Raw genomic sequence first — 144,179 nt, 5'->3', positions numbered from 1 at the left:
TTTCTACTAAAGTAATTTTTCTTGTTAATTTTTATAATCTTTCCATGAGCAAATCCATTTCGGGCAAATCCGTGTTAAAATTATCTACAAATTTTTTTTTTCTTTTATAATTTATATAATTTTTCCATGTGCAAATCCATTTCGGGCAAGTCCGTGGCGAAAATTATTTGCAAAACAGGCAATTTATGTTTCTCTTTTCTATTTTATATTTTTTCTTAAATAACCATCTATTTTCTAAAACTATTTATCGTCAAATTATCCAGTATAATATTACCTTGCACACATCCATTTCGGGCGCATCCTTGGTAACTAACAAATCAATGCACAGCATTACAAATCACTTTAGCAATGCAGTAAGATCGGCTTTTTAAATTACTCTAGTTACACTCAATTTGCGCTTTTGTTTTCATATTTTGTAATCTGGAAATCTTGTTTAGAAAATATTTTTAAATCATTCTTGAAAAATTTCATCCTTTTTTTTTTAAAATCAGTTGCTTGATATTTTCTTCATTATTATTCCCCCCCCCCTCTTTTTGCATTTGTCTAAATTTTTCCTTTGTTTTATCTTCATTTTGAACTATATATATATATATATATATATATATATATATATATATATATACATAACCCAACTAAAGTAATAAAATTCTATATAAAATCATTGAATTAATCGTATATTTTTAGGGATATATTTACTGAAAATTTTCTTTGTTAATTTAAATAATTTTCCCATGTGCAAATTTATTTCGGGTAAATCCATTGCCAAAATTAATTACTAAATGATTTCTTTGTTAATTTGTATAATTTTTCCATGTGCAAATCCGCGGTCAAAATTATTTACTGAAAAATTCCTTTTTTAAAAAAAATTCCCTTGTTCATTTATATAATTTTTCCATGTGCAAATCCATTTCGGGCCAATCCGAGGCTAAAAATATTTACTAAAAATTTCGTTATTAATTTATGAAATTTTTCCTTGTGCAAATCCATTTCGGGCAATTCCGTGGCTAAAATTATGTGCAAAACAGGCAATTCATGTTTCTCTTTTCTATTTATATTTTTTTCTTAAATAAATATTTATTTTCTAAAATTATTTATGGTCAACTTCTTTAAATTATCCAGTATAGTATTACCTTGCGCACATCCATATCGGGCCCATCCTTAGTAACTATCAAATCAAACGCACTTCAGCAATGCAGTAAGAACGGCACTTTAGAGCAAAACTCCTCTAGTTACGCTCAATTTGCGCTTTTGTTTTCATATTTTACAATCTGGCAATCTTGTTGAGAAAATATTTTTTAAATCATTCGTGAAAAATTTCCCGTTCATGTAAGTACATTTGCATTCGCTACTCGCTTTATAGATGAAACTTAGTTTTCATCTATGTTTTATTCTGTTTTTTTTTCTTTTATTTTATCTAATTTTTTGTTTTTACGTGTTATTTTTACTTATTGTGTTCTATTTTATTTGTTGTAATTTTTGTAAAAAATTTTTTTTAATACTCCTCACACTATTGTATTAATATATTTTGCTTTGGCTATATTGATACAATATCAGAAAGCACTCTTTTTATGTGGATATAATCATGTGGGCTGATGAAAAGATCAAATCTTTTATTTTTCGGATTTTTTTTTAAAAAATTTTATCCTTTTTTTCCCCCAGTTTTTTGTTATTTTTTATTTATTTTTTCTCCCCCCCCCCTTTTTTTTTCCATATGTCTGCAATTTTATTTTGTTTTATCTTCATTTTGAATCTAGAAATATATATATATATATATATATATATATATATTATATATATATATATACAGTGGTGGCCAAAAGTGTGGACAATTTTTGAAAGTTTCATGTTTTTCAACTTTGCGTGCTTGTAGAATATATTAATTTTCACTTAAATACAAACGTTTACATATCAAATTGAAGATAATTTAATGTAGAATTTAATAATAAATGGAATATTACAATATCTGTATTACAAAAACAAATATGCAATTAATAGTAAGATCTATCATAGATTTGCATTTTTTAAAGTGATACTTACACAATCAATACTTATAGTAGGATAACCCTTAATTTTTAAGACAGCTTCACAGCGTCTTTTCATCGAGTGAACGAGTGTTTGGAGTTTATCTTTCGTAATCACATGGTGCCAAGAATCAATTATAGCTTCACTTAGTTGTTTTTTTATTGGATGGACGTTTTTTTCGTACGAGAATTTTCAAACATCACCACAAATTTTCAAATGGATTGAGATCAGGGCTGTTTCCTGGCCATGGTAATATATGTATGCCTTTATTTTGAAAGCATGCTTTGCATACTTTTGCTGTGTGGCATGGAGCTGAATCCTGCTGAAAAATAAATGGTTCGTTGTTGGGGAAGAGATCCCTGATGGAAGGTATCAATTTTGGTTTCAGGACAGTTTCGATGTATTTTTTGGCATTCAGGATGCCAAATCAGGCCGAAAAAAATGCACAAGTGCTACTACCGATAGAAAAATTAAATGGCTATGCCTTCAAGATAGAAAAATGTCATCAGATGCCATTAGATGTGAAATGAAAGCAGCTGGTATTGCAGTAAGTTCAAGAGCAATAAGAACAAGCTTATCAGGATTTGGACTACAAGCTAGAATTTCAAGGAAAAAACCATATTTAAATCAAAAGCAACGGGGAAAACGAGTTAAGTCGGCAAAAGAACACATTAAATGGTCAGAAAATCAATGGAAGCAAGTAATCTGGAGTGATGAGAGTAAAATATCGCTCTTTGGAAGTGATGGTATAAAATACGTGAGACGTAGAGTAGGAGAAGCGCTTCATCCTGATTGCATTGAAGCAACTACTAAAAATCCAACAAATGTCATGATTTGGGCATGTATGTCTGCAGATGGTGTGGGCCGAATTCAAGTGATTGATGGCATCCTGAATGGCAAAAAATACATCGAAACTGCCTTGAAACCAAAATTGATAGCTTCCATCAGGGATCTCTTCTCCAACAACGCACCATTTATTTTTCAGCAAGATTCAGCTCCATGCCACACAGCAAAAGTATGCAAAGCATGGTTTCAAAATAAAGGCATAAATATATTACCATGGCCAGGAAACAGCCCTGATCTCAATCCAATTGAAAATTTGTGGCGACGTTTGAAAATTCTTGTACGAAAGAAACGTCCCTCCAATAAAAGACAACTAAGTGAAGCTATAATTGATTCTTGGCACCATGTGATTACGAAAGATAAACTCCAAACACTCGTTCACTCGATGAAAAGACGCTGTCTTAAAAATTAAGGGTTATCCTACTAAGTATTGATTGTGTAAGTATCACTTTAAAAAAATGCAAAATAAGATAGATCTTACTATTAATTGCATATTTTTTTTGTAATACAGATATTGTAATATTGCATTTATTATTAAATTCTACATTAAATTACCTTCAATTTGATATGTAAACGTTTGTATTTAAGTGAAAATTAATATATTCTACAAGCACACAAAGTTGAAAAACATGAAACTTTCAAAAAGTGTCCACACTTTTGGCCACCACTGTATATATATATATATGTATAAGTTCAAAATGAAGAATAAAACAAAGAAAAATTATAGACATATGAGAAAAAAAAGGGGGGGGAATAAGAAGTCAAAAATAACAAACAACAGAATATATGAATATATATGAAATGAATGAAATGAGTATATATATATATATATTCATTTCACTTAAGTAGTACCAAAGATATTGGTACTACTTAAGAGAACCTGAATTGGCAGCACTATTTGGCAGCACTATAGTCGTATATAATCATTCATTTTGTTAGGTTGCCCTAAGTGATAATTTAAGTAGCGTTAAAAAGTTAGTTATACATTAAGTATTTAGTTTAATTCATCTACTTCCGTAGTCTTAATTGATAGCTTAAATAGTGTTAAATAGCTAGTTATACATAAAATAGTTTTTTTAGAATAATATGTATTTCAATCAAAACAAAAACTTAGTTATGATCTAATTAATTTGATTTATTTTTTATCCTTTCTAAAATTTCTGTAAAAATCTGTATATGAATGGTGCTATGGTGCTTGTACACTAATTATTGAGTGAGGAGCTTACCTTTTTTCTGCAATATCATTTATATAATATGATATTCAAGTCATGGCAGGATAGGTGCTTGAGCAGCACAAAACGGAACATTGAGATGAGTTATCCATGTAATCTCACGGCAGAGGTGGAAATGATTTTAGAATTTCTGCCGCTTAATATGCTCTCGAAGTCATTCTTTTGGTGGTTTGTGTGACTTGGCTTCCCTGCAGATTTTAGACAGAATTACTGAAATTTAATACATAGAGAACTTAGAAAATATCTCGGATATCTCATGAAAAGAGTTAAAACATAAATCAAAGTAATTCCGCTCGGGCAAAGTCGTGGGCAACAGCTAGTTAAAATCGATTTTTTCCTATCTTAAATAATGACTGATTAAAACAAAAGGAAAAGAGTAATTAGAACAGTTCATAAAAACCCAAAATTGTTTACCAACTATTACATAATGAACGGACAAACTAATAAATGAATAGTTTAAATGCCGTATACTTTGATCCTCCTTAACCCAGAATTACGCCGGTTTTACCAGTCATTACTATAAATGAATGTAATTTTACGATTTTTTTTGCAGTGCAGAAACTATTTTTTTATCTTATCAAATTTTTTTAATGTTTTAAATACGTAATTTAATAATTGAAACCCTATTGTTTAGTTAAAAAAATAATTCCTTTCTGCAAGTATAATTGCATATAATCTAAAGTGTTTCAAGAATAAAAGATTAGATCATTCCTATACTTTCTTCAACTGTATAAAGAAGCGTATATTTTAAGGAAACAATTTTTTTATAAAAAATGAGATGACTACATAAGCACAGCAAAATTTTAGTGCTCTCTAAAAGTTTTATTCCACACTTTTTCAAAACCAAGTTACAGAGTGCAATGCTAGTTTTTATTACTGCTGTGTAAACATCCAGAGGTGAAAAAAATAAAACTTGAATTTTCAAGCTTTCCAAAAACTTTTTTTTTTCTCTTTTTCCCGAAGAAAACCGGAAAACATTTTCCGAGAAAATAACAAGTGAAGGAAAGTATTAACTGCAGTAGAGGAAAAGTTTTGTTTATGTATGTTTCTCAATACTTACTTATTTTCTCTTCTAACTGACTTGAATACTACTACTATCTTAGTAAACAATGGAATTTCAAAAGTTAGCGAGAGTATTATTATTTTACTCATTCCTTAGAGTCTGGATTTTCATGATACATTTTCCCTTATTATGCTTTCCCATGGATTATACAGTAAATAAATGCATGTTAACAATATTTATTTTGCCGAAAACCTGAGCAGAATATATTTTTTGCTTAAGATTTATGCATGTTTATTATCATAAATATTTACATATGGTTAATTTTTAACATAATGACATGAATACTATAATCTTAGTAAACAATGAAATTTCAAAAGTTAGAGAGCGATTACTATTTCATTCATTCTTTAGATTCTGGATTTTCATGACGCATTTTTCTACATTGTGCTTTCCCATTAATTAAACATTTGACAAATGATTGTAGGGAATATTTATTTTACCGAAAGCCTGAGCAAAAAATTTGTTTTGCATAAGATTCATGCATGTTTATTATCATAAGTATTTATATATGTTTAATTTTTAACATAAGTATTTGTTTATGTATGTTTTTCTCTACTCACTTATTTCGTCTTCTAGCCGACTTATATACTAATATATTGATAAACAATAAATTAATATACGTAAAGAATATTTATTTTATAAAAAGCCGCACCAGAATTTTTTTTGAACATAAAATATGTGTTACTTCTCGTAGGATAACTGGATTAACAAGAACGCAAACTGGCTTTTATAAATTTGATAAATTCAAGGTTTCCGTGATTATATTTAATCATCGGTTAATTTGATTCTTATTCAAAATATACTGCTATATTTATTGACATACAAACAATATACTACGTCCAATAAGGGGTAGGATATACTTTTTGCTATATAGACTAAAGCAAAATCCATGCGAATGAAGTTCAAATGAAATTACATGAATAGACATACTATAGTTTCATTTCTATGAACAAGAACCTTTATCAGTTTCTAAACATCAAATGAAAAACGTTTCAGTGTCTGAATGAATTCATTTGATGAATGCATATAATCAATGAATTCATTTGATGTTTAGAAACAGAGGAAGGTCATGCTGTTGTTGTTGCTTATCCCCTTGGTCCAGAGCCCTATACCAAGTCCAGAAGATCATGTCGCATCAGCAAGTCATAGACAGTCTCTCCATCACTCATCAGTTGCCTCACAGAGGCACCAATGGAATCCAAAAGATGAGATGGAGAAGCGAAGGCTGAGCAATGACAAAAGGCATAAGTCTTTTCCTTCGCTCTGAAGGTCAAACACTTTATATGGCCGATCCTAAGTCTTGACAAAGCTGTTTCAGCAAATCTAGGACAAGTACACTGCATGGATAATCCGGGGCATTTGGCAGTTTTATCAATCATGATCTGGTGGGTGAGGAAGGTCCTTGTTTATAGAACTGAAATTATAGTACATCATTTTTATGTACTTTCACTTTTACTTAATTTATTATTTTCTTCTTTTTAAGATACATGTTTGTTATAGGCGTTCTAAATCCATTTCGAATAAAATAGCATATTGTAGTATGAAATTATTATTATTTCGCACTTAAGGGGATATGGTATTTACTTCTGTTTTGCAAATAGAATGCAAAGTGAAAAATTCTTAACATGCGAAATATAATCTTCGATTCACTTATGTAACATTAAATTTCAGAAATTTAAGATTTTTCATAATTTTAACTTATTATTAGTTGTCGGGCTATATATATTTTTCATTTAGTATTTCTAGACTTTCCCAATCGTAGTTGTAGAGTAACGTTAATATGAATACGAAATTTCATGCTGCGAAACTGATGAGGAACATAAGGACATTTATTTACACTTCCTAAGACGCCATGTAACAGAAATGAAGCAACTTTGCGTTTAGGGAAAATGACGAAGTGAGAAAAATGAACGGTCAACCAATGCAGGAAAGAAGATGGATACAGAGCAAAATAAAAGAAAAAAGATACTAATTTATGAGAAGAAGCAGAATTAAAAATAAAAGAAACTGAAATTTTTTTTTGTCAAGTAGATAAAATCACAAAATACTTTTTTTAAATTTACTATCGTTGTTTGCAAATAGTGCCAAATCTTATGAAAATAAAATGGAATTGGCAGTTGCAAGTAACATTAAAAACAATCTTTGCATCCGGAAGTTTAAAAGCATGGCATCATTTCCAACAATTGTTTTTTGCCAATGGGTAATTTGAATATCTTTTGATTTGATATCTAGCGTGTTCTTTAACTTTGTCATGGGCTCTCTCGTCCAATGTTCGGAGGTATGTAGTTGTTGCAGTATACAGCATTTACAAAAAAAAGTTAAATATTTTTCGCTGGTAAAAAGAAAACTTGGAATTAAGAATTAAGATGCCGTTAAATTCGAGAAAGGCAATAAATACTAATAACAAATGTTAGAATCATTATAGTATTTTTTATTGAGAGGGCATATGCATTTCAGTTTAAATAATGATTATTGGTTGTATATCATTGATTTATGCTAGCTCATGGAATATTTTCTATTTGTTTATAAATAAAGTACTAAGAAAAGGTATTAATCTAGTTGACAATAAATACAACTGTAACATTTTAAATGTATAATTTCGTGATTGACTTTTTTTCCCTTTGTCTCAATAAGAATCATCCTTCAATACATTTTCATCAGTTTTCTATACAAGTATTTAAATGATTTGAAATTTTTATTTTAGTGAAAATAAAAGAATGAAAAGAATACATTTAATATTTTAAATGAAACATTTATTTTAATTCCGCTAGAAAATTGTGAAATATCCGATAACTTTGAGACGCAATCATTTATTTATTTGATGAAATTCAGTTTTAAGATAATTTAGAAGATTGAAGGAGTCACTTCAAGTTCCAAACTGAAAGGATAAATCGATAATATTTAGTAAATTGGATTGTAATGATTTTAATTAAAATGTGAGACAACGGATAAGAAGTTCGCTGAAAAGTAACGAGAAATAGTTTTGGAGAAAAATAACTGAATGAAATGATTGTGTTTCAGTCCAGTTGATTTTACGGGGAGAAAGAGTGCTTGAAATCAAAATGCATGTAATTACATCTCAAAATTAAAATCGATTTTTCTTGCCGTTTAAGGAAAAAGTAAAATTTCAATTTACTTTTAATACTAGGGGTTTTAACAGTTTTGATTGAAAATTGCAATCATTTTATGCAGTTTCATCGTTTTTTTAAAACTAAATTTTGAATAAAAGAATCAATTTAAGAATATCTATTATGCATATCAAAAGGAGTTTTTAAAAATTATTTTGAAAGCTTTCACTCTTTACACTGTCGATTTTTTTTTTAAACGGCAGTGTCATTCTTAAGAAAGGAAGGTGCCAAAAGTGTTGCTCAATTTGCGTAGCCTGGTGAGCATCATGTGACCAGATTTATGGAAGTGAGTAAGATTACCCTTGCCAAACTGCCGCAGATACCCTTTTATAGAGTGGGCCACATACTCTGTCAAAAGTAGTTACCCAAATTGCACGAAATTTTCTCCATTTTTAATTAAACCTTGTCCTAGTATATGTTCCGAGCGAATATTTCGTTTAAAGTAACAAAATAACTATCAAGATTTTTTCGAGTAAACGAATTTCGTCAATAGTAAGGAGATATTTCGCCATTCCATATTTTTCCCAAAGAAGAAGTGCTTAAAGTACCTGAAGATTGCTTCATCCTTAGCACCATATAGCTGGATCAATGTCACCTTAATAACACAAGAGAGACAGAGATATAATTTACACCCATATTCCGAAGCGGGATTCGAACCCGAGATTTTCCAGAGACGAGGCAGACTTCCTGACCACTATAAAGGCTAGAATCGGCTTAGTTCGGCACTTTACTCTATCGTTTATACTGTCGCTTTGTTATCTTTCTAGTGTGTAATTCTAGTTAACAAGCTCCCACGATGCTGTACTATAAGGGATTGAATTGAGAAAACATTTTCGTCTTATATTCGGGAGATCTCGTTTAGTCACAAATCACATGAATTCGTAAGGAAATAATTCTCTAAATTAATGAAAAATAACTCATGGATTGTTGAATCGTCAATGCGAGTTTTATTTCTGTGATTGTACTGTAGACTTTGGTATGGAAAAAAAATGTTCACAAGGAAAGATAAAATGTTATAATTCGAAATTGATTTCAAAAACAATGTGTAATAAATGAAAATAAATGTTTAAAGATTTACTGATAATTTTACCAACTAAAAAGAAATGATAATTAAATTAAAGTAGCTACAAACATGCAGAAATGCTTGACTTCATGCAATAACAAATATCTTGAATAACAAATGACACACGGAGAAAAATATTCTAGTACAAATACGTACCGCATGGGAATTATATTTCTGGTAAAAGAAAACATATTTATGGTATTAAAAACTAAAATATCCGGTATTTAAATCATTAATTTCGTTATATTTTTCGTTCATATGGTAACGGTTAAGGGAAAATTCTGGTTTTCGAAATTATATGTCTCATTACCACACAGTTAATAAAAATACAAATCCAAAAGTAAATTTTGGCTTTAAAACCATGCTCTAAGATAGCATGAAAAATACAAAATTTTATTGCATATTATAAAACCATATTTAATTATTAATTTTACTGAAATAATTACCAAAGTGCTTCGATGAAACCGAACTTCCACTGAGCTCTCTGTTGTTCTCATACAGCTGGAAATATAAATTTACCATATTCTGGTACTGCATTTTTCCCTATTAATTTTTCCATAATCAGGTTCATTTAGTCCATACTTTTTACTCATTGCATATACGTAATAACCACTCTAAATTTATAATTTCAAAATATTTATAAGAAAAAAATTCAACAAAAAAGCTATCAAATTTATAAAAGTTATAAAAAGCTATAAAAATAAAGCATATTAATATTAAAATTAGACGTGAATCAACAAGGAACAAAGGTTTTTTCCAGTTAATGCAGATAAAATTTTAGATTAATCATTTGAAATTTTTTTCTCTTCAAATGAAGCTTAAAGGAGCTTTCTGAAAAGAGAAGCACATTTTTGAAACCTACTAGATAAATAAATTATGATTCGATGATTTTAATCCCTTCCTTGCTGTTCTCAATCTCAAAAATTATTTACCCTAAATTGTTTGGAAGAAATTTGTCCTATCACTAAATTTCTTATCACTAAAGTGTATAATTTTTGATTACATTATATTTTTTCTAGGATTTTTCAATCGCGAAAGAAAAAATTCCTTTTAAAACATTTAAATTGAAATCTTCCAAACATGTGTAATTATTTTTAATGATATTAACTTTTATTTTAAGACCGAAAAAAATAAGCTTATAAATCCAAATATTAAAGCATTTAGATACAATACTGTCTTTACATCCTTTTACATTCCAAACAACAAAACCTCTTAAAACAAACAAGGGTTATCTATTTAGTGGAACTCAACCTAATTTGATTATTTGCTTAGTATTCGTTCGGAGAGAAAGCCAATAGTAACTACGTTTTATATACCTGAATTAATACTGCAGAACTAATGTTTCATTCACATGCACCTAAGGTTAAGGCAATAGGTTTGTATAATTCTGTTAAAGCAGTGTTGAACACAATGAGAGCATTTAATGCTTTTTCTCCTGCCGATTGATTGTTTTCTCTTTAGTTGATCTACAGCAAGGTGATCACATCACTATATCAGCAGGGATGAATTTTTTATTATGTTTAATGTTAATAAAGATATTTTTAATTATACACAATGTTTAGTGTGAATAAAGCATTAATTATACAGAGTAATATTCAGAACAACGGCAACAGTCTTGGAGAGAATTACACAACAACCCATGTCATAGCAAACCGCTAAAGGTGTCTCCATTTTATAATCTGACTGATTATGTGTATTTGAAGCAGTACTTTTATTCAGCTAAATTATTTTAATTTTTACATGAGTCATACGTTTTTTTAGAAATTGATAATAAAAATAGAATTTCAGTTTGCTCCAGAAATTACTGTTTCATTGTAATTCAATGATTTGGGGACAAATTGGGCACCCAAATTATTAAATGACGTTAAAATAGCTACTTTTTTAAAATGTTTTTGATAATAATTGTTAGAAAACATTAAATCAAGATAATTCAGATAAATGCAAGCACTTGTTCAAATTTGCGCGAACAGTCAGTTTATAACAGGAAAGCCCCTTTTAGCAGACTGTGACAGATCCTGTCATGAGTTGCTATGCAGATCTCAATTCTTATAATATGCTCTATCTTCCCTCTAGATCTGTTACTGTTGAACTGTATCACCCTGTATATTATCACAAATTGCATATCATCGTATATATTGCTAAACTAAAGTTACTGATAAATACACTATGAAGAAACTAATTAATAGGGAAAAAGTAAGAATTTTCTTACAATTCTAGAGTAACAAAGAGTCTGTTTTTTAATGTTAATTTGAGTTATTTTAAAGTAATAGTCTCGAAATCGTATTGAGATATTACATATCTATATATAATATCTGCAATGCCATCAAAATTGACCCTTATTTCAAATTTTTTAATTATAATATTAACTAAATAGAAGCAAAATGTCATATTAAAAAAAATAAACTAAAGGATAATTTATGCTAATAGTTCATTGATATAAACCCTTTTTAATAACATAGATTTTTTTTAGATAATTTGACGTTTATGATCAGGAAATTATTTCCAATAAATATAAATAACTTTGCATTTAAATGCTAAAATTAATACTTTCACCTGTAACCTAAATAAAATGATATGCAAATTACATAACCATATGCCTCAAGGCAAGTGACAGAGATTCGAAATAAAAATTAAGCTCTCTAAAATAAAATTTAAATGTCATTCACATTTTGAAAAATATCTAGATTTTTGACAAATACATTCCGGATGGAAAGTGTAGAATTACTTCCGATATAAATTTACATTTCTTTAAAACTCACAGTTAAAGGAATTATGGGCATTCGAGTGATATATTTTTGTCACATACATTTCAACTTTATTTGAAGTGACATTTCCCTTATAAAGTTCTAAAACTTTATTATTGTTTTAGCACTATTACTGAATATAGTTATAATTATATTGAGACAGATTAATTTAAATAAATTTTTCATGATTGTTTTAAAAACTATTTAAATACTGTAAACGCATTGAGTGATATTGACTTTTATATTTAAATATAGATCAGTGACAAATGTACCTTACTAATAATTTTCAATTAATCAATATTTATTTGCCTCCTCGTAAAATTATTTTGCTCCCCTTGGGCCCCGGTCCAGAAAGTCTTGTTTTATAACTTGTTGGGTCAGTTGTTTTGCTCTTTAGTGTATCATCTGAGATATATATTTTTCAAAATGCTCTCCTTATCCTTAAATTATTAGAATTGATGGTTTCTGTTAATTTTTGACAAATATTTAAGTTGATGTAAGTAAATGGATTAACGGATTATCAAGTTTTTGCTTATATGAAAAATATTTCATGTTAACTTTATTGTTTCAATATTTAATATCACATTTTTTGAAACAGATTAAATTTTTGTTCTATTGTCTATACGAGGGTCACAGTGAAATTTTGAGGTGTGAGCAGTCAAGAAATTTAAAGACACAATGCAAAACAAGCATAGAGCGAATATATATATAGATTGAGAAGAAATTCTTAAAGATTATGTTTTAACTGTTTGCAGCAGTTTGGATTAATACATGAAATTGTAAAAAAAAATAATAATTTAAAAGGTAGAACTACACAAACCCACTTGATTTAATGATTTTCAGTATTTTGTTGTTTCTTTTGATACAAAAGATGTAACGATAAAATTCTAATTACTAAAATATACTTCAAATGCGAAACTGAATGAGAAAATATTAACCACCCCATATATGTATTAAACAAAATTATTAGAAATTAATTAGATCACGAAAATAATTTGTATCTTAGGAGTTTAAAATACCATTTTAAAAATTGTGAAATGAATATATAATATATTAATTTAAGGAAAAAATGTCTTAAAATTTTATCCTAAAAGAAACGTACGCTTCCTGTGAAAAATTCTCATGTGACACAAATGAGATAAAACTTAAATTTCGTCTCTTAAGCTTTATAATCTTTCTATTCATCATTAAGCTCTGTCCCAACCATTACTTAAGAAACATATTTATTAAAGCATCTCAGACAAAGAGCAGATTTACAGCAGCATATTTCCCATTTTATTAGATTAGTTGAAAATTTCCTTAGCTGTGGAATTACCAAAGCTTAACGAAATACATGAATACCGTAGCTAAGACTTAGATTATGCAACTTGAATGTAATGTTAAAAGCTTTTCAATCTTTTATTTGATTATACCGGTTTTCACAGATATCCTTAATACCTTATGTCGAAAATAAATTTGTTTTAAAATATATTTAATACATTTTTACAACACTCTATTAACATTTAGTAAGTTTAACATTTATTATAAGCTCATCTTTTGATTATTTTCTTTCTTAAATTCTTATTTTATTTATAAAAAGTTAATCCCCCGTTCTAAGTTTAAATTGAACTAAATAATACTTTAATAAATCGGAACTAACTAAAAATTAAATCACACACAAAACAAAAAATTAAATCACACACAAAACTGAAAGGCATAAAACCTCCTCAATTAAAAAAAAAGGTAAAATGGTAACATTCTAATTGTATTTATATATTATATTTTACCCGTTTACTTGGCTTTATGTAATTAGATTAAGCAAAACAAATTTGTAAAAGTTAAACCTGTCAAAATAAACTTTAACTGTATTCACTAACATTTGGCATGATCTGCTGCTTAAGGTCTACTCATAATTGTCAAAGTTAACCACTTTACCACTTACCACTTTCTAGATATATCCTAAAAAATCTCATTTCACATTATATTTTGAAACACTGCACTATTGATAAAGCTTAATAGATACCAAATGCACTAATTATAAACCTGTATTATGCACATTAGAACTACACAAATTGCCAGTAGATTCTATTACCGAATTTCATTAAGCGTCATATGAGTCAATTTTTATGTACTGCGATTTTTTACGTTTCCTAAATGGGCTATTGTCATTTCACCATTAATTTTGCTTTTTTGTATATAACTTGTTTTTTTTTTCTTAATTCGCTTAGTACTTAGACCAAAAATTAACCAAGCATTATTGGTTTCACTCCTAATATTGCGATTATTTATGCTTCTCTTTAGCGAATTAGCATCATTTCTCGATTTATTGTTATTTTCAGTACATATCTTGTTTTTTATTTCAAGTAAATTTTAACTTTAAATTATTTAATTGTATAACACATAACAAAATAACTACAGACAAAATAAACATGTGGTTTCTAATAACTTTGAAAATACAAAAAAATTATAATTTTAAAGTTTATAAACGTTTTGACCTTGATTACTTTTATTATAACTTTTAAATTATAACATTTTTTGTAATAATTTCCTCAAATATTTTGAGAAATAGGGAAAGTAGATCTCAAAAAAAATTGTCAAATAGAAAATTCATTTCGGTATTAGTAAGCTATTTTTCGAAGAAATTTCATCAATGTTCTTGGTTCCACGAAAAAATTCGCAAAATAGAGAAATTCGTTCGAAATAGAAATGGAAGTTCGCTAAATAGAAGTTCCACTGTATTTATTCCATGACGAAATTCGCGCATGCTACCACGCTTACATTAACCATTTTGTGTATCTTATATTACGAATAATATATAATTAATTATTAAAGAACAGGTAATAAACTCCTTTTTTAAATCATGAGATCATAAGCTAGAAAACATTAATGATGTTGCCTTCAAAACATTTAAAAAATGAAATTGCACCATCTCTAGTTTTATTTAAAACAATGGCTGAAGCTAAACTAATCAGGAATTTCTATTTTTCACTCATCTCTTTATAACGATCTAATATAGAATGTTAAATGAACTTTAGGATCGAGGGCTTAAATTTTCTCTTGCCACCGTAGTCCAAATTTCAAGACGATTGAAGAAACGTTTCTGGAATTTTAAAACACACATACACAGACAATATCCACATTTTATTATTATATATATTAATTTTATTTCTTTACTTTATGAAAAAGTAATTTAATAAACATACTTGATATGTAAATTGCAGTAAAAAAGTATCTTATATGAATTTCATAAAACATCACTTAAAATCTAAGCTCACGGTTCAGAGTGCAGAAGTGTGATAAAACAAATGAAAACCGATTTATGTGTTTTTTTTATGCATATATCTGTCTATTATATGTATAATTTTTAACGTAGGGTTAATTTTATTTTAAGATATAGCTTATTACAAGTGACGTTTTTGAGGTATAGTTAACTTCACATAAAAAATTAGTTGCGTAATTTTTTAGATGATCTCCTTTGCATTTCCTTCTCAGTACTTTGGTTCATCGAACTATCCAGTTAATATTTCCTTAAGTTAGCTTAACTTCTGAAACAAAAATTTGAGCTCTTGTTGTCTCTTGTGAGAAACTTAAAGCACTGTTGCTGCTGCCATGGTTAAAATTAATGCGTTTTAAGAAGGCTATAATGGTTCTATCTAGGATTGTTTAATGTGTGTTCAGTACATGAGGATGTTATCTTTGCTTTTATTTCACTTTAAAATAAATATTCACTTTTTTCTCCACTAAGATGTTTTCAATAAAATGACGCGAACCAAAATCACCATCGTAATCAACTACACTGCTAAACTTCCGGTAAAAAATATTGGCACTTTCAGTGCTTCCTCCGTAAAATCCATTTTACCACAAAATCCATTTTTTACGAGAAATATTATAACTTAATTTTTGCAGAAATATTTATTTAATTAGAGTGATTCAGTGATATGACGTTAAATGTTATAGAAAAATATTGGTATATTAGATTTTTTGGTCCATAACATGTTCCTGTAGAAACGGATTTTATGGTATAAAGTACCAGCAACCTGAGTGAATCGGACTTTTAAGAGTAATTCGATCCGGAATATCTTACACTTATCACTCTACAATGGATGAACACACCGTTCAAAATGAAGAAGGCCAGTGATTTATGTTATTTTTATGACGGGATTCTCATACCGCTAGAAATTTTTGAATGAAGATATAACCATCTTTTATCTCCCCATTACGCTACCCTAGCATTGATAAATTTCCTTACGCAGCAACGGTGTTGGACGGCACCCAATCCCCCAACTTACTTCGAAACACGTTTTCCCCCGCCACGAGACGTCACCTAGAATTGAATAAATGCATTCATAACTAGAATCGGTCAGTGAATTATTTTTTTTATTGCTAATTAAAAAAATATTTCAGAATTTATTTGTGTTTTCAATCTTAATTTGATTAACAGACTGTTGTCGGTTATTTTACCATAACTTTAGCATGAAATTCCTAACAGTATGCTAAAATTATTCATCTGCTAAATAATTTGTATACGTTTTTTGCATGTAGTCAAAAATATATAGATTAAGCTTTAGCACAATTATTTATTGCAGAGCTTGCTAAAACTTTCAAAAGCAAAAAAACTTTCAACTATAAAAGCAAAACATTCCAGTCACAGTATTTACATATTTTGATACATCATTTCCAAAAATTGATTTAAAAAACTTTTTGTTAGTATAGTAATGCCGTTATGAAATGAAAATAAGATAAACGTATATTATCTTTTTGTGGTTATACAATAAAAATGAGCAATTATTTCGACAGAAAAAAATTTGAATTTAATGATCATAAATTAATAATACGACATTTAATATTTTTCTGTCACTATGTGAATAAATTAGAGGTTACTTAGGAATTCGCAATAGTAAATTATTTTTGATGTTTGATAAAATAATAAAAAAATAGAAATTTGACATATCAAAATGAAAAACAATTAAGAATTCAAATGCATTCTGAGAACAAAAAAAAAACTTCATTTTTTCATTAACTTTTTTATTATAATGACAATTTGTGGTAGATAATAGATTTCTTTTATCACTGAATCTAAGTTCACTGACTTTTTTACTGTGGCTTTACTTTCTTATTCTCAAGTTGTCAAACTTTTTCAGGCAATTATATAAGTTGGATAACAGTAAATCGGGAAATTAGTCTTTTTTCTATTATTATTCATACTTATATGACTTCATATTTTTTTATTATTTATGAAAATAAAGGAGAAATAAAGAATATGCTAGTTAAAAATTAGGTTTAATTTTCGTTGAAGAAAAGTGGATGAAGTAGAAAAAGAAGATAACAAAATAAATATACTATGGATAATGGAAAAGTATAATAATAATGATCATAAACGGAAATTGAATAGAAATGCTGATATTTTTGAATTAAACAAACCAGGATAACTCCACTAAAAAAGAATGAAATAAGAGGAAGTTCATTAAAAAAGAATTTAAATGAATATCCTCAAACTTTATCATTTGCGAAAAAATCGGGACAAAACCTAATGACGATTGTTTACAACGCAATTTTGTCCATTTAATTTTTAAGCAAAGAAGTTAATTTTATCGCTTGTGACGCTTCAATAATAGGATTACTCAGTTTATAAACTCCCTGACGTACGACTTCTAAACAATTCAAGATTTCCAAGAAATAAAATTAACTTTTTAGTAGTTAATTGATGTAAGAGCAGTAATTCATGATGATGTATGAGATTTTTCTAATAATCCATACTTTGTTCTTTTTTATTTTAATAAAATTTGTTTCTTTTTGCAGTTAGAAATGATATAATGCCACATAAAAGTTGAGTTACGTAAACCTATTGCAGGTTCCTGTTTTTATATTCAGCCTTTATTATTTATACGTATCCAAACCTTTACAAATCCAACTTAACTTTGTTATGAGACACCTTTTAATAAATTACAATTGTTTACGGAATTTTTAGAGAAAAAAATTTTCTTTTAACTGAGTAGTTGCTTTTACAAAAATATTAAAACTTTCAAAGGGCTGCAAACTGTATTCATTAAACCTTTGCTAAATTCAATAATCCTATTCCATTTTAAATCTATGTTCTATATTTATCTCCGAGATATTTTTTCGCAATTTTAAAAAGGAAATTTTTTTTTTTTACTTAATATGAAAAAATTTTCAAAGGGCTGTAAGCTACGTTCATTAAACTAAATTTCTAAATATTTATCTAAAATACTATTTATTTTACTAAATTAAATAGTATTTTTCACATTTTAAATAAACATTCTACATTTATCTCCAATAAACTCTTACCCAATAAAAAATTGATCGGGCGTTAAATTAGTATAAATAATATCGGGATTAAAACCCATATGGTGACTATTGCCGAAACAAACGAAATAACACGGGATGTGATCAATATTAGAAGAAAAGAAAGTCCGAAAGAACGTTTGTTCTTATTGGATTACAACGTAGGGAACTTTATCTTCCTCTTGTCCTAATTCTTTCATGATTTGAGTGTGGGATTCTTAGAAGTCCCTCTGAAAATATATAAAAAAGAAGATCCCGAGAAAATCTTCGCCAACTAAGGCCTTATTAGTAAGTACAAGGGAGCCGGGCTAAGATAGATTGCTGTTACGGGTGTCTGACTTCTTTTTTTTTTTTTGTTGGAATTATTGCTGTATAGAAGGACTTAAAGAAACTGTGTGAAAGCTAATGGAAAAAGAAACTTTTGCCATTTGAAGAATTATTTGAAATATTTTATCGAAAACTGAAATCGATCGGAAGAGTTAAGTACTCTAAGTTTTTATGACATTATAAACGGAAAAAGCAAAAAACTACTACTTCTTATAAATAAATAAATAATTTGGGACAAAATGCAATTAAAAAATCAAATTTTTAATTCAAGAGTCCTTCTTTAAACTTCCTCAATCAATTTTTTTTTTTTACTTCTTGAGTTTCTGCTTGTTTGGAAATATAAAAATTATAAAATATTCAAAAATGAGTAGTTTTTTTAAGAGAATCATTGTGCTTTTATCAACTGATTCATATTATTAGAAAAATAAATTTATTAATTTAACTTAGTTAAGCAAGTTGAAACAAATAACCTTAACACGAAAAAAAAAATTTGTGAATAAGCGAATTTTTCTAAAATAAATCGTAGTATACATTTAAAATAGACTCATTAAAGATTTTTTATTTTCAGTGTTAAACTGAATGACCCCTTTTTTAAATCTATCTTTTCAAATAAGTAGGCTCCCATCATTGATTATATTCAACTTGTTTAGGGTAAATTATTTAGAGATTTACCTGAGAACCACTTGATTTAAAATTAAGTTTATCAGAATCAATTATCCACTAATGTGATTCAATTATCAACAAGAATCATTAATAAAATGATTATACGAAAAACTATTTGGTATTATTTCAGTAAATTCAAAAAATGTAGTTAAGTACTAATATATTTGTTCAATTGCTTTGTTTACACTTATAAAACGGGGGGTTTAAATCATTAAATAAAATAAAGTATACTGCATTTAATGCTATAATAAGGGAAAATATAAATATGCAAACTGATGAGAAAAAAAACAATTATATTTTTACAGCATCAGATGAGCTTATTATTTTCAGCTGATATTTATAAAAGTGAGAATAAAAAATAGTGTAGAAAACATATGTATCCAGTGAAAATTTTACAATTGGCATAATAAAAATATTAAAATTAAATATTAATAAAGGCGTAATATCAACAGAGTGTCCAGAATCTAATATTGTAACTTTTAATTTCTATTTTTTTCAAAATGTTAAAATGAATGACATCTGAAACTTTCCAGGGATAAGCGGTCTGTTTATTGTAATCTGGTCTGTTATGATGTATGCCAGATGGTACAGAAAACGATATACTGAATAACAATTAAAATTTTCGTGAGAAAAAGATGTGTTTATAGCTACGCGGAGTGCTTTTAATGTCTTCCAAAAAGTACAGTAAGCGAATCAGTTTAAATACCGGATGTCCAAAAAAGATCGATGATTATTTCTGCTGCATCTTAAGCTGAAATATTTCCACAGGAGTATGAAAATAGTGCCTTTAGACCACTACATTTTCCCAATTTCAAAATCACTGTAATATTATCATTCAGTAACGCCATCATTGATAAGTTTTGTTACTAATGATGCCTCTAGGGATAGAGCGTACCCATTGTAATGAGATGAACCGAGTTCGAATCTCAGGGATGGCTGGTCGATACGAATTCTGTATCTGGCTTGCACCGACCACAGTGCTGACGCAAAATCTATAATCAGTGGTAGACGTTTCATGGGTTAGAGTCTCATAGCCTCCAGGCTAATCATGGGAGGTTTTCGTGGTTTTCCTCTCGATGTAACGCAAATGCGAGTCAGTTCCATCTAAAAGTCCTCCAAAAAGGCGAATTTCTACCAATACGTGATCCTGGATTTTTTTGTCGTCTGGATTGGGTTCAAAATTACAAGTTGCGGAGTTGAACATTAGCAGTCGCAAACCCAAAAGATTGGGTTGGCTGTTTAACGACGATTATAAAATAAAATAAAGAGCTTTGTTACTAGTTTCAAAACCTGAACCTTCTACTTTTCTCAGTAGAAAGCATTGAATCAAAACTTTCTTTCTTCTACTATTTATTTTAATTGACATTTCGTAATGTGTCGATTATTTTTAGTACACGCAATACTCGTATTGCACGTATACTCGTATTAGCGTACTCCTTCAGCATGCCTTAATAGAGGAAATAGAATTTGAAAATTAGAATTTACTTTATTGCTTAAATTCAAGTGGACAGTGCAAGGGAATAAAATGCTCAGCCTATATTCTCCATTTATTATTCCTGATTTTAACAATTATTTTTTTAAAAAAAGTAAAAACTAGAACTATTTGACAATGCTTTATAGATTCAGAACTGTTCACCTCAGGAGCATGAGATTTAAAAATGGAATAAAAACTCTGCCACCATGTTCTAGCAGCAACATCCCGACATCTCTGGAGTACTTCCTAGACTGCCCCAACATTACCATAAAGGATACATTACTGAACACATTAATAGTTGCCTCAAAGTTCATTGAACATTTGCAAAAAGCCCCATATACCACAACTAGAACTATTTTATCATGAAAAATAACGCAGCGATTCATAATTCGTAGCAAGAAATATTTTACTACAATTTTTTAGGAATCTGAATGAAGATGCTTCTCAATTTACAAATGCATTTCATTTTGCTGACAGCTTTAAAATGCATCATGACATGTTTTTAACTATACGAAATATATCTTACTTTTTCCCCGAAAAACCACGAAAATATATGCTTACACAACGGTTTTTTTTTCCCCAACAGGATGTTTTCAAAGTTTTATTCTCGTCTCATTTATCATTATTTTTCAATTTTTGTTATGTTTCCCATATCAAACTATTTTATTTTTACCGAATTTTCCTATTTCACAATACCAAACGCTTTCCAAAAGTTTTCGCTAAAAGCTTTTCCCAATCCATATTAATAGCAAACAACGGGGAAAATAGTAAGTACAACTGGCGTTTTTTGCCTTTCTTTTCATTACAGACCCACTTTGTTCCACTCGGCTTAAGTAGAGTCCTGGAATTTTTGAAATAAGAAAGAAAAGTGTGCTGCATTTTTAAGAAGAATGTGCGAAGAAAACAAATAGTTTAAAGGAGAAAAATATAAGTCTGTAGGAGCTCAAATTCTTTCGGAAAAACTATTCTTGTAAAATTTCTACTTCACATTTCTTAAATAGTGCATTATTTTAAAGTTTATTTAGGCTTTAGAAAAATACGTAAGTACATTCATTTAAATCTGTTTGATTTCAATTGATGTATCTTCGAAATCTAATTGACTTTGAATATTCACCGATGCATTAATGTTACTTAAAAACAAATTGATTAAAGTAAATTTAAAAAAATACCCTTGAAAGGTAAGACTTAACATTTCATGGACGCGAATGGAGATTTCGAGACTAAAGCATTTTAAATACTATATTAATCAGAAAGATTTATATTTCTGCTTGATGCGTTTTAGAACAATGACTAAGCAACTAACACCATATTAAAAATTATGTGAATTCATTACTAAAATGTGTTATATTAATTTGGAAAGAAAATAAAATATAAAAATTAATGCAGATGTACAAAAATTATAAACCAGTTGTTGTTTCTAATCCCCAAGAGGTCCATCCTAATTAGACCAATTCCATAAGTCCAAAAATGTCCATAAAGTCTAATAACAGTTGAGGTTTTGAAAAAACCTCGTCGATCTTAAAATCGATACAGCTTAGAATATGCTCGGGCGAAGCCTGAGCAGTCCTACATTTAGTGCAAAGTCCAAAAGTCTTTTGCCCCTGAGCAAACGAGAGACACCTCAAGTGACCACTTGCAAAGCGAGACAAACAAGATTATAAACCTTTTTAATGCTTTACTAAGCTTGACAAATTCCAACCTAACTTCAAGCGAAAGATTGGGTCATACAAATTGCTATTATCTATTCTGCAAAAAGTTTTCAAATTTTGTCAATATTTTCTATTTATTTGATTCAGTTTTATGTGTAATTTGTGTGTTCTTTTAATTTTGACTTGACTCAAATTTTTGAGGAAAAATCCGGTAACATTAAAGAATATTGTCTCAAAAAATACTAGTACCATTGGATTTCAGATACCATCAGCAAGCTGCTACTAATTTTTTTGCAAAATGACCTCTTAAATCAAACAACCGTTTCTGGAACACCCTATGTCTATCGTTTTTATATCCATTTTTTGTAGAAAATAATTTGATTTAAGAAATATTAAAATTATCATTTTAATTGTTAAATTTCCTCTAAAAGGGGAACGAAAAATTTTGAAACAACTACATTTTTATCAACTCTAAGTTAAGTTTCTTCGTAAATTGTAAACCTTATCATTAAAAATGATGGCTTTTTTCCGTATTTTTTTTCCTCAAAATTTTCTTAAATTTTCTTTCTTTCTGAACATTCAAAATCTTAGTCCTTTATTTCCCCAAACATTGGTAAGTATTGAAAATTATTTAGCCACAATTTTAGCTAAACGCTGATTGGGGGAATAGGTCAAGAAATTGACCTCATCCAAGCATTGAACATTTTACACTTTTACACTCTTTTTTTTTAGGGACCTTTCCAAGTGGGTAAGATAATTTTAACAGCTAAAGTTCTTTTTACAAAACTAAATAGGTAAAATTTTATCAAACTTAAAAACATTGAAGCAATGAAGATAGTTTGAAAGATTCTCTTCCTTAAATTTTGTTTGAAAAATTTATTAAATTAACTGTTTTGTTCTAAATAATTTTATTGTATTTTGAATTGATAGTTTTTCTTTCATAAAAATTTTAGCTATTTTCTACTTTCAAACGCCTTTTTCTCAGATCGCCCAAAATAATAACAATAATGATAATACCAAAATTTTGACTGAAATTGAGCGAGTGTTTTTCAACTTATCATTATAAAGCTTGGGAGAGCTTAAGTACCATAGCCTAACTTTTACTTTTATGCATAATATGATTAATATAAACAGAGGCTTTGGGGAGGAAAATGAGACTGTAAGTGGGAATATTCAAAAAATATATAAAAAAGATAGGATAAGAATAAATATTGACCGTTTTGATATATTTGTCGTGGAAAGAAAGCACCTATGTCCCTCCTTGCTGCAAATGTTCATCCATTTGAACATTTCCTCTTTCAAACCCCTCGGAAAAAATCACGGTTAGTATAAATAATTGACCAAATCCCGAAGCTTTCGCAAAAAAGTCGGGATATTTCCTTGTAAGATACTTTCTGATATCTCCAGCCACCCTGTCGGTGTGCTGAACTGACTGCATTTTTTTTCCACCTGGTATTTTAGTCGAGTTCAGAATCCCTGACGGCTTCTGAGCCGGAAAAAATCTCGGGAGATTGCGCTATTCTCTGCAGGGCTACAGAGAATGTCTCCACCATCTGCCCTCTGGTCTAAATTGTAGTAGCGTAGTTTGAGCAAACGCGTGCTAGTAGTTTGACCAATCATTCGTGCAAGTATGTTCGTATGAAACACAGACCATAAATTGCATTCGTAACCAAACCAAACCTAATCCTGACTCCCACAATTTCTTTTTGCAGACTTACGGCCAAATATTTCATTTCATTTATGAGGTTTTTCCGGGAAGATGGCAGATAGATACCATTTCTTTATGTAATTTTCATACTGCAGATTGTGTTGGAACACAATTCTAAATAGAATTAAAAAAAAGATCATATTTTCCAAAAATGTTTAGATGGAAATATGTTTGAAACATCGTAAAAAATATTAATATTAAATATTAATATCAATCTTAGCAAATATGCTTTGAATTATGAGAGACTTATTTGAAACCTGACTTTGAGCCTGTGTAATACTAAATTATTAATTTATTAAATCAATATATTTAGCATTTTTCATTCTCTTTATTTTCCGATGATTTCCTGACAAATATTATTATTTTAAATCCATTATTTTTTATTATTTTATTTATTTGTTTTTACTTCGAATATAATAACTTTGAGCATTAATTTTACTCTCGATTTCGATACATTTCTTTTGAAAAATAATCTTGCTGGTTGTTAGTCATTTGAGTCAATGTTCACTGAAGTTGTTGCGCCAATCTCACTTCTTTTTTGGCAGAGTCTTCTTGGTTAAGTTAAAGAGTTGTCTCCTATCTATGAATTTATCGAATGTCATTGGTTTGTTATTTTCACATCTCTAACGTGAATTCCATTTGTTTTACTACATTTCATTGGAGGAACTACGCAAATTCTTCAGTTTCTTATTATGTATTCTTCTAAATTTTAATTGGGACATTGCTTCTTCCTGGAGGTTGTTTTAAGTTCTGATAGTGACTCTTTGCGACCTTCGATCCAAGATCATGGGTAATAAAAATAGCGGGCCGTCTTCTTTTTCTCAAGATGCAGACTTTGCTCATACCGAAGGATTTATTATTTTTTTCTATTAAGTTAAACATCATTTGTAAAGGACATTTGACTATACATCATTAGCGTTTAATTCCATTAAAAATGTATTTTTTTATAAATAATTTTCAATTTTTTTATAAAAGTTACAAGTCTATTTATACTTTTCATATAATTTCCTTCCTATAAATTTAAATTTTTATTAGTCATCTTTCCCCTGATTATTAAATTTGGTCATATTATGTCTATTTTTATAGATGTCTTCAATAATGTTAGATAGAACTATTTTTTAAAATCTTCTATAATTGTATCACACTGGATTTACACAATTGCATTAAAATTCACGAAATATTCTCCTGTCCCCTAGTTCTCAAAGAAAAAAAATAATCTGCTCTAGGTTATATTTTGGTATAGTGTTTATTGTTTCGTCATTTATTGTGTGAAGGTACCTTATGCCACAATTTTAGTTTTGTGACAAGATCATTTTTTAACCACAGCATCCTAAGTTTCTAAAATATAATAATTATGTGTACCAGCATAATGTTTTTGCAATTTTAATAGTTTTTCGCTCTTGATTAATCAAGTTTATTTGGAACTTTTTAAAGGCAATTACATAATTTTGCAGTATTTTTTAAGTAACAACGTTTGATCAAAGGTTATTCTTAATAAAATGTAATTAGTTACATAGAAAATACACCAGTCAATTAAAAATAGTATAATTTTATTAGCTCATTTAAACATCTATATTCTATTAAATGTATGCATTGAGTAAAACGTAAAATTAAAACTAAAATCGTTTCATGTATCTTCTTATAATTTGTATTAAATAATGTCACGTGCCATCATTAACAGACAATAAATATCAACACTGTTTAGAAGCCCATTTTAATATAATCACAGAAATATGAGAATAGTCTTTAAGCCCTTTGTTTCTTCAACTCTTATTAGAAAAATAGAAATCACCTAAAAAGATACAATGGATATAAGTTAAATTGCATGAATATCTCATTCTCGTTAGTAGCAAGTTCTTTTATTATAATTTGTCAGATTATGGAGATAATGTTATTGGTCAAATTGATATTTGACAATTGATTACACTATACTCGTATAAACTTTTTTAAAAGAAATCCTTTCAACTTTTTATCTGTATTACACTTATAGTTGTATTTCAATTTTGAATATCATTAGACACGTTTCATATTTAAAACTACTCGTTTAAAAATAAAACACAAGTTATTTACTCTTTATACTGCATCAGTCTTTTGAATACGATGATTTATAAATGATTTAAACTAGCTATGGTTATGATAACACTTATTGTATGGTGGTCAAGAAATTGTGTAACCTTAATGCTCGTGACCCCCTTGCTCCACAACGGAAAGCATCAAGAATGCTTCATTAAAATTTCATTTTATAATAAAATTATAATGGTCATGAAATTTTGGAGCTTTAAAGTTCGTGATCTCTTTGATCCAAAACTGGATACATTAAGAATACTTCACTTTATATTTATGTCATTTTATTAGAAAATTATAATAAAATGAAATAAAGTGAAGTATTCTTGGTGCAGCCCGTTGTGGGGGGGGGGGCAAGAGGCAATAGCATCTTAAATAAAATTTTATTCGCAAGGAGCATTAACTATCAGGTTTTTCAGTGGCAAACAATAATATTTCGAGCAGATTTTTCACGCTTTAACTAATTTTATATCTTTAAACTTATAAAAATAATTTTTAGCCTAATAAACTTAGTAACACATTTCAAATTTCATTAGCGAACCAATTTTAAGCAAATAGAAAAATTTAAACCTCTATAATATGTACTTTTTTACATTATCCTGATACATATTAGTAGTATCTTAAAGGAAAACAACGCAGAAAAATCTTTGAACGAAAAATCAAAACGAAAGAAAAAACGAAAGAAAAATCATTTTTCGGTAGTTTATCCATTTTAAGATTGTTAATGAAACGATTTTCGTAGCAATGTAATAGTTACAACATAATATGTCTAACGTGACACGGAATACATTGTGACATGTTTGATCACATGTTGGGTTTTGCTCACTCCTATCAAAATATTTTCGTAAAATATTCTTATTTTATCGATTTTAATTAAATAATTTGTTTAATTAAATAATGTTGTAAAAAAATAATTAATTTTGCTTCCAATATAAATAGTTGATATTGCAAATTATTTAGCTTCAACAATTTTTAATGAAGGTTGGAAAGAATTGCTGACAGTTTTGGAACAGTTGGAAATAAAATCAGGCCCGGCTGCCAAAGAATTTTCTTAAAAAGGAGACAACACCTAAAAAATGCTATGTTTAATGATATGCCCTGCCTTTAGTAGGTATTGTATTAAAGGAAGGACATTTAATATTTTATAATTTGGTTTCAAATAGGCAACTAGTCTGAAAAATAAACAAGAAATAAGTTCCAAACTTTTTCAATTGGTATCTCAATCCAACTATCACGAGAACTCTTCCCGATTGAAAGTCTGATGTCTACCGTCATCGAAGCAAGAGTAGAGCAATTTCAATATGCTATTTCTAATCCTTGTGAAGTGTTCTACCTCCACTTCAAGGCTGCTGCTTTACATTATAATAATACCGTTTACTATAACTTAATTAAAACAAATTTGATTTTATACTTACGGTAATTTAAACCAAACGGATTCCCACATAGTTTTAGAAACATCAATATTAGGCACTTCATTGAAGAGACATTAAAAATGTATCAAATCCGAGTAATACATCTAAAATATAACAACACTGTTAAAGAGTTTATCAGAAACGGTGATTTTTTATATTTTGACATTATATAAAAAGGGTCGCAGATAAAGCTATAGCAATTGATCGGTGGATTTAGTTACGGTGTTTGGTACAATTTATTAAAAATTGATGTGAATTTTATGGGACAAAGATTTAAAAAAAAGGAAAAAACGAAGCAATTATCGAAAATTAGTTAGTATTGAAATTTAGAACTTACGTTTATTAAATGACACTAATTCTTTTAAACAAAGTTTTTTTTTAAATTTTTTTTTTGTTGCATATTTTTACCCACTAACACGTAAAAAGCAGTACAGATAAAAAGTCGCCTTAACACGTTAAAATCCGTATTTTAACCTGCTGTCTTTTCTGCACAGCAAAACCGGTTTTTCCATGTTATTAGATAGGGAAATAGTGAATAGATGTGAAACATTCTCCCAGTTTGTCCCATTTACACCTTCCATTTTAATTGTTTTCGCTAGGAACACCGCACATGAATAGGAATTTAAATCAATTTTTCTCTGCATTTATAACAAATGTTAAACCCATATTTTATTAGATAGGTCAGCAGCTTAATTTTGCCTATTTAATGTACGCGAAATCTTAAAACTTTCGAAATAACTGACATGTTTGCCAATAGCTTTCTTAATTAACTGATTATTTTCAGTAGTTAATAATAATAAAAAGGAGAATGGTTCATGAGTTCATACTAATATTTTCATTGAAATGGAAAATCGACAATAATTTTTAGATATAATTCTCTCTTTTTTTTATCCAATTTAACTAAATTCAATTTATTTCGTTCATTAATTAGAAGATTATTACATTATAATTCATTTCATTAAGAAATCAATAATTGTGAGCACCACACTTCTTTCGAAAGAAATAATTAAGAAAACATTCAGCAGTTTACTTGTCTTTCATTCAAATATTTCGAAAGTTTTCATACAATGCTTAGAATTATTATTATATTTTTTTAATAAAATATCGCATACTAAACCCATCTTACGAAAAGAGAAAAAACAAAACTCTAACTATCCTTCACTTATAGGATCATTTTTAATTATTATAGAAACTATATAAAAAAAATAAGTAAACTTAAGAGGAGTTTCGCATAGTTTTAATTTTGTTTTTTCTATTAATCTTCTAATCAAAACCTTCATTTTCCTAAGTATGTATTTTGATTTTTCTTAAATTTTTCAGTATAATAGAAATTCTTCAAGATGAAAATTAATTTAAAAATACCGAACATTTTTTAAACTGCTTTTTTCTGAAAGAGCGTAGAACTCAAAATAAATTAACGTGTAAAATAAATATTGTACTTTTGTTGTTTTTCTCATTAAGCATAAATAATAAAAAGGTTTTTTATGAAAATAAGTTTATTTTCGGTTATTAAAATACTATTTACTTAATAACATCAGTTTAGATTTGTATTTAATTAACACTAACTAGAAATGGGATGTTTTGTAGACAATATTTCGTCATAAAAATTACTTGAAAAATTTTGAAAATAATGTACCAGTTTTAAAAAAACTTTTTTTTATTTAGTTTTTACATCCCTTTAGTTAATGTTTTAAAATCGATCAGTTAACCTCCAAAATATTTTAAAGTTTAATTAAAATCCTCAAGCAGCATTTTTCTTACTCTACACTCATGTTCAAAAAGTTCTGGTATATTAAAAAAATCAAACAATCATAGAAAAATTTTAAAAAATTAGGACTTAAACGTGCTTTTTTAACGAGAAAAAAAACAGCTTTGCTTACCAATAAACATTATGACATAATTTTTTTCCTGAAACATCACGTTTCTGAAAGTTTATGTAAATCTTCCTCTATTCTTATCACCATAATTGGGTGAAGTTTTGCCAAAGCTGCACTATCCACATCTATAAAATATTACAATACAATGTAACCAATTAATACGATAAAAATGTTTGCATGGAAAGCAGAACATGGCTGACGTTTCCATTTTCTTGAATTTCACCTTTAGTTCCAGAAAAGTTATCGGATAATTGTCTTCACGGAACCAACCCTATCTCATGAAATTGAAAAATTTTATCTTGTTTTTACAAAAAGGTTATTATTTTTATAAGTATTAATAATTAATTATTAATTGCTTAAAGTGCTTAACAAATTTGGATTACCGTTTTTAAAGAAAATGTTAACATTTTGAAAATTTAAGCAGAGAAATGTGTGTATATTTGTACAAAATGGATTGTTTAAAATGTTTGTCGTTTTACTGTTGGTCACTTAAATCAAAAATTTTGGGAAAAATCCAAGCACCTTCAAAGTTTAAAACTAGTATCTTGCATCAAATCTAGGTCTGCTCTTTTGCTTCTACACGAAAATTTCAGAGGATTATATCATTTTTAATGTTTGTATTAAATTCATTTTATGTGCGAGATATAAATTTTTGTTTTAAGAAAAACAATTTGGTGTAATTGTGTCAAAATTAAATGATAATTTATTTTCTTACCTGCTTTTTGGTTTGAAAATCGCTCACAGTAAAGCCAATTTAAATACAGATGTAAATTTTAAATACTCTTTGATTTACATATTAACCTCGGTTTAATGTAAATATAAATCATTTAATAATATCATAGCTTATTTCTCAGGTGTAGTTTTGTCAGTTGAACAGAAGCTTATTCTAATTATTAAAAATAATAATTGAATGGTTGTGCAAATTGTTTCATCCCATATAACAAATATCATTGAATGAAAATATAAGAAAAATGCTTTCATTCGAAAGAAAGTGTCAGATTTAGTTTATATTTTCTTGATTAAGAATTTATTTATTTTAAGAATTTATTATATTTATAAATTACATCTAACCAACTGAACGAAACTGAATTTAATGCTTAACAATCTGTAAAGAATTATAGATATTATTACTACAATTCTTTAGATTGCTAAATAGTAAAAGTGTGGAAAATAATGAAAATAATGAAAATGTTGTACAATGAAAAGTCTTCAGAATGTAACATTTTTGAGAATTGTAAGAACTGTAGAATATTTTAGAATAGCAAGTCCTATTTCTTGAAGTTTTGTGCTTTTGAGAAATAGTTATTCCATATGAACAGGAAAATAAATGTCTTTAAATGTACTAAGCACTAAAGAAACATTCCACCTTGGATAACTTTCGATTTTATAATCGGATCTTCACTCTCTAAATTTGAATCTTAAATTTCCGAGGGGGTGACTTCAAATATGCTAAATTATCAGTGCATACGATATGTTAAGTTAAAAAAGAGGACAAAAAAATTTGCTTACTCTGAATAAACATAACTTTTTCAGACGGATTCAGATTTCTGACCCCTGAGGATAGCCCTATAGTTCCAATATGATCCCTATAGCTCAGTCACAAAATTTTGGAGTCTTTAATGTAGATTTTACTTTTTGCTTATTTCACCATATCCCGAGAGCTTATTCAGCGAATAGAATAAATTTTTGCACACGATTATAATTTATTTTTTTTACCCAAAGGTAATTTTAGGCAAAAATTACTTTTTACAATTCCTCAGTTCCTTTTATTCTAACAGATTATTTGATTGTATTATTTAATTATTAAAATTACAGATGTTTGATAATTAATCAAATATATTTTATTGTATTGAATTATAAGCAAACTTACCAGCACATATGGCAATATTTTATTGGTTAAAAGGTTACTTTTATTCTATTGATTAACCTTTTTTTGATACTATATTATTGCACATTATTCAATTTAAAAATTCACATACCTCCAGCTAAGGACCGTATAGACGTTTTTTCATGGTAAACACTAAGACAAGACCCCGTTGAACCAGAAGGTGTAGAATTGAATCTTGGACTCTCTGGACTATCGGACTGAGGAGACATACAATCCTCTCCGTTTTCCTTTTACAAGTAAAATTACAAAAATAATTTACCACATATATACCAATTATATATCAATAATTTACCATATATATATATATATAGATAGATAGATAACTAGATATATATATAGATAGATAACTATATATATAGATAGATAACTATATATATATATATAGATAGATAACTAGATATATATATAGATAGATAACTAGATATATATATATATATATATATATAGATAACTAGATAATTTTTTTGTAAAAAATTCACTTATAATCAAATAATACTCTTCGCCGGTATGTTAGATAATCTTAAAAGCTTGTTTAATTGGCCGACAAAGCTTGTTTAAATTTTGCAAAACATAAATTGAAGTGCCAGTTATAATTTTACATTCATAAATTGTTTTCGTCAAATTGTAGACTTTTGAAGTCCAACGTGTGAATAATTTTTTATATCTTTTATTTGAGATAGAAATGAATGAAGAAATGTTCAGCAATGTTCAGCCATTTGCGATATAGTGATAGAATAATAATATTTTTAGAATCAATTATTAATGATTTCAATGAACGAAAAAGAAGTTGAGGATAAACTATTTCGGGTTTTTTTTCTTTTAACTTTTTAAGAACGACCTTGTAGGACGTTCCTATTTCAGACATCTCAAATGACCAAAATTTAAGATATATTTTTTTGATCGTTAATTTTATGTATTATAATATTTAATATTAATTATATAATAATATACAATTAATAATATCGCTGGGAAAAAAATTGTTTTAGGTAGCATGAGATATAACTGGCTTTGAATATTTTTATATATCTTATTTCAAAGCTGCAATCTGATTTCTCTCCAAGCAATAGTTATTTTTGAAGAAATTTTTATTCTATTTTTTTCTGAAACGTACAAGTTTGCAAACGTCATTCATAACAGGGTGTCGCAAAAATATTGATAAAAAAAACTTTTTAATGGATTTAGGGTATATGATCATCATAGGAAGCCAAGCCTTGAAATGTACGCCATGTCTATACGCCGATAGAGATGTTTCCTTATTACGATTTTTTTCCACTTCTGATCAGGTTATACTTGAAAAGCATTTTTAGTCTCATTTGAAGACATTTCCTAGCAATTTTATCTCTGATGATGATGGCTCATCTGGGAGTTTGTCGCAACATTTACGGGATCCCCTGTTATGACGGGGAATGGATATCATGTCTAAACTTACACATTCTGACAGGAAATTTACTGAAAATATAAGATTCAACAGGTTTTCATATATTAAAGGGTAATCGCAAATATTTCTTTCATGTAAATGTAAGGTATAAATATGTGTAGTAACTTTTTCTAACTCGTCACTAATTTTACAATCAATGACCAATGTTAAAGCCCCATGTGCAACTACATGAAAAGCTGATTATGTAAAGTATTTTTTATATTGAATGTGTATACATCTTATTACTAGTAGAAACTGGACAAAAATAAAATTTAAATAATTGGTCAATAAGGAAAAAATAATTTCTAGGATAGAATTTAAACAGTTATTCATTAATATTTAACAACGTAGCTCATATTGATATCCCTGCAATATAATAAAATTTCGATTCTTACACTATAAAAAAGTATTTTTGACTTACTTTCATCGAGACCAGACACAGACACTTTTCGTTCTTTAGTATATCTGGGCAATCACGCTGTGACGTCACTGAAGAAGGAGGTATATCTTCCACTAATGTATCTCTGACTGGATTACCTACAAAGAAAAATGTATTTTTCAAATGACGCTTGCATTTTTCAAATGTATTTAAAGTATAAATAAATGTATGAATGTATTTTAATGTTTTCAAAAGTATTAAGTTTTTTTAAAAAAAAATTTGGTTAATTATGGTTAATTTGGTTAATTTGTTAATTATTGGTTAATTTGCTAATTATGGGTTAATTTGGTTAATTATATGGTTAAAGCTTCCTGAATATGGTAAAATTTACCGCTCTATGGGAGCACTAAAATGCTCCGTAATCTGTAATTTTTGCCGAAGCACTTTTGTAATGTTTCTGGTGAAATTAGTAGCATAATATGGTTTTATAATTTGAGACAAAATTAGGTAAATGTCATAAAATTTAGCTATTTAATCATGATACCAGATAACATGGCATAAAAACCATTAATTTGGTGAAATTTACTTTTAAGTTTTGTATTTTTTATTTAATGTTTGATAATGAGAAATACAACCTTAAGAACCAAATTTTTAGTTAAGCCATTAACATTTGAAACGAAAAATAGCAGAATGAATGGTTTAAATATCATATATTTTGATTTAATTAACCCCAATTGTGGATTTTTCTAACCAGAATTGTCATTACAGTACAGCTTTCTCCGTGTGATAAATGTTTAAGTTAAGGACATGCAAATTAGAATATTAAGCATAGCATTTTAATATCTTATATTAAAGAAAAAAAAATAAGATTAAAAATATCATGCAGTTGCTATTACATTTATATAGAAATTGAGATTATGAAAAGCGATTTTCATAGAAACCTTATTAGTAAATTTATGATTTCTTAATTTATCTTATGATAGTTAAGGAGCAGTCGATCTATTTGGTAAATGCTCAATTTTTATTGTATCTTATTAACCTAAATAGTTAGTTCGATCTGCTCCATATTTTTCAAATAAAAAAGAGTTAGAGTGGAAAGCATTATTGAAGAAAATAATCCATGTTTGCATGCTATAGACAAAAAAACAACTGAAATATAAGGGAGCTAATTAAAGGTTTAAGTAAAGCATGATTCCATACTAAGTGATTGAGAAACGCAGCCTGTTTAACAGTAAAGTTCAGAAATATTATTTTTTAAAAAATAAAAAATATCATGAGATATTTAAAAAAAATTTAAAAATTGATACAATATAATTCGCAGTGCTATACTGTTTTTACGGGGAGACGCGTACACGAATGGATAAGGAGTGAAATAATTTTTTTTTTTTTTCGTGTCTTACCTAATGATTTAGAATCATGATCATGTCTAGTATGCACTTTGTCTAATGAATAAGGATCCTCTATAGTGAAAACTGACTGCCCCTGCAAAAGTAAAAAATCAAAATGTATGCATTTAAAAGTATTCACAGTTTTTAATTATTACGTTGCTACATGTGGAGAATCAAAACGTATTTTATATGTACAGATAGATATAATTTCTCAAATTGACTTTCCCTGAATTCTCAATCTTTATTTATATACACCGAAGAGTCATTACATTATGACCACCCTCCATCCATAACAATGGACTCGCCCTGGTTTCATGGTTTCTCGCCCAGGAACAATGTTTTCATGGGACACATTAGGACCCATAATCCTCATAGAACAATCCCTGACGTCTGCAAGCTAGTTGAACATAGTTGCAGACCAGGTTCACCCATTCATGGCAACAGTTTTTCCTGCGGGGGAGGGTGTTCACCAACAGGATAATGCACCATGTCATAAGAGTTGAATCGTCATGGATTAGTTCGAGGAACTTTCCAATGACTTTCAAGTCATGTCTTGGCCCCCAAATTCTCCTGACCTTAATCCAATAGAGCATTTGTGGTCCTACTTGGAAAACCAAATTCGTGCTGCCACAATACCCCCTCGCAATGTGAGGGAATTCCAGGACCAGTTAGTGAGCGCTTGGTATCAGATACCTCAGACTACTTATCAGCACCTTGTGGAATCAATGCCTCGGCGGGTGCTAGCAGTTTTGAGGGCTAAAGGTGTCCTAAATGTTATTAGCAGGGTGGTCATAATGTAATGGCTCTTCAGTGTATATGCTCTGATATTAGCGTGTTTTAGACTTAGCAAGTCATTTCTTTTTAGTTTTTTTATAACTCTTTGTTGGCATAAATTAGTGTTTTTAGGCAAATTTATACTCTTTTTATAATATAAAAGCAATTTCAACTAAATATCATTAGTGATATGCGTACTCTGATGTTTGCATGTTCCGGATTAAAGGAATCCTACCTTTAATTTTTCTGTTGATATGTTAAGATATATATTGCTGATTTCAAGCAAATTGACACTCCTTTTTAAAATATTTAAAAAAAAATAATAAATTCAATTATTTATGATTTGTGATCAATATCATTTGTATTATGTTTATCTATTGATCAAAAAAAATTGTATTTATAGTATTAATTTTCTATTGGTATTAAGTTTCGATTCAAATATTTTATTCTAATTTATGTTTGAATGAATAATTTTTTTCCTTTTTAAATCCTTTAATTTGATTAGCAATAAACTAATACTTAATAAATAAACACAGGAAACATGAAGCGTTACTTGATTGAAAAACTTAATTGTCCTCAAAAATATGCAGATAGAAATAAAGGCTCTCGGGGTCCATGAATAAGAAAAACAGAAGTGATTTAAAATATAAAATAGCTTGAAATAGTGTTGTGAAAAATGTATTGAAATTGATTTGGGAAATATTAGGTCATCTTGATGCCGAGGAATCTTGTTTCATTCATATAAATGATTCTTTTGTTAACGACTTTTGTTACACACTCCCTCTCCATAGCACGTAGAGGTGCATTTGACTCTAGCTCACCCCTCTCGGCCATTTCTTTCTTATTTCTTTCTTCTTTTTTTTTTTTAATATTTTCATTGTTACAATCTCGGCTACTGTGGTTTTTCTGGTTTTTCTTTTCTTCTTTACTCTCCATTTTTCAATGGCATTTTTACGTTTTATTTTACAAATTACCTTTCATTTTAATTACGTCTGGCAAATCTTGAGAATAGGCGCCTATTTTTAAACGCTTGAAGCATGTCAACTTTTATTAACATCTGCGCATTTTTGAGACCGATAAAGTTTTCTAATCAAATAATAACCTAATATATCAATCTAACTCTAACTTGATACTTCAATCTAACGCTGAAAACCCACAAAGAACCAATGCAATGCAAAACTTATCTTGATATTTTAATAATTTATCACGATGAAAAACATTTTCGGATAAGTTTTACAAAGAAAGTAGACAGTAAATAAAATGTACTGTAATTCATCTAAGCCTATATAATCTTCTCTCCACCTAAATTACTCCGTTTCGAAACGGGAAATGTAATTGAAAATGATATTGGTTGAAGTTTCGATTTCAAGATCCTTTTACATGAAAAATGATTTCATCTTTCAAAGTTATTTTTAGGGAAGGCTGAGAGGTTCTTTGAAATTTCGATTATCGTTTTGGAAGTTGCAAATATCATATCCTGTTTTGGTAACTTATCGATAAATATAGTGAAAGTGTGCTTTATATTTTATAGAATATACAAAGTTCTACGCTGCTTAATGCATAGATTTGGAGTTCATCCTCTTAAGGAGTTGCAAATTAATATTTAATACATCTTTATATATCTACAAACTAAATGAGAATAAATAAAGTAAAAATAAAAGTTCTGAAAACTGCTGTAACTGAGAATTACTTTCTCTCTTTGAAAAAAATTAAAATTGCTATATACTAAAATCAACGAATTAGCCAGTGTGACCCCTCATTGATTTTACAGTGTAGATCTAAAAATATGTATCTATAACTTAAAATAAATGAGAAAATATTGTTTGTTAAATATAAAATGGAGGCTCGATTATCAAAATATCATGTTCTTGTTTTTTCTAAGGACGAAATGATGATATACTGAAAGACGAATGCAACGACGGTTTTTTAACGAAAATATCTGATTAAATATAACATTATGATTTTTTTGTTATACTAAAACTTTATAGTTCAGTAATTTGAGTTTCTACTCCTTATACAAAAAAAAATAATAATTATAGATTTTAAAAACAAACTAAAGTACTATTTTCATTTGATAAAACAGAAAATTTATAACACTGTCCTGATTTATCTTCTTTTTATTTTTGTACCGTTTTTATAACAACCAATACACTTTACTCTCGGCTGGTACCTGAGCAACAGCTGAAAAAATCTGAAATAAACTTAAATAATTGGAAATAAGAAATAAAATATTTGACCCAGTTAAAAGTACCCTGATATTAAAAACCTGTTTTTAATGTTTATTTCCCTTCATTCTCTTAAAATATAAGATTCAACATAAATAGCAAACACACATTTTTATTTCAAATCGAAATGTGGCAATAGGGCTAATTTAATGTACTTTAACTACACCTTTAATTCTATTTTTACTATGATCAGAATTGGTAATTAATTCATCAAATTCTTTCCCTTTCTGCAAATTAATTGACTTACAGGTTTTAATCACTTCATTTTTGACAAGATTTTGCGTAGATTTCAAAATGATATTCGTATAATGCCGTAGAGTCCATTCTATTTTATTGATTTTTTGATTCTCATGATTCAATTATATATTTCACAATAACTCGTAATTCATATATAAAAGTTTATTACAATTACCTTGTAGTCATGTAGAGGGAGGTGTTTCTCTGAAGTACACAATAATATCGATTTAACATCCCCGGATAGCATCAACTTGTTGCAAACTTCTTCCGACGTGAGGTTGTTGATATCCAGATGACGTGTTTCTCGCGATCCTGCCGAAAATTAAAAATGTCTGTAAAATTAACCTTGCAAATTATATAAATTTAAAATTCGTTAAGATCATATGAATTGGAAATTGTATATCATGTTGTTAGGAAATACGTTGTTAGAAATTTGTGGAAAAAATATTAAACAATTCATTTAATTGCTATTTTACTATATTAAACAATAATACTCAAATAAGGATAAAAAAAAAGAAGGTATTCAAATTGTTTACTGTGAGACAAATCCTTCAGTGACAGATTTGATCTAATACGGTTAAACGACCTGAATTTTTTCCGTTCCTACTAGGCCCACCTTAGAAAGCCTCTTAGTTCCGTGCGGCTCGGTACATGCTGTAACCGAAAGGGCCAACTTGTCCGGATAGCCTGGTCGGTAAGGCACTGGGCCCATTTCTGTGAGGTCGTGACTTTGAACCCCGCTGGCCGAAGAGTCCCCGTGTAGTCAAGTAACTTATGCACGGTAAATCTGTCGAGTCGCAAAAGTCCTCCATATTCCCATAACAAATCAATACCCCTGGGGGTACTGGAATGGAGATCGATCGTTCTCTGATTCAGGTCAAAATTACTATCTGTGGATCAATGAATGGATGTGTGAATGGGTCCGCCCTATAAAACGGGATGTGACGTGTGTGTGTGTGGCTGAAATTGAATTCTTGGCCACAGGATGGCGCCACTGAAAAACAAGAAGAGCACACTCTGCCTTAAATTTGCTCGGTTTCACCGAGCAGGCTTGCCTGTGTAGCAAGTGACATTAGAAACAACAACAACAAATGTATTTATTCCGCAGCAGGTTACAGTAAAAATGGATTTTACGGAAAAAAGTACCAGTGTCGGCACTTTTTAATGTAATTTGATACAGAATTTTTTACATTGTTGGTGATGTGAAAAATTCCTTTATCATCTCAGAAAAAGACCTCAGACTTTTAAATTTGTTTTATTTTTCATATTTTTGTGATATTTTCATTTAAAGCCATAGAGAGCAGTTCTGAGAGTCGTTTGAGAATTAAAAAAAGGTGTTTGAAAATAACAATTATTATTACTATTTGGGAACAAAAAGTTTCTGCGTTAGAATTCAAAAATTCTTAACGTCTTTAAATGCCTTTTGGACGATTTAAAATTAGCATATTTATGTTTAAAATTACTTGAAAAGGTTTAATAGTAGTATTTATTTAAATTTAAATATTCATAGCCTACATATTTGCACGCATTTTTAATGCATCATTTAAACAACCTAACTAGTTTTATTTAGGAATTATAATTTTCTAAAGATCTAAGATCCTTTTTCTAAGTATGAGAAATATCGCAAAATGATCAAAAAAAAATATATATTATACCGTGCCAATCGGCGAAGCCATTCAAAAGATTAAATTTGTAACAATTGTTTTCAACAACGAAAATTCACTACGAGAATTTATAATTCTTTACGAGATATAGCAGTACTTTTTGGTTAGCTGAGCGCAAGGAAATTAATTGAGCATTTTTAATTTTTTTTGGGAAAGCCCATTTTGTTTAGTGCCTAAAATTGAAAATTAAAGCAAAAAAATATATTAAAAATTGCAGAATATAGTGGAGGTCTACATTTTTCGCGACTTTTTGCTTGCATACGGCAAACGGAATTTTCCATTTCTATAAGTTAATGGTGAGGTAAAGGTATTCTGTAAGTTAAATGTACAGTAATTGAATAAAATGTCTTAAAATGTCATGGTGAGATATTATGTTTATGTGAAACAATATCTACATTGATGGTTTCACGTACAATCAATTTGCATTTAATTTGAATTCCCTTTTGATATTGTTAAAAAAATATAATAAAAATAAAGAGATTTACTTAAGGAGTACATTATTGTAGAAGTGACTATATTTTTTTAATGATAAGTTGCTTTTATAACCTGAACGAACAACCTTGATTTTAAATTCGAAGGATATTTTTTCAAAATATATAATCGTTAAAACTTCTGAAGATATTGATTGCATAATCCTTGATAATAATATCTAAACCCCTTTTTATAAAAAATTGTGATTTTTTTTCTTTTCACAAAAGACTTAAAAAACTGCAAATGAAATTTAATTTTTAAACATAAAAATCTATTATCATAAATTCCAACAGTAAATGAAAATGATATTATTTTATAGTCCATAAAATTCATTTTTACAACCCACTAAAATCAAAAATTCATTCAGAAGCTGAGTACTTACTCTGAGGGGTTGTCCTGTTGGATCTTTTTCTTAGACTGCAAATAAAGAAAATGAAACAAGGTAAAACTATCACAAGGGCACCAGCTGTTGCCGTGATCCACCAAGACTTAATGGTCTGAAATCGACTGGGAGCGTCTTTTGGGACCAATGCAGGAGTTGTAACATCAGGAATAACACCTAAAAAGAGCAATAAAACAGGAAAGTTAGATCAGTAAAGTTTTATTCGATGCTGATGTCCATACATAGCAATTGTTTTGTCCTTTCAGTCTTGTTATACTTTGTACGCATAGAGGTATTTTTAATGTTTATTTTGATACCGCAACTCCTGATGCCTCTTAAATCCAGTTTTGCAGTCTCATAACAGATAAGTATATGGTTAATGTTGAAATGAGATAAAGTAAAAACTGTTCTCTTTTAATATATATTTATATAAATATAATACAGATGTGGTAGTGGTACAACGAAAGATACTTATTTTTACTATCTTCTTGCTTTAGCTTTAAATGCTTTTTTTATTGTTATTATTGACAAGGGATCATAAATTAACTTTGCAATAAAACCTATCAACAAAAAGAAAATGAATTTTTCAAGTAAATATTACGCTTTCTTTCATTCGCCATTTTAAAATGATCCATATCGAGATTTATGGAATCCGAATTAAATTTAATGTCTCTTATGATTTACCACTGCAACCTAATAAATTTGAAAACCATGGAACTACGCAGCTTCACTTTCGTAGATATTTTCCTAGGTAAATCTAATCCACCTTCGTTTTAACTAACCACTAACTTAATTAACCACCTTGTCTAAATTACAAATAACTATAACTCATTATATCGATGAAAGGGTAATTTTTTTGGTCAGGGCAATTTTGGTCTTTAAAATCATGCACAATCTTTGAAGCAACCAGACATCAACGGGGTTTTGAACATTAGACACCTCAAATATCTTTGATTTAAAATCAAAGCATTTTGGAAATGACTTTTAAATACACTCTATAACAAAAAAATTGAAGCACCAAGAAGGAGTTGTCCGATTAAAACGAAAATTGGTGGATAGAAGTAAAATGTACAGAATAATAAGTGATTAAAATTTCAGAACAATTTAATGATTTATTGCAGAGTTACAGTAACAAGTTCATTAAGGTGTTGACCCGCCTCTAGCCTGGATACAAGCTGCCACACAGCGTGGCATAGACCAATAAAGCTCCCGGATCGTCTCTTGCTGTATTTTCTGCCAAATTCGATCCAATTGTCGAACGAGGTCATCAACATTCCGTGCCAGATGCAATCGCCTTCCTATCATATCCCAGACTTGCTCTATAGGAGAAAGATCTGGTGATCTGGCAGGCCAATGAAGAGTTTGACAAGCTTGCAGACAGCTCATAGCAACTCGTGCCGTATGTGGTCTGGCATTGTTCTGCTGAAAAACCATCCCAGGGCGCTGCAAAAGGAACGGTAGCAAAACAGGTCTTAGGATGTCGTCGACGGTCCGCTGTGCAGTAAGTGTACCTCTAATGACGACCAAAGGGGTCCGGTTGTCAAAGGAAATGGCACCCCAGACCATAATGCCTTGTTGAGCGCCGTTGTGGCGTGCAATGGTGAAGGCAGGATCCCCCCCTCTGCCTTGTGCGTCTCCAAACACGTCTTCGATGATCGTCAGGACACAGTTGGAAGCGGGATTCCTCGCTAAAGATTATACGTCCCCAGTCGGCATCATTCCAGCCTGATCGAGCGTCGATTTTGCGCGTCTTGGTGCGACGATTTTTTTGTTACAGAGTGTACTTTAATAGACTTAAATAGAGTCACGATTACTCAGTGGATAGAGTACTAGCCTTCCAGTGAGGTGACCCTGGTTCAAATCTGAGCGATGGCATGTCCATGTCTTCTGTATAGTGTTCAAAATTACAAGGCTACGTAGTTGAATATTAGTAGTCGTAAGCCCAAACATTGGGCCGGCTGTTAAACGACTGTCATAGAATAAAATAACCTTAAACAAGTAGTATGTAAACTACAAACTCCAGAATGTTTCACGAATAGCAAGTATAGTATATCGTACCACTGTATGCAGTGTTGCTAGAAGAGAGAAAGCCTTCCCATTGATCAATTTATCAGCCCAACGGAACGTATATAAATTGCTCCGTGGTAAAAAAAATAAGAAAGCTGTAACAACGTTCTGACTATTACACTTAACGCAGGGTTGGGAAATATTTGAACCACTACACTACGCAGTGGATGTTAAATACGGAAGATGTCACAACGTTCGGACTACTTAAGTATCAAATTTCTCGTTTATGATGACCCGTGTAAGGCTTCTTCTCTTCTAGGAGTAGTTGTTCTATGCCTTTCGCCATTTACAAGCTATATATATAGCAAAATTGGCACATTATGCTTTGCCTGGAAGAATATTTCAATGTTTGCCTTCATAGAAATTATACTGGGAAAAGCTAAAGTACTATTTCGATGAAAATACGTGATCACTGAGTTATGTGCAGATTTGCATTGAAATATCGTTGTAATTAATCAATTTGTCACTGTGAAGGCATTTCTCCAGGTATTTATAATAATTTGATGCTAATATTAGTAATTGTGATACAGTATTGATAAGTCTTTGCATTTTAAACTGATTCCCTTCATTATATAACGATAAATCAAGATAACAATATGCCATGCAATTCGCAACATAAAATGAGGTTTAGGTTTAGAATATTAATTGTGTTAGAAGATTTAAGTGTATTTAAAAAAAAAAAAAAAAAAAACGGACTCAATGTCTTCCTAATTTTGACGGTGTATACGAATTTTAACGATATGGCGGGAGATAAACTTTAATCGATTTTAAAACTTTCAGAATTGGTTTTGTATGTTCTAGGAAATGAATATATTTAATTTAGGACACATCAATTAGTTTAATAATTCTTATATTCCAGTAAGCATGTACTCCGATTTACATTAATTTTCGAGCTTTCTTTCACTCTTTAGTATAAAGTCACTATATGTGTAAATTTCTTATTCCTCTATTAAACTTATTCATCTATATGACTAACTTGAGTTTTAATGTCAACTGATACTATTACTTAAACTTTAAAGCTTGAGATATTATATTTAAAACAGAATTATATTTAATTATCTACAGAATTTTAAAGGAAAAATCTTACCTCTTTCATTCAAAATTATATCAGCAGAATCAAATCCAAGATTATTTCTAGCAATGCAAGAATAAATTCCATAATCGTCATAATTGATATTTCTAATAGTAAGAACAGATAACCAATGAACATCTGCCGTGTTAGTGAGACTCATACTGTATTTTAGTGTATCTTCTTTTAATACTGTATTGTTTAGAGCCCACGTGACAGTCACGTTGGGAGTGGCGTCAAATATGCATTTAATATCACCAACTCCATCATTCAGTTCGCCACCACTTTGTAAGACCAAAGGTTTATCTGCAAAAAAAATATGTAAACAATAAAATAACGTGTATTTCCACATAATGCAAAATTATTTATTTAGTTAATTTAAATAATTAATGACATAATTTAAGGTTATATCAACTCTATGACAGTTTATATTAACTCTAACACTTAAAATCTGTGAGAAGACACATAATATTTTAATTGACTTAAAAGTAATTTATTATGTCTTGAAAAAATATTATGTTTTTAAAGCATTAGTTAAGTTAATTTTTGGTTTATTATAATTTAATTATTAATTATTAAGGATTATTTATAATTTATAATTATTAAATAATTATAATTATTTATTAATTATTCATTTTCATCAATTATTTATTTTCATAAATTATTTATTTTTATTAACTAATTATTATTTCATTATTGATTTTCAATCATTGTATTTCAAATTACTTCAAAAATTCTATTTCATATTTTCAAATAAAAAAATTACTTTGAAAAAATTTAAAATATATTTTTAAAGAAAAGTAGGAAAATAAATTTTGAAAAAAAGGAAAGCAGTCTCTTATTAGTAACTACTAAGACTTTCTTCTTTATTTCAGAGAATAGTTGTTCAAAGTATGAATTGAAACTTACAAAGAATATTCAGCATGATTGACTGAAATGCTGGGGAACCAACACCATTGTCAGCCCAGCACTCTACTAGACCTCTGTATTCTCTGGAAATATTACTGATGTGCAAAACTGATATTGAATTATCTTGATTCTGGCGACCATTTTGAATTATGCCTTTGTTTCTCCATTTTATCATATCTGATTTTGTTGGGTCAGCTGTAGTTCTGCATTCTATTGTGACTTCTCCTCCTTCAAAAACGGCTCCAGACGGTGAAATAATTTTCAAAGATTCAATTGAAGCACCATCTAAAAATAATTGTAAATCATAAGTTATCATTTTTACATATCTCAAGTAATGCATAACATTAGCAGCCGTCACGTGATAAAATGCGTTATAATATAATTGAACTCAGAAAACTACGAAAATATACCTAGTTTTAGTTTTAAAATGATTTTTAAAAATATAAATATAAATAAAAATTGAGAGTTTCAACAAAAATTTAAGTACTGAAATGCATTTCAAAAGGAAAATGATTAATAAATTTTGCGCTACTGCGAGCGGTGAATTAGTGGTCCAGGGACAATCTAATCCAAAAATAAGATCTATTTTGGGCACATTTTTATTTCTTATTCCTGTTAATCAAGTTTAAAAATTTAATCGAAGTTTTTGTTTAGTTTTCTTATTTCAATATAAATATCCTAAATAGCTTTTTTAGCAATTCTAATTTTGATCTCCCAAAAAATTTAATTAAAATTTCCAAGTTAGTGTCTATGCGTAGTTATTGTTCATCCAGAATATCATGAACAGCAAGCTTCATCGGTATTTGTAAATTCTTTAGAAAAAATGTTAATGTTTCAAAATTAAATTAATTTCTAATATGAACCGAAGTCACTCAAAACCAGTTGAATATTGAAACATACTTTGAACTATACTTTTGAACCATAATACCAAATAAATTTCTACAACCTTAGTAAATCCTAAAATTGAACTACTTTTTCCGTTCAAGTTTTTCCATTATAACATTTACTAAAGTTTCAGAAGGAATATTTAATATGCTTGGCGTTATAAAGCAAGATAATGATATTTTGTTAAGGGCCAGTGGCAAGCTGGCCGGTGTCAATTTTTAACGGTAGCCACTTTTAAACGATTAAGCTGAAAAGTTTAAACGATTTAAAACACTGCTAATATTACTAATGCAAGGTATTTATTTTGAATAACTTCTCAAAATGCTATAAACATTTAAAAAAAAAAATTTTAAATGAAGAAAAATCTTGAGCAACAAGGGTGAAATAGAGGAATTTTCAGATTAAAATATTCAGAAGAGTTACATATTTATTAAAAAATAATAATTAATTAAATGCCCCTGAGGGGCTTTTTTGACAGTAAAAAAGTTATCAGTTGTAGGCTGTTAATTGTTTTTATTTGCCATTTATTATCTTTAGTCACCTGCGGCGGATGAAGGCCGTTAATTTTGCACTATACTCGGCATCGTATAAAATTTGAAGAAATCATGTTAAAAAAACGCACGAGTTATGCTAAAACTGGTTAATAAATATTTTTCAATGGTAATACTTTCATGTTTGGTGCCCAAAAAAGAAGTTTGAACATTATGGTGCAACACGAATAAAAAAATTCTAACAGTGTACAAGTTAGATTTTACGAACGTAATATATTTCAAAATGGTACCGTAATTCATTTTCATTGTACCGTAATATATTTTCATGGTACTGTAATAAAAATGAAAAAGTTCGAAGAATATTATGAAGCAACAGTCATAAAAAATTCTAATAGCACACGATTTAAATTTAAATAACATAATATATTTAAAAACGGAAAGACTTTCGGTGAAATAAACTCACATAAAACATTTAAAGTGATGGAAATTCGCGTCTGGCCTTCTTCATTCTCAGCTGTACAGACATAAGTTCCTGAATCCTTCCTTGTCGCATTCCTTACATCTAAAATGGGACCACTGGATGAAATGCGCTGTGACATCTTCCCACTTTCGACTGGAATTTCTTTCTTGCTCCATACGTAAGTAATATGTTCAGGATAAGCCTTAGCTGTCATGTTGATTATCACAGAACTTTGTTCTAACATATCTAAATTGTGAGTTGTTTTCAAGAATACTGGGACATCTGAAATAGTATTGTTTGAGAGGGACGGGAAATAGTGTACAAAATAATTTCAAAATACTTTTTTTTTTAAGAATTTGAACTAGAAAATTTCATTGCACTATTGTAGAATTGTATGTAGAATTATTATGAACAGCATTTTTTTAAGAGAAAAAAAATAATCATCTTCGTTAATTGCAACAGAAGCAGTCAGTGGTTCAAACTTATTTAAAAATTCAAATAAAAATCTAATGAATGCTTAAAACTGCTATTAAATTTAACATAAAAACCCATGGCAAAAACTGAAATTTAAAAGGATAAAAAACAATGATAAAATAAAATATAAAAAAATTGAGAATACAGTTTTATTTGAAAATTGTTTTCAATAAATAATAATTTTGTTTTAAAAAAATAAATAAATATTTTAATAAAAAATCAAACATATATTGCAAAAAGAGACGAGAGATATTTATTTAAAAAAGAAGAAGAGGTATGATAAAATACATAATAGTGAAGGATTTGCTACTTGGCAGCACATGACCATAAGTTCAAATTTTCTTACAAATTAATCTAAAACTTCTATGGTTTTTAAAACCGTTATTAAGAGACGAGAAGTAATTATTAAGTAAGGAAAGGGTATGATTAGATACATAATAGTGAAGGATTTGTTACTTGGAAGAAAATAAATATAGGTTAAAATTTTTTAAAATCAATCTAAAACTTCAAAGGATTTTGCAAAATATTATTAAGTTTATCATTTTATGACAAAAATTAAAATTTTAAAAAAATGATAAATGGAAAAAAATTAGAATAAATTCAGTTTTATTTAAAACTGATTTTGAAAAAATACCACTTCTATTTTAGAAAAATAAATAATCTTCTAAAAATCAAAAATAGATTGAAAAAAGAAAAAAAAGTACAAGAATTCCTTTTAAAAAAAACAGATTGGGTATGATTAGAGACATGATAGTGAAGGACTTAGACACTTCGCAGAAATCATAAGCCATGTCTTTCAAAAGGTTAAGGCGAAAAGTTTTTGAAATATTTTTTTAAAAAGAAATACAGCTTCCTTCGAGAAAATAGTATTATTCTGCTGGTCTGGATGCCATCTAGTGAGAATTGCGATAATTCAAAAGTTCCTACCGGAAAACAAAACTTCGGAGCAAATTAATATAAAAATACCATCTTCAGCTTAGAAAACTTTGCGTAAGGCATTGATAACAAAAATTTATTTGCAAAATAAATAAAAAAAACTAGATAAAATTTAGTTTTAAGACACGAATTAATCTGCCTTTGAAGGAATAAAGGATGACTTTGACAGATTAATTTTACAGTAATTACTTACGTCTAACACGAAGTGTGAAGTAGTCTTTAACAATAGTTTTGAATTCATCACATTTAGCTGAACATGTAAATTGTGTTTCATCGTCAGATGGGGAAACTATTATGAATATCCTACTCCGTGTGGAGTATCCACCATAAACTGAACCAACCGTTTCCTCCCTGATGTTTTTCAGAGTAGTTTCGTCTCTCATCCAAGTTATTCTTGATACTGGATTACTGCTAGCAGATATGCAACTAATTGTTACCTGCAAAGAAAGAAGCTTTAAACTCTTTGCCCGAGATGGACAAGATAGCTCGTCTTCCAAAAATAATCGCTGAGTGCAAGGAACGTGATAAATCGTCCTCTTCAAATGTTTTCTAATGTATTTCTACAGCAACATATTTCGTGGCACATTTAACAACATTTTAGGGCATTTCAGTCGGAAATATTTTATCTTTTCAACATTTCTACAAGATGGTGCCATCAGTGCGATTTTCAGAGCTTGAGCGATATTATTATTTTTATTTTATTATAATTATTTTAATGTCTGTTAACAGAAATAAGTCATTCTTCTGACCACTGCTATTGATTGCAGTTTACTACTGCTATTGATTGAAAATTCCTGTACGAAAAAAAACGCCCACCCAATAAAAGACAACTTATTGAAGCTATAAGTGATTCTTGGCACCATGTGATTACGAAAGATGAACTCCAAACACTCGTTCACTCGATGAAAAGAAGCTGTGAAGCTGTCTTAAAAATAAGGGTTATCCTACTAAGTATTGATCGTGTAAGTATCACTTTAAAAAAATGCAAATCTAAGATAGATCTTACTATTAGTTGCATAACTTTTTTTGCAATACAGATATTGTAATACTGTATTTATTATTAAACTTTACATTAAATTACCTTCAATTTGATCTATAAACTTTTGTATTTAAGTAAAAATGTATATATTCTACAAGCACACAAATTTGAAAAACATGAAACTTGTGTGTGTGTGTCAAAAAGAAGAAAAAAGAAACAAAAAACATTAAAACTACGCCATAACGATTAAATTGGTTACCCATCCGCTTACTGACCCCAGCCAGTGGTTCTTGACTTAGGTGTTCCACTGGGAACCGTGTCTTTACAATCAGTCTGATGCGGGACTAACCGTAATAGGTGAAATCAGTTAATAAATGCTTTTTCTCATAGTTAACAGTTTATCTATCTTATTTATGGTAATTTGACAGTTTTGCTTAAATATGGAAAAATAATAATCAAATAAATTGTTTTTTAAAAAAAAAAAATTCCAAGAAATTTCCTGTAGTTTGGTGTAAAAAAGCAGTGATTGGACGTGGAAGTTGCCAGTGGATATTGTTCGACCATTAACAAGCAGATGGCACAATGACATTACCTGCGCGAAGCCTTCTCAGGTAATGTCATTGTGCCATTCTTTGCAGAGACAGCCTTCTCAGGCCTGTAGATTTGTTAAACATTTTGGAGGTTAGAGCAGTCAATGATACGCTTTACTGTTACATCCTGTTGAACGGAGGCTATTCAAAAAATAATAAATAAATAAACTGCCTAACCTTCTAACAACTGGAGTTCAATTGTTGGATGGCAATGGGGAATCAAAATCTTTGACTACAACGAAAACCCGTATTCCCACTCTCTTGGATGGAAGCGCTTAAACAATTCTCCATACAGTCTTTTTCTCTCTCACCCAGTGGCTTTTTTATGTTTCTTAATTTGAAGAAGAATCTCTGTTGAAGGCTCTTTGAATGTAATGCTGAAATCACACAAGCCAATCATTGCTACTTCAATATGTAGAGCCCTAATGTTTTATACTAAAAGGCTATTTGACTTATGTCTAAACGTACTTTGTAGGTATGCGGAAATGTACTTATCTTTAATATATTACTATATGTTTTATCCTTCATACACGCTTCTGCCCACAGTCACTAGGATATATATTTTTGGACTTACCCTAGATATCTTTTGACTTACCCTCATAATTCCGAAAAAAAAGGAAAATATTTTTGCTAACATCTCTTGTAGCAAGTAACAAGATATTTGTCTCCATATTATGCTAATCTTGGCGTGAATATAAAAATTTCAATAAAATAGACGACATTTTTTTCTATCAATAATTTTTGGATGCTAATGTTATAGATTGCATATTATTGTGATTTTAATTATAAAATCTAAAAAAGCAATCTAGAGCTAATTTATACTAAAGCACATGGAGTGCTTTAAAATAAAATAAAACTTTTAAAATTTTCAAAACGTTAAATGGCGGGGTAAAGTTTATTATAGGCTTGGTAAGTTCAGATCTTTGTACTAAAACGGAAAATGGGAAAAAAGGAGAGTTTGTTGACAACTCTCTCATCAAAAACGTTTCAAGCAAGAGAGTAATGACTTGAATAAAAGGCTAGCAAGTAACAATCATCTTTCCGCTCTGTAATTTTCCTTAAAAAAGTTCCGGATCTTTTTGTTACTCTGCTCATTTCTGGATAACTGTCCTCTTTTTTCCCCTCTCTCATGTTTTTGTTGCTTATTTGAAGGGATTTTTTTCTTTCTTTTCATTCTGGGTCGTTACGCTCAGTGCATTTGACAAGAATACTGAAAACAATGACGAAAAAACATTAAGTGGAGAAAAAAGAAGAGCAGAAGAGAATCTACAATGTGACGGGACGTAGAAATAATCCATTAGTAGGCCCTTTTCCTTAAAAAAATGACACTGAAAAACATAATTTGCTTTATTTATAAATTATTGAAACCCATTAGTTATAAATAAAAAATCTGTAATGATAACGAAGGAAATATATTTCATAATTTAAGTAGTACTTCTGAGAGAAGATTTTTCTTCCTTGCCTCATTGAAATTTTTTTTATTAAATTTCGTTTTATTAATTAGTGTATATTTTTAATTCATGCAAATCGTAACAATATGCAATACCATAAAACTAAAAGTATCCAAAATAATATATAATGACCAAATATTAAATATAATGGCCCAAAAGAAAAAGAAAATTTCATTAAAGAAATGAAGATTTTTAAGTGTATTTAGTTTGATATATTAGGAGGACCGGAAAGTAATGTCGTTTCGGTGCATTTGATATTTGCTATCAAGATTTTATTTTGAATCAATAATGTATTCACTCTCGTTAGCAACAACCTTTCTACGCCGGATAAAAAATGAATCGAAATTTATCGAAAAAAAATTTATTGGTTATTAAGAATATTTAATGCACCGAAACGACATTACTTTCCGGTGCCCCTAATGTATAAAATTTTCTCATTGATAGATTATATAGTTAGTCCGGGAATTTGAAAATATATTATGAAACTAATTTTTGTGGAATTTTATTCTCTCTCTTGCTCTACCTCCACGTTGGTGACCATGAAAAACGAGCACAATCCATGCGTACCTTGCTCCATAGAGCATGCAGCATCAAGTTACAGATCCAGAGGTTCCGGTTTTGATCCCAGCCGGCACCAAAGAACATATCTCTCTCTCTCGCAGCACCATCTAATTAGTAACCAAGTACAACGAACACGCGCTTCTCTCCCGCTTCGACAGATGGCAGCACAGTGTTATTTCGTTTAATGCCACACGATTATTCTTGATTTTCCACTTGAAGGCTCGAACTGATGATAACTTTTACGAATATGATTTTCATTTGCTGCAAGTCGCTGCACATTTTGCGAAAAAAAACTTACTGCAACAAACTTGAATTTTTGAGATCAGTATTGTTTTACAAGAATAAAGTTTTTTTTTCCTGTATCTTTTTACGTTTAAGATGATTTGAACAGATTTTGTCGGTGAATCACCGTAAACTAGTAGCGCGTATTAATTGTTAATATGGAAAAAAATGTTTCGCTACACATTTAAACTAAATAATATATTCATTTAATATAAAGTAATAAAATAGAAAGTATAAAATAAATAAATCATTTTTAAAATAAATAACGCATTTTAAGATTTTCATCTTTAAAAAGGTTTTAGTTATTCAGAAAGCCAATCATACATTTAAAAATAAATTATGAATTTTAAAATAGATTATATTATACTTCAAAATAAACCCCTTTAGAATAGTTTAAATATACTATCCTCCTTTTTTAAAATGTTAACCACTTTTATTTAATATTTGAATTGATTAACTCTTACTTCCTAGGAATCTCTCTTCTTTTTAAACAAATAAATAAATCCTAATTCCTTTATCTTTTTGTCTGCATTTGGTTTATTCATAGTTATTTTATTCCATCTTTTTTAAATTCTTTTTTAAAAAGGTTTTAGTTATTCAGCAAGTTATTTCTTTTTGCATTTTTCTCTAAGAAAATAGTTTTTAAACTAGTTATGTTGGAAAACATTCTTAATTAATTTAAGAGAGACATTTTATCTATAAAACATTTATAGTGACGGATCATATACCCTAAAGCTACTTCGTACTTATTTATAAAGATATGATGAAAAGTTGTGAATATATTTCATATTCAAACTATTCAATCATAATTTTTTTATTATTTTTTTAAATGTTTATACAATTGCTATCATTAAAATAAGTTGATATCATGACTGACTGTTACTTATTAGTTGCACTATTGTGTTTATAATTTCTAAAAACATTTGACTAGCGTTCCGAAATAATAAAAATATAAAATAAAATTAAAATTAGGTTCTGTTCTGGAAATTTATTTCAAATTAAAATATAGAAGTTCTGTACCTCTTCATTCACAGCGTGGATCATGCATTTTTTATTTGACGTCACTGTACAATATCGTATTTGACTATTAATGCAGTTTGAATGGCAAAATTTAAGGAATGTGATTTGCGAATAGTTCATTGAAAATGTACTTACATTGTCTCCAGCTCTAGGTTCAACAGGATGAACTGCAATTGTTACGTTCATTGGAGGAACTGGTAAAAAAAATAAAATAATTTTCATAAATTTTAATATATGTATAAAACTTAGCTTAAGAAATCGAATATTGCTCTGAGAAAAAAATACTTTGTCAAATATGGTAAATACCAGAATATGGTAAAATTTACCTCTATAGGAGCACCAAAAGAATCGGTAACTTGCATCGAAATGCTTTGGTAATGGTTTTAGTAAAATTAGCAATTACATATGGCTTTATGATGTGTGATAAAATTTGGTACTAGTGTTAAAATTTTTAATTTCATCATGATACCTAAAAGCATGGGAAAAATTTTTCGGTTAAATTTACTTTTCAGTTTCCAATTTTTACTAAATGCGTTTTAATAAGAACTATAATTTTGAAAACTAGAAATTCTGGTAAACCCTGACCTTATATGAACGAAAAAATTATCAAATAATGGTTTAAATACCATATTTTTCGTTTTTTTTTAACCACAATTATGGATTTTTTACTAGAAATAGAACACAGTAATTTTACCACATTTTTTTACGTGTGAACTGTGCAAATTTATATTTATATTTAAGATCCAATAACAGTTTAATGATTGCAATTAATTTTTCTGTAACGTGAGAGTTTTCTAATTGCTTTTAATCATTTTAAATCAAGATAAAGAAGAAAAAAAAGCCATTTTCTCATTTTAATGCAATTATCAAAACCATCCAATGTTAAATAATTTATATTTTTTCTTTGTTAAATAACAATATTTACGAATTTTACTAAAATGCAACTTACAGAATACTGAAACTCGCACGAAGGCAGACAGTGGTTTCTTTAGAGCAGAATTAAAAGATTCACACCGATAATAAGCACCATTGTCACTCAGTTGAACTCTGATTATAAGCTCGCTTGCCACTCCAGATCCAATAGATATTACAGGGGCACTAATCTATGAATAAAAAACAATAATAAAATTGAACAATATCTAACTAAAAAGGTAATATGGCACGAATATTGCAGGATTATTGCTCCCTTATTTGAATTTATACACTTATAAGTAGTATTTAAAAATGAGTATTGCAATTTAGGTGGAAACAATTTCTTAAAGATTCTACTAATAACAAAGGTTTAAATTTTCTGTCATAGACCACCAGTCATCTAACAGCATGTGAAATCGAAATATTTGATACACTTCTGTCAACTTTAATACGATGTCAAGTTTGATTGCATTCGTGTGCAACTTAATCCCTCTAAATAACTTTTATACTCATGATTATTCTACTTGAAAAGGAAACATAGGTAATATTATTAACCATACATATGGATATGGGTTGAAAAGTTACATCTTATAAGTGTAAAGCAAGCGTGTACTATATAGTTGCAGGCATCGAAGTTACGTTTGAATAATGGACCGATATTTCTGAGGGTCAAGGAAAAGTAATTAACTCTCATACTTAATAATTTACTTTTTTTTTCACTGTTTATGTAACGGTTTCCCGGAATGTCTCTAATGCTCAAAAAAACTTACTTGCTTTTTTGTTGGTAAATCTCAAAACCATCGTGTTTTGAGAGTCCGTGGTCTATCTACAATCGATTACGTGATTATATTAGTTTGTGTTGTATCAACATTCAAACATGCATAACCTTCTGTGTGCAATCGCGTCCAGCGGTGTCATACATGTATTAGTGCCATGGTTTTACGCTAACCATGAACTGCATTTGTCTAGCTCCTCATATACAATGTCCACCAAAAATTATTAAATAAAAAGATGTACTTATTGCCCTCAAAAAACAGATGTACAAAAGATGTACAAAAGTTGCCCTCAAAATTTTTGAGACAACCTCCATACCTAGAAATCCCTGTTAGCAAGCAAAAACTGCAAAATAATTTGCCAATCTGATATTTCGCTATTATATATAATACATTTTTTATTTTGACTATAATTTGAATGATTGCATTTTTCTGCTTTTTTCGAATATTTAACTATAAGCTATGAGAACGCGCAGAAACTTTTCAGGAATACTCTGAAAAATGTACTAGTACATAATGGTTTCTTTTACATACATTTAAATAATCGATGTTTTGAACGACTGAAACCCTAAGAACTAGGCATCATTATTCAGATATCACTTACCTCTCTGTCTCCTTTGAACCATCTAAGAATTGCTGGAGGGTTTCCACCCACAGAAACACAATTAAATTTCTGCATATCGCCCACTCTAAGAGATGTTTTCAAATCATATCCTAATATGGTTGGTGGTCTTGGAGGATCTGCGTTGTGAAAACGTAAACATATATTTAGATCCTAGAAAATAAAACTGAATAAAATGTTTTCAGTAGACATGTTTTTATCATTTTAAGGTCTTGAGTCTTAAAATAAATTATTGTCCGGGAAAAAGTTTAGAAAATTCAATATTCAAGTATTTTCTAAATCCTATTCGTTATTGTGAAAGACTTTGAAAATCACAGGTTGCAATAACAAAATCCGATTTGCGCTCTTTTTTTTCTTTTTTTTTTGTTGTATGTTTTTAAATTCAGTTTATGCCTGCTGTTAGGAAAATGTTGTTTGGGAGATTTAAAGTTTTTTTTCAGTACACTCAGCTTTACTATACATATAAATAAGTGGAGCCAAGGAACTTTGTAGTTGAACAATGCGTTTGAGTTTGTGTAAGCATTCAAACGAAAAAAAAAAATAACTCAACTAAGATTTTGAAGTAAATAAAATTCACTGGAAGAAAGAGACAATTATTATTTAAAATAAAGAGGACTCTTTTTAATAGAATTCTTTAGATTTATTTCAAGATAAAATATTTTAAAGTTTTATTTTAATTTCACTTTTTAACAATCTGACATGCATTTGAATTCACAGTGTACTTTTAAAGTTATCATTTTCAGCAGTTAGCAGTAAATACGGCTTAAACGTTAATAACGGTATTTTTAAGGGCACAAACCAATGAACAAGGTGACCTTGAAGAGCTTTGTATATGGCGCCGTAATTGAATGAGCGCACGATACTTTGATATGCTCTTAAAGGCATGCGAGATACTACCTTAACCCTTTGACCCAAATAAGCCTCCTATGCCTCTTTCATATACATTACTAACAAAATTAATTTTGACACTTTTTTAAGTATTGAAATCAGTCTAATAGTTAATAAAAAAATGTATGATATATTATCGGAATTATATATGTACTAAAATATTAAATTTAAAAAAAAAGTAGTTGGAACTTTTTCATTCATATTCGAAAACGTATCAAATAACAGACTTTGTAAAATGAAGAAATTCCAATTAGGAAGGCTTCTCATCAGAACTAAAGGAATGTAAATATGAACAATTATTTTTAGTAGTGATCCGTATTTCGAAAATGTTATTTTGAACGTGGAAAAAGGCACCGGTGTTTCATGCCGTATTTCTTTACCATAAATTATTAAAATGCAAAATAAAATATCTTCGCTTATTTTTAAACTAAATTAATGCAAAGCAATTAAAAAATAATGAAAAAAATATTTAATAAGAAACTTTGAAGAGCTGCAAAACCACATGGACCTTATAGTAGCCGTTGGCATGGGAACTGCCATATGTGACGCGCCTATTTAAAAATCCTCACAGCCAAAGTAAAACATCTTAGTGTCCTAACTGGATTACTCTACTTAGAAAACATTATTATAAATTAAATAATTTTAGGTCTGAGAAACGTCTTACACATATCTAGCATCTTAGTGTCCTAACTCGATTACTCTACTTAGAAAACATAATAAATTAAATGTTCTTAGGTCTGAGAAACGTCTAACATATATCTAACATCTTAGTGTCCTAACTCGATTACTCTACTTAGAAAACATTATAAATTAAATGTTCTTAGGTCTGAGAAACGTCTAACATATATCTAACATCTTAGTGTCCTATCTCGATTACTCTACTTAGAAAAAACATTATAAATTAAATGCTCTTAGGTCTGAGAAACGTCTAACATATATCTAACATCTTAGTGTCCTAACTCGATTACTCTACTTAGAAAACATTATAAATTAAATGTTCTTAGGTCTGAGAAACGTCTAACATATATTTCACAAAAAAGTCATGTTTTGTGACATCCATTTAAAAATTAAGGAGCGCTTGACTTCCTTAGATCTCAAAATAATGCAAAATAATTTCTCCTGACTCAATGTTACATTTCCCGTCTTTCCAATTCCGCCAAGTAAAGGTGGGACGAAGTATAGTTGGGATTTCGCACAGACACAAACGCAATGAAAGGACATGGCATCTAGTGACTCTTAGTGTCCAAATCAAAACATTTCATGCGAAACTGCACAATACGACACTCAATCTGCAAAGGGTTTAATTTACAAACTTGGGCAATTCGTTATGTTTGCTTCAAATTAAGAATAAAATGGCAAGAAATACCAATGAAAAATTAGGGAGAGTGTACTGTTTGGAAAAGTTTATTTCTGTGTGGCTTAAATGATTTACAGATGGAAAGAAGTCTACTGCAATGTTTACTAAACGAAGCAAGTACTTATGGTGTCTGATAACTGTCTAACCAATGACGAAACTGTATCGTAGAAAAATGACGATTGATTGATTGGGATAAATTTTAGGAAGTAAATAAATATTGACCAGTATTCTAACAATATTTATAAAACTTGAATATTTATAAACAGGACTTTGTTAATCGGGAATAAATAAGCGGTGAATTTGATTCTTCTAATTGCTAAGTTAAGGGTTAAAATATTTGAATATAAAATACTCACATACAATACGGAGCTTATGAACTACAGAAGCGGTTCCGGACACTTGGTTGTTTTTTGCGTAACATGAAAACTCTTTTACATCCGGTTCCTAAAAACAAATGAACAATTGACGCTATATGGAAAGTTAAATAGAGTAAAAAGAAAATGCTATTTTATTTTTCTAAAGAAAAATCGATTTTTCAATGGCAAATCTTTTTAAGAATACTTTAAAGTGCCTGGATTCAGTTTATTTTTCTTAGCATAAATATCATAGTTTTTAATTTTACGCATATATTAATTTTATGAAATGTGAAATAAATTCAAAAACTTTCACTTACTTTGATGTGCAATACAGTTATACAACTAATGAAAGTACAATATATCTTTATTATTATTCTTTAAACATGCACAATTTTTTATGTTTCGATTTTTTTTCATTGTATTACTGTTTGTTATCGCTGGTATATTAATTTTCAAATTAATTGTTGGTAATTTAAGGTTGTTTTTGTATTTTTTTAAGACTAAAAATTTTGTTTGAATAAAATTAAACAATACTTCGTGGTATACTATTGATAGAGTGTTCTGGTATGTAGAATAAAAGTTAAAAGCAGCAATAAATTCTAGTGTTAGTAAATACAATCTTCCTAAAGCTACACTGAAAAAATCTTCGGATCAAATTACGGTAAAAGAGTAATGGCACTCAGGGTACCGGTACATTTTATCGTAAAGTCCATTTTTACCTAACATGCTACGGGTAAAAATCTCATATGGCATATTTTTTACAGTAATGTGTACCGCAAAATCATTGAATCACTCTAATTAAATAAATATTACTGTGAAAGTTACGGTATCATATTTCACGGTAAAAATGGATTTCAAAGAAATATTCCGATATATTGTATTATATCTCTTTCTAAAAGCCAAAGAAAGCTCTAAAATTACTACTTCTCCGGTTTTTTAGCTATAAATAGCTATCAAAAAAGACCAAAACTGCCTGCACACTTTTCCGTCAGACAAGTCGTATCACTGTAAAAAATCCGAATCAAATTATGGTAAGAGGTACCGGCACCTGATTGCCGATACTTTTTACAGTATAATCTATTTTACCTGTTCATGTTATGGAACAAAATATCTGATATACCTTGATTTTTACAGTATTAATAATATTTTTACAGTATCATAAATCATCTCTTTAACACCGATAACAATAATAACCGTAAAATAAAATCACTACTTTAAAAATTAATATTCACGTTAATGCTGCAATAAAAAGCAATTGTTTTATGCGGGAAGCTTAAGGTGATGAATTTACCTGCCTGGACAGAGTGATGGTGACATTGCTTGTAGTAATCCACCCTTCTTCTTTAGCCTCGATTACTTCTTTAGTTGCCTTTAAACGTTTACCGTCAACAGTCCAACTTATTTCGGATTTCGGATTGCTGATATCTGTAATACAGCTCAATGTGACAGTACCTCCCCGAGGAACTTCATTTGGACCCTTTATCGACAATTTGTTTGATAGATCTGTGGAAGTTTCGAAATTTATTCATAAATTCTGCATAATTCTAATAATTTCATTTCAGTAAGTATTAAGAGTTTTAAATACTTCAAGTTTAAAAAATGAAAACCGGATTTTTTTGTTTGCAGGTGGATTTTTTAAAAAATAAATCATTACATTATACTCAAATCATTTATAAGCATTTCTTCTTAAACCAATGTTTGGTATGTTAGGAAAACCAAAGAATAATGTTGCTTCTGCGCATTTCGATGTTCGTTTGTCATTTATAAAACTAGTTGTGTTCTTCAAAGTCATTCTAAAGACATTTTAAGGGGACTAATTTACTCGTAAGTTGTTAAATCTTTTTTTCCACGCAATTTAATGGGTAATAGCCAGTCAGATACAGACTGCTAAAAGTAGATTTCATTTATGTTTTTTTAATTGTGTGTGAGTTTTACGCAGGATTTTTTTCTTGCTTAATTTTAAAGGAAAACGATGACAAATTCGAGAGATAGAGTTCACTTTTAACCTACAAATAAAGGGAAACAAATTCTAACTTATAAGTCGCACGCAATTGAATAATAAAAAAATGGAGATTATTTTTCATGCAGACAAAGGCGCTTACTCGCCATTGCATATTTTCTTAAAGTTAAGAGATGGCAGTTGCAACCAAAAATATCTGTGATTAAAAATTCAAAAATGATGAAGGTGGTAGTCCAAGTTCCACTTATATTTTAGTGCGTCGTATCCAAAAAGAAGACCAACTTTAGAAAATTCATTAGTTGCTGTGTGAGGTTATCTCTCCTGCCATACGCGGAAGATATTGCACCAGCAGAATTTCATTCATTCCACCGTTTAAAGCCTGTTTAGACCATCCAAGTTCTTTGACGAAGATAGATTGACATTGATGGAAACTTGAACTTGGATCGTGTAAACGATTATCCAAGTACTTGATCCAAGCTCTTAAACGATAGTAGAACATGTTCTATTTTCCATCCAAGTTTTGCCTCCCTTAACCAATCAGCGTCTTAGGTTTTGTGACGTCAACAAGCAGTCATCAGATTATGTCATTTTGTTGTCTGTTTTCATATATTGTAGTCCAAATAAATTGATCTGTACAGTTTATTTGTGTTATTATGATTTTATTTGAATTTATTTAGTAAGTTTAAACTTATGTAAATATTATTATATAATATTGAATATGAACAATGCGAAAGTTTTTCTTCGGACCAATCAGTGACATTCAAGAACTTGGATAATGTCGATGAATCATCCAATTTCTTGGACAGAGAAATTCCTCCTATTTGTCGGATTCAAGAACTTGGACCGTGTAAACAGGCCTTTACACCAGGTTCGAAGAAACAAAAACTTTGAAAATTTGGATGATGTCTAAATTCACTGCCAGAATTTTTATTCTAAAATTATAGTAAAATTAAACTATGATAAAGTTTACTGTAAAGAAAATTTTTTTTTTGCGTAAAGGCTAGGCTTTGCGTAAAGTAATAGGCATCAAAGAGTGCAGAGCGCAATCTGAGGAGTGCCAGGCAGTGTAAACTGTTCATGTGTTGAAAGGAATGAAAAGAGTAATTTGATTTCAAAAAATGCTTTCAATATTTAAAGAAATAATTTAATTTCGAAAATGTGTCATAAATAAAAAGCATGAGTGACATTAGATAAAAAACTTAGCATATCTAATATACAAAATTTGCATATTTACTGAGGAAGACAGGGTTAAAAAAACTTGTTCAAATACTGTGTGAAAAGTTGAAACGAAATAAATATGTATGTTACTAAGTCTATTCAGGCAATTGAAATGTTTTTGATGATTTCATGCCGCCATCGTTACTAGTGATTCGTATAATTTTGATACCATTTTGTTTTGGTGTTCCTGGCTTAAAAATTCATTTGTGTGACTTTTTTGACTTATTTTTGACAAGGATACTAAAGCATACTTCTTTTTGAGACAGGTAATTACGGAGCATCCTGTTTATATTTCTTTTCGAACCAACATTTTCATAAGACACCTGCAATTTTCTCTTTGCAGGCTATTGGTATCTTATTTGGAAAGTTCAATACCAATACAAAGTGACGAACAAAGTGGACAACCATTAAATTTATGCTGTTTTGTTTTTAAGTTATCAACGAATATGCTACTTAAAATGGATTCTCTCTTCAAAATGGCGAACAGTATGAGTGACAACAAAAAAAATTAAATCATATAAAAAAATTTTAAATTAAAAGGAAAATACAGTAATATGAGTTAAATTTTTTAAATTAAATCTACTAAACACTCGAATTAAGTTGATTACTTCTAATTTTCTTAAAAGTAAAAATATAGCTTAAAAGCTATGCATTAGCCTTTCTTGTGAGCATTTTGTAATACTAACTCATTAAATATTTTTTAGTGTGTCTAATTTTAAGAAAAGTTATTTCAACTTGCAAATTTTCAAGTGTAATTAAAATCATATTAACATCAGTCGCATGAAAAAAACTATGAAGGAAAAAAATGTTAGCTAATTACTTCACAAAAATACGATGTATGAAAATGCTTAAACAATTTTAATTAAAATCGTGAATGAAAGACGCAGTGTGTCATTAATTCATATCTTAAGAGTGACTTTTACGTCCAATTATGCAAACGAGAAAGAAATTAGTTTAAAATTGCAATGTTACGAAGCACTTTTGTACCCGATTTAGTAGCTTTTTTATATAGTAAAATTTAAGCAAAAAATTCAAATTAATGCAAGCTAAAATAAATATTTTAAGCAAAATGAACACTTTTCTCTCAAAACCTTAGGCAGTTGATTATATCATACATTAATGCTTTTAAAAAATTTTAAATAAATAATTATTATCCAAGGTATATGATTTTGAAACTATCCAAATGCATAGAATATTAAAATAAGTCTTTAATTTTACAGCTCTTTCAATTCTAATTTGAAATTAAATTTCAAACGTATTTATAATATTCCCTTTAAATTAAAAGTATTTTCTACTAAGAATATAAAATTGTTCAAAATTTAATTGATATGGCATAAATTTTTGATGAATGCATAATTTCCATCGCCATCTATACCGTTTTCAATCAACCTTTTCTGGACCTTTCGAAGTATTTTGTTCTTTTCGTATTTCTTTGCAGTTTGCGCCACTTGCTTTTATCAAGTTTTTGACAACCTTGTAAGTGGACATTTTTTTTCCGTTCGATATCAAGAGGATTCCAGTCAAGTTGTCAGCCCAGCCATTGTTAGCTTTTTGAATTATGTTGACAGCCAATAGAAATTGACTTGGAAATCTCTGAATGCATAATAATGAATAAGAGTTTCAGGCTTATACGAATAACACATTTCTGTTAAAAAAAATTCATATTTTATTTATTTATTTTCATGTTGAAGTTTCGGTCAAACAATCAGTGTAAAGACGTTTCCTACTGAACTGAAACATGATTGGTCTGAATCGTGACTTCGCTTAGCACAAACCATACTTTTGCTTGAGATGAACATATTTTTAAGATAATACGATATACTCTAAATCTTGAAGTTAATTGAGATGAGTAATTAAGACAATTACTTAAAGTTACTTAAGTTTGAAGAATACAAAATTTAAGTTACTTAAGTTTAAAGAATACAAAATTTTAAAATACCATGTTTCTTAATATAGAGAAACACGAGTTGTTTCTTTCCATAAATTATCATTTGCATTATCATTTGCGTTATCTATTTTCTTTCACAATTTACTGTTGGGAGAAAGAGCATCATATGTCCAAAAAATGAAGTGTTGTTTGAAGCTACATCTAGCATATATTTTTGGTAGTCAATTTATGTCGTTAGATTTTCTGGGATAAATGGACAATAATAATTTGTTTTTATAGACAAATGTGCTGGCTATTAGTCATTATACGTTATTAAATAGTTTAAAATATCTGCTCATACTTATCAAAATTTGATAATTTATCCGATTTGGTTATACCGGCAACTGTATGGCATCAAAGTACTTACGTCATATAATATGAATACTATATGACACATAGTACTTATGTTAAACATGAAAGCAGCCAGAATCTTAAAGCAACTTTCACGCATCATTATACAAAATTACAAAAATCGATGATTAGCGAAAAAAAGAAACAAGCATAACATGTAAGATATAATATAAGTTATATCTTGAAAGACTGAACATTGGTATATACCTATAAAGGCTGAAGAGGCCAATTAAGTCATTCCCGAATTGTTCATGTGAGGATTTGTTAGATATCTGAAATCTTATAATATAGTCTTACTTTATTTTTTAAAAATATATTATAAACCTCATCATCGAAGCATTCGATTTGGTTAACGAAAACATTTTGTTAAAACTGGCTTTTCAGTATTTTCCTTTTTTTCTGAAATTAATAATGACACATATGTTAAAATGCTTTTGATTTCATTGAATTCGTGGTACCTTACATGTACCAAAGAGTATCTTATACCCAAATCTACCTAAGATAATGGGATGCCTAAGGGATCACACTGGCTTTTAAGTATTAGATTCTTTATATGCACGTTTCTCTGAGGCAAACACATGAATGATTAAATAAGCACTTTAGTTGGATCAGGATATGAAAAGTCAAAACTACTCAACACTTACAGTAAGTTATTTTACGAATTACAGAGTAAAAAAAAAACGAGAGGGGCCAAATTGAGCCCCATTCCTCTCTCTACGGTTAAAGTGAAGATAAAACAACCACACCTAAATTTTTTGATGCATCAGTAAATTTTTGATGTATCAGCTCACACGATTTTAACGTATGCAATCAGTACTTAAAGCTGTACTCTTTCTGTCATACCAATACCAATCGCTACTTAAAAATTGTGTGTATAAGCAATTAACGAGCGCCTTACTGTACTTAGACAATTTAATGAACATCTCTGTCATTGTTTAAAGATAATTCGAGCAGCGTAAATAGAAATCCCTTTGTACACTATACACGTTTTTACAATAAACACAAATCAAGTCTCCTTGTGTACTTACAATAAACATTAAGCTTGATAGAAGCTGTTAGCGGCTCCTTTGTAGCAGCGTTCGATGCTTGACAATAATATGACCCTGTATTGTCCGTGGCACTTACTGTAAAAGTTAGGTTATTGGCAGTTGCAGACTCTCCCATTATTGGGTAATATGTTGCATCAATCTGAGCGTTACTTCGGTACCATATCAATTGAGGAGGAGGATTACCACCTTCTGAAATGCATACTAAGGTTAAGGCCTCGCCAGCTCTCACTATAGTGCCTTCTTCATAGCCCTCTATTCGAGGAACTCCAGGCGGATCTAAAAAAAAAAAGCAACAATTAATGGGATTTGTTTTGCGATGTAAATACAAATTCCAATAAACATAAAGGATTGCATTTTTGACGAATTCTTAATTATCATATGCCCCGAAAGCAAAATGTAAAGAATTATTCTGCAGCATTATCTTTAGAAAAAATTCTGATTATGATTTTAATGCATCCAAATAGAGTCTCAGTGCTGCCATCTAGTGTGGCAGAAACTAGACGTCGAAATTAACACGGCCAACGGTATCTCACCCATTGTGTTGGTTCTGAAAGAGTGGATACCACTTCTGGAGAACGCACTAGGTCTGCTCATCGGGAAGACTTATTGTGCAGTTCATAGGAAATAAAAAATAAAAAATCTCAAAGCAAGTAAATTATTATTTTAAAAATTATGTTTAATGTCACGTATGCATACTTAAGGCGTATTTACATGTTAAAAAATTTCGCAACTTAAGAATTATACATAAAATCTTAGTGTTGCTTAAATTTAAGTTGAATTTTATGCAAAGATACTAAAAAATGGAAAAAATCCCTGTACATTTAGATCGGTAACGAAATAACAGAAAACAATCCTTATTTTTAACCTGTGAGGTGTTTAATTCTTATTTGAAATAAGTTTAGAGATATGTTTCGAAAGGGATCTAAGGAATTTTACCATAGTTGTACGTTTGCTTTAAGAGATGAGATTAAAAATAATCTTCTGATGCTGCTGATCAGATGCTAATTAGAGAGATCTTATCAGCTGAAATCTTAAGATACTGATTAAAAAATAATCTCAGATTATAATCTGCAGAATCCACTGTCGTGCTGGAGAGTTTTGGCTATCACACTGAGAAGAAACGTATGGCTAAAACTACCATATATACAATTTGATACAATTACGGGGTTTCTAGTGTTATTTGAGTACAAAAAACTAAGAAATTGTTATCGAACCTCTGTGGTAGCGACTTTTGGCAAAATAAACAATAAAATATGGTTTTATAATATGCGATAAAATTTTAAAATTTTATCATGATATCCTAGAGCATGGTAACTACTTTTAGTAAAATAAGTAGTATAATATAGTTATATAATATGTGATCAAATTCGAAAATTTTATTATGATATCCTAGAGCATGGCAGGAAAATCCTTTATTCTGTTAAATTTATTTTTCAGTTTTGTATTACTTTAAAAAAATGGGGTTATAAGATCTAGAATTTTGGTAACGTTATGTTATTTAATATACAATATGAAATTATATATCAAATATAAGAGAAAAAGAAAAATCAATCTTAAAATCAATAGTGTGGCTTCAAATTAAGAAAAAATGATAAACAAATAAAATACAAAATTAAATGTAAGATACGGTACTGAATAGATCGGCTAAACATCCAAGCTTGAAATACAATAAATAAAAATTCAACTGAACAGATAACCTTACATAATTATTTATTACCTGAAATAAGTTTTATATTTTTACAATATAAAAAAACAACTGCTATTCTTATGATTATTTTAATAAAGCTTATTTTACTAGAGCATTTTAAAAGAAATACTTGTACACATTTTTTTTTCAAAATAAACTTTCATTATTTGTAATTTAAGTTCTGAAATTTTTACTAAACGAAAGATCATTCCTGGAATGTCAGTTATATGGCCCAGAATAATTTCCTCACTGAAAAGGCAATAAAGTAAACTTACGTAAGACACTTAAAGTAACTTCGGTCCTCATCTTCTGATCCAGCGCCTTATGCACAGCTTCACATGCAAATTTTACGCCATTATCTTGGATTAGAGGACGAATTGTTAAATAACTTGTCGCAGTATATCTCTTCTTTCCTTTCCGTTCTTCGTAATGGACGGATTCTAGATTGAAGAAAAAAAAATTCAAATCTTCGAAATATTATGCACAAATACAATTTTTAAAAAAATGCTTAAATCCACTGTCATAAACAGGGATATTGAAGTAATATATATATATATATATATATATATATATATATATATATATATATATATATATATATATATATATATATACGTTTACATATATATACGTTTTTTACGAAATTTAGTAACGTAAATAGAAATAAATGAGAATTTATTATTATTTGTTGTTCTATCTGATTGTGTAATATTATTTGCAGATAGACTAGATTTGTCTCAAACTAAGAACACAGAAAATTATTATTGGTAACTTAGTAATTTTACATTGCTATATACTGAATTTTGAAAATATACTGAATGGTTAATGTGTTCTCGAGATATGGTGAATTAAGCATAAAGTAAAATTAACAGTAAGGGTTCAAAACTTAGAACCCCTCTCCTTACCAAACTATTAGGACCATATTTCCCAGATTTTGGCTACCCCCTATATTTTTTCGTGGTTAGAAACCTGAATACGTCGAAAAAAGGTACGTTTATTCAGAGAAAGTACCTTTTTGTGTCTGATTTCTTAACTTAAAATATCGTCTTCACTAATTAATTGGTATATTTGAGATAAATCTCTCAAAATATTAAATTCGAATCCTTGAAGGCGAAGATCCGATTATTAAATCAAAGGATATTCAGGGCGGTCCATTTTTTTATTTATCTCACTGTACATTTGAATAAAATTAAATACAAGTGCGTTTAATATGCACGTTTGGGTTTCGTTGTGTTGTAATTACGCTTATTTATAATTCCATTTTTGTTAATGAGCATGTGAAAATCGCTTTTATGATGCTACTTTTTTCCTATATCAAAGGCAGTGTCCGATGTTTGTTTAATAGAATATATTTCTATAAGTTTCTGAACACAGAATTTTGATAGCACATTTCTTCTGATAACGGAATTTCGTAAAAAGAATTAGAAATTTGAATTATTTGATTTTAAATTTAAATAAAGTGACTAAACACTCGAAATTCATCAGAAAGATACGAAATAATTATAAGCATGCATCGTACCTTTAGGTACTTCAATGTTGTCTCTGTACCAAACTAGTTGAGCTGCTGGTTTACTCCCCACTGCTTGGCAAGTGAGTTGAACCGTTGTGTTTTGTTTTACTTCCATTGTGGAAGCCTGACCCAAGCCATTGACTGTTATGTAATCTGGTGGAACTAAAAAGAAAGTTGTAAAAAAACGGTATATATAAATATGAATAAGATGTAAAAATGTGTGAAGATAAAAAGCAATGTTAATTTTTCCCATAAAATATATATATTTTTCCTTATGAGACAATCATTCTATGTGAAAACTTCTTTAAGCACATACTACATACAACATTGCTTCTACACCTAATTTTATAATGCTTAACTGATTAAAATCAAGTGCTAACAAATAAAAAATTTAAACTAATCGCTTTAGAGGAAATTATTTATTCATATTTAAATAAATTATTCTAAACGCGTGGTAACTGTAATGTAGGTTGTTTAAAAGAGTAATAAATGAGTAAAATTATTTCTCGAAATATTGGTTCTGTATTTCCCGAATAAGTTTTATGCACCTTCATTTTTTTTTTTTTCCAAAGTTCCCTTTATCAACAATCGTAAAATAATGCATCAATATTTGGTTGGGAAATTATAATAAATCTCTGGAGATACATTATATTAGATTCTGTACATTAAATTCTGTACATTAAATTGCATAAAAATAAGTCGTGAAAAAAAGTTTAAAGTTAAGAAAGTAATTAATTTTCGTTTAACGCTTGGATATTTTAACTACAGCAGAATAAGATTTTTTAAATTTATTAAATACGTACAATCAATAAATAAATGAAAAAAATTGAAATGTGATTTACAGTTTTCTTACAAACAACTTACTAGTGAGTCATAATAATTAATTTCATAAACATTAATTTCTATTGAACAATTCTTTTAGTCATTACAGAAAGCTGACGGGTTCTATGAAAGTCATTTTTTTATCTTAACGAAGCAAATGAATTTTTTTTCGAGATATCAACTAAGTCATTAGTAATACACCTATTTCAGATTTCTTTCTCAAAGATATTATAGATTTCAATAGATTTCTCAAAGATTATTATAGATTTCTCAAGGATATCAAAGATTAAGAAAGTTTTTTCCTTACCCTCTTGGGGTCTAATTTATTAAGAAATATAATAAAAATATTAAACATAAAGCAGTGAAAAAAATACTACCCTGAAAGGAAATTCCCACACTATAAAAAACTTTGGATCAAATTACCGTGAAAAGTACCGGGACACTCAGGGTACTAGTAATTCTTAATGCAAAATCTATTTTTACCGGAACATGTTACAGAAAAAGATCTGATATACCGTAATTTTTACTTTAGTATTTGGTGTAAAATCACTGTATTCAAAGTATTATTACCGTAAAATAACGGTGTAAAACTTTACTTTAAAAATGAATTTTACTGTAAAATTGGTTTTACAAATGATACACTAGGGAGCCAGTACTTTTTCTGAAATTTAATCCTCTATTTTATACTGTGCATAATTGCTCATTTCAGATAAGCATGTGAATAAAATAAATGATATAAGGGAGAGTTAATTATAAATTCCAAAGCCAAACTATATTTTTATACTTACTGAGTATTCTAAGTTTAGCCACTGACCTAATCGGTGTATTATTTAAAGCTGGACCAACCTGTAGAATTAAAATAAAATATTCCTTAAAATTTTTGAAAGTTAACTATTTAAACAATAACAATACAACAATAAATATTTTTTTTAACAAAATCATCGGTATAATAAACGAATCTATCAAGGACTACCATGTTTTGTTCCGTTAGAGTGATATTCACCATATTATAAATAGATTTTTAAGCGTGAATTTAAAGTGATTTTCATTATTAAGAAAAATCAATCGCTTCTTCATTATTAGCTATCAAAGATTCCATATTATCGAAATTGGTCATTTTTCAGAATCCATGAATTTGTAATTTTTCAGAAATTCCAAATAATTCAAAACAATAGCTTTTTTTAGTACTATCAAATATAAATCGATGGTGCTTTATGTAAAACTTCCATTAAAGTAGATAGCAACAAAATTTGTTCCATTAATACCGATTTTCCCTATTGATCGTAGTTTATTAACTTAACTTTAAAGAAAGTGCAGCTGTCTGTGAGGTTGACACAATAATCATTGCAGAGATCAACGCTGAAGAAAGAATACTTGGAAATTTCGAATATTCTGTTACGGCTCTCAGGTTGTAATTATTATTAACCATTAATTTTAAATTAGAATAATAATCAAAAAATATTGCGGAGACCAATCTGTCATATAAGAGTTCAAACTCGAACGCTTTCAAAAATAAAACTCTCACTTTTGACAACTCAACAATCTTTGAGCAGTATTTTGTTAATTTTAAGAATCATTTCGTCACGAAATCACATGATTTGTGACAAAACACGAACTCTCAAATGTATGACAAAAATACTTTCTCAATTCGTAGCATCTTCGTATAGCATTGTGAGCGATTGGTACCTAGAATAACGAAATTAGAATAAAGACTACGTAATTGAAACTAAACTGACTAACTACGCTGGTTAATATGGTGGTGAAGAAATTTTCCTTGTACCAAGAAGATCCGAAGTTCGAATCTCTCTTCGGGCATGGGTGTAATTTATCTATTTCTCGTTGTTCTGTCATCCCACCTGTATGGAGTCCACGTTAAAGTGATTAGCAAGAAAGTGAGATAATTAGACACTAAAAGTATTTTTTAGGAAAAAATAAGATTTTTTAGTTTGTTTTTTAATTTTGACGAAATGTGTTTCCTCGAAGAAGAGATGATAGTTTTTTTTTCACTTAGACGAAATTTTTGATTTTTGCTCAGAGCCGTAACGTTATTAGGTAATGGTTTACTCAAAAATGAATAAATTTACTTGATAATTGAGCATCCATTTTTTTACTGTGAAGAGCCTGATTAGTAACCACATGCTCTACACCTTCACTATTCCCTCACACTTCGCATATGATTTTAAAATTAGATAATATATGTTAGAAAACCATTTTGACAGTGATGGTGAATGCAAAAGAAATTAGTACGGCTCTTTATTAATAATTATCTGCGCTATTCTTACCAATAATACCATTTTTTAATGTATAAATGCTTTCATTGTTAAAGTAAATTAGTACCATACCGTCGTAGATACTTCATTTTTGAAAAATATTTAACACAAAAGTTTTCTAAATATTTTATGGAATAAATTATTTGAAAAACATAAAGAAACACAAAAACGATTATTAGAGTAAGTAAACCATTTTTTTTTTTTGTGTTGTAAAATGACCAGTAAAATTAAAAACGTTCTTTTTCTGTTAATAAATACTGAAAATATGTTAAGTTTTTTTGCTGGCGTGCATTTTAGTCCAAGCTGCATATTTCTAAATTTGACATTTATTCAATATTTTTGTCATAGGTAGCTTGAGTCAATTTTTAATAATTGTTTGTGACAGTAAAAAGCATTTTAATTAGGTATGTAATAAGAAATAAAAACTTACTTGGCATTGGAATTCTCCTTCATCCTGAAACTTAACTTCTTTAATGTGCAAGTTATATATACCTTCTTTTTCTTTAACTTCCATAAAATATCTGGGGAATCCTGGTATTTTTGGGTCGAAACCTGGAAGGTAATAAAGTTTGAATAACCAATTTAACGATTAATTATTTTTGAGGAAAAAATAGCATTGGATATTGAATAGTCCTTTCTTTAAAGTTTATCGATATTTAATAAAATGAAATGTTTGTATCATCAGAGAATTTTAAGGTCAAATTTTTATTTTGAATCTATAAAAGTCAAAATGATGTAAGAGTGACCAAATGTGCTGTTTTTATTTTTATTCTTTTTATCAAACTGATATTTCATTTTTTACTAACTTTTTAATTAAACGATTTTTTAACGATTTTATTCGTAATTATTTTTTTTATTTCTTTACATTGATGTTCATCATGTTCAGAATAAATGTCTAAGATTTCTTCTCCATCATAAAGTTAATACATTTTCCTTCAGAACTATACCTCAATCTTTGATATTTATTGTAAAATGTCAATTCTGTACTTTTCAGAGCATAGATAAAGCGCTTTTGAATATAAAATGGATAAGACAATATTTAAAAATGGAGTGTGTTCTTTTTTAAAGGATAGATTGGCAGAATTGGCAAATCATCCTTCGAATATTTCTGTCAAAATGAACAATATTTTTTTTTTAACTGAGTGGAGTATTTAAAGGTGTGTAAAATCGTTTGCAATTTTTTCGTTTAAACAGTTGTGTGATGAAAAACACACACCTGAACTTTTTTTCTTATTATTTTTTGTAGATTGAAATAAATGTTTCAGATTTTTTTACTAATTATCTATCTATATCTATCTATCTATCTATCTATATAATATATATATATATATATATATATATATATATATATATATATATATATATATATATATATATATATATATAATTTACCAGATTATTATTATTCTTAAAATCATTAAAAATGTTTACGTGTAATTTTTTGAAAATTCAATAAAAATAAATTATTATATGCCGATTCTTGCAATATTTCATTTGAAAAATAAATGTTATAATATAAAAAAATTTTAATAAATGTTATATGGGGATCATGAACCAATTAGAATTCACCGTAAGTGAATTAGGATACGTCATAGCCATCCAATCCATATACATACCGCTGCCAGAATGTAATCTCCCCTTCACAAAAAAGTTTTACTTCAATTAGTACACCAGACTTTCAATAATATAGATGATCATCATAAATTTACAATTCCTTGCGAAACTATCTCTCTTTATAGGTACCTGTACCGTAATTTTAAGTTTCTTTCTAAGAGAGCTGTTAGAGGTTAACTAATTTTCAAAAATTATTTTAAATGTAAACCATTAAAATTAATTCTGAAAACTTTAAATGCTGATATATACACTGGGAATTAAATAAATGAAGGTTAAATTATCATGATTAAACGAAATTAAGTAATTAAACATCAGTTATACTTGAAAACAGTTTAAAACTATAATATGGTAAGATTTACAAAAAAAAAAAAAAAATAAGAAATAAAAAAAAAACTATGTGTATGTGGCAAAGTAAAACCAATTAAAAAGACCAAAAAAATTTAGGGAGAGTATAAAGTTTATGATAAATAGCATTATTTCAATAGGTTCATTAGGTCATAAAAAGAACAGAAAAAACTGAGAAGTGAAACAAATACAAGCACAATAAAATATATATATTCGAAAGTAAGGTGAAGGCATTCTAGTGAGTCCACTGTTACCAGTGCTAACTATTATATTAACTTGACATATAATAGTTAGCTCTGATACGCACCCAGAATGACGACGATACAGTATGTCCTCTACGGAATGTCTTCATAGAAGTGTCTTCATTTATTTAAATTTATTACGGAGGAAAAAACAATTTCGAAGGGATGAAATACAGATGCAATATTGAGAAACAATCACTTAAACAATATATGGCATTAACTTTCGAATGTAGACAATTCGCAAGAACTCCACAATGCGCCAACTTAAATTCATCATATTTTACACCGAAAACTTCTACATTAACACCGAAAACTTTTCCACAACTCTTGCTTCTCATCAAAACACCAGCCAAAATTTTGCAAAAGATGATTCTATCCTTTTTCGGTCATGAACTACGTTAAAAAAAACCAATAGTCGTTGGTAAGTAACCAATAAAGAAAAACAGAAAGTGATGTTACCAAAATAGCCAATGGAAAAAAAGTGGGCAGTTCTCACCGAACGTCTTGAGATATTATTAGCCGGAAGAAGAAATTAGCAAAATATAGTAAAATGAAACCACGTGACCTAGACACTCCCGTGTGAAAGGGGAACAAATCCCAAGGTCAAGAAGGGGAAAAGACAAGAGTTTATGATTTCCGACTAAGAGGCATTAAAAAGTTCACATGATGTAAGAGAAATAGAAAAATGCCTCACAGGTTATGAGGGAACTTAAGATATAAAACTATATTTTTAAGTAATAAGAGCTTTCGCAGCTACAGAAAGTTGGTAAAAAGAGGGGAGAAAAATAAAAATAAACATATTAAACACTGACTCCTATACCAACAAACTGACCGGATGCAGGTGTCTACATGAGGGTGGTCAACGCAGGCCAAAAATAACATGTGCAGAAGTAGAGCGGGATAACTTATTAGGTAGCCAGAGTTGGTTTCCGCTTACAAAAAGTAAAAAATAATTAAATTGGGAAAAAATATTTTTTGATAAATAAGGCACTGTATGACTTAAAAAGAAGAGCAATATAAAAATGCGGTGAGTAAGCAATTAATTCTAAAATATATTCATATTGCGCAGTTAAAAAAATAGGGAGTATCAAGCTTGTAAATTAAACATAATAATATTCTATAAATGTTATAAATAATTAATGATAAAATATGCAATAGTTGAACATATACATAGTATATTACTCAGATTAAAAACAAGTTTAAGTTTCAAAAAAATGAATGAAGTTATTGCAGAAACCTATATACATCTAATTAGAATTAAAAGGTAAAAGTAAAACCAATTAAAAAGACTAATAAAAAAAAAACGGGAGACAGTATAAAACTTGTGATAGATAACATTATCATATAAATTTACTTCCTTCACGCTTCACATTTATTCTGCCGTAAAGTGAAACATATTCATAAGCTCTTTTTCTCACATTTCAGTAAATTTTGCATTCTAAAAATCAAGAATTTCTTGCAAAACAATCTCTCTTTGAGGGTGCCGGTAGTATAATTTTCCTTAAACTAATTTTCAAAGTTTAATTTAAATGCAAAATGTCAATTAAAACTTGTTTTCCAACACGTTTCACTTTATTTTGTCATCCGATACAATTACGTGAACTTAATTACTTTGTCTCTCTTTTTATTGAATTTTGCATTATATAAATAACAGTTCCTTAGAAATCAATATTTCTTTAAGGGTACCCGTAATATAGTTTTAATTTTCTTTCTAAGAATACTTTTAGAAAGTTACTAATTTTCAAAGATTAATTTTACTGTAAAATTTTAATAAGAATTTATTTCCTACACGTTTTACATTATTCTGCTATCCGATACAATTACGGGAAACGTACTCTTAAGCTCCTTTTTCTCTCACTTCAATAGATTTAACATCATAAAAATAACATATCTCTAGCAAATAAATCTCTCTTAAAGATTAACCATAATATAATTTTCATATTGAGGACTACTTTAATAATTTAACTTATTTTTAAAGATTAATTTGAATGTTAATAAAAATTTATTTCAGGCATGTTTCACTATATTCTATCATTCGATACGATTCCGTGAAACATATTCTTAAGCTCTTTATTCTCTCAATTCAATAAATTTTGCATCATAAATATAAAAATTCCTTGCAAGACACTCTCTTTTTAAGGAAACCCGTAATATAATTTTCATTTTCTTTCTAAGAGTACTCTTATAAGTTGACTAATTTTCAAAGATTAATTTAAATGCAAAATGTTAATAAAAATTTATTTCCGACACGTTTTACATTATTCTGTTATCCAATACAATTACTGGAAACGTACTCTTAAGCTGCTTTTTCTCTCACTTCAATAAATTTAGCATCATAAAAATAACATATCTCTAGCAAATAAATCTCTCTTAAAGATTAACCGTAATATTATTTTCATTTTCATATTTAAGAGTATTTTAATAATTTAACTTATTTTCAAAGATTAATTTGAATGTTAATAAAAATTTATTTCAGTCATTATTCACTAAATTCTATCATTCGATACGATTCAGTGAAACATATTCTTAAGCTCTTTTTCACTCAATTCAATAAATTTTGTATCATAAAAATAAAAATTCCCTGCAAGACGCTCTCTCTTTAAGGATACCCGTAATATAATTTTCATTTTCTTTCTAAGAGTAGGGGAGAGTGGTGTCAATTGTAACAGGGTACAATTGTAACAGAGCAAAAATTTCGAGTGTCGGGTTCTATATGTGGTTCCCAGGTGTCGCACAAAGTGTATTTAATAAATCTACATGTACACCCCTGCTGGCAACCATTTTTATGTACTTTTGAAAGAGTTACATCACAAAAGATATTTTCATGCTACCTAAGTACTTTTTTTGGTATTAGAATATTATATTGTAACAAAGTAATTTTGTTTAAACAAATAAAAATTATTAACCGAATATGTAAGTGGACACCTTAAGTAATATTTTTAAAAAAAAATATTAGTTTTGTTAATTAACTAGCATTGTTTTAAACAAATGAAGATGAAATGGCGTCTTGGGGACGATTGTAACAATAAGTAAAGGGACGAATGTAACAGCTGAAAATAAATAATCTTATGTTTACAAACCATTACTTAACTCTTTAAGGACCCCCAATAGTTTTCTATATCATTTATATTATGTTGCATGTGCATTATTTTATTTGTCACCTTTCACAGCATAAATTAAATTTTTTAACCCCTTAAAGTTAAAAGTTTAACCCTTTAGGTCTCTGCTCATTATTATTTTTACTCCCAAAATATCACTACTATTTTGATCAATAAAAAATATCTATCACAACTATGATAATATGTACAATTAACTACGTTTTAGTTGAATTTATGAACTGTTACAATTGACCCCGTAAGTGGGGACAATTGTAACAAGTGCACGACTGTCAAAAATTGTTAATAACTGATATAATAACATTTAAAATAAGGTATTTTTTTTTTTCTTGTAGAAGATAGTCTACTTTACTCGTCTGTCAATTAATACTAATAATATGTTGTATTTTTTGTTAGTTAAAAGTAGTTAAGTAAAAAATGTTACAATTGACCCCACTCTCCCCTACTCTTATAAATTGAGTACCTTTATAAATTGACTAATTTTCAAAGATTAATTTAAATGTAAAATGTTAATAAAAATTTATTTCCGACACGTTTCACTTTATTCTGTCATCCGATACAATTACGTGAAACGTATTCTTGATTCCCTCTGAACGTATCGTTAAAATGCATTGAAATTCAGTCGAAGTTCGCGTTCGTTCTTGAATAAATTCCGAGTAAGTGACATCCATTTTAATGAAACAGAACAGTTTAGATGAAGCTACTAAATTGTTGCTGACTTTTGACATTGAGTGTGTTAATCGATATGTTGTTTACACACATTTGTTTCGATTTAAGGTCATTTTTAATTATTTTATTTATTTTCAGAGATTTTTCTTACATTTAGTAGAGCGAGGAAGAAAGAAACTAAATTCTTGAATAGATAATTGATTGGAAACAGAGATATCCCCTGTTATAAAAAAAGCAAACTTTCTTTTTACCATTTTATACTGAAATGTTTGAAAGGAACTCAGAAACCTTGTACCAAATTAGCAATTCTAATTCGAACGCACAGTTTCGATTAATTAGGTCGAAAACCAATAGCGTAGGTTCCCGAGTCATTAGGTTCACTGAAAGCTATTCACAAAGAATGATTAGCTCTTATTGTATTTAAAAGCAGACATAGAGCAATTATATACTGCATTTTAATGAAGAGGCAGTGAATTAAAAAAGTCACATTATAAATTATTATAAGAGTAAAATGTCATAGGTATGCATTTAGTATTAAATAATATAACACCATGTACAACTTCACATGTAATCATCGAATTCTATACACAGACAATAAAACGGAATAATTAATTATCATTTGATATTCTAAGTAAAACTTTTTAAAATAACAAAAAGCGAAGCCTATTTATGATATATTATAATTAGTGCTAATCGTAAGTATATATATATATGCAGTCAAACCCCGCTATAGTGAACGCCCGGATATAGTGAACGAAATGTTCGGTCCCGTGCCTTGCTATACACGGATAATGTTATTTTTTGTGGATATAATGAATCAAAAAAGTGAGGAAGTGGGATATAATAAACTTTTTTCTGTCTCCGACAGAATTTTTTAAAAAATATTTTGTAATAATTTTGAAATTTCTACTTCAAAATAAATATATATACCGATTTTCAAAACCATCCGTAGAGCGGATTGTAGCGATAAGCATTTCTTCTTGTTTGCGTTTTTTATCTCACTTTCTCATACCTAAACAAACCAAGCAGATGTTTCCAACCCCGGCAGACGATGCACCTGTAAGGTGTCAGTGGGATCAGTATGCATTTTCTGTCAGAGGGAATGAGTAATTATTCATTATTGGTCAAAGGATTGGACACTAATATGTGTTGATAAGAACCTCATTTCAACTCCTTTTTGCTCTCAGTTCAGTTAAAAAAATTCCTGCAAACAAGTGTTTCAAATTTAACTATGGCGAGCAGTAAGTGTAAAGAGTTCTCCATTGATAATAAAATGGTCATAATCAGAAAAATTGAAAATGGATGCAATCAAGCTGATATTTGCAGGAAACTATCCAAATCTGGGCAGAAAAAAGTTGTGAAAAGCAGATCACAAGGATCTTGAAGAAGCATTATTGAAGGTTCACCAAGCGAAGAAGTCGCAATCTTCCTGTATCTGGACAAATGTCGATGAATTTGCTACGCCATTTTATGAGACTACTTTTATGTGCTCGAATGGCAGGTTAGACAGGTTTAAAAAGCGGAATAAAAGAAATTCGTGAAAAATTATCTGAGAGTCGGGAAGTGTTTCCATACCTGATGTTGAGGATTGCTCATTAGCTAAAGATTACTAGTTTTTTTTTGTACGCAAGACGAAGAGTAATAAAAAATAACACATTTTTTGTTACTTTATAATTTTTTTCAGTCATTTATTTGAATAATGTGTAATAAATGGGAGGAGCTTGGAAACCATTAGTTAAATTGCCTGCGTAACGGATATAGTGAACTCCCGGCTATAGTGAACCAAAATTTATATATATATGTATATATATATATATATATATATATATATATATATATATATATATATATATATATATATATATATATATATATATATATATATAGAGAGAGAGAGAGAGAGAGAGAGAGAGAGAGATTGATAGTAGCGATAATGCGCATAACTTAAATACTCTCCAACAAAATAATGAAGAAATATCTTCTATTGCATGAAAGTATTTTATGAAATAAACACTTGCCGAAGGAAAAGAAGTAACGAAATGTTGATGTTTTGAAAAGATACATAAATTGGTATCTGAAGAAAATAAAAATTCCTGATATGTTTCATAAGTGTTCTGACTAAGCAAGAGTTGTATATAAATAAAAAATAACTAATATACATTCCTTAAGAGGAGAAAAAAATCCAGTTTCTTAACATTTCATAACTCTAAATTTATATTTAACCCTCTTATTCTTTTATTAATAAATATACTCATCACGACTTTATCTCCGAAAAACTCATTTAATTGAAAGATTTTTTAAAAAATTGATTTTAACTGATTATATTTTAAATTACTCCCTAGCATATATGGCAACGTTACTTTTAAAAAGTAACGAGTAAAAGTACAAGTATTTTTAATAAAAGTAACGAGTAAAAAGTAAAAAGTTCTTATTTTAAAAAGTAACGAGTAAAAAGTACAAGTAAAAGTACAAGTACTGAACAAAAAAAGTAACGATTTAAAAGTACATTTCTAGGAAATCGAAAATTCAAAGTAACCTAAAACTTTATTGAATAATATTCTTATGTTCTTTAATGTTTTTGCAAAATAGCTGTTATTTATTTAATTATTTTTAATTTTTAAAGTTATGGACATTAATTTATTTTCAAATTCGGAAGAATATTATAATATAATTTTAAAATCAAATATAATTTTAATATCAAATTTTTTATGGATTTACACGAAAAAGAAATTTTATCTATTGATTTTAATTTTTAGTTTTTTATTTTTATTTATTTAAATTACCATTAATTTAAAATTGTTTTACTCTATAGAAACGCGTTTTAAAAGCACAAGCATACACAAAGCAAACACGGGGTTTCAGATAGCTTTGTGATCTTTGAGCTAGTAAAAAATAATTGAATGTGTAGTATAAGTTGAAACAGAACAGTCTACAGTTTTATTTGTAACAATAGCTAATGCTGAAGTCATGAGAGAAAATCATTTTTCGAACATTTCTAACTAACGGAATAATTAAAATTTGTAAACGAATTTTAGTATCAGGGGCTAAATTAATACCTTCGAGTTTTCAAGAGTTAAAATAGTAATTATAATAGTTTTCAATAGCACAAGTAGTTCTGAAGTTCTTAGAGATTTGACTGGGCGTTGTTTGACTAGGTCGAGTATAAACATAATTTTAGTAAAAAATGTACTAGGTACAAATATATTTAGTAAAAAATGTATTAAGACAAAAATTTATTATTAGTGAGTTCAAAAAGAAAATTGAAAAACGTAATAACAAAATCCAAAATTTTTTATTTTAAATTTTTTAAATGAATGCATAAAACTCAAAAAGGAATGAAAATAACTTGCTAATTAATTTTTTTATTCATTTTGCAAAAAAGTTGCATTTCGAAAGTGGTGTCACTGAGTCTGCTGCGAGAATTTCTCAGAACGTGCTTCCACGCTAATAAGCGCTCCACTGGAGGTCAAGATATTTAAACACGAAGTTAGCTGTTAATGCATATATATTGCACACTAATTTTATAAATTAAAAAAAACATAAGCATTTTTTTTTAATTTTTTTTTTTTTAATTTTTTTTTTTAGAAAGCTTACCGAGTTTTAGAAAAAAGTAACGATTTCATTCGACATTTCCGTTACAAATACTTGTACTTTTTTCCTAAAAAAGTAACGAAAGTACAAGTAAAAGTACTAAATTTAAAAAGTAACGAAGTACAAGTAAAAGTACGTACTTTTTACTTGTACCGGCGGTACAAGTAACGAAAGTAAAAGTACTGCCATATATGCTCCCTAGTGATTCTGTTCCTTAAAATCATTCAAAAATAAAGAAAAGAAAGAGAAAGAAACTAACGCACCTTTTTTTTAAATGACATAGTAGGCAACTATTTTCATAAAATGCATTTGTTGTTCTCTATAGCTTGAGTAAATGAATAATTTATGTTAAACTATATTATAAGGTTGGCGCCCAAAAACAATGTTATAAAATGTTAAGGTAGGAATAGTTAGAAATAGTTGGTATTCTAAAAGAAAAAGCTACAAGGTCAGGAATAACTTTAAAAACCACACAAATATGTTTTATCATTCTTTTTTTTAGTGTTAAAAAATGAATGCTGTATAGAAATTGCTCTTTTTTCTTCTTCTATAGGTAGATAGTGCCTTTCTCCTTTTGTAGCTTTAAAAGCTTTTGCATGGTTGAATTTAACTCAAGTTCTCCGGTCCGTATATTGAGAATGGTATTACAGTTGAGAAATGACTTTCACATATCCCATTTCAAAGCATTTCTTATCTTTAAAGTATTTTATTTCTTGCAGCCTTTCCCTATACTGATAACTTTAACTAAACATTCCTACCATTATGAGTTGAAAGTTAGAAATCCATTTTGAAGAAGAAAAAAAAACGCCAAAGTTTGTGCTTTTCTTTTTATTTATTTATTTATTTTTAATATTAGAAGCCGTTAGAAGAATTTTTGTTTTGCAAATATTAGAAAATGGCTAAAGTAATTAATGTAATTATGCCTAATTATCCTGTAAGCATTTTGTTCTGTTGTTATGTTATTATTACGTTGAAAAATTGTTTTCACCTATCCCATTTCAAATTTTTTCTTCTTTTTTTTATCTTCAACGTATTTATTTCTTGCAGCTTTTCCCTATTCTAATTTTGGTTTGAATTTTGTTTTATATTCTTATTTATTTATTTGCTTATTTTTAATGTCAGTACTTGTTAGAAGAATTTCGGTTTTGTAAAAAACTGGGAAATAGTTAAGAATAATTAATGCAATTATACGGAATTCTCCGGCTCTTATATTAAAATTGGTATTCCGTTATGAAAAAGTTCCAAATTTTTAGGCATTTTTTTACTATTTTTAATAGTAGAACAGCCGGATTTTGGACTTACATTAAAACCGGCAATTGGAGGAGTCAATTTGACCCTCATTTGAAATTGACGTCATACCAAAGTAAATAATTTTTTAGATGCTGAATATTGTTAAAAATGCCATATATAAGGGTTTTGAGAGATTAAGTTAATAAAAAAAATAATGGCAATATTGTACAATATTGTATTACACATTATTCATAGGAAGAAGTGCTAGTCATGCGAAAGCAAACGAAAGATGCAAATTCAATCTATACGCAAAATTGAATCATTTTCGCAACAAGCTTTAAAATGAGGAATTTTCATCATTAGTTAAACATTAGGGCTGGCTTTACTACAGCATATCCGCAAGTAGTGAAAGTAACAGTAAGACATCTAGAAATCTAGATTTCTAGATTTCTAGAAATTCACATAGTTGTGAGAAATTTTATTACGTCCTTATGGATTGTGGGCTGTTTATTGCGCACAACATTAATTCATAGCTTTTCAAAAAGTGCAAGAATGAACTAGCAATTCGTAATTAGTAGGATGAAAGATTTGTCGAAAACTATCCAAAGGCTTGAAAATAACCCCATCACAAACATTGTAAAAATAGTCCGAGCCATTTGTAAATTTCGCATAGTGTTGAATAATTCCGTAGCATCTTGCCTGTCATTTTGTTCTACTGTATAGTAAGGGACAGTGCTTGGCTTCTACTCTATTCTTTCCTCTGCAAGCTAATTTACGTGAATACTCTTTAGAGTTATGGCCTTCTTTTTCTTTTTCACTTATGTATTGTTTTATTTCTTTTTGCAATTCAGAAGATAGATACCATGACAACGAAGTGACACTCAAAATATCAGAATTTTTTTTTCCAGATTAGACTGTACAATCCCAAGTAGCGGGCATTTCTTTTACCGAAAAAAATTCATTTGCAGATTTTACTGATGTAAAAAAATTATCAGATTTGTCATTCAGTTGGGGCTGTTTTTCAACTGGCATAAATTACGATAACCATTCAAAAAGATTTGTTTTTTCATTTTGCGTCAGTTGAAAATAAAATACTTGTACTTAAAAGAAATGTGACTTTTTCGCCATGTTATAAATTTGTATTTTGATTTACAAGCAATAGCTATTTAACAGCAGTTTTTCTTGTTCAGTATTAGAATAAAAATAACTGTTTATAAGGAAGTTGTACAGTGCACAAAAAAAAAAAATAATCTTGATTTGATCTAATAATCGGATCTTCATGTTCTAGAACTCAATCTTAATGGCTCAAGGCAGTTACCTCAAATATGCAAATTAATAAATGCAGACGGTATTTTAAGTTATGAAATCAGACACACAAATGTATTTTCTTCTAAACACACCTTCGTTTTTTTTTTTTTTTTTTTCTTTTTTTTTTTTTTTTTTTTTTAACGGATTTGAATTTTTGAACCATAAAATATCGGGCGTAGCCAAAATCTAGGAAATACGTTCACAATAGTTTGGCCAAGAGAGCGCTCCACAGTTTGAACCCCTTAATGTTAATTTTAGTTTTTGCGTATTTCGCTATATTTCGAGAACGTTTTAAGCAAATTAAAAAAATTGCACACGATTATAAATTCGTTTATCCAAAAATATACCCATGCAAAAAATAACTCTAAATATTTGGTATTTTTTATCATTCTATTTAATAATGGTCGGAAACATTTTGAATTGTAAGATATACAACTTTTACATCATTTTAAAGAATATAATTTTGCATAGCAAAAAAAAAAAAAAATTGAACAAAATCGGTTATATAGCTCCAGAGAAATTGAATTTTTTTTAAAAAAAAAAAATCAAATATTTAAAATTTAATTTCTCAGGAACTATTCGACCGATTTTGCTCAAATTTTGTATTTTGCCTTGTAAAATTATATTCTTTAAAATGCTTAAAAATTTATATACTGAACAATAAAACATTTTTTAGATCATTATCATATAAATTAATAAAAAATAATGAATGTTTACTATAAGTTATTTTTTTAATGGAATTATCTGTGGATAAACGAATTTTATAATCGTGTGCAAAAAATTTTCAATTCTCATAAGAAATTCTCAAGATAATAGCAAAATACGCAAAAAGCAAAATTTAAATTAAGGGGGTTCAAACTTTGAGTGCTCTTCTGACGAAACTATTGTGACCGTATTTCCTAGATTGCGGATACCCCCTATATTATGGGTGTCAGAAATCCTACTCCATCGAGAAAATATGTGTTTATTCAAAGAAAGTACGTCTTTGCGTCTGATTTCGTAACGTAAAATATCGTCTGCACTTATTTATTAGCATATTTGAATCCACCCCCTCGAGTAATTAGGATTGAGTCCTAGATCGATCATTAGAGCAGAAGTTATTCAGGGTAGTCCTTTTATTGCGCACTGTACATGGTTTCTTTAAGACGAAATAACGTTTTTGTCATTGAAAAAAAGTATAAGAGTTTAACTAAGCTACTTCGAACATTGTATCTGAAATACCATATAATTTGCAAAATCTGATTGCGTGACATTTTTCTTAACACGGAGGACCGCAGTATATGTCTTATTAATCATCTTCTCATTATTTGAAATCTTGCAAAATCAAAACTGGGCATGAAACTTCAAAAATGAAAGTTTTTCTTACGAGGGTCAAAATGACGCTTTTTGGTGCTATCAGACATTTCTATGATTGTTTACTTTAATAATCTACATATACACCGAAGAGCCATTGCATTATGACCACCCGGCTAATAACATGTAGGACCACCTTTAGCCCTCAAAACTGCTAGCAACCGCCGTGGCACTGATTCCACAAGGTGCTGATAGGTAGTCTGAGGTATATGGTACCAAGCGGTCCTGCAATTCCCTCACATTGCGAGGTGGTATCTTGGCAGCACGAACTTGATTTTCCAAGTAGGACCATAAATGCTCTATTGGATTAAGGTCAGGTGAATTTGGGGGCCAAGACATGACTTGAAAGTCACTGGAATGTTCTTCGAACCAATCCATGGTGATTCAACCCTTATGGCATGGTGCATTATCCTGTTGGCAAACACCATTCCCCGCAGGAAAAACTGTCGCTATGAATGGGTGAACCTGGTCTGCAACTATGTTCAAGTAGCTTACAGACGTCAGGGATTGTTCTATGAGGATTACGGGTCCTAATGTGCCCCATGAAAACATTGTTTCCGGGCGAGAAACCATGAAAACCTGGGCGAACCCATTGTTATAGATGGAGGGTGGTCATAATGTAATGGCTCTTCGGTGTATAAACACATGGAATTTTGATACAGTATAATTAAACATAAATTAGAAAAAGTTATAAAATATTCGCTTCGATAATCATGTGCGTCTTCTAAAACAACATAAGAAATGATAATAAATTATTAAAATGACCCCAAGGACACGTAAGTAATTGTTAAAGGATTTATATCTTCCAGCCGCGCCTTATTCAGAGAACTTTAAGGAAAAAAGTAAAGTTTCAGTATGTATTTTTATTTATTTCTTTTATGTTACAAGCCGCTAATAATATTTTGGACTTGTTAAGACTGGAAAATAGTTAAAAATAATTAATTTAACAGTGCGCAATTCTTCGGTCCGATATTGCAAATGGTATTCCGTTGAGAAATGGCTTTCACATATTCTATTGAAATGTACTTTTCTTTTTCTTATCTTTAAAATAATTTATTTCTTTCAGCTTTTCTTTATTTTGATGCAATTAATAGAGAAAAAAAGCTTCGATTTTTATATTTATTTACTCTATTTTTTGTGTAAGGCTTTTCACTTAATTTTTTTAACAATAAACCAAACTAAAAATTTAAAAAAAAATTTTTTGAAAGTATTATATACTTTTAAAATCTATTTATTTTCTTTTTTTTTATTGTCATAGTGATAAAATATACCAAAAAAAATTATCAAAAGCTTATTATTATAAAACTTTAATAAATTCATATTTGTATTTAGAGAAAGTAATAAAGATAAAAAAAAAAACTTTTTCTGAATATTTCTTACAAATTAATGTCCTTTAAAACATGTTTTTGTATCACTGTAAACAGATAATAAAACAAGAAATATTCAAAAGGGCAATGAAACAAATGTAGTTGACGTTTCTTCTTTTTTAGCAGCTCAAGATTTCTCGGGTTCCAGTAATTCACGAAATATAAACTCAAAACGCAACTTCATATTAAAACCGCCAAATGTGTTCTAACTTTTGGTCAGTCAGCCGTTAGCTCTAAAAATCTTTCCAAGATTTTTCATTTCGATTCTTTTTTCTGGGCACACAAATAGGACTAAATAACTTAATCTCGAGGGAGCCTTTCTTTATTTGTCTTCCTTGCGCTTGGCTAAATCTTTTGCGCTCCAACAATTTTGAAAACGAATCCAAAACCGCAATTCCTTGTTTTCTTTGTAAATACGTGGAAGAGGAAAAGAATTATTCTATTTGATTTTAGTAACGCTTGAAGCATTATGGCCATTATTTGACCTTTTCCCACGACAGCGATGTTTGGCTTCTTTTTCTTCTTTTTTTTTATTCTCATGGTCTATTCTTTCATCTGGCTATAGCTAACACTATTTCATTTTGACTTGATTTTTAAAATATATATGGACTTCAAAAGCTTGTATTTTTTGTTTTGTTTGGTTGGAAAAAAAATACCGTTCAATATTCGTAAGTATTGCGTCTGATTCTACAAATCACGACTAACAAAACAGCCTCAATATTAAGATGCAGAAAAAATACTAAGAATAATAATTAAAAAAAATATATATTTGGACTTCAAAATCTTGTATTTTTTGCTTTGTTTGGTCACAGAAACTGAGTTTAGTAAGAAATAGTATTTCAGTAGGAAGAGTGCTTTTTTAAGCATAATTATGTTTTAATAAAATCATGTTTGTAAATATTATATCTTATTCTATAAATCATAACTAACAAAACATCATCAATATTAAGGTACAAAAACATCATAAGAAAATTTTCAATAAAAAAATTCTTGGCTAAAATATTGCATAATATCTTAGCTAAAATATTCGATTAGTTATTTCTTTCTCCTTCTATAACGGCAGTGATTTTTGGCTTCTTTTTTTTCTCCTCTTTTCTTATTCACATGATCAATCTTTTCATCTCGCTAATGCTAACACTTTTTTAATTTTTATTTTGACTTAATTTTTAAAATATATGGACGCTAAGATCGTAAATGTTTTTTTCTGTTTCTTCACAAAAAAGTTATTTTATAAGAAATATTAGTTCAGTCAGAAACACGTATTCTTAAACATAATTATGGTTTTAGGGTAAATAAAGGGGTAAATATTTTAATACAATACCCATTAAATGTGAAATATTCTCTTCAGTATTTGTAAACATTACTTCTCATTTTACGAATCATAAGTAACAAAATATCATCAATAGAAAAATACAAAAGCAAAATCTTAAGATTAATAACAATAAAAAAATTCCTTACTAAAATTTTGCATTGTATTTTTTTTAGCTTAAATATTCCATAAAGGTTATTTTTTTTAGTTCAATATTTTGAAAAACATCAGTGTTTCTTAATTTGTTTAGCAAATGAGAAAACGAAACTCTTTTTAAACATAAATTGCTTCAAAAAATGTTTAGAACGAAAAATGTTAATAATAATTAGCTTAGTCGAGAAATGCTAACGTAAAAAAAGTCCATTAATATATTCCCTTATTTCTTTTATTATTATTTTTAAAAATGAGTAAGTTGAAATAGGTCTCTAACAATGAAACAAAAAACCTATTTGAAAACCTGGAAAATTGGCATTTTTGTGAGTTAGAGAATTTGATTAAATGTTCACAGGAAGATCCCTAAAAGTAAATGAGAATGAAGCAGAGCAGAGGTCTGATCGGACAGTCCTTCTAAGCCTTCCATAATTTAGAAATAGTTATTTCGAATGACACTTGGACAAGCCAAGATTACAGCCATTGACTTTGTTGCTAATTAAGTAAGGAAGATGCAAAGACTTGACGAGCACCGCAAGGGCAAAAATGTGTTTTAGCTTAAAATCACAGATAGATGGCAGCACTACTCATTTGTGAGGCCACTTTTTTAGTTTAGACATAGATCTGAAGAGGAAGGAAATATTCTCCAGAACCATGTACCCGTGGCATTGCTCAGTGACCGACCATAAGGAATTTTGATTCCCCAGATTGTTGTGTCGCAAATCGCATGCGCTCGGTGGGTCCTAACAGAGTCGGGTACCTTCCTTCTCCTGGCAAAAGTCAGATTTACTAACCACTGGGGCCAGTAAAATTGATACGCTTGAATTATAAACTGGTCACCAAACAGAGCTGGATATTATGCTTTAGATAAAAGTCATTTAATTTTGCATAATACATAACAGAGAGAATCATTATGGAAATTAACATACTTGTCATTTCTTAAAGTGATTACTCGTTTAAAAGTTCTGATATTTGTGATCTTAACTTCTAAATTTTCTTAGTTAGATTTGTAACCAAGTGTCACAGGCAATCAAAATGGGTTTACTTTAGCCTAACACTTTTCTACCTTTAAAAAAAAAGATTTTTTTTATGTTCTTGTGGTGCAGAATGTGTAAACATGTAGTTTGATCCATATTTTTAAAGATTTAATTTTTACAAGTTTGCTTTAAGTCCAATAACTGAGTGATTGTTAGGGTGGGATACACCTTACGTTTAATCAAGATTCAAAATGTTAAATTGCATTGAAGAGAAAATAAATAACTTAGTTTGTCTCTTTATTAGATATTATCTCTAGACCTATAGTTTTTGAGATAATTGTTAAAAAGATATTAATTTAACAAATATGAAGATCAATTATGAGGACAAATATGATTTTAGGGGATACTCTATCGTATTTTAATGCAAAAATAATTTTTTAAATAAAACATATTTTGGTGTTTACTCATTAGAGACTTACAGTTAAAATATTAAAATGGAGATTCATGTGTTAGATATGTAATAATTTTTCTTGTATGTACTAGGTTAAAAAAAAAACAGCTTAAATTTCTTATACACAGAACTTTGTGGCTTTTAAAAGTGTTGCTTGTGTATTGTGGCTTTTAAAAGTTTATAATGACAGTAATATTCTTATACACAGAACTTTAAAAAACAAATATATTTAAACTCGGACTGACCTAAGCTTTGTCATCAAGCTCTAAGCAGTTAAACTGAGTAAATAGCCAAACTATATTTTGTTAAAATACTGTTTGCTAAAAAACGGGGGGGGGGGGGAAATTGGTGTGGTTTTATTGGTTTGTGGCTTTTAAAAGTGTTGCTTGTGTATTGTGTTTATAACGACAGTAGGATTGTCTCAATCATGAGTAATAGTTTACTAAAAAAAACAAGACCCTTTAGGTTGGAAAATTTGAAAAAAAATATTCATAAGTAATTGAATTAAATGTGTATAATATTGCACAGTGAATTTTATGCTAAAATTGCATAAAAAAATTATAGGGAATTCATTTAGATAAAAGTTATTTTGCATAATTATCATGTTTCCTTCATTCTTTTCAAAAGACTCATAGGTTAAGAGTCATGAACACAAATGGAAAACACAAATATTACTAAATAATATTCTACTCAAAGTTTTATAAATTTAATTAAAGCGTAGACTTTGCTTTGAGCTAAATTACATCAATTAGATTAATTTTATGATATTATTATTCTTCGTAATTTTGTATTAAAGTGATTTCGCATATTAATAAGCAAAAATTATAACTTTGCTGTAAACAGAAATAAAAAATGCAAAATTACCTAAAAGAAAACCATCTTTACTCCATTGAACTGAACCTGCTCTGTTGCCAATATGACACTTAAATTCTACTTCATCGCCTTCTTTACTTTCTTGATCCTTTGGCCTCACTCGGAAGAATTGATTTTCACTATACGAAACTGAAAAACAAAATACATAACTAAATATTTAGGAAATGTACATTTATGAAATATAACAAAATAAGGAACTAATATTTAGGGAATTTAATTTAAAAATAATACTGTCTGTGAAACATATTCAGCAAAATATACGTTTCTAAATTGTCAAACATGTAGACTATTAAAGCGTGTTGTAAAAGAAGAACAAAAATTTTTTTTGACAGATGTCAGGAATAAAATAGTTTATTCCATCAGTCCGACTTGATAGCAGAAATTTCAGTTTTTAAACGCAATCCATGTGTGTTGTTTCTTTATACAAATTCACATTTCTGAATTAGTCTACTCCTAATTCGGTTGATTTTTGATGCATGGTGCTCTCTCTGTTTTTGCGCGTTATCTCATAGAAGGTGTTTTGCTGTTGTTACTCATCCCCCTGGTGTAGGAAGGCCTGGTGTTCAAAAGACTCCGTCACCTGAGAACATCGAAAATCTTCTCCTGCTCAACCAACTACTGCTTCCAGCAAGCTCCTAAGCAATTAAGAACGTGAGCAGGACAAGCAGGAAGGAAACAGAATCAGGGTGGAAAAAAAATATATTTCCCTACTCTGTAATTTTAAATTTAATAATGTGATGTCACTGCGTCGTCTACTCATTTCCTTTTTCAGCATCCTCAATAACTTTACCTTTATCCTTCAATCTAAGGAATTTCTTCTTGCGATAATCATTCATATTTTGATTATTTATTTACTAAAGTTCCTTTTAAGGCAACTATTCTTCCAATTTCTAGAACATGAAGAAAAGCAAATATTAGGCAAGTGCTTGTACACATTATTTTTTTTCTTTTTGCAAGAGTCAGTGATCTCTATGTGCTGCTTAAATTGAAAACTAGACAATGACGCATCCAGAATCACCATTCAGTGCGTGAGTTAAAAATAAGATTTCCCGAGATTCATGAAGAATAATCATGAAAACAGCTCTTTTATCTGTATAAGGTAAATTGAACTATCAAAAATGTGACTGACGTCTGCATGGATGCTCAAAAATTTCAATGCAACTATAGTGTATCAAAATTTCTGTAATTCTTGCAGACCACCCTTGAAAGATGCCCTTTATTTGTAGTAGGGACAGCTGATGCTTATAAATTGTTAACTATGATTTGAATGTGATGGTACATGGGGAAAATAAATATGTTTAGTAATATTCAGTTAAAATTATTGCAGACAAAATATGATAAATTGAAAAAAGTTGAATAAAATACACCATGTTACAAAGTTTGTGACAGAAACGATTAGCAATTGTTCAGATATCGCTAGTCAAAGGTTTCTACACTATGGAATACGTTTGGTACCATAAACATAATGGTGTTTCTTCTTTGGTTGCTTTGATTAGAGATAGTCATTACGAAGGGGTTCTTGGTATGGTATTTAAACAATTCATTAGGCATTTTTCCGTTTGTATGATAACGGTTAATCGTAACTTCTGACTTCCAAAATTATAGTTCTTATTACAACATATTCAGTAAAATATAAAAACTGAATGGTAAATTTAACCGAATAAATGTTGCTTATGGCATGCTCTAAGATATCATGATAAAATTACCAAAATTTTCACATACACCAAATTTTATCATGCATTATAAAGCCATATTTTAAACATTGGCATTTTTCCGTTCATATGATAAAAGTTAATAGTAATTTCTGGCTTCAAAAATTATAGATCTCATTACAACTTATTCAGTAAAATATAAAAACTGAATTTTAAATCTAACCGAATAAATGTTGTTTATGGTATGCTCTAAGATATCACGGTAAAATTACCAAAATTTTTGCATTTAGCAAATTTTATCATTCATTATACAACCATATTTTATAGCTAACTTAACCAAATAAATTTGGTAAAAATTACCATGTTTTTTAGTGTTCTCAGGCATGGTAAATTTTACCATATTCTGGCAGTTTTGACCATACATTTTTCTCCGTGTACACGCAATTCTCGAAATTCTTTTTTTTTAAAAAAAGCATTTTTATATGCTTTTAAAGAAAATGAAATTACCATATGCAGACCAATATTCTTTTGTTAGCTTCAATAGAGTAATTTTAAAGAGGTTCGTCAACATTCTCTCATTAATTTCAAGCTATAATCTTATCAACATAATTTTAAGAAGTGCATCTTTGGCATTAAACAAAACATATTTTAAATGCTCTCGTCAAATACTAGATTATTTGAAATCAAAGTATGTAATAAACTGATTTGTCTGCATTTGGAATCCAAAGCAAAATCACAATTTTCTAGAGTTTTTAATAATGTGCCTACATTGGTAGATTGTCATTGTAATTTTCATCACTTGTTGTTCGAGAACTATAAGTATACCCCAAATAAAAAATATATTAGTTTGCTTAAAGTATATTAGTTTGGAAATTTAACAAAAAATTAAAATCTCTGAGGGAATAATTCCATCCCTCAAGATGCTTTAATTATAGAGAGAATTCTTTTACAAAATGAAATGCTAATTAAATTATTTTCTACAAATAGCCTGTAAGATATCGCGAAAAAAGCGGACAGCATTCCTTACTTTTAAAGAAAATAGATGGCTTTCATGGAATCGGAAAAAAAAATTTAAATATATTTATTCATTTTTATGCAATTCTTCTTTTTTTTTCTTTGATATGTATAAACATATATTCATCAATTATATATTCATTTACGCAAACCAATTCCAGAAATACAAACTAATCATCGAAAGCGAAACTTATTATAGGTGGTGCGCAACAAATATGGAATCTTAAAACATTTGCTTTACATTAAATGTCACGAAGCAATGAAAAAAAAGCTATTATTACATTTCAATAAAATTAACAGAAAAAAATTAGTTAAAGCAAAATAAAAAAGATTAAAAAAAAGAATACTATAATAGTCAGATACTTTGCTATTTTTAAACACATATTTTAAACTATTTCACAAGTGTTTATTTTATTGATAAGCAAGAGTAGAGAAATGGTTCCATGGAACGAAAAATCCCTGATATTACGTTCTATATTGAATATTTGTCACCAGTGTGTGCCCAAGAAAGCCCTGTGTGGCATATCAACCGACACTAAAAAGAATTCGGAGGCATCTTGAAGGAATATGTCATTCCCATATAATCAATGTCGGGGAAGTCGCTGTCACCACTGTCAACGTTCTTGTGGCGTTTGGCGGTTGCTGATTACATTACGTGGTTTTCTTCTGTTAGTTATTTTCTTCTTTTTCATATTGATGTCTTGCAGCTTTTATTCTGAACATTATTTTTCCTAACTTACGGGAAAGAATGAGATCCGAATCTGCTGTAAATTCCTTGAGGAATAGTTTAAGTATAAAATAAAGCAGATATGTTCGAAATAAACTCAATTATGTGTCTGTATTTGCGGTGGATATAATATTTGAATATATACTATTTTCTTACATATGATGCGATTTGGAATCGTGAAATGATTTAGACATTAATACTTAAGATACTCTAAATTGCAATTAGTTTCATAAGTGAATTTTTTTTCCTTTCATATATTTTCTACTTTTTCATATTGATGTTTTATTCTGATAATTATTTTTCCTATCAAATGGAAAAATATAGAGATTCGAATATGAAATAATAATTTGTAAAATAGTTTAAATATTTGCTAGAAATAAACTGAGTTATATTTTTATATTTGCCGTGGTTATAACATTTAAATGTATATTTTTATCCTAAAAATTGTGGAATTTGAAATATTGAAATAAATTAGAATTTAATATTTCAGAAATTCTAAATTGCAATTTTTCTATTTTTTTTCTTTTAATTTTTTTTCTCTTTTTCCTATTAATGCTTTACAGATGTCATTCTAAATATTATTTTTTTTAACAAATTTAAAATCCGAATATGTACTAAGCCCTTTCTGAATAATTTAACTGTCATGTAAAACATATTATATTTTAGAAAAAAAGCTCTCTTTTACTTATTTGAAGTGGTCTTAACATTGAAATATATTTTTTTCTGCAATATGTCCTGAAATTTGGTTATTTAAATAAATTATAATCTGATGTTTCAGCAATTCCAAATTATTATTAGACTTTAGTAATCACATAAGAACTTTATATTTAATTGATATGTGTATTTAACTCCTATAATGTTCTATAAAATAAAAATGAATATTTGCGTTAGGCAATCATATACTATAGGAACGTTTCAAAAATCAGTGTTATAAATAGATTTCAATCATTTGTGATATTTATGCTTTTCCATCGAAAAATTTTAGCTTTAATCTAATATCATTTTACTCTCACCATATTTTAGGATGAAAATATTTAAAATATTAGTTAATAATTTCCCCGAAATGACTTACTTGTTTGTTGAAGATAATATCAGGGACTCTTCATACTTTCAATTAAAAGTTCAGTTTCTAACAACTTAGTTCTTCACCTTATCTACAATTTAAATTTTTCTTTAATGAAAAATTAAATTCAACTTCTTGCCTAGCTTTTGTTGAATTCAGTTTAAAGGTCAAAATAAAACGTCGATAACTATATCAGACAACGATGAGGATTTGCTAAAATATCAGTGCATTTGAGCTTCTTATAAAAAGAGGATTTAAAATAAGCGATTCAGAAAAATTCGTTTTAGTAATTCTTTTTAAACTGTCTTAGTTTAATAGCTAAATGACTTTATCCAAGGAATTCAAAATTCTTAAAAGACTTTCCGCATGTTATCAATTGAGATTTTTCTGTCTTGAGATTATAAAAATAAAGAAAAGAAAGCTTCATTATGTTCATTTTATTGAAATCCGATATATTTTTCGAAAATTCTTCATACACTGCTCGCATTTTGATATTTTCTGATAATGAGAGACTTGACATGAAAAACAAAATGAACGCTTTCATTTTTTTTTTGGTTGTTAGAATCTTAAATCGATTTCAGAAGGTTAATGTTCGATAAAACAAAATGTAGGTCACTAGTACAAGGACTAACTTTATTATTTTTTCTTCAATTTTCCTTAAATTCTAAATTAATCTTTTTGATTGTCTCTTCTTAAAGTATTGATCGAAATTCTGATGGGCTTCCTTAGAAAGCTAATTTTTTCTTCTTCAAATTATCCATTTGGCTTTTATGTTTAATACACGTCATACGTATATTGATAAAAATTCGCAATGAAGATTAGATTCATTGGTGTTGTAGAAGATTTAAGTAAAAATGCATTGTATGTTACAAGAGACAAAAAAAATTGCATTATACAACAAAATGAATAGATTAAAAAAATGCAATTTACACATTTTTTTAAAATCAAAATACTGATACAATTGACGAGACAAAATTTAAGATAAGGTCAACCTAACAACAATTAGTTTTATATGATATTTAACAAATAAAATAATAAAGTATTTATGATCTTTTTTTCAAATATTGATCGAAATTCTGATGGGCTTCCTTAGAAAGCTAATTTTTTTTCCTTCAAATTATCCATTTGGCTTTTATTTTTAATACACGTCATACGTATATTGATAAAAATTCCCTATGAAGATTGGATTCATCGGGGTTGTAAAAGATTTAGGTAAAAATTTAATATATGTTACAATAGATACAAAAAAAATGTATTATACAACAAAATGAATACATTAAAAAAATGTAATCAACACATTTTTTTTAAAATCAAAATACTGATACAATTGATGAGACAAAATTTAAGATAAGGTTAACCCAACAACAATGAGTTTTCTATGATATTTAACAAATAAAATAATGAAGTATTTATGATATTTTTTTCAAGTATTGATCGAAATTCTTATGTTTCCTTAGAAAGCTAATTTTTTTTCAAAGTTCTATCAAATTACCCTTTTGGCTTTTATATTTAATATACTTCATACGTATATTGACAAGAATTCACAATGAAGATTGGATTCATAAGTGTTCTAGAAGATTTAATATCTGGTAAAAGATACAAAAAAAGTGTTTTATACAACAAAATGAATACATTAACGAAATGTAATTTACACATTTTCTTAGGAATTTAAAATACTGATACAATTGATGAGACAAAATTTAAGATAGGTGCAACTTCGCAACAATAAGTTTTCTATGATATTTAACCAACAAAATAAGCATTTTTAAAAATTTTCGTTAGAAGATCTAATATTGTAAAAAAAACACTGAAACAAAAATAGAAAAAGGATACTGTTTTCATACTAAAATTGCTTTTTTAAGATCTTTTTTTTTCTCCATATAATAGTAATAATTTATTATTATCTAATATGATAGATGATAATAAATGGCTGCTAATATTTTATGAAAAACGCCTACGGTATATAACATAAAAAGGGAATAATATTAAATGAATAATCATTTTAAAATTTCGTAATCATTGACTGACTTTACAATTTTTAACATTCACAATTTATAATTTTTGTTCCTGTAACTTTGCATTCCTTACATTTTGAAATATTTATATGGTACGGAACAAAAAAGAAATAAAAATGAAACTTGGAAAAAAGAACTTGGAAAGTTACGTTGTAGACGATCGTAATAATTTTTATTGCGAAATCAACATGATGATAATATGAGTTCTCTAGAAAGTTGGTCGTCATACTGAAATAAAAAAAAATAAAAAAGAATATCGAGTTGCAAACAAATGTAATTATTTTAAAGCATTAAGGCTACAAACACGTGTCATCGTCACAATCAAGGCTAATACCATACAATACAAAGACAAATTGATTCAAGCGAAACATTATTAAAATTTAAATATAATTAAAAGGAAGTAATGCAATGTTTTTTTTTACTGTTATTCAAATGAAACATGTTTTGTTTAATGGCACTCCTACAACTTTCATCTGCATACACTTATATTCAAACAAAAGACAATTTTAACCATTGCATTAAATAACCGTTTGCTCAAGCAAAACTCAAATGGAAAAGAAAACTAAATTTATGTACATACGATATACGTCTGCATTTTAGAACACAAGTGGGCAAAACTTGTATTAAGAAAGACGCAACTGGAGTGGAAAAAGAAAATCACTAAGGGAAAAATCTGCTTTCCTAATCACTTGTTGCAGGGGATAAAATTTAATTTTCTGCAGTGCCAACATGGTTGGAAGTTGCTTTAATTTTTCTTTCGCCTCTGGTTAAAAGTAATCTCAGAGCGGCTGTAATTGATGTGCTGAGATTAATTACGCCATCTCGTCCTTTTATCTTTTGCATTTCTTATTACACCCTGTTTGACAGCACCAGTCTCTTGGATGGATGGGTTGAGGGCCTAAATTTAACTCAAAATCTTAGGGAAAGCTTTGATTTCAGTATGTGATAAATATGAGTCATGCAATTTAGGCTTTGATTTATCTAAATATATTCATAAAACAGCCGCTCGGGTTTTTTCATTTTTTGTACATATCTTTGTAGGGACAATGAATTGAGATAATTATGTTTAAAAAATTGAAAATTAATAGAATCAATTGTGTAAAGATTAAAAAGTTTTCTTTACTTCTCTGGATCTTAATTTGAAGAAATAAGTTAAAGAAATTAATTTGGGTTTTGTATTTTTACATTGCATTCTTTAAGAAATCTTTCTTTATGACAGTGGATTTTAAATTGATTCCTATAGATAGATTGTGACAATTATTTTGCAGAATAAATTGTGTAAATATGTCTTGAAAAGATTTTTTTCTTGTCTAGGTTTTACTTCAGGAAATAAGAAAAAAAAATCATCTGAGTTTTGTAATTTTACCTTATTTTATGTTAGATTTCTTTCCTCTATGTAACAAAGGTAGTCACGTTGATGTCTACAGTGAAAATGTGAGAGTTCTAGACTTCTTCGTAGGGGGTAAAGATTGCGTATTAAAACACTTTACTCTTTTTTGTTTCATTGTTTACGTAAAGCATTGGAATAAGGAATTTTAATTATTTGTTTGTTATTATTCTGAAATTATTTGTTGCATTTTTATAACATTGTGCAAAATTACAAAACACTGATTGTTGCATTTTTTCAATCAATTGACATCAAGATTTATTTATTAGCAAATTATAATTTAATCATTTCAATTCAATTCTTCTATTTCAATTCTAAATTTTTAATTTGCATGTTCGTATTATTCTTGAAATAAACAGGAACAACTTTATAGGCAACGAATTGAACTTATATTCAAAGAATCACCTCAGTTTCACCATGTAGTAGAGAAAAGTTGAACTCGAGTTGAACAAGAGTAATATTACAGGATGAAAATAATTGCCGAAAACGTTCTAAAAAATTCTCTTGTGAAAATACATTTTTTTAAAAATCTACTGTAGCATTGCAGCATGGTGACATAACGGGGACATAATTAGTAAATTTAGAAATACAAAGTGATATTACATAAAGTAATACTATGGTGATCTATGGATCTTATCTGACAGCCGTAGTTCTCTCCACCACCTTAGTAATTGGCCTCTTGTGGGGGACAATATCAGAACCTCTATCCTGCTTAAATTAAAGCTCATTTCACTTAATCATGATGCTCATTTGCAATGGGTACCTTACCATGTGAATCTCCACCGGAATGAAATGGCCGATATTCTTGCTAAGGAGGGTTGCAGAATTACAACAACTTCCTCTTCCACACTTACTTTTCTGGAGTCATACTCTCTGGAAAAATCAAAAATCTCGGAGGAGTGGAAAACACCTCCAACCCATAATTGGTACAATGACAGACGTACCCGGACTGTTATATCAAGGCTTGCTAGTGGTCAAATCCAGTGCCTTACTTTCAACGTGGGCAGGAAAACATTCGTCACCTGCATCAAGTGCCAAATTCATCAGGCTTCTCATGAGCACCTCTTGGATTGCATGGGACTCTCTAAGGAGGATCTTTATAGCAATCCCCTCCTAGTCTTCGACTTCCTTTCAGTCAACGAACTTGTGGATCTTGTCTGACTCCGTCAGCCAGAGAGGATAAGCAACAACAACAACATAAATACAAAGTAAAACTATATATAAAAGAAAATAATATTTTAATTAGAGCTATATTTTTAATTATTAAGATAATTATAATAACCGCATTGCAATGGGTCCCCACTAAATTAAGTCACCTTGAATTTTTGCTACAAGTGGACACAAACAAATATATTAAACAGATATATTAAATTATATAATAAACACATATTTATAAATAGTAACTCACTTCTTGTACCAGCTGAGCAAGAAAAAAAATCGAAAAAAAGTGAAAACAGGTACCCATCTAAGCAAAGCTTCTTCTCATTATAGCCAATTATCCACCGTATTTGATCTGACATAAAATATGAGATGCTGCATACCATTTACCAATCCTTAGAGGACAAATAGCCTCAATATTATGTCAAGTTTAAATGACAGCAGTTTGCTCTTTTATCTTTAATTATCTTTTACTTTTTTTACTCTTTTTTGTACTTAAAGTTCTACTCAGGATAGCCATTCACCTATTTGCTTGTGATTGAGAAAGAACAGGGCATTCATGACATTTTCTATAAAATTCAAAATCCATCTCTTTGTAGATTTTGCACGAGGACTGTATATAACAAAAAGTAGAACTTTCAGTGCCGAAACTTCTGCTTTTTGAAAACTGCCATCATTGAAAACTGGAATAATATTAATGTTAATGTCCTGCAGTGTTTAGTAAATTGCAAACTCTTGTATTTCTAGTCATATACAAACTTGGCGAATACATTAGTTATCACAAGAAGTGACTTTATTTCCATGAGACACTTTTTTCCTCCATTTTTACTTATTGAATGATTTTTCTTATCCTGGTGGAGCAGGAAGGGAGTTGCTCTTCGTATATATGCTTTCATAGATTCTCTTCACACATATGTTTTGTTTTCCTACCTTTTTTTCGCAGCCAGTAATGGAACAGAATCATGGTGGCTATACTTAGATGGAGACCACTTTATACTATATATTAGCTGTAATTTTAATCACAACAATTTTCAGCTTCCAAAACTACATGAATTTCTTAAATTAACATTATTTCCATGAAAAAAAGTTGCACTTAGTTTCTAAATTCTATGTAATGCAAGAAAATGAACAAAATGGAGTTAGTTTCAGAAATGTTTTGAATAGTTTTTCGAAAATAAAATAAAGTATTTCATCTCAATTAAAATTTAATAATATTTAGTTTAAATTTCGAGGGTAAAGTGTAAAGAATAAAGCATAAGGTTTAACAATATTTTTATTTCAAGAAGAATGTAGTCTCTTTTTCGAAGAATATACCTTTATTATACATATTATTATAATTTTTGGAGAATTTATATCATTACCGGATTTTTCTGCTTCAAAAATGGATATAAAAATTAGTTCTATTTATTATTCGAAAATATCATGTATGTAAATGCGAGTTCAAGTTATTATTACATATCTGCAAGGAAAATAAGTCAAATTTAATTACATAGGCACAAGTATATTATAGTGATTTATAAATTTTAGTTTAATATCATATATAAAAAATTGTCTCGATTTTTATATTCAAGATGAAAGAAAAAATGCAGCTAGTTGCAAAAATATATTTTAGAATAACAAATAATCCATGCAAATTGCAACAACATTAACTCTCGAAAAGAGAAGCATAGATTTCTGAGACTTAAGCAAATTATAGCAATACAAATATCTTTTGGGAAGCTAAAATGCAATCAAACATTAAATATCCATAAGTCACGCTGTCTAAATATTTATATTCTTTTTGAGTAAACATGTTATCTAAAAGCATTTCCTATTGAACTAGACTAAATACTGTTTAGATATACTTTATGCTGAGCATTTAAAAATATTAATTATTTTATGTTTAAATTATTCTTTTAAATGACTTTAAGTGTTCTTTGTCCGAGTAATAAAAGTAAATAATCAATCCTTCGAATCAGCAGTGCACAATTTTACATAAAACTGAACGGCATATACTGACAAAATACATTATTTGATATAAATTTATTATCTTTCTATTATTTGTTGTTACCCTTTCCAGTCACCTTAAATTAACTAGTCACTTCATTCGAAGGTCAACTCAACAAAAAAAGTTTAATTATATTTAGTTTCTATTCCGACTAGTTTTGCAGATTTTAGTTATTTAACTGTCAATTTGAGCATTCGGTTACATTGCTCATAGGAGTATACTGTGTATTTACTAATGAGTATATGAAATTATAGAGTTCCAGGCGAAAATTTAAGGAAAAAAACATACAGACACTTTAAAATACCTCAATTTAATATTAATGACTGGAAAAAATTTTATCCTTATATAACAGTTCACTATTGAGAAATAAGGGACTGAAACATTAAAACTTTGCTTGGTTGCAGATGGAATTTTAAAAAAAATCATCTGAAATACACTTATTATTTATAAGGCTGGTTTTAATGTTTGCAAACAACTTTTTTCTCATTCCTACTTCATTAAACTTCGTTAGCATTTTTTTTTCTTTTTTCGTATAAGCAGCATTAATTTTGCTTCATCTAATACTTACACTCTTTTGATTTCAATGTTAACAGGTTTTTTTTAAATAAATAATAAGGGTGGTTATTGCGGAACAACGTAATTGCGCATGCAGACACTTTAAAAAAAAATCTTCTCAAAATTCCAGGGAATAACTAAAATTACTTTTCCCTCGCAGAAATAATAATTTACCAAATTTTAAGTATTAATTGCAAAGAGTAGAAGAATTTTAAGTAGAAATGTTGAAAAAGTAGAAATTGTAGAAATTTCTCTCACTTCAGTGGTTTTTCGCAAAACAGCGAATTCAAAGATCCCAATAATATTAATTGCTATGTTTACATCCATATTGTGCAGATTTTGTTAAGTTCTTGTTTTATTGTCTTAAAATACGAGAAATTTCTTCTTAGTTTTATACTTAGTGGTATAGAAGTGCTTCTTTTACGTCGAACTAGAGCTGCACAATCGGGAATTGGTGATGATCTGAGAAAAATCCCTGAGGATGACTCGAAGAACTATCATCACAATTTTGATTTACTGCAGAGGTTCCTTCACTTCAGTAGCTAGGTAGCCTAACGACATGCTCACGAAGTTCAACTCTTTACCGTAGAACAGTCTAACCAGGACCAATAATGCGCTCCATCAGCTCCATCACTGACTGATCTAAGAAATAACTCGCTCTCTCAAAGACCGCTGCCTGTGACGTTTGACTTCGGTTATCTACTATGAGCCATGCCACACGATCAATCAACTCAATCTCGATGTAACTTTTTTTATGATTTTCCATTCTAAAGTTAATTTTTTTTTTAATATTAGAGTGCTTTAAGATTCCTCTCAGTATTTTTGTTGTCTTCGGAAAACCATGCTCCATCCAAAACTTCTGTTGACCATTTTTCGTATATGAGGGCGAGGCACTCAGAGGAAAAGCTTTCGGAAACAGCAATGCCTTGCCCATCAAGCTCGCAGTTAAAAATGCCAGAGCAAGTGGAACCACAAAATAGTCAAAATTAACAACAACTTCAATTAGTTTTACCTTATTATCGTGCTAAATATACTATTGCAAAAGGAACTTTAATATTATGATCTAACTTGAACGGAAACATGTTTCAAATCAATACCTGAATAATACTCCATGAAATTTGCGCAATGTTATTGTTCATTATCGCAAAAAGTTATTTGAGGGAGTATGTGAGGAAAGGACTTCCTGCCGTGGCACTGAGCAGCGTAGTTAACAATTCTATTGAAATATTCTCCTCTATCACCAATCAAAAAGCTGAAACATTTAGAGTTATAGAAACGGAGAAAAAAAATTCTAATCGAAATACCATGCTGTATGGTGTTGACATTTCTGGAGGAAAAAAACTCTATAATTCTGGTTAACAAAACCAAAATATATCGTATTTAAGCCACTAATTTAGTAATTTTTTCCGGTCATATGGTTTCCGGTTTATCGGAAAATTTAGTCTCTAAAATTATAGTTCTTATCAATTATACAATTAATAAAAATTACGAAATTGAATAGTAAATTCAACTGAATAAATGGTTTTTATGCTATGCTCAAAGTTATTATGATGAAATTACCAGTTTTTACCACATTCATCAAATTTTATCACAAATTAAAAAGCCATATTTTATTGTTCATTTAACAAGAATCATTACCCAAGCATTTTAGTGAAAATTATGGATCATTTTAATGTTCTCAACGTGCTCAGTAAATTTTATCATATTATGATAGTTTTGATTAAACTTCTTATCGGTGCAGAATCAGGACAATCACTTCACTGATGAAAAATAATATCGTTAACCTAAAACTTAATACGTCCAAGTACCCGCCATTAAAAAAAAAAACTTTATACATTTGAAATTTGAGGAAATCTTAATCGGATATTAAATTGAACTATGGTTTTTTTTTTGTTCAAGCTAACTGTTATATCGTGCAACAGATTATTAATTTAAAAATCAGATGATTTATGAGTTCTCATGAACGATTATGAATTCTCAAAAACTATGCGGGATGACATTTTATACTTATAATTATATTGCTTTCTTTTTATAAGATTTGCACAGATATTAAGTGCTATAAATTTAGAATTAAATTACACTGCTGGCCACCGTAAATGCGAGATCCTGAAGTAAGCATGCAAATAACATAAAATTACAACATGCATTAGCGGATGTGAGATATACAAATGATTAGAATTTCAGCACAGACGCATATTACGTGCGCCTGTGGCGCCACTTCAAAGCGCTATTTAAGGCTTGGAGAAATCGACGATTTCAAGTTCGGCAATAGTGTTTTTCTTGTGTTTTTTTCAAAAAGCGATCAATTATGCCTCGTAGAAAACAGCGATCATCTTTTGATCAAGTATCCGAGTTTGACAGAGGAGGATAGTGGCCTACCGAGATTGTGGATTATCTTTCATGGAAATCAGCAGTCGTGTTGGACGAAACCAAACAACTGTAATGCGGATATGTGATCACTGGATGCAGGAGGGTAAGACGGTCCAACGTGTTCGATTGCATCCATCTCAGTGCATAACTTCACGTGATGGCAGGTGAATTGGGAGCATGGCAGACACAGATCGCTCAGTCATATCACAAACCATAGCACAGCGCATTCAGTCTGTAACGCATCATCCAGTGTCTGCACGTACCATTCGACGCCGTTTACAGCAGAGTGATCTGTCCGCAAGACGTCCATTACTTCGTTTACCGTTGACGTAGAGCCACAGACGTCTCCGCCGCCAATGGTACGATGAAAGAAGGATGTGGACGGCGGAATGGAATGAAATTGTCTTTACTGACGCGTAACGCTTCTGTCTGCAACACCACGATGGCCGCATTCGAATCTGGAGATACCGTGGAGAGAGGATGCTGAACAGCTGTGTTATGCACCGCCACACTGGTCCTGCACCGGGTATTATGGTGTGGGGCAGTATTGGATATCATTCTCTCCCTCCTCTAGTACGCATTGCTGGCACTTTAAACAGCTAGCGATACATCTCCGAGGTGCTGGAGCTAGTTGTCCGTCCTTGCTTTCAGAGCCTGCCCATAGTTATATTTCAACAAGAATAATGCGCGACCACATGTGGCACGCATTGTCCAAGGGTTCTTCATCAATCGCTAGTTGAATTGCTTCCCTGGCTAGCTCTCTCTCCGGATCTTTCACCGATTGAAAACATAATTGGTTCATAATTGCTCAACGATTGACACAGATTACATCCCTAGCTGCCACACCAGATCAACTATGGTGACGTATGGTAGCTGCTTGGTTTGCTCTACCCCAAGACATCCAGAGTTTCATTGAATCAATGCCGAAGCAAGAGGCAGCGGTGATCTCCAACAATGGCGGCAACTCTGGCTTTTGATTTTGGCAGGAACCACACTTCACAGAAGTCTAAAAATTTAATCATTTGATACTTGATCAGCATGTTATCTACAAAATAAATTTTGTTGCGATATCTCGTGTCTTTCTTGGTGTTGCAATTTGGGTGGCCAGCAGTGTAAATTAATTTATATGCATATAAACAAAAAATATATATAAGCAAAATATAAATAACAAAAATAATATATAAATAAATAAAGGAAACGTAAAAATTCAAATTTTTATTTAATACATTGCATTGGAATTAATGAAGCGGGTTAATATCCTAAACAGAGTAAATTAAAATAAAGAGAACTCATTTCAGTTAAAATAGTCCTTTATGTCCAAAATCAGTTTTTCAAAATAAATACTGTTTGCAAATTCTACGTTGAAACAAATCTGAAAAAATTAAATGATTGCTCTATCGGTGCTGCATTGTAAAATCTTCCAGAATATAAACACATTTTTTTATTACAGACAAATTAAGAAAAGATTTTGTAAAAATATTTTCCTTTGGAGTTCCCTAATTGGAAAACTGGAAGAAATTTATTTCTCCATCCTAGATAAAGACAAAGCAAAAAATATTTAAAGGACAAAAATTCTCAGCTAAAAACTCATTTGAAAGTCTTTTTTTCTTTGTGACACAGAAAAAAAATTATAAATAAAACAATTAGGAACAAATCAGAAATTTCACATTTTACTTTCGAAAAAAAGCCACTCTTTTAATACATATTTAAAAAAAAAAGAATTTAAAGAAGTTCATTGTTGACAACACATTTTCCAAGAAACTGACTACGGACATTATTTAAAGGGCTTTTTTAATGCAAAATAAGTTCTCTTTATTTTCATTTACTTCGGGCTATATAGAAGTCTGCTTCATTAATTCTAATGCGATGTGAAAATCATTCAGTTTTCTGCTTTGTAATTTCGATTTAAAATGAAGCATTGTTAAGTATTTCTTAACATCATTGAAATGAAATATTTAAGTTAAATAGAAATAATCTAAATTTTTCCTAGAAATGTAAATTTTATTTACTAAAAAGTGATAGGTAAATGATTATTTAAGTTTTTCTATATCAATTTTTATAAGAAACATAAATTGATACGTACTAAAAAAAGGGACTAAAAATGAATTGAGATTTGAGATGAAGGCGCAAATATTAGATATACGCTGTTATATAAAATAGAGATACATAGTTATTTATTATAAATATTATATTTTTGTTATTGTTTTAATAATAAATCTAAATCCAGTGTGGCAGTTTTGTTATTGTTGTTGGTATACATAATTTTTTTTCTCCAAATTTTCAAGTGAATTTCTTTATATTTTTTGGTTGTCATCAGCATGAAGTTAATAAAAACCATAAATGTATGTTTTCTTGTTACATATTTTTGCATCTCAAATTTACGAGTGATGTTTATTTCTCTTGTTTTACTCTGCTATAAAAACGATTCTAATTACAATTGTTTTTGAAATTAGGAGTCTAAAACTAAGAGAGTTGTTTCTTGATTATTATGTAATTCTATGATAATTTCTTATCGATGTCTATCTATTAATTACTGTTTTACAATAATTATTTTTGTTTTAAATTACATTATTATGCAGTTATAAATTTACGTTAAGGAGATTGCTTAATAGGATAATTTCGCCCTTTTAAGTTAGCTTCTGGACGATCTCGTACATGGGATATGAAGCAACTGCGCATGTGCTCGCGTTTATTTTAGATGCTACATATCTTGGGAAATATATACTTGAGGGTGCCCTTTGGCGAAATTGGCGACTTATGTTTGGCGCTATTCCTGTTTGCGCGGAACACTGTGGTAACAGGAATGGCGGCCAAAACATAATGATATTTCAATAAAACATTGGAAAATTTCAACAAAACATCCGAAGCAAAAATTAATGGAGTAGGCGCAGAAAGAAAAAGAAGAAAAAACTTCTCCATTAAGCTTGAATATTCTCAGATTTAGGTGTACAGAATTAACTAATAACAATTAGATACAGTCTAAATTCATCATGAATAGAATCTGTGTACCTCCCTCGCCACAAAAATTCGCCGAAATGCGAATCGAAAATGGCGTCTGTAATACCGGACTAGCGGTGACATTTTTTTCTTAAATCCCTTTTTATGACTGCCCACCTACCTTCGATCTTATTATCCAGATTCAAAAGTAACTTTACCAGCCGGTATCCCACGTAGAACTAACAGACCTCTAAAATTATAACCGTTGAACATTTAAAAATAACGCAAAAATCGAAACTCATCAGAATCACGATTGGGTTTCAACATCGCCCAGTTTGGCGATCAACCGCGATCACATGGTGGCGAGAATCAAGGGGCACCCTCAAATATTGTCTACCCCGTATCTTTACATAAAGTTAGTGGGATTAACTTCACTAAGACAAAACTCCAAGTACGCTGTAAATAGCTGCTAAATATTGTTTTCTGTTTAGGCCTACTTTCGAACTTAAAATATGAACATGGATTGCGAATTTAAAGAAATATATTGATGAAATTTAGCAACGAAATTACAACAATTGGATGAGCGAAGATATAGTATAAGTCCATTGTAAATGTTTCTTCTGATTTTTTAATTAAAGTATTAACTTAAAATCTTACGTATGGGAGCGTACGCAACTAACGTAAATTTGCAAAATCTCCGTAATGATTTCGAACTTACCGATTGTACCAAAACCATTACGGAAGCACTTCCGTAAACACTAACGTGCTTTTCGGCTAAAAACACGGCAAGTGTTACGCATTGTGTACTAGAAAATAAATCGGCCTAATTTTAAAGGCCTGGAATCTCCCGTGTATTGAAATGTAATAAACCGAAAAAATACCAAAAATTGGAAGAAGAATTCAAAGTAAAATATATTACTTAATTTTAAATTAAGTGATCTAGGACTTGAAAAAATTAAAATTTTTTATTCTTAAAATTTGAGTTTTATATGTTTATTGAAATTTTAAAATTATCTAAAAATTTAATCATATACGCTATCTCGTATTTAATCTCTCTATACATATATATATATATATATATATATATATATATATATATATATATATATATATATATATATATATATATATATATATATATATATATATATATATATATATATATATATATACAGTGAAATCTCCTGTTATGGACACTCCTGCAAAACGGACGTCTCTCGATACGGACATATTTTAAATTCCCCGGGAATCCTCCATGAATAAACCATTACGTACATTCTCAGCAAAGCGGACACTCCCGTAACCGGACGCGGACAGTCATTTTGGTCCTGAAGCGTTGCTTTTTATCTGTATAAACCGGACACTACTTTTTCTAAATAAATTGCAAGCAGAAAAAGTGCAACTTTTCACCATTTTTAAGGCATGTAAATAAAAAATTTTTCCTTATCCATAACTAAAAATATTTTTAAGCTATTTCACCACCGAAAAATAAATCTTTCTCCTGTCACCTTGCCTTATCTTTGTAAAGAAAGGAGAGAAAATGGCACTGCACTCCTGAAATAATTCTGACGTCGGCATCTTTTGATCTTTTCATCTGGACCACACAGGTTATGAGCCCCCTCAAGTTGAAATGACTTCTCTCAATGCTTCTTCCCCATTGAAAATTTCTTTAATTTTCTTATCAATTTGAAGACTGTATTTAACACAATTGGGGTAAAAAAAAGAGAACAGAAGTATAATCTTTGTGGTGTTTTTATTCAGACCCTTGATAGCTGATCAATTGTGAAAAATAATCTCCATAGGTCCTCATGACTTACAGGTAAACATTACTTTTTTTTCTGTGAATCATGGGAGGTGTATTTTCCAAGAAGGTATTAGCCATGTTCCCTATCAAATGATAAGTAGGTGTAAGGGGATGTGAACCTAATAATTGAAACGGGCAGAGGACAGTACGCTCCTATTTGGTATCATATGTCTAACTTGAGTATCTATGCTAATAGGAAAATTATATTTATTTATCTGTAGCTACATCCAGAATTATGTATTTATATCAAACTTCTTTATATATTCTTTTTAATCTTTCTTACTGTTTAAATAAATATTCTTGTAGATATTTACAGTATCCTTGTAGATATTATTTAATTATTTCTACGCCTTTGAGAATATTCTGAAAACAATTTGCGGTGTCAAATTTCGTTATTAGGGTACCCTTCCCGTAAACGGACAAATTTTTTGATCCCATGAATGTCCGCTTAACGGAGGTTTCACTGTATATATATATATATATATATATATATATATATATATATATATATATATATATATATATATATATATATATATATATATATATATATATATATATATATATATATATTTACTGAAAATATTTTTTTTTTTCGTTTTTTTCCCTTTATCCACATATTGAACTATAAGTACATAGTAAAAAATTCATGATAAAATTGCATTACAAAATACTGGTACTTAGGACGATCTGGTACTTACATCAATCATAAAATCCATTTCACCGTAAAATCGATTTTTACTTTAAAATATTGTGCAGTAGAATTTACAGAAAAATTTATTTAATTAGATTGATTCAGTGATGATATGGTAATTATTTTCGCAAAAAGTACGGTAAATCAGATTTTTCGTTCCGTAACATATTCCGGTAAAAATAGATTTTTACTCTGAATGCTGGCACTTTTTAACGTAATTTAATCTGTTTTTTTTATTAAGAATGAAGTATCGGTTATCATAGTAATATACTATTTCTTAAAATACAAAATAATATTCGCGATGAAACGCCGTTGAATAACGTCCATTTTTTTCTATTGATTTGAAAGGATTTACGAACGTCGAAAAAGGACAATCAGAATGAAGTACATAGTTATCAAATTTTAAACACATTCTTAAAAAATTCTTATTATGAATTCTGGAAATGAGTACGTAAATCACTTAATTTTAAACCTTTATCACATCTTCCCCACTTTAATGTACAGTTTTCTTTAATTTTTCTCCAATTAATGCCCAGCTATAAATTTAAAAGTGAGTTAGTGTTTTCAAGAGATTAGTCCTCCCCATAACTTATCAACTAAAGTAAACAATTTGATGACAAGCAGCAAGTACCATAAAGGCTCTTAAGTGAACGTTCTTAATTAATTCACCAAAACATATAAAACTGAAGGCGTGAAAATGAGACCTTAATGAAACGAATAAATTTTGCTATAAATTGAAGCTTTGCGTTATTGCTAAGTACCGAGAAATTTATTCCAGGTCATTAGGAACTCCTGCTATGAATACTCTTGGCGGAGGAAAATTTACTTGCCGCAATGTCATTAACGAAAGCACTAATTTGGTTTAAAAAAAAATGGTGAACTTAAATACTCACGAACTGAGCAGGTAAAAACCATTTTCAAATAGTTTTAACCGAATAGAATGATTAGGACTTTTTATCCTTATTCTTTTTTTCGATTTTTGGTAATTTGTATTTTTTTTTTTTTTTTTTTTTTTTTACAAACGGACATTATACTAGAACTGAAATCATCCTCTAGAATTAAAAAATCATGCTTTTTTGTGGAGAACATTCTAATACTTTGCGTAAAATATTTGAACAGGTTTACGGACAATATTATAACAAATAATAATTTGTTTAAAATTTATTTTATGTGGATGAAAAATGGAAGGATTTAGCTTTCAATGTTTTAGATTTTCTTTATTCATAGTTAAAACCATCATTTTTCAGTACAGTGTGCATTCTAACCAATGTTTTACAAAAATTGCCTCATTCATCAGATATTGTAACATTTAAAGCAATTATTTTTTTATTACAATATTTCTTATTGTTTAGAGAATTAAAAAAAACTTAGCACACTGAGTGTGAGATCTGGTGATCAGGGGGACTAGGAATTTTGCGCCCCTAAAGACAGTTAGAAGTTTCCAGATAAACTATTTTTTGCAGTTATAATGGTAGAATGTAACTAGGAGTGTTTAAATGACGGAGAAAGACATTTCCCTTCAATAAATAAATCCTTTACTTCTCAAGACCATCCCAATTGTAATTCCGTGTTTATAGTTTGTTTCTTACATGATTAGATTCATTTTATTCTCTAACTGGGGTTTAACAGCCAACCCATCAATGATCGCCTTGTGATCTTGAACCCAAACCGGAAGACATGAGAACACCTGGATTGAGCAAACTAGGCTTCGTGGAAAAGTGTTTGAGGGTACTAACCTGCGTCTGCGCTAAACAGTGAAGAAAATAACAAAAACTCCCACAATAAGCCTAGAGGCTAGGGAATTCTAACCTATGATGATATCACTGAGCCATTGAGGATATTTAATGTAAGCACTGTGGTCAATATGAGAACATAATTCGCAAGCAAACACCGAGATTCAAATCTGAGTTTCTTCATTGAAAGGCAAGCGCTCTATCTCCTGAGACACCGTTGGTCTCTACATGATTAATTGATGCAATTGCACATTTTTATTTTATTTTTATAACCGTCGTTGAACAGCTGACACAATATTGAGTTTACAACTATCAATATTCAATTCCGTAGTCTTGTAATTTTGAACCAACTCAATCCAGAAGACAAGGACACTCCTCGATCAAGTAAAGGGGAGAAATTTGCCTTTAGGGAGTACTTTTTGATTAAACAAACATGCACCTGCGTTACATGAAGAGAAAAACTATGAAAATCCACGGTTTTCCTGACGACAAGGGTACTCTATTCCATGATCTGTATACCACTGAGGATATTTTACGTCAGCACTGCGGTCGGTGCAACCAGGTGCTTAATTCATATCGACCAGGGGTCTTTGGTCACCTCAATGGGAGTCAAGAGCTCTATCTCCCGAGCCTACACGGCTCATTGCACATTATATACATTTTACAGTTCAATTATTTTTTTTCTTTTATTTATGTATTTATTTATTTTGTATTTTAATTCAAAACTATACAGACCGCCTAGTCAGTGTTCTAGGTTGAGTAATCGCCTACCAGCTGGGTGAGTTTTCTTACCCCACCTGGTTGAATTCTGCTTTTGTAAGTGTTCGGTATGTGAACAGATTTCTCTTAATATGGGTTACCTTGCACAATCAGAACCATTTTAGGCACATTGTCATCTGTAGTTTCGCAACCGGAATAGTTAATGCAAATTTTTTTTTGTAAAAAGCGTGGTGCTCGTACTGCTTGTTTACCACCATTTAAATCTGCTGATATTTTTAAATTGTGGTAATATAGAATGTGCATGAGTAAGCATTATCTTTGGGTCATTATCCAAAATGATTTACAAACAAGCTAGAACAAATTGAGCCCTATCCTGACGTTAGCAATCAAAATCACTTTGCGAATTATTTAAAAAAAACTGCTTATGTTGGTGTGCAATTAAGTGCTCCGAGTGCACTGTTGGTTATAGCGTAGCTCATATTTATGGCGGCCATATGTTCGATTCTAATAGCCGACTAAAGAACCAGCGTGTATAAGCAGAGCAAAGAGTATGTAAAATGCGTCGTGGCTGAAAGTCCTCTCGTTGGTTGCAGTGTGGAAGTTTAGAGAGCTGTACCAACTTTTGTGCTGTCCATGTCAGCAGACTAAGGTCAAAATTACGTGGGAATAATATCGTGGTCACTAAAAGAGCTCTGAAAAACGAGGCTAGGTGCATGTCAATGGTTCAATGATGTGTGTTGCTTAAATAGACTGGCTATCGCCTCTTGATAATGCAATCGTGTCCTTTTAATAATATTAGTGAACGTTAATATTTAAAAGTAATAATCACAAGTAAAAAGTTCTTTACATAGCTTCTGTTTATAAGTCAGTACATGTTTAAATATTTTTTTTAAAAAAATACTTCAATCAAATAATTAAACATTATCAATAGTTTTAAAATTGATGCGAATATATTCTTACGTATTGAATACATGCAATTTTCCAAGTATCTAACCCAGACTGAACTTTTCGTTGTATCAAGTAGAAGCAGAAACGTTAAAAGCACTCACAAAACTCAAAATTCTACTATAGAAAACTTTTATCCACCACTCTATTGCATAAAAATAAACATGAAAAATATTGTAATAAAAAATGGAACCTTTAAAGGTTTTAACTCATGTCTTTCCACTACACAAACAAAAAATACCAGCTTTATTATTATTCAAATTTTTTCTAAGATTCGGAGCGTTTAGTTTAAAAGAAATATATAATTACTTGGCTGTATGAATTAATTATGTCTTATGATAAAGAGCAACTAAAATATTAAACAATAGCTATTTTTTAAAATTAAAATAATAAATTTTTACCCATTGTATTTTTAAATATTCATTTAAGCGCATATAAAAGATATTATCACTGCCCGAAGACATAAAACGAAATTTTTCCTATTCCTTAAAGTTTTGATTTAAATTTTCAATTATATTTTTTGTGTTTTAATGATAAGGAGAGATGCTTAATACGAAATGCAAACTAATGAAGTAAAATGTATATATATATATATATATATATATATATATATATATATATATATATATATATATATATATATATATATATATATATATATATATATATATATATATATATATATATATATATATATATATATATATATATATATATATATATATATATATATATATATATATATATATATATATATATATATATATATATATATATATATATATATATATATATATATATATATATATATATATATATATATATATATATATATATATATATATATATATATATATATATATATATATATATATATATACATTTTATATATTGTTTATATTTTCTATTTATATAACAGATATTTTCGCATGTATATTTCTTTTTCTTACATGGTGACGAAAAAATTGAGATTCTTTTCCACGTAGGCAACAAAGAATCGAAATATCAAGCATGTGAGCTGTCACAAACATGGAATCTTAACATTACAAGTTTTAACGTTACAAGTTTTAAAATTACACGAGGAATTATTTCAAAATTTATTATAATTGATTTAAATGTTTAAGAACTCACTCTATTACACATTCTTTTAACTTTTTACAGAGTGGAGTGAGTATTAGCAAAGCAAAACTTATATGATTGGGGAAAAAATCTTTGGGGGTTGGTGAGCGTTAGCGAACTGATGACGGCATCCTCTAGTTTTAAAATAATTGCACATTTCTTTTTGGAATTTACACACTATCTTTTAAAAAATTCCAAATATTTAAAATAAATAAATATTTTAACAAGCATGAACTTGCAATACATGCTTAAAATGTATTCTCGTCTCAGAAATTTATTCTGCTTTAATCTTTTTACTTCGTCTTTCAATGCACATCACAATGCAACCAAAATGTATTTTTCTTGTGTAAATCCCGATATATTTCAACGAAAATGGATTCTTCATGCAAATTTAACAATACATGAGAGACGAGTGCTTTTTTATTGGATATTAAAATCAATAACAACATTTCGGCAAAGTGGATTTTGGGATAGCAGGAAGTAGATGCGTTACTTTATTAACGTACAAGATTTTTCCGAAAACCAATGTTGTAATTTTTACCATGCCATATTGGAAATCACTTACCCACGTTCCAATTATTCATAACAAATGAGGTAGAAGTTATTGATTGTCATATGTCATTTTTTTAATAGTAGACATTTTATTAATCTTGAAGTCGAAGCTATCATTTATTGAGAACATTTCTATACACCACAGTTTTTTTTAATAAAGTAAAAATATTGATTTTTAAATATTTTTTTCTGAAGTTAAAACCCATTCCAAAAGTTATTCAATTGAAAATGGATATTTTTTAATTTGTCATTCTAGTTAATCGGCATATTTTATCCCTTTAGAATGAATATATTATTTTTGTTTATCATAACAAGTTATTCGCAAAATATTCAACGGGATTAATAAGTTCTACTAAAGTTTAAGAAAATATCTTGTTTCACGATAGTATAAAATATTTTTCATCGTATATTTCATTCGTTTTTTCAAAATATAATAATATAATATAATTTAATTAGTCATCTAGATTGACATTTCAATTATTTTGTTTAAAATAATTATGTATTTCTACTACTTTAAAGGGTATGTGGCTAAAAATAAAACTATCAAATCTGAGACACTAATTAAAAAATATATTGCCAGAAGCTGCAGTCTTGTTCAAGTTTTAATTTCGTTCGAATCTAAAACTAGGGTAAACTAACCAGTGAAGGAACACTTAAGCTTCGCTTGCCTTTTAAAAAATCATATTAATTTCAAAATTAATAATTTTAGTTAAATGATAGTGTCAACATATTTGTAACTAATTGGAAATTATGTAAAAAATTGTAGAGAACTTGCATAATATTGTTTTAAAGTTTTGAAGGTTCAAATAACAAGTAGACCAAGTAAAGGAACAGCTCTTACCAGTGAATGAACATCCAGTAAAGGGACACTTAATTTTGGTTATTTTTTAATACTCTTTATGAATTTATGAGCCATACAAATATTTAAAAACAAGCCTATTCTTGAAATTATAGCATATAAATACTTGGAAAATGTTAACTTTTTTTTTTGTAATCATGAATTGAAAATTAAAGTGTCAACATATTAACACTTACTGTTCATTCACTGGGAAGTCTATGCCCAGTAAAGGAACATGCCTGCTCTCTCACTGGTTACAAGTTGTTTTTCGTATTTTTAACATACTTTTGATGCGGAACATTACTAGAGGTACAAGAAAATTAAAGTTTATCTTTTATTTTCATTAACTTAGAAAAAAAACAGTAAAGGAACACTTGTTCCTTCACTGGTTTTTCATCGTTTGGTGATCCAGTGAATAAACACCCCCTTATCTCAGTACTTTATTATCTATGATGCTTAAAAAAATAAAACGTAACTACAATAACTATATTTTGAATTCTCTTTTTCACACTGAGAAAAATAAAACTACTAAATGCAATTGATTCTACTTCAAACATATAAATACAAACACTCACCTTATAATTTTTTCAAAGAAACAATGTGTTGCAGAGATAATAACAAATTCAAAAATTTTTCCAGAGAAGTCTATTTGACCATGAAATCCAAAACATTGCAAGATGACTTCCTATTGTTTGGAAGTAAGCTATTGTTACCAATCAATCTAACGAAAAACTTTCAAATTCTTATTTTTAATCAATATATATGAAATGTTCCTTCTCTGGGTAGTGCTCCTTCACTGGTTGGTTTACCCTAATTCAGTTTCGAGAGTATTTAATTTTCTCTACCCAAATATAAGATCGACTTTTTTTTGTTAAAACAAAACACAATCAAAAAATTTGAAGAAAAAAAATATAATGAATGAAATCGACATAAATAATACTAAAAGAATATTAATAACAATCTTCACGAAGATTATAAAAAAATCTGGTAAAATTACTTACTGTTTGACAATGACACTTCTAGCAAAAAAAAACTAATCATAACTCTGGCTAAAAATCTAAAAATACACAGTATTTAAGTCACTCATACGGTAATATTTCAAATCATATGGCAACGGTTAACTAGAAATTCTGGCTCTATTCTGATTTTTTTCATTCTGGTTTTAAATCTTATTACCACACACTTAAAAAAAATAACTGAAAAATAAGTTTTAACGAAAAAATAGTTTTCATGCTAAGCTCAAAAGTATAATAAGATCACCAAATTCTACCACATTTACCACATTTTATCACATGTTATAAAACTGCATTTTATTGTTAATTTTACCTAAGTCCCTACTAAAGCGCATCGATAAAAATTCTGGAGCTTTTTGGTTCTCCCATACAGCCAGAAACAGAGTTAATTTCACCATACTCTGGTAGTTCTGGCCATCCTATTTTTTAGCGTGCTTTAAAATTAAGACACCAATTGAATTTTAGTACGTTTGGTCAATATATTATTACCAGCGGAAAAAAAGGCAATGGAACCGATGGCCTGTCAGGTTTAATAAGAAGTAAAGAGCTATACAGATGAAGGAATGGCGCCTTTTCTTTGGTGAATTATATTTTAAGCATTGAGCTCTCCTACATTATTTCCCGTTTTTAGAATAAAAAATTGCTGCGTAGATCATGCGATAAAATATCGTAGGACCGTCTTTTGATTTATTTTTGAAATTTAACAGGGGCCAGGGAACTGTCCTTGCATCAGAAAGGTCCTGGGTTCGAATCCCGGGATGTTTCTTTCTCTCTGTGTGTGTGTTCTATGTCATTTCTCCTTTGTATCTGAATGTGTGTGAATGTGATCCGCCCCATAAATGGGTTGTGGTTGTGAGAATGGCGTGGCAGAAGTCAAATTCCTGGCCATAGATGGCGCCACTTAAAAACAGGAATAATCGCACCCCCACTGCCGAAAACAGGCATACGACAAAAAAAAAATATCAGCAAGGAAATAACCATTTACGTCTAGAAGTAAAAAAATAAGTCTATATACATTTGATCAACAAAATGCCGCCATTTAAGTCAAGTATTTCTCAAAAAAATTTCACAAATGAGTGTATATGTAGCATGAAAATTATGAACAACATTTATCCTCTATGTTATTTCACACATAACTTTTAATTGCATATTTCACAATTTTTAATTTCAAAAATGCATTTTCTAACAAAATAACTTTTTGCATAAATTGTAAGCCCCTTCTTGCAAAAAGTCAAAAATTACAAGAATTATATTTGCACATAATAGAATAAAATCGAGAGCAGCATTTAGCAAATTTAAAATTATTACTGACCATTTCGGTAGAAGTATCCTCATTTGTGTGATAAACATAAAAGGTAACCGTGCTTCGTCATAGATAATGATGTATATCATACCAAACTAGAATATATTGCTTTAACCAATTGCCTGTCACATTTTAGTTACAAATATTATATCTGAATTAATTCTATTTATAATTAATTGTTTAAACTAACGTTAAGAAATTATGGAAACGCCATGCTGCATTAAAATAAGTTAGTAAATTAACATTTTAAATTTATAAACATATTAAGAGTTTTCCAGATTTTCTATTTTATTCCTATTTTAATACTGTTTTACAGAGCTATTTTACTGACTCTTCTCAATAACCTATTAGTTTTAAGTCTTTAAATATTTTATAATTTGTTATTGTTAATTTTTTAACTTATCTTTTCATCATGTTAATTTTGAAAAAAAAAATCGCATGCATTTTGAAATCACTCGATTCCTTAATTCTCTGTTAATAAAGATGGGTGCGAAACACTGACGGTTTATATCTTTTTAATTACGTTTTTTTCGGACCACAATGTGTCTATTTTACACATTTCAATGCATGCTCTTTATTTAGTTTCGTCATTTTTTTCCATACTGAACAAACTTCCTCGGGGAAAATTGAATAAAAACATGAGTGAAAAAAGACTTATTAATAACTAAATTGTAAGATTTTTAAAAAAATATGGAACGAATTTAAAATCATACTCCATTGAAAGCAAGACCACACTGAACCCCATCTTTAAATTTTAACAACAGACTCTTTAAAGAGTACTCTTTTAAGACTTTGAAACGTACATAGATTCTTTTAAGAGTTGTAAAAATTTAATTATATAAAACAGGAGAGAAAATAAAAGTTAACTGTAGTTAAAGTCTTAGTAATGCAAATTTTTCTCATTTAAGTAATAGATTCTGTGATAGTAAGGCAAAACAAGTTTTGATCAGAAATTGTAATAGTTCAAATAAGCGATATTCTGTAGATAAAATAGAGAATATTAGATGGAAATCCGCTGTTAGGATTGATTGTTTTAAGGTAAAGCAACTCTTTACTGAAGCAGTACTATTCTAAGAAATTTCTGTAGCATGGTAGGCAAAAGTACTACTTTGCTACTTTTTTATTACGGAGATAGGATGAAATTCCACCAGTGGGTGGAAAACTGGAAATAGTTTCGTATAAACAGTACACGTTTAAGTGGCAACAATTCAATGCAACTATTAGTGATAAGAACGTCTGAAAGCGGTTATTTGAATGCAATGATTAAAAAACTTTATAATATTCAAAACATATTCACTTTCAAACACTGTCCATCATTGTGAAACGGATGTCGAAGTGTTTCACTTTGAAGTAGTGCATATACAAGTCCCTTATAAAGAAATTTCCTATAGCTAAGTCATCGATAATGCCATGAGATTTACCATTAAAACTGAATGTGGATTTCCTTAACTAATTTCGGGAAAAGTTTATTAGATAGTCAATGCGAATTTAAGACATGAATTAAATCGCATAATTTTTCGAAAATTATTTCAAAAATGGAAAAATTAGAGCATTAAACCATCTCCTTTTATCCTAATAGTTGGAATTCTAATAAATTAACTAAGTATTAATCTATTAAAATCCTTCAACACAGCATTATATATATATATATATATATATATATATATAATTTTGGTCATTTGAAAAAGTGAATAATAGTAATAATAATTGACTAAAATTTAAAAAATCATGATATTTCCAGTTCCAGTTTCATAATTCTCTAATAAAATTATGCTCAGAATTTAAATTTTTTTTAAAGAAATTATTAATTCCCTTTTTTCATCAAGCAAATTTAAAAAATGGAATTTGAAAATTTCACAATAACTAAAAGAAAAAAAATATTGATCAGTTTTGAATCGGAATTTTAAGTATCAAATTTAGATAGAATAGGAACAAAATGATAGAAATAAGATGAAAAGAAATTAAAATGCAAAATAAAAAAATCAACACGAATTAAATATTATCTTCAGTTATATTTCACTTTGTTTTTGATTTCAAAAAATAGTAAAGGTTGCAAAATTAGTTGTCATGCAAGCATTAATCATTTTTTTAAAAATTTATTTTTCTTTAAGTTATAATACTTAACACACAATGTTGTATTAATTTATGCAAAAGAATAAAAAAACTATTAATTTTTATATATAATATTAATTATATTATATATAATTAATATTATAATATAATATTAATAATATTTAATTTTTATAATGTTAAATTTTCATAATATTTAATTTTTCTGTTATATAATTGTGTTACACATTTTTTTTGGCTAAAAGGAAATTTAATACTCCACAAAATTCATCCGAATATTTCTAGAATAATTTTAAGAAAGAAAAAATGACATTATAAGCTATAAGTTAATAGAAATATTTTAATTTAAACTTCTCACCTTTAAAAATTGTGCTTAGCACCAGAATTAATAGTTCTAAGTGACTATTCATCATCGTAAATGCCTATGTTTTATTTAATCCATATTTTTTGGTCCCATATGAAATCCTTCTAATACTTAAGAAAAAATGTCACGTATGTAGTGTCATGTCTCATTAAAAATGTCATGAAATGCACATCAACACAAGTATTCCACATTAATACTAGGTTCATTAAAAAGTAAACACGCTGCACATTTTTCTTCCTTTTTAAATTTCTTCAAAATTTATAAAAGTTGTTTTCAAATTCCCACAAAAAATATTATTTAAATAAATTTTATTTAGCAGTTTATCCAAAATTAGCATGAAAAATAGCTGATAGCCAGCAAGCATTAAAACTTTAATGAGAACAAACGCATGTCATCTTCTATCCTCGATTCTTCCTCTCTTACTGTAGTGGAGGATGTGGAGCTCCCTTACTGTGTTCTCGAAGATCTTGCTCCTCCGCGGTCACGTGAGCAGGAAAGGGATGCGCGGACCGTTCTCTATTTTCTTTTTAGATATTCTTCGTCCCGCTTCTTATTCTCTTCGTCTCCACTCTACCATACTTTCTACCCCTGATCTCTGAACTGCATAAAGATAAGATGGGTGAGAGTATCAGAGGAGAAAGAGGCGATAAAGCCTCTGACGTCAAGCTGAAAACAATATTTCAGCTTTAGTTCCTTCACCTGAACAAAGAGAGAAATAAATTGGCGATATTTTTCGCTATTGTTCGTAGAAGAAATCACAGAAAGTAAAAATTTGAATTTTGTTCCATTCAGAACTACTGCTCCAAGGTATTAACGTAAATCAGGTCATCGTAAGTGTGTTTAATAAGTGACTTTTACTTTGAAATTTTGGAAGTATAAAAAATAACGTTTCTGCTGTGATAGTAGAAATAATATTAAAATTTAATCAAAATATATCTGCTATTTTTAACATTTAATTTTAATATCTGATAGTATACCGAGGCGATAAAGCCTCTGACATCAAGCTGAAAATAAGTTTCAGCTTCAGTTTCTGTACCTAATAAGGGAGAGCAATAAATTGGAGATATTTTTCACTATTGTTCGTAGAAGAAATCACAGAAAGTAAAAATTTGAATTTTGTTCCATTCAGAACTACTGCTCCAAGGTATAAACGTAAATCAGGTCATCGTGAGTGTGTTTAATGAGTGACTTTTACTTTGAAATTTTGGAAGTATAAAAAATAACGTTTCTGCTGTGATAGTAGAAATAATATTAAAATTTTATCAAAATATATCTGCCATTTTTAACATTTAATTTTAATATCTGATAGTATACCGAGGTGATAAAGCCTCTGACATCAAGCTGAAAATAAGTTTCAGCTTCAGTTTCTGTACCTAATAAGGGAGAGAAATAAATTGGAGATATTTTTTACTATTGTTCTTAAAGGTAATCACAGAAAATAAAAAAAGCAAATATTGTTCCATTCAGAATTACTGTTCCAAGGTATTAATGTTTATCAGGTCATCGTAAGGAGTGACTTTTCATTTTAAAACATTTCATTTAACATTTTGGATTTAAAGAATACTATATCTGCTTTAATAGAAGAAATATTGTTCAAAATTTCATTTAAATATAGCTAATATTTTTAACTTTCAGCTTTACTATCTAATACACCTATCTAGTGACCTGTGGCATCCCCACAGGTAATTATTTATGCAAAAAGTGGTAGAAAATCAAGTCAGTCACTTTTATTTATTTATCACCTCCTTAATTCTATCGCAACCACCACTATAATTTACATTTCATATAATTCATATGCAACTATTTTTTCCAGTCGCTTTCTGTAGTAAAATGAAAAATTATGTTATAAAAAAATTGTCCATTTTAATTTATGTTAATAAAGTTTTAAATTTCAGAAGTCAGCGCTTCTTGCATTTTTAGTTGCCAGTGGCAACCCTGTAGAAGATAACTTTAACTTTTGAATTTCTTGTCATTATAACTATATTTTGAAGTTTTGAGAAAGAAATAATAAATTCCCAATATGGTGTAGTAAAACAATGCTAAAAAATCTATCGAAATGCATCACATAATTTTAATTTTCCTATCTAATAAAGGACAATATACTTTTTAACGGTGTGTAACTAATAAAATAAAATTCAATGTAATAATAAAAAAAAATATTAAAAATTTTATTGAAATATATATAATAATTTTAGCATTTTATCTTCTAATTTTATCTTCATTTTATCTTCTTTAACGTTTTGGATAAACTTTGATAGTAGAAATAATACCAAAACTTCCAAATAAACATGTTTGTTGATTATTGGTGTTATAAAAATATAGTACTCAATCAAAAAAAAGCGAAATACAAGAGAAAAATATTTATGAAAAAAAAAATTTTTTTTTAATAGTAAAAATTGCATGATACTCAACTAATTTTTTTGTCGCAAATTGAATGAAGATTAAATGATAGAAGTTATTGTGGAAAGTGAGAGACAACAGTAACTACAACTTCAGCACTAGTTCTTTTACTCAAAGATCACCTGAAAAAAGAATATTGAAATAAATTGCAGTGGCATTAACTATTATCCAGCAAGAAAAAAAATTATTTTTTATAATTACGTGTTATGTCAGAAAATACAAAGCTAGAAGTTAAAATGTATTTAACATGATGACCAATCCTGCTTCGAAACTAAATCCGTAGATTTTTATTCGCATTAGAATTTTGTTTATACCTTATGAAGAGTAATTATATCTAATGGGAGTCAATCACATTTGATAGAACTTATCATAATGAGTATTCTTGGTAGACTTTGAAATGATACAGAACATATAAAGAAATTATTTTACAGCTAAGGTTTAATCATTTGCAAGAAAAGTGCCTTTTCTGCAAATTAATTTTGTTTTAAGGCTTGGAGGGCACTGAGCAATTTTATTCGAGTTTGAAATTCGAGCAATTTTATTCGTCGAAACAGCATTACCTGAGCGACTCTCCCACACTATACAGATTATGATTTTTTAAATTCCCAGGAAATTAAGTTTCTGGAGAGAATACTTCTCGGAAGTTGATTCTCGGAAAAAAAGAAGCTAGTGGCTACGGAAAATGATACTGTGGGGTAACTACCACTACGAATATTAAACATCAATTGACTAGTATATAGGACATGCTAGCTTGATTCAATCTTGAGGTACCTTTTGATTGATGAAGGTTGGCATTGTCTCATGGTCTTCCAACACAATACTGTTTCAAAATAACTTTACGAGATAACTGAACTACAAAACTGGAAAAAATTATTTTGCATTCGGTTGTTATTGATTTAAAAATTTCACAAAAATAAAAACAATCCCTATTCTCAATTCATTCCGCGTGGGCACTTATTTAAGAAACAGCTTCCTTAATGCGATAATTTCAAATCATGAAAACGAACATTTTCCTATTTTTGCAGATTAAATACAACTTTGAATGAAAATGTCAACCTTAAAATACCTGAAGTGCAATTGTTCTGCTTTAAATTAACATTTAAAAACACATAAAAATCATTTTCAAAATTTTTAATGTTGAATTATTTGTTCTGCTAAATAATATATTATTTTACAATACATGTTGCTCGAACGCATTCAAATAAATTTCAGTTGCTTTTATATATTTATAGTTCAGTAATCATTTTGCTTGTCATTATGTGCCCATTCTGAAAATACCCATTATCTCTTTTATTCTACGCCAATTGACGTTTTGTACATTTATAAGTACTCTGTAAAAATTGTGGCACACTATTTTTTTTTTCAAGTTTGATGTTGAACAACTAGAATCTTGTTTGAAGGAGCTCTTTTTTACAAGTTTAAACCAAATATCTATTATGTTTATCATAGAAGTTATTAGCCATAGAAGTTATTAGCTTCCATAGGATGGTTAACTATCGGTCACGAATTGGCGCGAAATAGTCAATGTTTTCCATGTTGCTTTTTCATGTAGAGAAACAAAAGTTCACCCTTAGAAAATGTATATGTGTTTTTAGTTAAGCAATAAGAATATTTATATTTTAATTTTAAAGATGCTGCAAACTGTTTTACATAAGTTTATAATGTATATTCTCACAATCTGAATTACAAACTAGTTTTATTTTAAGAAACAGTGTATATATGCAGCATAAATTAAAGATTTTTACTATATTTCGCTTCGTAAAAATAACTTTACTGACTTTTATGCGTATGCTATGTTACTGTAACAATAAATGTTAGTTTTACTGAACAGCAGCTATATGGTAGCAGTTATTTTATACCATGTTTTGTTAAGGAATATTACTGGTGTTTGAGAGCAGCTCATTTGGTGTAAAGTAGTTGCTACTGTTTTTTGTGTTAAGATGTACGAAAATGTTTTACAGTGCAGAAGACAAAAGGTAACCGAAAGTGTTTGTTTAAAAACCATAATGTATGTGAACATATCAAATCATAATACCATACGATTTTATAAAATAAAATGAAGAATTTTTATGTAGGATTATTGAAGTTCTGTTTACACTTAATTTCAAAGTAAATTAGTTGAATATTAAATACCAAGTTATTTTTTTCTATCGAATAGCACTTAGTCTAATAGCGCTCAGTCTAATAGCTAATAGTTTAGCATATCATTTTTATTATACCTTAAACTTTTCGTTGAGATAGATGCATATAAATGAAGTTAGAGATATTCTTTAATTCAAACTTAAACAATTTAATTGTTTTAGCTTATTGTCCAAGTATCAGTCCTTAAATCAGCATGATTTTTTTTAATAATACTTTTTAAGAAATATGAGTAAAGTCTTTTTTTCCTCAGTAAAAAATAAAAATTCTGAAATTTTTCAAGCTTTGAAGACTCTATATGTGATAATAATAGCTGGGGTACTTATCAATTTTTTGTCAAAGTTTTTTTGCATCATTTACAAACTAAATGCACCCCCAAACTTCGACTTCCGGAACATAAAAGATCCTATATAGCATAAGGTTTAGTCATAAGTTGGTAAATCTTTCACTAAAATCCTTCAACATTGCTTTTCATCAAACGACTTTGATTTCTGAAAATCCTTCTATATTCTTAAAAATTCTCTGAGTTTTTTTGAGAATCTTTCTGGAATCTCTTCCTTTCTTAGCTTTAATTTTGGAAGTCTGTTTTATTGTAATTCTACTACTAAATCCATTCAGAGATTCCCAACCAACTCTCGTTCACTTGTTTCGTATCCTTTTTATTTAAGTAATCTTGTTCAAGCTTTTTAATCTCACCGTATTAGTCCAATCATCTTTTTCTTTCCTATTGTAATGTGTGTGATTCGTTACTTTCTTCTTTCAATTTGTTTTCCGACGCCTGTTTTGCGTTTTTAAATGTGTTTTATTTCACGTTTTTTAGCCTTTTTTTAAAAATATAAAACACAAAGCATGACCTTGTTTCAATTGAACCTGGTATTATTATTATATGTAATAACTTTTATGAAGAAAAATAATACTTGTAAATAAAAAGTGATTATTTATCACAATATACTACTAGAATAAAATTTCAGGCTATCTTAAAGCATAAATTATAAATAAATAATGAATAAATGATCCATAATTTTGTAAACATGACTAAAACAAATTTATTCTATGAGCAGAGAAGAATAAACCGAATTATTTTCCTTCTTTCAACAAATTATGTGTCAGAATTTCAAACGGGAAGGGCTTCATGTTTGCGTTTTAAGCATATATCATCTGTATTCACTGCACTTTAATTTACATTTTATTTGTTCAAGATAGTAGAGTTTTTCAAAAAGAAATACGTTAGTCAATTTATCGTTTTCCTTCCGGAATTGTAGAGCGACATATATTTGCACAAATATGTTTGTGTTTTGATAAGAGAATAAATGAAATTTCAAGTACCAATATTTATTTTTCTCCGCGTAATATTTTTACTGAAATATGCTGAATTTCATTTAATTTTAATTTAACCCACTGGCGGTTAAGGAAATGGGCAAAGTTGGGAGAATGTTTCTCCCCTACACACAGTTCCCCTATCAGTTAACATGGGAAAACCAGTTTTGCTATGCAGAGAAGACTGCAGGTTAAAATGCGACTTTTTACGTGCAGAACCGTCAGTGGGTTAAAGCATAATCTTGCAATTTAGATGCTCTTGTTGTTCACTTCTGAAAATCCCATTTTAGTTCGAATATTTATTAAGAATAATGGAATTATAATAATGGATTAGAAAACGAGAATTAAATCAGTGCTTTATCCAAGATGCATTGAAAACAAGCTTTTGTTAATTTGATTTTAAAAAAAAGTATTTTAAATATTATTTACAACATTAATCTTGCTCATTTAATGATGAGACTGTAAATGTTTTAACTTAATCCTTTTGATTTGCAAATGTTTTCACCTATTGAATTCCAAATAATATTTAGAAAAATACAATAAAGAATTTATCGTTTAAAATTTTATTAGTTGTAATTCGTATGATTCATCTTTGTCATTATAATAAGGAGTTTTGAAATTCGTTTGATTAAATTATAAAAATAAATTTCAGTAAATAATAATTAAAATTATATTTATAATTTTAATGAAACGATTGTGGAAAACAAACTTCTCTTATTAATTGCTTAACTTACTTCTCTTATTACTTATTTTATTCTTATCACCCATTTAACAATTTAGAAATTACAACTACAAACTGTACTTGTAACTAAAATTAATACTATGTTTTTACATGAAACAGTTTTAGGTTTTTGCATTATGTTTTTACATGAAAAATTACAGTTGGATTTTAACAGTATGTTCTAACTTGAAACTTTAAGTTCATGTTTTTGCATTATTTCCTGCCCTAACTTGCTGTTTTGTCAATAAATATTCTCAGAATAATTTAATATCATCACAATGAATGTAAATATCATCAAAATAAATATACATGTTTTTATGATAAAAATAAAGAAATATTTGCTGCAAAGTTTGTATTGCTGGTGTTCTATTCTTAACACTTTCATCGCTAAGGATGAGATACATCGTCTTCTAAGGAAAATTTCTGTCCGCTATGACGAGATGTCTCGTCCTCTTATCCTTTAATTCTCATCCTCTTTTCCTTTATTTATTTAAAAGTGGAACTCGTAGCACAGAGGATAGGGAAAAGTCGCGCTATTGCCGCAATGAATGCGTTAAGAGATGAATTTGAATGTTATTAATTAAAGAGGATCGATTTTTCTTTTCAAATCAGCTTTGGTGGGAAAGGATGTGCATTTCTAAAACAAAATATATTTAGACTGCCTTTGCCAGATCCTTGAATTTTTCTCTAATTTTATAAAATATATCATACTGCCCAGGTGTCAGAGCGGTCAGAGTCCCTGACGGTGAAGCTGATGGCTGCAGGCTCAAATCTCGCTCTTGGTATGGATATTTCTCTGTATGTTGTCCTCTATTGTGAGGAGTGTAAATGAGGCTCACTCTATGAGCAGTTATCTATGGCAGTGTGCCGTTGGTAATGTTTCTTGTCTCACTGAGTTAGATTCACAGGTGTTCACTTCAAACGCTAAATGAACAACAATGAACGTTAAATGAGTGTTGGTGCAATCGCTGACTTGTCCTCGCTTCAGGGTTGCGTCCCCTTAGAAAACGTTTTGAGTTTCTCTTGCATTACCGATTTCCGCAATGTGCATCTCGGTCTTCTCCTGATTAGAAGATGCGTGCCATCTCATCGGTGATCCACAAAGCGAATGATGGCAGCTGTTGGTAACAGCCTTTTTATGGTGATCTTTGGCGTTAGGACCATGGATTGTATGGTGATTTGTGTTTACCTAGTTATATTTCATCACCCCTCACCTATATAGCATGAATTTTGGGACACCATGTAAAATTGCATTTTTTACAAACAAAATGTATCTTACAAATATTTCCATTTCATGTGAATAAAAAGTTTCATTCAAATAAAATTGAAAAATAAAATAAATGAATAAATTTCATTTTATAAATTTAGAGAAATTTCAATGACCTGATTTAGGGACTAAATATATTTTGATATTAAAAAGAAAATCAAACAGTAGGAAGTAATGCACAACTTTTTAATTTCATGCGATTTAGAATTTTGAGAAATACAAAATTACAACCTTTATATTATTTATTCCATAAGTATAGTATGAGACTGAATGCAATCACAAAAGATAGTTTCTATTAATTTCGTATTTAGCATTATATTACAATAGCTATTTATAGATTGTTTTTCGATTTAAAAAACAGATGTCATCCATTTTTCTTACATAATTAAAAAACAATTTGATAGAGATGGATGCATCAATTGGTATTTGTCATGCAAAAGACTAATTTTTTATGATTACAAAACGCAACTGCGAAGTTTCAATATATACTTACATATTAACGTCTCTACGTATTATATGAACTAAATAAAATCCCTTCTGAAACGTTTCGATTCGATTTTGAAAAAATTATGATATGTTTAAAAGATATAATAAATGAATAAATTCTAAGGTCTTGTGTAGAAAATAATTTCAGCGCAATAGCTGCTTATCAACACTGGATTTTGATAAATAACTAATTTTTATCTTTAATATTTAAGTAGTCTGAAAGTGCATCATATTCCTATTTAAGAACGAACAAAAAAATGTTTCAAACAATTTGTTTTTATATTTTTGACAGAAAACTAAAGTTGTTACACATTTTTTTAAAAATTCCTATCTTATTACTTAAGTCGATTAGGTTTTGCTTAAAACATACCCAACTTTGCGTACAGTTTACTCGGCTCTAAAAGCACATAAAACAACAATTTCTCATTTGATAAAAAATGCATGCAAAAAATAAGGAATTCTCTTCTTCTAACTTCTGAAGTTTTAATAATGAATTTTCTTCCGTTGGCTAAAACAACTACTGCAAAAAAATATATATATGATAAGAAAACAGAATCTGAAACAAGCTTTATTCACAAATCGCTGCAGTGATTTCTTTTCTGCTTTCTAAAATTAGATGTACTACCGAGTCACTCTAAAGTCGATTGCAATGCCAAAAGTTGATTAAAAATTTCTAGGTCACGCTACATTTGCATTTTAAACAGGGAACCCGAAATTAAAATAGGAACAGAAACACTTACAAGAAGTCTAATGGATATCGACAGCATTCTAACCAGGTGTAATTTTTCTCTCAGTACTTTAATCACGAAGAAGGCTGCGATTTTTTTTATGCAATATTTTCTTTGGGATCTGATTTTATGCTTCTTTTTGAGTTTGGGTAGACTGAACTGAAAAAAAAATTGAATTGAAAAAGAAAAGGAATTGCAAATGTATGAGCATGCAATATTTAAACTCTACTGGCAGTTTTCCAAAAGCAAATGTTGTCATGCTATTTAGCAATCACAATGTTTCAAAATAAAAATAATTAATTGTAATGAAAAAATTTAAAACGAAGGTTTTTGTTAATGGTTAAGTTTCATTTTATAATTCATAAGACAGCATTTATATGTTGGTCCATCAAACAGGAATACACTTTGAAACATTCCAGCACACTGAGTACCAAAGTACCAGCACATTGAGTTCATCATCAGTGAAATCCTTTTCTACAGTAAAATATTATGCCGTAACATCTACAGTAATATTCATTTAATTGGAGCAATTTAGTAGTCTTACTGTAATTATTACTTCACTTGTTGTGAGGTGTTAATTTTTAGTTTGATATTTCCGATAGTTATTTTTTAAAGCAATGAAACGGGAATAAAGCAGAGATAAAGTTACAAAAACTGACATAATGTAGTTTTTGTTTCCTTTTCCAACGGCAAGGCAGCCACAGATAGCTCCTCTCCTTCCTCTGAATTACATACCGTACTGATCTTAGCTAAGATTTTGCTGTTTGCTGCTACTAGTTTAACGGCCTTTTTCAAACAGTCTATCCACTTTAGTTTTGATATTTCTCTTTTTATTAATGGTTCAGCTGTGAAAATAGCCTAAGTGGCTCTATTGTCATCCAATATTATTAGGTGTCCTATTTTTAGTTGCTGACACCCGGTGGCTGAGCGGTTGCGCTTCGCGCTGTCGTGCCACAGGTCCCTGGTTCGATCCTCGGGCCGGGTAAGGTTGACACAGCCATTCATCCCTTCAGTGGATCGATTAATAAGTACCAAGCATACTTGGGAACAAAACACTGGGGGTTCCGCATTCGGCTGACCGGAACATCTGCTCCTGCACCCCAGAGCCCAAGGTCAAGAAAACAGAGATGGGCACAGTAGGCCTTGGCCCTCTATGGGCTGTCGCGCCACTGAGTTTAGTTTAGTAGTATTTTTAGTTGCTATGCTATAAGGTTCTATAAATCTGGTCTTCCATCATTGTTGAAACACAAAATGTGAAAAGGAACAAGCTTTCCAACTCCGGTTTATTATGCATGAATATTCCATGTTGCAACTTGGTTGCAACTTTTTTTTGCTCCTTTCTGTCTTCCTCGTAATCTGTGTTTGAACTTAGAGAGTCCTGATTGTAAAACTGAAACTGCAGTAAATCTGATATTGAAACTATATAATATGTGAGTTTGTGGTTATTCACACTTTCTTGCTTTATTTTTGTGTATACCACAAAGTATATCTGTCCATAAATTGGATTGTTATTTTAGTTGATTCATTTAGATTTTATTATTGCACAAAGCAATCCGGTATCTCTCATGTCATTAATAGAAAATAAATTAACCTTTATTATTTACTAAAAAATAACTTTAACATTTAAAAATAGTTATCCCATTTTACGCCTCAATTAAAAAATATTTAATTTAAGTAATTTCCTCTGAAAAACTTAAATCATAATTCCTAAAATAGACTTCAACAGCGGAACGAAATGAATAATATTAATAAATAAGTTATAAAATTTTCAATATGTGTTAAAAGCCAAGTTTGCCGTTAATGCGAGCCATTTGAAATTAGTTGTTAAACGCTATCTTTCGCCAAATCATTTTAAGTTAACCTATATAAATATTCACTGCACTTTTATTGATGTATGTAATCTAGCCATGGGTATGAATTTCTGTATGAGTGATGACTTTGTTTTATTCACTCTTTACTCTGACTTCCTTTTTATCCTGGTTTTTCCAATAACCTTTTAGAAAAAAAAATTTAAGGTGATGCATTTCTTTATTTTTAGTTTTTTATGCTTTGAATTGAGTAGGAAATGTTGTAAATTGAATGGTCCAGTGTATGTAAAAATGAGAAAAAAAATAGCAATATAAACTGAACTAACCTCAGTGGCACGACAGTACATAGAAGGCTGAGATCTACTGTGTCCATCTCAGTTTTCTTGACCTTAGTGCTCTGAGGTCCAGGAGCAGCTGCTCCGGCTGAGTGGTCAGCCCAACGTGGAACTCACAGTGTTTAGTTCCCAAGCATGCTTGGTACTAATTTTATAGACCCACAGAAGGGATGGAAGGTGGAGTCAACCACGCCCGGTCCAAGGATCGAACCAAGAAGCCAATAGAAAGCTCTTTTAAAATCTAAATAGGATGGGATTTTTTTTTTTACTTAAGAAATTTGATCGATTATCAATTGAATTTCTTTTAAAAAATAAAAATAAAATTCTTTTAACAAAATTATATCTTCAACAGACTGCTCCATTCGAAAATTTATAAAATACCAATTGAAAATAATAATTATTTTGAGTACCTTAGTTATCTTTGATTAGTTAAAATGTAAATTATTCAACGAATGATATTAGTTAAAATTCTGGTTACAAGCTATAAATTGCAGTGATGAGTGATTTTAAATTTTTGACATTAAACTTTCATAGAGAGATTTACAAAAGTCTGTTTATAATCTTTGGTCGAGTCCGGGATAAATAAAAGTATTAATATAAAAGAGAAAATGAAGGGAAAGTATTAGCATAAACATGTTAGGTGATCAGAAATTTACTACATATTGCATAAAATGAAAATGTGCTATTGATTATAAAATAAAATAAGCTTAAAATTAAATTTCTTTCAAAACACCATTAAAATCAATTAAAATTTAGACTTCCATTATTGTTAGATCCCATTCTTGATTTCCAGTTATTGTCTCTTTTCGAAAATTATTTCTTGAGTAATAATGGTGCTACCGCTTGCAAAAATATCTTGCTATATCAGCAACTCTAAGAAAATGAATACCGATAAAAAATTAGCACACGGATTATAAAAATTTAAAAATTTGTTTGAAATAAATTTTTATGAAACAATAAATTGATATTAAAATCTTAAGTTTTTAATATCAGTTCTTACAATACAGTATTACGTTCATACAATTCATACAATATAAACTGCTTACAATAGATTTGTGAAAAAGTCAAGCTGACTTTTATAATTTTGATACTTAATATACTTATCATGAATGAATGGATGTATTAATGGGTCCGCCCTATAAACGGGTGTGACGCATGGTGCGGCAGAAGTCAAATACTTGGCCATAGATGGCGCCACTGGAAAACAAGAACAATCGCACCCCCTCAGCCTAAACAGGCATAAGTCAACAACAATATATTTATTTTAATTTTATTTACTTTAATATTTGAACTAATTTGATATTAATATCTTTAAAGGTGATCATTATGAATTTGTTCCGTGGAAAAATTTTGCTAGGTGTTATAAAACATTGACTACAACAGAAAAAATGTTTATTTCCAATTCCCACCTCTTTTGGAAACTATATGCCATCGTTGTACTTAATGAGCAGTTTTGTATATCATTGTTTTGTAGGCATCATCACGTAATAGCATAAGAAAAACAGAGAGGGAAATTACTCCCATGTGCAAAATGGGATTCTAAACAGGGGCTTTTCTGAAATGAGGTTAGCTCCTGACCACCATGCATACTGGGTGGAATACCAATAACATTACTTCTTGCATTTTCTCAAAAGCAGTTACACCATTCGTAACATTTCCTAAAGACGACTAACAAATTATGTAAAGATCCAAAAAATTATATAAAATAATGGAATTTAAAATCAGAAAATCAAAATCAAAATATTAATTTTTTTATTACATCATTACTATAACTTGATGTTTAATTAAAAAAAGTAATTTATTAAGAAAAAATTAATATTATTTTTCCAATAATAATTATACTTTTTTTATTTCAGGAAATATTTTTTCAGCTTTTTGTATAAAAATCCTAAGAAAAAATATAAGTAAATAAAAAACTAAATTAAGAATAGTTTTTGAGATTAATACAGTCTTTATCTAAATATCAAATTCAAAATGGTAGATTTACTACTTCCATTGAAATGATGTGAAAAACATATGTTTTATAAGAAAATGTTTGAGATTTTTGAAGGTAAAGCCATCAAGTAAGAGTTTTTATTAGATCACACCACAAGATTCGTGCGAAAAAATATCAAAAACTTTGGAAAAGTGAAACATAAATGTTATTATGATGAGCATTTCCTCGGGCTCCTAATCGCTCTTTCCATTATAGATTACTTTGAAACTACGTTGCTTCATATTTTAAGGATTAGAAGTTGGGAAATGGTATCAAGAAGTAAGAAACTAACATTAAATGCTTGATGTCTCATATGTTATTTTGACCGCAGGTTAAGTTCATTTTTTTAAGAAACGTAATTTTTATTAATGATATACTACGGCGTTAGTCGTATTCTTCCTCTCTCTCTTTATATATATATATATATATATATATATATATATAAATAAATATATATATATATATATATATATATATATATATATATATATATATATATATATATATATATATATATATATATATATATATACACACATATATATATATATATATAGAAATCAACTTTTACAAAATATGTTTTTTTCTTCCTTTTGTTTAAATTTGATATCTTAGGAATTATTTAAACTATTTTGGGTGAGGTTATTCTGAGAGTCAAGAGGCCAAACCCGTTAGAAAACAGACAGTATTATTCAGAGAAAATACGTTTTTGTTTCTGATTTCGTAACTTGAAATATCGTCTGCAATTATTAATTCAGATATTTGAGGCCAGGCCATCAAATCAAAAAGATTAAGTCTTTGTATATGAAGATACAAATCCCTTTATGAAAAATTATTCAGGAAGCTCATTTTTTTTGTTTATTTATTTATTTTATTTCTCTTTTGCGCACACAAGTTACGCGTGTTCTCCTCCTTATCTAATTTCTCAAACCAAAAACAGTGTGCCCTTTTATGACTATTATCTTGCTGATGTTATGACACATGACTTTTCATTCGAGCAATCCTTATGGTTTGATGTATATATTTTTTTTCTTACCACTTTTTTATTTGTAATTTTATTTTCTAAAGTTTCATTCATTCCAAAATAGTCATTAATGTAAGTTAAAACAAAATTTTTACAGATATTTTTGTCAAAGTTAGGAGAATTAAAAGTTAAAAAATTATTTCGATCTTTTCAGTGGTTATTTTCTTTTGAGTTTGAAAGTTCTGAATAACAAACTTGTTTTAATATTCGTCTATTTGCTATGTTAGAATCTTACTACATTTATTAATATTTATTGTTAAGATGTTTAAGATTGTAGTTTAAGAACTTTTAGTTCGTAAGTCATTTTTAATTTGCAGAAGCTTTGTTTGAAAAAAATCTAGCTAGAAAAGAGTAAGTAAATACGGTAAGGAAATTATAAAAACTATTTTTCCCCTTTTTTATTGATTTCTTCTATTGAAAACCTCCTTTAAAATTGCTGTCGCCTTTTATGTTTCGTAACTGCCATCAAAATAATACACATTTAATATTTATGTATGGAAGTAAATATGAAAACAATATGTATGGAAAAAAGGAATAAAAACGAAGAATATTGATTTAAAATTCGCAATAATAAATTTCTTAAACTGATTCAGCGCCGAAATATAAAACTTCCTCTCTCAGCTTTTCAATATAGTTAAGCATTATTTTTATAGCTCTATATCAAAGCAGGTAGTATCGTTAAATTACAGATACTTACTAAGAACAGTTTTACATTGGAATTTTCAATCCTATCGGATATGCCAATAACACCTCATTTTCTCTTATAAATGATCTTGAAAGCAAAACCTCTTTATTCATTTTCTCAAAACATAACATTTATTTTAATGGAAATCCCATTTTAGACAGAATACATTATCGTTTTAGAAATTTTTTTCTTTTTTTAAATGGCTTGCCATTTATGAATATCAGGCATGATTTTTTTATGTGTTTCTTTGTATTTTATTTAAATGATGCTTTGCTGAATGGACTTATGTTACGGTTTATTTTCATTAATTCTTGCGAAGGTCTTGTTCCAGATGTCGGTGAAAGTGTAGAATTATTTTGTTTCCAGAATGATTAAATTCGTAATTTTCAAATTGTATTGGGACTAAGCACAATGCGGAAATGCTTAATGAATCATTTTAAAATTGTTATTTTTCGGCAGTTAAAACTCTGATTTCGAACAATGTTGTAGTATCTTAAATATATCTTAAACATGTTCAGTTTATAAGGTATTGATTTTAATTAATGTGTGTTAGATAAACTTCTAATACTATGTTTTTATTTTCTTTATTCTTGTTTTGATTCAATAGCTTTGTTCCAAATATTAATAAATATTAAATTTGCTTCTTCCAAAATGTATAAATTCATAATAGTAAAATTGAATTTAAATTAATCACAACAAGAAATCTTTTAATTTCATATTTTATTTTAATTATTTATTATTTTTTCTTGGTGTTCGAAATTTTATTTAGAACAATGGGGAAATATATTAGACATAATGCTTAGGATTTAATATAGTTGTTTTATTAAATTTGTTTCAGATTTACTTCCAATTCTATGCTTTAATTTTCTTTAATATTGTTTCCATACAAAAATTTTGTTCCAGATCTACGTCAATATGTGGAAAGTTTCGTTCCAAAATGATCAAATTCATAATGATCTAATTGAATTTGCAATTATCATCATGTGGATCTACTTTTTTTAATTACTCATAAGGAATTTGTTAATTAATTTTATAACAAAATTAATTTTTTTTAAATTTAATATTTAAAAAAATCTTTAGTTTATTTCCAATTAGAATTTTAATTTAGAACAGCGTTGAAAAATTTTGGACAAAATCTTCAATATTTAAGATATTTTATTTAACAATTTTATATTAGATTATTATTCAAAGCAAAGAATTCATTTTTTTATTCCAACTGTGTTTCAAATATCATTAGTTGTGTTGATTGTTTGAAAGTTTAAATTCATCTTTTAGACTTACATTATAGTCTTAGAGTCATTATAGTCTTATTATACTTTTTTCAATTTAAAATAAAAATGCTATACTTGTGTAATTTATATTAGTATTTCGAAATATGTTGTCAAATATTCGACAATGTATTATACTTAAGATGTTCATTTTAACAAATGTGTATTGTTCTAATAAATTTCAATTAAAATTAAAATAACTGATTCAATAAAATTCCATTCTATCTCTTTATTATTCTTTTCTTATAATTCATTATAACTTTAAATAAGATATCAAGTTTATCATTAGTTAACACAAAACTGTTTTGAATAACCATGATATTTCATTTAAATGCTAGTAAATAATAACATTCAGTAAATATTTTCAATCATGTCTCAGAATTCAAAGGCATGTAAAACTTTAAAAAAAATAATCCATAAATAAAAGCTAGATAAATTCATTTCGGAAATAAAAATATGAGACCAAGAACTGTTTCGCTGTATTTTAACTTAGTAACTTAAATACATGATTTTTTTGAAAACTTACTTCATTTTATTCAATGCTATAAATTTTTAATATTATCTATGCAAAAATAAGATAATTTAAATTCTTTCTAATATTAAAATGACAAATAACTAAATAATAACTTTATCGTTGTCAAGAGGAGCCCTGCTGCTTTGACGAAACATTTATATGGCTCTAAATTAAAATGCATTATCGCTTAAATTAATTATTTTTAAATTTAACTTGACTTGACTTTTATGACATGAAAAAAACCATGGCAAAATAAACACTTTCTTAATGTTGCATTAAATATTATCCCTAATAAATGCTTCTGTGTTGAACCATAATTTGTGCAAGGATATAAAAATTTTGAAATTGGAAATTGGAAATAATCAGTAATGTTTTTATATTTACAAGATTAAACTCCAATTCCCCTTTTCTTGTTTAAAAAAAAACATGCTATTTTAAACTCAAATGGAAAAATTATACTGAAAAGTGTTTTAACTGTTGTAGTAATCGTTAAACATCCAAACACATAACATAAACTTTCGAAACACTTCTCAAATGCTAATAATCAAACATATTGTTTGAAATATTATAATATCAGCATTTCAGAGCATTAAACATTTAAATTCAGGTAATTCAAGCTCACTGAATTTTAATATTTGCTTTAAGCGCGACTCTTTTTTTAAATATTAGATAAAAAAATTTATAATGGAAATAAATTGCTACGTATTTGTATATAATATTAGTTCATAATATAGAAAATATATAATATTAGATCACTAGAATGCAAAAATTCAAAATAATTTATTGAAATATTAGCTTTTCAATGCATTTAACATATGAATTTTGTTTTTCCAAGGTGAATATTGTAATTCCAAATTTTCATTTTGCTTGGGACTCATTTTTTTTAAATAAGACTTAGTTGTTAGCATAGGAAATAAATAGTGACATATTTAAAAAATAAATAACATTAATTCACGAAAGTGTATAGATGAAAAAGTATCACGAAACTCTGTAGAAAATGAATGTGGTGTTTCTTATAGAGCCAGAAAACGCTAAATTTTACAATTTCCTCTTAGTATAGACGCATTTATTTTTCTTAGTGTGCATTTAGCATTTGAATTTTGTTGATTGAAGCTAATTACTAATTTAGAACTAAATAATTTTAAACTTTTATTTTATGCGTGACACCCTCTTTTTGAATATAAGTTTGAGGTATTTATGTTGTTAATAAATTTCTACATATTTAAAAAAATGCATAATAATAGATAACTAGAATGTATAGATTCAAACACATTTCTTGAAATATAAGATTTTTGATGCATTTTTCATTTATTTTTTCCATTTTATTTGCGACTCTCTCATTTTAAATGTCTGCTTAAGTTGTTGATGTTGGGAACAAATTATTACATATTTAACAAATGTATAACATTTGATCAAAAGATTGTATGAAAAAACAATATTGAAATATCAGCTTTCCGATGCATTTAAAAAGAATTTTTAAGGTAACTACGAAAATTTTAAACTTTTATTTTATCTGCGACTCTCTCATTTTAAATATTTTCTTAAGCTGTTTATGTTGGAAATATATATTTCTAAATATATAACAAATGTATAAAAGTAGATCAAAACAATGTATACATTAAAAAAGAATACTGAAATATCAGCTTTTTGATTTATTTAACAATTATGTTTTTTTCTAGAACTTTAAATTATTGTAATTTTAAACTTTAATTTCAAGTGTGATTCTTTTTCTCTTTAGAAAAAGAGTTTAAGTCAAAGGTAAGTTAAGGGTTAAAAGAGTTCACAATGTGTATAAACTGCTGCATGTAGGACATTAGATTGCAAGAATGTATAAATTCATTGAAATACAAGAATTTATTGATATATTTGCTTTTTAATGCAATTAACATTTAAATTTTATTTTTGAAGTATATTTTGTGATTCTAAACTTTTAATTTATGTGTGACACCTCCTTTTAAAAACAATTTTAAATTGCTTACCTTGGAAATAAATTGTTACATGTTTAACAAATTTCATACTATTTGATTATGAAATGTATAAATTAAAAAAAATTGAAATATTAGCTTTTCTTTACCTATTTTAAAGACATTTTTAAAGGTACATATCACAGTTTTAAATGCTTATTTTAGCGCGACTCCCCTCGTTTTAAATATAACTTTTTAAGTTGTTTATCGTGGGATTAAATTTTTATATCTTTAACAAATGTATAACATTAGAACGATGCAGTAAGAGAGAAAACTGTTAGTTAAACCTCAGCTTGAACCAATGGTGCGTCATTTTCTGTTTTATTATCTAAACTAGGAAAACTCGAAGACGTGCTAGAAGTAGCAACAAAGCTGATTTTCCGCCATAGCTATGGTGACTTGGAGAGGGAAAAAAAACCAATATCTATAAAAGAAAGCATTTTTCATTCTGGGTAGCAAAGAGCATCAGAAAAAAACCGTTATTGGATCCTATGATGAGTCACGAGAGGAAAAGTTTCCTGAAAACCGAGAAAAATATTATCGAATTGGATTTCTCCGCGACTCATAAAAATGTTGAATTTCTTTTGGTTTATTTATTTTTGAAACTGCATTATTGCTTTTAGAAAGCATGTTATATTTTTGTTTTTGAATCATACATAATTTCGGGTAATATTTCTTTTGTTTCCATCATGTATTGCTTCGTTCCATTGTTTTGAGTGATTTCTTTTAGTTGAAGGAACGTCGGATTTTTAAAGTGAAAAATAGCAATTTTTTTTTCCTAATAAGCATAAAAAGTGAACATCTTTTCAATAAGTTTCAGAGAAAGCGTTTCTTCTTGATAGTACGCTTTTCAAGGAATGATTTTATTTAGCATTATTTGTTATCAGTGGGATTATTTGTTTCTGTTTACTATTTTATAACAATATTAAAATTTTCAAATAAATATCACAACGTAGAACTATTATTTTTCTTCAGTTTTTAAATATTTTCTTATTTGTTTTCAATATATCATCGAACATTATTTTACAAGGAGGAAAAAGTATCTGGAATTTATAATTTTTCTTGTAAAAATTATACAAGTAAATATTTTTTTCCTTAGATATTATTGCTCTATGTAAAAATATTTAAACTGTGTTTGTTAAATAAAATCTTTATTTGCAGTGTAATTTCTAGTGTAATCATAGTAAATTATCCGGAAATGAGATTTTTTTTTCACAATAACATGTTTATGGATCTGTTTAAATTCACTGTGCGCCATACAATATTAGCGTTCATTAAATTATATTAAGTAAAAATATGTTAATTAAAGAGAAAAACTATAAACATACATTTGAATTTTTTTTTTCAAAAAACTTTTCACTTCTTTCGTGCATTCATATTACTTATTTCTATTTATAATTTATTTTCGTTCATATTGTATGTAATATTTCTCTGATTATACAAAACTCATTTATATAAATGATAGTTATATTTCATAAAAGAATATTTAAAAAAAACAATTATTCTATTATAGAAAACCAAATATTTTGTTTGAGGAAAAAATTTCGAATAAGAAGACATTTAACCGGATTATTTTGCTCCTATAAAAAAAAAATAAATAAATAAATAAAAAAAAAATACTTCTACTCCATATTTTTCAAATGCTGCGATAATTTTATTAAAATAAAGTGATTATTTAATATCTCTTTCTGATACAGATATTACATATCTTGTAACTTAATTTATTTGGATTTGTTTAGATGGATAATGACCATTTACTGCTATACATACAAATTTACTGCGCAATATTTCCGAAAAGTTTACACAATTGAATTAAACGTTCCTAATCAGCCACTCCTGTAATTAGAAACTCTGGAAGAGGTCCAAACTTTATTCTGATTAATCTTGTGGAAATGTAATGTTAGGAGAAACGATTATGCAGCTGATCTAAAACAACTCTTGTTTCTTATTTTTATTCTAAAACAAGGGTGGAAGAAGAAAACACTTTTGTTTCTATAAATCTATTAAATACACTTTGTAATCAAATTTTGCTGAGATCTCCTTACAAATCTGATTATTTTAATAAATCTGTTATTCATAAATAAGAATATGGCGCAGAGTTTTAAGTATAGATTTTTGAATTTTTATTGCTATTAAATATCTAATAAAATTAGCCTACGGAATGCAGCAGTAACAAAACTAACGTTTCTGTTTGATTTATTTCAAACGTTACGTGTGTTTAATTAATCTGTAATAGTATACTAATTGATATATTAATTTAAATTGTAAAGGCTTATAACATGATTTATTTGCTAGTAAATGACGGTTTATTAAGTATTTCATTAATATAATATATCTTGAATTTATTAAATTATATGTTCATTAGTGCTATATATTGCTGGAAAGCAAATTACGGTATAAAATATCGACACTCAGGGTACTGACACTCAGCTCAGCAATAGGTTTTAAGATAAGTTCTGAAGTGTTTTACCAATGTAAGGAAAACTAAGGAGCAATGGTTTTAAAATATTAGTAACTTCAACGTGATATTTACGTAAACCGGCACTCTTGGTACCAGTAATTTCAACCGTAAAACCATTTTTTACTGGCACATGATACCGAAAAAGGCAAGAAAAATTAATAAAATGCAATATTTTTAAAACAGAGCTTAAAAATTTTAAATAAACTGGAAAACAATATATAATATCAATCAACAATGTATAACAATACAAACAAAATATATCTCACCATCAACTAAGACGATTACACGTGAAAAATAGTGCTTTCTAATATTATATTAATATAACCAAAACAAGGAGGGACATATATCCCGAATGTAAACGGAACGATTTTAAAGTTAAACAAATAAGGTAAAGTTAAGGCCATTTAAGGTGCCACAGATAACACATCACTCAATAAGTCTCCGGTCTGACGCATAACAGGCACCAGTGCTAGAAAAAACATGATTTCTGGATAGTAGTAATAACTTTCAAACGATAATTGCGAAAATTTCATAACATTCTGATCATTACTTTAGAAATTACGAGTGGTTCTAGTGACCTTAATTTTGTAATTTTTTAAGCAATGGATAAAAAAGAATTTCATGTTTCGATTGAGCACGTTTGATATGTAAAAATACTGTCGAAGCAAAAAAGTGGCTAGTTAAGTGTTAAGGCGATTCTGTTTCAGGAAAACCAACTGTTATTGACTGGTATACTAAATTTAATTACTGTCGCAAGGACACCGGTGATGACGAATGCTCTGATCATTCGAAATCAATCATTGTTCCAGAAAATATCCTAACAATTCATAAAACAGTTTTGAAAAACCGTAAAGTGAAGTTGCGAAGGATATCTAACATCTTAAGGATATCAGAATGTAGTGTATTTGCAATTTCACAAAAACATTTGAGCATGCGCAAATTGCTTTTGAAATGGGTGCCAAGTTTACTCACCGATTCAAAAAGAACAACGCGTCGCCGATTCAGAACGCTGTTTGACACTTTTAGAGCAAGATAAAAAGGATTTTTTTGGCCGGCATGTGACAATGGATAAAGCATAGAACTACTACTATACTTCTGAAGTAAAAGATCTTTAGCTGAGTAGACTGGTAAGGTTATGGCCTCCGTATTTTGGTATGTACATGGCATTTTGTTCATCGACCAACTTGAAAAGGACAAAACTATCCGTAGTCATTGGGATCATTGGATCGACTGAGGAGGAAAACAAGAAAAAACAGCATAGCATGCGAGGAATAAGTTCTTTTTAACTGAAACAATGCCCTTGCCTCAAGTCGGACAAAACACTGTGTAAATTGAATGAATTACGCTTTGAATTACTTCCCCACTCACCATACTTTTCAGATCTGTCCTCTAGTGACTACTGACACTTTGCGGATCTCAAAAAGATGTTCTAAGGAAAGTAATTTGGCTCAAATGAAAAAGTTATTTTTGAATCTAAAGCATATTTCGAAAGTAGAGAAGAGACAAATCATTCTACAAAAAGGCATCGAAAAGTTAGAAGAATGTTGAATGCATGCATCTTTCTTGAAGGGGAGTGCGTTTACGAGTGAAGTCAAATTTTTAAAAAAAATATTTTTCTTAGCTGAACCGGAAACTTACTGAGTGATGCGGTAAAGATAAAAAAAAATTTATATTACTTTGAAGCAATGAGAAATTGGCGTTAATATATAAGCCGTTATTTTTAAGCTATTTTTATACATTGTTTCCCAAAAGTAAAACATTATATAATAAAAATTAATTAATTCTGCTATTAAATCCTAGTGAAAGAATTTAATTAGTAATCCTTATGTCGTAAAACTGACAAAGAGTAGCGTAATTGTTGAGGAGTGTAAGAGAATAAAGAGGGAAATGTCAATGTCTTAAGTCTTTCATTTAAGAGTAGAAGAAAGATTTTGAAACGCATTATTCAAGGTATATTTCAGTAAATAAATTTGTAATATCTGACAATGAATTTTCTTTTTCAAAACAATTTCTGTTTTTGTCTGAAATACATGTTTTTCTTCTGATAGCATATTGGAAACTTTTTCAGAGAATATGGAAATAGAAAAGAAGCTTTTGTGCAAGAAGGTATTTCTGAAAACAATTAAGTATTTTAAAGATTGCCGATTTTGTCATACTTATATGTTCAATTTATTTTAAGACATTGGATTAAAAATGTGATATAATGTCCTATTTTGTAAAGTACATTGATCAATTTATGAATTATGAAAACGATGTTAGTTCTATATAATAATATACACGTTTCGCTTTTTAAATACACATAATAATTTATTCGAAAATATAATTTTAAAATTAGATGTAATTTTTAAGCGAGTTAATGATTTTCGGTGACATTGTGGAGTTTTTGTATATAACATGTACCTTTCTTTATTAAAAACTTAGTACAAAATTAGATGCAGCTCACGTACAAGTCGGCATTTTCTGTAAAAATTGAAAGATACATTTTCAAGTATTTCTCATTTGAGAGAAATGCTTTAGAAATCAAAAATAGAAAACGTTCCTCAATTCCTAATTTCCTTGTTTGAAAAATTCATTAAGGTCTTAACGTGTGGCAAATCTAAATATGGGTAATTTGTTTCCCTGAATTCTAAGGAGTATTTTCAATTTGCTATCTGCACTAAAAATATTTTTTGAGTTTACAAGAATCATTTAAAAAATATTTTTAAAAATCTTTCTTTTCAAATATTTTTATGCTAATACAACGCTTGCTTAAATATTTTGAAAATTATATACTTTGTTATATGCTTTTTTCGAGAAAAATATTCATTTCAAAGAAATAATTTAGTTTTTTCCTCTAAGTTTTGAAGCAAAATTGTAGTTGACTGATGATTTTCTTCATATCAAACTTTTAACGTTTTAATTTTAATGCAATTTTTCTTCAATATTTTCTATTAGAAATTCTTTTTTTTTTTTCATTTTATGAATTATTCATAAAAATAGCTTACATCAAAGAACTTTTATTTAACATTATGTTTTTAGTTTGGAAAATGTTGTAATAAATGTATTGATGTTTGGAGTCTCTGCTGTTTTGATTCGTTTTTAACTATATAAATACATGCTGATAAAGTCGATATATTCAAAAAGTCAATGCTATATGAATGTATAATGGTTGGCAACCTGAAAGTTTTGCAACTTAAAAAACTTTGTTCTGAATTTAGATACAAAATATATTTATTATTGAACCTCTTTGTCTATTAATTTGGTCTTTAAACAAGCCAAAGAGTTAAGATAAATCGACTAGTTCGACTTAAGGTAATCTAGTAGTTTAATATTTCGAGCAGTTGAATAAATATAAATGTATATTATAAATTGAGTTATAACTTTATGAAAACTATTTTTCTCATTAATATGGTTTTGATACTAAAAAGCATATTTTTCATTTCTCGGGCATCGAACACTTTTAGTTATTTCAATTCGTCCGATTTCACTTCAATATATCAAGGCATGTCATCCAGTTATCACATCTTTTCCCACTTTCAAAATAGTAAACATTCTTTATACCTTTACAATATTCATGCAATTTCCATACAATATTCATACAATTTTCATACAATATTCATACAATATATATACAATTTTATCATTTCTTTTCAAATAAGTTATGTACTGGAAGCTTTTGAAACGCAGAACTAAATAATAATTTTCAAAAGAATTCTGACTTATTAGCTCTCTTATAAGCATTTTGATAAACATTTAAAATTTTTAAAAAATGAAAACATGCGTCAATTCTTTAAACGCAAAAAAATCTGTTTTGAGTATTGTACAACATTCCATTTAAAACGTTCTATTTAGGGTAGATATGTCACATCCCCTATGTGAATCTATGGACAGTTTTATGCCCGGTATTTCCTAATTTATTCAGTTACTAATTAATATTTATGAAATTTAAATGTCAAGTGAGTAAGTATTTTTAAACTTGAACATTTAAAAATTTATAAAAATACTTACTACCGTAACATTTATATTTTGTATCACTAAGTTCAGTATAATGCATTTCAATGAAGAAAATAAAGCAAAATGTTATTATAACTGTAATTTATTCACTGGAAAAAAAGAAAGAAAGTAAAATTTCTTTTCTAATAAGCAGCTAAAAATTGTTCGGGACGCGAACAGTACAGCGTGGAATATTCTATACATACAGGAAAATTTTATATGTAATTTTTATTAACTTTTAAAAGCTA

General features: G+C 28.7%; 1 protein-coding gene across 1 annotated transcript; it reads right to left on the bottom strand.

The window, feature by feature from the left end:
* Positions 1-25,731: 25,731 nt before the first annotated feature.
* Positions 25,732-119,473, bottom strand: LOC107444002 (synaptogenesis protein syg-2). The gene is made up of 24 exons (XM_087157518.1): positions 118,862-119,473; positions 88,839-88,976; positions 70,683-70,804; positions 68,771-68,828; positions 67,170-67,322; positions 65,926-66,090; positions 63,943-64,239; positions 58,750-58,961; positions 57,459-57,546; positions 54,840-54,976; positions 53,500-53,653; positions 52,686-52,744; positions 47,861-48,104; positions 46,261-46,539; positions 44,422-44,706; positions 43,531-43,818; positions 40,377-40,553; positions 38,035-38,171; positions 34,636-34,717; positions 33,278-33,393; positions 31,531-31,666; positions 29,555-29,676; positions 27,678-27,778; positions 25,732-25,990 (listed from the first exon to the last, which is right to left on the bottom strand). Exons 1-22 carry the CDS (start codon positions 118,914-118,916, stop codon positions 29,591-29,593), a joined length of 3,468 nt encoding a protein of 1,155 aa, XP_087013644.1. The 5' UTR covers positions 118,917-119,473; the 3' UTR covers positions 25,732-25,990; positions 27,678-27,778; positions 29,555-29,590.
* Positions 119,474-144,179: the final 24,706 nt, after the last annotated feature.

This window comes from Parasteatoda tepidariorum, chromosome 2 (assembly GCF_982258835.1).
Source record: "Parasteatoda tepidariorum strain Cologne lab strain chromosome 2, Ptep-v5.0, whole genome shotgun sequence".
NCBI lineage: Eukaryota > Metazoa > Arthropoda > Arachnida > Araneae > Theridiidae > Parasteatoda > Parasteatoda tepidariorum.
This window is presented reverse-complemented; position numbering and strand designations above follow the sequence as displayed.

Coding starts and splice junctions, on each gene's coding strand:
- LOC107444002 (XM_087157518.1), bottom strand. CDS start 118,916: ATGATGAATAGTCACTTAGAACTATTAATTCTGGTGCTAAGCACAATT. Junction 66,091..67,169: donor CAACATTGAAGTACCTAAAG/GTACGATGCATG, acceptor TCTTCAATCTAG/AATCCGTCCATTACGAAGAA. Junction 34,718..38,034: donor TCCCTCTACATGACTACAAG/GTAATTGTAATA, acceptor TTACTTTTGCAG/GGGCAGTCAGTTTTCACTAT.